Raw genomic sequence first — 121,896 nt, 5'->3', positions numbered from 1 at the left:
CTACCAGTCAAAATCCCCAACGATTTTCAGTGGCAGGTAAGGCGGCACGGATTTCAACAGGACTTCCCCACGGACTGACCTAGGAAACCCCGCTGCCCAGGTGCGTGGCTGCGCGTGCGCAGTTGGTATGACAGCGCGTGAGCCCCAGCGAGACCGTTGGAGCCAGACGTCCCTCCCCCGCCCGGCTACTAATGGGCTTTTAACGCTCGCCTGGACCTGCTCCGCCCCGCGCGCATGCGCACCTCTGGCTTGAGAGGCGCGGGAAGGCGCCGTGGAGAAGCTGGTGGGCGGGGCAAAGAGAGAGCGATACTCTGTCCGGGTGGGTGGAAGGGAATGATAGCAGCAGCTAATCCACGCTCTTCCACCTCATGGTCCCCTTCTTTATTTTTGCGGTCCCCTTATTTTATTTTACAAGACACTTTCAGAAAGGCAGAGAGAGCTTTCGAATTAGAGGGTGGTAGGGGGATATGGAGGGTGAGAGGAAATTTATTATTATTATAACGCATGGATTTCCCCTTATTAACTTTATCAATATGGGCTTGTTTAAGCAAAAAAAGGGGTAAAATCCATTAAGGAATGCAGTACAATATGAGATCATCACTCCCCGAACTTTAGAGCATGGGAAGTCACCCAGAGATACATAATTTGGCATACAATTTGGATTTTTTATTGTATTATAATTTGGAATGTTTTAATGAGGATTTTGTTGGATTGTTAAAATGGAAATATCTATCTATCTATCTATATATATATATATATATGGGGTTTGAAATCCTTAAGTCTAAATGGGGCTGCATTTTTACGCCCCCGCCCCCAAAAGAAGAAAACACCCTGAGGTACATGAAATGATTCTCCCCTCACTTTCCCGGAGCTGGGGAGAAGGGCATATGATACCTCATTCAATTCACCTCACCTTTATGGATTTAAAAGGTTTCAGCCCCAACTTGCCACCTGCCAACAGGCCTCCAAGGCAGCCGGCATGAAGAGTGGTTGGGGCAACTCAGCCTGGTGTGTGGAGTGTATATATAATGAAATTATTGTTATAAGTGACAAAGCAGTATACTAAATTTAAGGCAAAGTTCTCTCCTCCCCCCCCCCGACTTTTGATGCGTGCTTATTGATGGTGAAGTAGGGGTTTATTTATTAAATTTGTATACCTCCCTTCATCAGTAGAGCTTAGGGCGGTTCACAACTGAAATTAGTGATTGTAAATGAGGGGAGAGGGATTTATTCCAGATTAATTTGCAGAGTGCATGGGGCTGTGACCTTTTTGTAATTGTATCACCATATACAGAGACAATGTTATCTGATATCTAATCCGGATTCTGTACATGGAGATAGTTTCTTCTTCTTTGTTGCTCACTGCCCATTGTTCAGCTTAGTTATAAAGTTGCTATTCCACCCCCCCTCCAAGTGCAGTTAATAACTTGACTTGACTATATATAAATTAGGGTATCAATGCTCCTACACATCTTGCAAGCATTTTAAGGATTGCAAGATGTGTGAACAATAATAGTCTTTAGCTGTAGGTTGTGTCTTATCAGGTTTGACCTGATGGCGTCATGTTTATTCCTGGTTCCAGGTTTTTCTTTTAAAATGCCACTACTTGAGAAACAAGGTAAGAGAGACTTATTTAATGCTACTTTTTAGTATGGTGAATACTAAAGTGATCAGATATGCATCATGAACTGTTAATTTCTTAAAATGGTTGATTTCTCCACTCTAGTTATGTCCCAGTGGAAGGTACTTTTGCAGGGCAAAATGTGATACCATCAGATAATATCTGTTGTTCCATGTATATTCACCATAAGAAAGGCCACTGTTGCAAGCAAAGAGTGTTTATAAATATAGAATTGTACTGTGGTGAGGGTTTTGCTAGTTGATTAACAGCTCTGGCAATAATTTTAAGAGCTATTTTATTTGTGTGTATTATATCTTCTCATTTATAGGCATCTTTTAAAGCTCCCCTTGGGTAACCCTTAAGCCTGTTGCCAGGTATTGTGAAGGATTTCTGTAAAAGAGATCTTATTTGGAAGACGCACTGTGTGCAGGGCACCCTGAGCTGCCCTCTTTATGTATTTGTGGCCAGGGAGAGGTGGAAAATACTGTTAAGTATGTATTTATTACTCCATGCATAATTGTCCTAGGGATAGATTTCTCAGTGTGAACCATTTGCGATACAGATTTGAATGATACCCCATGTTAGCACCTCACTGCATGTGAAAAACTAGTGCATTAGGGACCAGAGTTTTAGCCTAGCCCTAAAACATTCCATGTATGCTTTATGCAGGGAAATTATCAGCTTTTTGTCATTTTCCTGCATTTTGAAGTAGTACAATCTAAGACAGTACCACATGCTACTTCTGCAAATGATGGGCCGCACTGTACAGTCTCTGGAGATGAGGGATAATTGCTGCTCAGCTATAAAGGTCCATCCTGCAATCTGTCTTCCTATTTTAAAATCTATTGATCCTGATAGTGAGTGGAAATGTATTCCAAGTGTTGGTTCTTCCAGATATGATAATTTAAGGAAAGGGCGCTCTGTATGTAAACTGCCCTAGAATCTCTTCTTAATGGTGGTCTATAAATTTTTCACAGAAATAAATGTAACATTGAATGATCATGTTCCAAAGGAACTTGCAAAATGATCCATATGACCTGGTTCCATAAAATCGCTAAGGTGTGTGTATATTATTATTTGGAAATGGCAAAGCAACTAGTATCAAAACTGGCAGATACGATAAACTGAAATACACTGTAGAACAGAATTAATCAAATAGATGACATTCTTCCCCCCCACAGCACGTCCCTTTGCAATTTTCTGCAAGCAGAGCTTCTGAATTTCAATTGTATTTGGCATAAAATGGTCTGATTCATGCTGGTAATTTCTCATCATGCTAATCATCAACATTCTGCAACTGTTTCTTAACATCCTGGCCTCCTTCCGTGACATTTTGCCACCATTCCCACAAATTTAATTCTTTATTAGCACTTTGCCCTCACTGATATTCTTAAATGTTTTTATCTTGTAAACTCCACTCTATCTCATAGATCTGAGTGGGGGTTAATATATTCAGTATTATATGCAGATGCAGTGATGAGCTAACTTATGTAAGCAAGTAGTACAGACACAAATATATTTGTCTCTAATTACCTGTTTGTGATAGTATAACCTACCATCTCTGCATGTTTAACCATAGAAAATAGTGAGCAGATGCTAGTGAAAAATGAAACCTATCTGCAGATTTTGTAAGTACTCCCATTTGAAAGATTGATGTGACTTTTGAAAATTAAATTGTATGAAAATTAAAATTCATTATAAAAATTGATTTTTTTATTTAAGAAAAAACAAGGATCAGAGAAAGAGGCTTGTACATGAAATCTGCACCTTTTTGGACAGCAGCCAATCTGTAAGTAATTTATGAAACAAATCTTGCCCATGAAAATGAAAACTGTGTATATGCAGGTAAGGAATGTCTTATGGAGCAATGCTTAATTTTATGGGTGCCCTTTAATTTTCCCTGTGTCTTTGTGTTGTGTGAGAGAGGGTTATATCTGCTCAGAGTAGATGCCTAAGTTAATAATGTCTGTTAATTTCAATGGGTCTACTCTGAGTAAAAGTAACACTGGATACAACCTAGAGAGTGTCTTCTTTGAAAGAGTTGGTAAAGCCCACTTACATCCCCTTTCAAAATGTAGATTCTGCCAAGAACTTTCACCCACTGGCTTTTACTGTACATGCAGTTACTCCATTATTAGCATAATACGTTTGGCGTATACTCTGAGACACTATTATTGTACCACATAGTCTAGGACTGTGTGCTCATGAATCCTGGCTCAAACTGAGCCCTTGGAGCTGCCTATGGCTTCCTTGAGGTAAAGAGTCAATGGGCCACATTTTAAAGCTGCCATAAAATTTGGACTTTTGGGGAAATGGATCGTGTCTGTTTTGGAAGGCTATGGCCAATACTAAACAAATTAAGCAACATTGCTACTTAAAGCAATCTTAACCATGTCTACTCACAAGCAAGTCCTGTTGAATTAAATGGAGCTAACTCCCAAGTAAGGGGGGTTAGTGTTGCAACCTAAATTATTCCACAACTTATTCAGAATTTAGTTTAAAAAAATAAAAATATTTAAGTGCCTGCAAAAAAAAAAAAAAGATAATAATAATCTACATGCTTGGTCACATGTACCTATATATCAGTTGAAAGCCTAAGCAGTGGATGTTTCTCAGAATATGTCAGAAGCAAGTTTGGAACTGCCAAATTCCACGTATAAAGCAAAGAGCAACCATTAAGGCCTTTGGAAATGCAACACTTATCTGAGAAAAGCAAACCTGAGCTTTGAGATATGTTACTTGGACTGCAACAATAATGTTTTGTTTGGTTGTGTCTTTGTTTGTTTGTTTAGGTCCAGGAGATTGATGCTCTGAGAACAGAAAATAGGAAGCTAAAAAATGCGGTACCTATCTGGCATTTTATATACATTTATGGCTGGCTTAAAGCCTGTGCCTATGCTTCAGTGTCAGGATTGGAGGTGGTTGTCTCAATCAGAACTTTACTCCATTTGATGGCAGGGGTTTGGTGGCCAGAAATAATCCCTTGCTTGAGTTCTGAATTAAATTTTAGCTACAGAGGTAATTTATGCCAGTTCATAGGATCTAAGGCAGTAGTTCCCAATCCCCCACCCAACAGACCTCTTGAAAATAGCTGAGGTACTTGGCGGACCACTTAATGACTTTTCTGCCTGTTGTAGCCATTGTGCCAAGTGCTGTCTGATTTTTAATTGCATTTTAAGTGCTTTTATTTCTTACATATTGTATTTTAGTGTATTACAATTTGAATTCCATAAAATACAAATTGTAATACAACAAAAAATAAGAAAAATTAAAAAATCAATTAAAAATCAAAATGAATATGTTGTTCAATGTGCCATGTACTGTTTTCAACTACAAATCAATTAACATGCCACACACCACCTGAATGAAGCTCGTGGACTACTGATGGTCCATGAACCACAGTTTTGGAACCCTTGATCTAAGAGGAAATATATCCTACACCTCAAATCTGCCGGTTTTGGGCAAGATGTTGGAGCATGTGCCTTCTCGACTTCAGGTACTTTTGGATTATTCCAGTCTGCTTTGGAGATGGAAGCAGATTTGGTCATGCTGGTGGATGGCTTCTGCTGGGAAATAGATGCAGAAAGTGCTACCCTGTTAGTTCTTTTGGACCTCTCAGTAACACTTCAAGTCATTGAAGATGTCATCCTTCTAAGTTGTTTATATGGATTGAATTTAGGATGCATGTTATTCTTCCAGTCCTTCCTGGATAAGCAGCCATAGAAGGTGGTGTTGGGGAGCTACTATTCCACTCCTTGGCCATTGAGGAGCCGCAAGGCTGATGCTTTTTTAACTGTTTTAACTGATCTGTGGATGGCTTTTGTTGTAGTTATTTACTGTACTTTGTGGGATGGGATGCTTGTTGATTTTTAGTGGTTAATTATTTTGTTTTACTGTATTGTATTTTAGTTGTATGTGGCCTTGGTGAGTTTTTCCTCTTAAAGGAAGTGGCTTAAAATATTTAAAATAGATAAAATAGTATGTAAATATTTTGATCTAATACTGTTCTAATTCTTTTCCACATTAGAACTCCCGGCTGCGTTATAAAACAAAAGGTATGTATGTACAAAAGTAAACCCATTGAGGAGCATTCTTAGGGAAGCAGCATATTTTATTTTGTGATAGGCAATAAGGTGATAAGGATGAAGATATATTCAAACAAGTAAGTAGGTTTCAAAGAGTAGGTGGTTTGTGGGTAAGAGAACAGGTAACATTTGTAGTGATTATTGCAATACCATGTTGGGAGGGGTACTTTTATCTTAAAATAGCAACTGAAATTCCACTTGCAAGGAGCAGAATTATATTTTTCTTTCTTCTTAGATTGGGCCCTAAAGAAAGAAGAATATGAAAAGTAAGACATGATATGTTAACACAACATTTTAAACAACAGACTATGGTCGTATCTAAACTTCCACTATTTTGTGGATATGATTCAGTACACCTGGAAATTTAGGTTGCACAGTTGAAGTAAATTTAGCATTCTTGCACAACAACCACCTCCCCCCCCAAAAACAAAAAAATACTCTGGATTTTTTGTGATAAGTGACAGGGAAATGTATGGAACTGTGTGGGATAACACTGACAATGAACAACATCATAGAACTTCTGTGCATTTCAGAACAGAAAGAACACACATACACAGGCTTGTGGTCTGTCAGCCTCCACCATTAGGCTAGCAGCTTGTGAATGCACATTTTATATTTGCTAACCATTTTGGTTAGCATCCGTCACATGATAAAGAGTAGCTTTTAAATGTAAACATATGAATATGAATTTGTGCTTGTATTCTGATTTACTTTCAAAGTGAGATTGAGAGGCTTTCGGGTGAGATATCAAATTACTTGAATGTCACAAACTTCTGGGTGAGTATAAATTATTTCAGGGGTGGTATATACGCTTCTGAAAAAGTGGTACCTGGTACATAAATATCAAGTCATTGGGTTGTATCCATTGCTGTGCCATCAGAGTTCCATTGATGCAATAGGACTTCTGTTTGCTCTTCTCTCCTTGCCCCTCTCCCCAAAGCTGCTCCAGAAGGTCTCCCGACCTAATTTTGAGAGTGCACAGAGGGCAGGAAAGGGAAAGAAGGTTCCCTTGTTTGCATGAAAATTCCTTGCCCCACTGGAGCTGTAGCATTGGATACAGCCAATAGACTGGCCCAATCTAGCTAAAGTAACCCATTAAAAGCAAGGGAGCAAGTAATAATAACTATGGACTTTCCATAGTACTTAATCATGGCTACTTTTAGCTTGTTGAATCTAGAGAACGGCAGAAGCCCTGGCCATGAATTATATACATTTGTTGCTCTTTACAGATACAGTATTAGAAAATGTTTTGAAGTTTAATTCTCCAAATGCAACATTCGTTCTTGGCTTATTATATGCTCTCTGCTGAATTTTTATGCTGATTTTTTTCTGCTTTGTGTATGTACATGGATAGTGATATTTTTATGTTTTGTTATTGTATTCCATCCTAATAGTTTTGTAGGTGTATGATTTCTTACTGAAGGGTGTCCTGCAAAAAACAAAACAAAACCCTTCCACAATCTAATAAACAAATAAAACTAGGATTGGAAAGATTGGGGGAGTGACATGTCATATATCACTTTCCATTACACTTTTCATTAAAAAGACGTTTTGCTTGGTTTGCTGAAACATCAGTTAGATTGTGTCTTTCTTTTTTAGTATGAAGAGTCTGAGCTTCTCAACAGCCAAGGTATGTTGTTTTAGTGGCTGTAAAGGACATTGATGTTTATTATACATCTGCTTACTTTTATGTTAGTCTCTATGCCCTTCCTAGTAATCCTACTGTGTAAGGTGCCAAAATTTCACATTACTGTACTAAATATTTTGACCCATTGTAATCCGCAATAAGAGGGGAAATTCAAACTGAACCTTCATATGATATGAAGGCTAAACCTTGATTCTGAACTACAGTGAGTTACAGTAGTAGTAGTAGTAGTAGTAATATATTATTATTATTATTATTATTATTATTATTATTAATACCCCCACCCATCCGGCTGGGCCTCCCCAGCCACTCTGGATGGCTCCCAACATATTAAAAACAGAATAATACATCACACATTAAAAATGTCCTTAAACAGTCCCTCTGAAGGAGCAGATATGCAGGTTAGAGGTACGGCTAGATCCATTGCTGTCACTTGAGACCCAGGTGGCCTCAGTGGCGATCAGTGCCTTCCATCAGCTTCAGCTGGTACCCCAGCTACGCCCCTATCGGGACAGGGGTAACCTAAATTTTATGCTCTGGTAACCTCTAGGTTAGATCATTGCAATGTGTTATATGTGGGGCAGCTTCTGAAGGCAGTTTAGAAACTTCAGCTGGTGCAGAATTCATTAGCCAGTGGCAACACAGTTTGAACATATAACACCAATCCTAGCCTGACTGAACTGGGCATCAGTTACTTTCTCGGCCCAATTCAGAGTGTTGGTTTTGACTTATAGGGCCTTAAATGGCTCAGGACCGCAATACCTCAAGGACTGCCTCTCCTCATACGAGCTAACCTGGACCCTGTGATCATCATCTGAGGATGTTCCTTGTGTGTCCCTCCACAAGAGGGGGGAGTAAAATGAACATGCCGGGCAAGGAAAAGTTTTTGAAGAAAAGGAAAATAGCTGTCCTTTACAGTGAGCCAAAATGAAGTGGAAATATAAACCGTGGGTTAACCTGGACTTTTCAGTAAGGTACTATAAGCCGAAACCTTTTTTGTTGTTGTTGTTTAAAAGTGGTTTTCTTTAGGGAGCCTGTACTGGCAAGTGAAGCCAATGACAAGAACCAGGCAAAGGCACACCTTCAAAGGTTCTAAACGTATAAATGTGCAGTGCTGAGGAATGGTTCCCTGATCAGAAACCCTGAATTGTCCACCCCAAGCCCTGCCTTATTTCTTCCCCCAAACATCAAGCGAGGGGGGGGGGCGGCTTAGAGAAGCCAAGAGGGGTGAGGTTTAAGCACACAGTCTATTCCAAGCCCTGGCAGCCTTTAAAATTTTACAGGGGGCTCCCGATTTAAGTGGTACCAATGGAAGGGATGGCAGGGTAAATTAAACCCACGCTAGAAGAGTAATAAATCAATAAACGGCAGGCACAAACACACGCTGCAAGCACACACACACACACGACTTAAAATTAGAGAGGAACAGGAAAAGGAACCCTGAGGATCATCTAGTCCAACCCAAGCAATGCAGAAATATTCAGCTGTCCCATACAGGGATCAAACTTGCAACCTTGGCATTATCAGCACCATGCTCTAACCAACTGAGCTATCCAGGCTCTCAAGGACAATGGAGGGGGAAAACGCACCAGCACCCTGGCCAACAAATTAAAATGTAAGGCAAACCCACTCAGTCACCCAGACCAGCCATGCAATTGGACAGGCAAGGGCAATAGAGGGGAAAACTTACAAGCACCCTGGCCAAAAATTAAATAAAAACGCACAGCCACCAAGGCAGAGGCAGGGGAAGGAAAGCGAGGAGACGAGGGAGAAAGAAAGACGGAGCCACACTCACACTCAGACCTCGCTGGGGGCACGTGCTGGGCAAGGGAACAAGCTGCAGCTTAAGAAAGGTAATTCGCACTCAGACCGCACAAACAAATCAAGCACCAGGAGTGGGGGGAAATAGAAGGTTAAATGTAGGTTTTTACACGGAAAAGAGGACACAGCAAGGCAAACCTGGATGCTTGGGTTTTAAAAAGCAGTAAAGCAATGAGCGCACGCAAGCCTCCTAAAGTTAAAAGGCAAGCCAGGAACCAGGCAGCCTCCACACACACAGACCCCCCCCCCCCGACTCAAAACCTCGTGGCTCTTCCCTGTGATGACTGTGATGACTCCTAGCTGATGACTCGCAACGGGACGACGAAAAGTGAGGCCGGAAGGCTGGTGCCGCAGCAGTTTGGGCTGCTAAACACGCCCCCTCGCAGGCACCTGGTTGGGTGCCTGCCTGTGGGCGTAGGCCAGCCAGGTGAGTGGGAGGCAGGGGGCTAACGCCCCCTGCTTGAGGCGGAGTCCGGCTCCGGACCACAACCACTCCCCTCTCTTGCAGGAGGAGAGTCTTTCCTTGTGTGTCCCTCCACAAGAGGTCCAGAAGGTGGCAACACAAGAATGATCCTTTTCTGCAGTGGCTTCCTGTCTGTGGAATGCTTTCCTCAAGGAGGCTTGCTTGGTGCCACCATTATATATCTTGTCTAGGGCAAGATAAAGTGACTAACAAATTTAATAAATAAAATAAAGTCTTTGGCACTGGTTAAGATTCCTGGAATTATTTCCATCTTTTCTAATGTTAGATGCTAGATGTATCCTCCATCTTATGCACTTGCTAGCTGATACAGCAAGTTTTAGACTGTTAGACCAAGCAAAGAGATATTGAAAGATTCCCAGATGTGCATGTGTATAACATAATATTCAATTTTACAGATAAAAGAATTCTAAGTGAACCTAGAAAACATGCCAGGTGAGGGCTTGACTTTTTCACCCCATTATCTACTTACAGAAAGTTATTCTAAGTGATTGACTGTGTATGAAGTCTGGTAATATATTTTCTTTAAAATTCAGTTATTTTAGCTAAAATTCTGCAGCCACACTGCTTAGCAAAAGACTATAAAAAAAATATTCAGTGAGCTCTCACTTGTCTGTGGACATATTTTTCATATGTGCCTAATTGAAACACAGTTTTAATTAGAAAATGCCTTTTCCCTTTGAGCTCTTTTCCCCTTGAGCTATGTACCTGAATAAACTATCTGCTATTTTTTTACATGTAAATCAATATCTGTGACTTTTTAAATGATAAGATTTTCATTTGAATATCCACAGCACTCAGACAGAGGGTGCTTTTGTGCTGGAGAAGAGGTAAGGGCAACTGCATAATTTAGTTTGTTTTGAAATTGCTTGTATGTGAGAGACATATCCCTGGCGGAGTTTTCCCAAGGAATTAATGCTAGTTTGACTAAGATGATCCCTGTTTAGAAGCATGCTACGCATTTGCCACTTTCGCATAGTGAAGAGTGTGTATGTACAAATGCACTAGCATATTCTACTGGAATATTTATTAACTAAAAGGGAATGGTTAAAGAACCTGAAAATAACACAGCTTCTATTTAAACACCATTCCAGGTAATGGCAGGGTACATGCAGTTTCACATTCTCCTATGAAGTAGATGCACATTTATGACTATGTGGGATACAGAATCACTACATTTATTTGTTTTGGCTGACTGACATCAGTGCTTACCAGCTTCTTGAGGCATTTTATATAACCATTTGCTATAGCAATTACTTATCTCATTTGATTAGTTCTTGTTTAATGAACAATAACATCAAAATAAGTTTCTTAAGAGGCCTCTGTTGCCAATGCCAGTTCCTCGAAGTACCTAAACATGAGGGGTTGCCAAATGCTACTCTACAATTCTTCAGAGTGTAAATATAGAGGCACCAAAGGCCAAGTATTTTTTATTATTTTCAGAATTGTATCACCTGCTTTTTTTCCTTCAAAAAGCAGTCAGTCAAATCAGCTAAGAAGTACAAAAGCCAAAAGTGATTCAACCGTTAAGATACAAATAATCAAATTAAAACATTAGCAAAAAATGACATAAGGAACAGCACTAACATAGAACTTTAAAAAAGAGTGTTTTCAATGCTGGTGGGATATAAATATATGACTACAACCTAACTTATTGAGCAGGGATTTCCACATATGAGGTACCACCACAGAGAAAGGCCTCTTGCATACGGTCATCAATTTTGTCTTAGAACACATGCAAGAGGCAGGGATGGTTAGATTGGCTCCTGCCAAGGGCCCAGGCATAGAGTGAAGTCAGCCTGCTTGCCTGACTGTACACTTCCAGGGCCACTCCTTTGCTGCTCTGGGTGGCCAGATGAGGCACACAGGCTCCTCAGGCAAGGGCACAAGGGACAGAGCAGGGGAGCACTGATACAGCTCCTTGCCAAGGGCACCAGGGAGCCAAGTTTCACCCAAGCGTGGGTAAAACAGCTGATCTTAAATGATAGGCTAGTTCACATAACAGGAGACAGTCAAGCAGCTTGACCCCATGCTATTTAGGGCGTGGTAAATAATAACCAAGACAATGCACTCTTTTGATGTAAAGAATGTGTAACAAACTTCAACAATGAAATGTTTAGAATCATATCAGATATGAAATTGGTATAGGCTGCAATCCTATACCAATTTACCTGATAGTATGCCTCAACAGGACTTAATTCTGGTTTGATATGTATAGGATTGTACTATAACTGCAGGATTGACCCCTTGTTCATTTGGGGACTGTGGTATATGAGGAAGAAAGATTAAATCTTTCCTCCTGCTGTAGTCATGATAAAACTCACTCACTTGAAGGTTAATTTTGCTTTTATTCCATCCCACAGAACTGTTGAAACTCAGACTGGAGAAGATGGCTCTAGGTATCATACAGTGAAAAATTAATTCTTCTTTAAAACATTAATTTGATTCTCTGTGTACTTAAAATTAATGAAGCGAGGGTTTCACTAAATAATTCAAGTACTTTGCGAATAGTAACTCTTTGGATTTTCCGTGAGGGTGACAAAGATTATCCTTGGTGGATTTTAAGGACAAGTTGCTATCCACTGACTTAGCTTGGCAGAATTGCTGAGACTTTCATATTCAGGTCAGAGAATGGTCGCTGTGGACAGGCAACTTTAGTGACAATAATGTGATGATACAGTGTAGCTATTGTGGTTTGGGGCATCCAAAACCAGCTAAATGTTGAGGCCTTAAGGATTTTGCACCAATCCTTACATGGCCACAAGTGTGCTCTGACCTGAAAAGGAGAACAGGACACCTCTTATCACTCCCACTTTCCACCTTTCACCTCACCTCATCGTCCTGAAGACTCCTACAACCTTAAAGGGATTGGCAGACTGTAGTTCACAGTTGCATGTTCCATACAACACAATCCACAATCTGGAATTCAAGATTGACTCTCCAGCGAGTGTGTATAGGATTGCGGTCATAAAGTGGTGGACCACATCACAGATTATGAACCTGATCTGTTATTATTTCCCCCGATTTAGCTATGTTGTTGAAGACTCATTATCACAGGTAAGCAAAGTGTCTGGGGCTAGGTGGGCAGCTGCTGTGCAATTCTTATACCTTAAATCCAACACATTGGACATAGAAAGTCATGCTGATTCTCTGCCAAACAATTTCTTTAATCTAAAATCTGATCTGCCCACTTTTTACAGCCATACCAGTCAGCTTGAAAATTTAGCTGTTTTTGCAACTTCCTGTGGTGGCGGCAAGCTGGAATCTTGTACTTGCAGTGTTTCTGTGTTTCTGTTGTGCTTGTCACTGCCTGTAGAAGAGTCCTCACCTATATTAACAATATGAAGCAAACACAGGATTGAGTATTTCACATTTTATTCACTATAGTTTATTGTACTTATATTTTATGTATTCCCCCTTGATGCCTATTTATCCAACTATTAAAATTAGTCAGTAAATACAAATAGTGAATTGTATCCAAGTAGCTCATACTCAGAGTAAACCTTCTGAAATCAATGCATATGACTAACTTAAATCCATTGATTTCAAATGTCATATGACTTAAGTTGATAAAACCCAGTATATTTTTGGGGTGGGGTGGGGTGGGGGGTGGGAATCACAACAGCTGCTTAATCTAGGTGTTTATTGGTTGAAGTGGACTTTTTTTGTATAAATGCTTAGAATATATTTTTTAAAAACCTATTCATCTAATATTCTCTTTGCAGGATGAGTTTGAATAGCAGAAGTCCAGTGTGGTGTAACAATAACCTATTTGAGTGCTGGAGAGCTTTCATGTTTGACATTTTAAATTTTGGTGAACCATATTAAAATATTTATAGCTATATGCCAAATAAAGATATTTTAATCCTGCTATAGTTTGAGTTAGTATAGTTATTGTTAATAAATTGTTGGTGTGAAAAGCATCAAAGGTATCTGTCTTCACTTGGACAAAATTGCATTTCTTCCAGTGCAGTTTAGAGATTGTTTATCAATACAGTAAAGCATCAAATAGGCATTGGGTCCATAGGGGCTATGCATGATCTCTACCACATGTGGATAGGGGCAGCAGCTGCATGTTCTACTGAAAGCCACTCCTTAAGACTGAAATGCAAAACGTACAGTCTGTGCCTGTTGAAATACGTGCAGAGTACGCACTTTGATTACTAACAATTTAATTGCAATAGGTTAATTGTGGATTCAGGGAACCATTGTCACTATTCGAGGTCAAACAGGAGTGTTAGGATTGCTTTTAACATCATTTTGAGTATTTTACTCTCCCTCGCATATGAGAAGCCCCTTCCCGTTCCATGCTGGCCAGACTGACAACTACTTTTAGGGTGCTTCCTAATGGGTGTTTATTGTAGAATGGGCGCGCCTCAAACGTGCGCATCTTTTACAGCGCATCTTGCTGCCATCAAATGCCAGCCTCTCTCTCTCCCCCCCCGCCCCCATTTAATTTAATTTATCATCGCAGGAAGTAGCCTTAGTTAACCCCAAGAAATCGGAGCAAATCTACCCTTTCCCTATCTCTAGGCCCGCCCTTTGTCCTTCCACGCGCTCTTCCCTTTTCCTAGCCAGCGGCATACTGGGCGGGGCGGGGGGGGGAGAAAAGGGCGTGGCCCCCGCCGGACTGGGCGTCGCGGCCTGAGTGATAGGCAGGCGCAAACAATGAGTTGCAGTCCAGCTGCGCGGAAGAGGGTCGCGCAGACGTCGGGTTCGCGAGCGGCGGCGCGCGGGCGAACGCGGAGCAGCCGTGAGTAAAGGGCCCTCCTCCGCACGAAAAGTCTCCACAGCTTCTCCCCCACTTCGCCTCTTCTGTCGCTCGCGGAGTTCTGCCTTGCTTTCTCTCCTGTGCTCCCTTCGCGTAACGCCCCACAGCCCTCCCTTTCGAAAGCCTTGCCTTAAAAAAGGAAAAAGACCACAAATTCTGGACGCGGGTCCGTCTCTCCCGCACCTCAGGTTCCTCAGGGCTCGCGCAATATGAACGCAAAAGAGCCCCACCGTTTGAAGGGCAAGGCTGCTGAGACTGCAGCCCTTGGACCTTGTCTCCTCAGAGGGAAGCCTTCCTCCCAGGTCAAGGGGCTTCACGCTGCAACCTCCAGTTCCCCACAAGTGGCCGGGCAAGGGAAGTCCACAAGCAGGTATAAAGCCAGCAGTGGAGGAGACGGCTATAGATGGCCATTACTGGCCACAATGGCTAGACTCTGCCTCCACGGCCAGAGGCAGCCGTGCCTCTGAAGACCAGTGGCTGGAAACCACAGGAGGCGCGAGGGGTCTCGTTTGTGCTCAAATCCTGCTTGCACTTTTCCCTCAAGCACCTGGTTGGCCACCGTGGGGACGGGATGCTGGACTCATCCAGCAAGCTCTTCTTATGTTCCCTCCTTGTTTGCTGTCCAACACCTGATGAGTAATATTGGCTAATACATTGTTTGTTTTCCTCTTATTTTCTTGCCTATCTTCTGCCATGGAGCCAACCCCGATGGGCAGGGTACAAATAATAAAATCATCAGCATTATTATCCCCTGAGGTAGTGTTTGTGTGGTTCCCAGGTGGTCACCCATCCGGGCATTAACCTTCACAGCAGGGCCAAAACTAGACTTTATTTCACCTGGGTTCAGCTTGGCACCTGTCCCCTCCCCCCACATGCATTTGTGTGTACACACACACACACACACACACACAGGATGGAAGCCTCAATGGCACCCTTATGGAGACTTCATCTGGGGCACAAAACCCAGCTAGTCCCAGTAGCTACGGTACTGTACACAGACTGGTTTAGCTTCACCGAACTGGTGGCCTCACATGTCTCCAGATCATGTTGCAGTAGCCATTGATAAACTTGCTTTTGGGCTTTCCATTTCCTTTTAAAGTCATCCAAGGCCAGCAGCCATTGCCACATCATGCAATGGTCAATTCCCAATATTAATTATGAATACTCTGAAGAGCTACCGGTACTTCCCTTTGTCTTTCCTGGAACTTCTGTGATGTAATTTCATCCTGTCTGCTACTCACCCCGCAACACTCTAGTATTGAAAGAGGAAGAGGAGGATCCTCTTTATCCATGTTCTCTCGACTATACATAATTCTATAATGTCACGGCACCCCTAAAATCATTTAAAAGTGTTTTAGCTAGTTTAAAAACTTAATTTTTGTGCCCTATGGACACTATATACTATATTCCATATTGAGTTGCTTCACCCTTTTCTTTTATACACACTCCTAAAATAGAATTGCTGTAAAAAAAAACCCACCAACCTTCACACACACACATGCACCATTCCCTCTTCCACCCACATATTGTATACCAGTGATATGTTTTCATGGGTCTTATTTATACACAGCCATGCTGATTTTTCAGACATGGTTTGTAGCCACACAACAGTGTTGGCCTCTTCCCCACACATAACTGTATAGCAGTGATGTAAACGATTTACATTTATCTGTATCCTGCCTTTCTTCAAGAAGCTCAAGGCGGTATACACAGTTTTGTTTATTTATATACTTACCGGTATCTGTTGCCTTTCTTGGCCAAGTTAATTTCTCTCTTTGCATTTCATTCACTCCGTGTTTGTTCTTCACAACGACACAGTGAGGTCTGAGAGATAGTGACGGCCCCAAAGTTACCAGGTGAGTTTCATGACTGAAGTTGTGGGTGCAGTTTTCATTACAATTGCCCAACAATATACTCTGCTCTGATTAGTCTTTCTTTTGTCTTCTGCCATCAATGCATTTCCACTTCAGGTTTCCTTGTAAATGCAACTGCATTAAGTATTGGTAGGTTTCAATCACTTGTTACCACATTTTTAAGTATAGCAGTTTGGCTGGCATTACTGGGACTTGTATAAGTGTTTTACTATCCTCTCCTCCCCTGCGCTACAAGATCCTACATATGATTACTCAAAAATAAGCTCCACTTAGTCCAATGGGGCTTATTCCCAGATAAGGTGGTGGACTCTCCTTCATTTGAGGTTTTTAAAAAGTGTTTGGATGACCATCTATCAAAGATTCTTTAGCTGTGATTGTTTAGCAGTGACATTGCAGGGGGTTGAACTAGATGGGCCCCTTCCAACTTTACAGTTCTACCATTCAAAATGAGAGAAGTCTTCATCTGTTACAGCCTTCTCTCACTGTGCAAATCATTTGAAATGTCTGTAAAATTTGGAACCAATTCATACATTTATTTTTGAGGTGCAGTAAAGTTCATGTGATGTCTTGACCCCTTCATTTTCACCTCTGAAAATAAGGAGCAGTTTGTGTGAAAAATAAACTGTTCCTAAGAGCACGAGTGTATTACGTCGATTAAAAAACAGTTATTTCATTCAGGACTACTGCAGCTTTTCAGCTGTAGGGAATTTTGAACAAATGGCTCCCTGTGTGAAAATAAAAAGTACAAGGCCATCACACAAGGGTATTGCAACTTCAAAATAGTTATGTGAATTGTTCCTATGTTTGACTTGGAAGAACATATCCAGGGCCCTCCACTGCATTTTAAAATAAGGAGAATGCAAGGCATCCTGGGAACTGTAGTTTGTTATGGATGCTGCAAAGGGAGTAACTACAGTTCCCAGGATTAGGGGAAAAGCAATGTACTTTAAATGTGCATCGAATACACTTTTAATGTATGGTGTGGATCTGCCCACAGCTTACTTTGTTTGCATTTAAAAGATATAATTTTAACTCAAAAATGTGGGCACAACCTACTGATGACTAACCACTTTCCATTATAATGGGGAATTTGGTACCCATATAATTCTCCCACTGAAATAAAAAATATTTGAGTTTAGTTGGTATGTGCTCTTGGAAGGGACTACAACTCCATAGTAGAGTGCAAAGGGTTTGAAATCCTGGCCTCTCCATTTAAAACCACCTGGCAGCTGGTGAAGTGAAGTACACTCTCCCTGAGGCCTTGGTCTAGTGCAAGGCACAGGCAAACTTGGCCCTCCAGATGTTTTGGGACTACAACTCCCATCATCCCTAGCTAGCAGGACCAGTGGTCAGGGATGGTGGGAGCTGTAGTCCCAAAACATCTGGAGGGCCGAGTTTGCCTATGCCTGGCCTAGTGAATCAGAGTTGACAATACTAGGCCAAATGGACAAATATAGTCTTCCTTGCAGTAAGATTATGTGTCTTGTGTTTTTTTAAAGGTAGAATTTAATTTAAATTAGTAATTTTTTGGGGACGGACAGACATGTTTTTAAGTGAAAGTTGGAATTGACTTAGTGAAATGGTTTTTGGAGGCACTGCTTTACAGCAGCCACAATCTTATTTCCAGGGTCAAATTATTGGGTGATTGTCTTTTAGCAGTAGTGCTGTGGGGTGCATCAAGGTACCATCGTGTACCCAATGTTGATTAACATCTATATGAAGCTGTTGGGAGTGGTGGTGGACTGGATGAGGGCCAACAAACTTGACTCTGAATCCTGGCAAGACGGAGGCATGGTGTGTTGGTGATCCTCAAGTCCAGATAACTGGTCAGTTGCCTGCTTTGGATGGGGTCGTACTCACCCTGCAATAGCAGGTTTGTAGTCTGGGGTGCTCCTGTGTCCATCTTTGCTTCTAGAGACCCAGGGAACCTCAATGGTAAAAGGAGTGCCTTTTACCAGCTTCAATTGGTAAGACAGCTGCAGCCATTTCTGGACCGCATTCACTGTCCACTGTTGCCTGTGTGCTGCTAAACTCCAGGATTACTGCAATGTGCTGTGTGTGGGGCTCCTCCTGACGTTGATTCAGAAATGGCAGCTACTGCAAACTATGGAAGTTCAGCTGCTCACTGGTCACTGCCTTAGTACGTCATTGCTGAAATAATTCCTCTGCTAGTTAGCAAGTAGACGAAGTTTAGGTTTTGGTGTATAAAGTCCTATACAGCTTGGGACCAGGATACAGGAAAGATTGTCGAAATTTGTCAGGTGCATTTTGCAATTGGCTATTGGCCACTTGCAACCAAGTGCAGATGCTCGGGTGCCAGGATGACGCCTGACATCACCATCTGGAGGTGCGTGCCTGGGGATCCTTGAATCTTGTCTGTTTTCACATACTAACAACACATCCTGTAGAATTCTATCTGTGATATTTTGTCTGCACGATCAGAACGAATTTCAGCAACCAAAAGATCATATTGAAAAATAGAACCTTCGAGCTGTCTGGCCCGCAAACAGCAACTAGACATTCCTTTTTGGCCACTTGTAACCCTGGTTTTAGGGACGCGGGTGGTGCTGTGGGTTATACCACAGAGCCTAGGACTTGCCGATCAGAAGGTCGCGGTTCAAATCCCCGCGATGGGGTGAGCTCCTGTTGCTCAGTCCCAGCTCCAGCCAACCTAACAGTTCGAAAGCACATCAAAGTACAAGTAGATAAATAGGTACTGCTCTGGCGGGAAGGTAAATGGCGTTTCCGTGCACTGCTCTGGTTCGCCAGAAGTGGCTTAGTCATGCTGGCCACATGACCAGGAAGCTGCACGCCGGTTCCCTCGGCCAATAAAGCGAGATGAGCGTCGCAACCCTAGAGTCGGCCACAACTGGACCTAATGGTCAGGGGTCCCTTTTTAACCCTGGTTTAAGGAGCCATTTGGTGCCTGGCTTACATATCAGCGTTTCTAACACTGCTCCCCCATTAATATACCCAACTGACCATTGTGAGCTACAGCTGAGGGCCTCGTGCTGACATTATTTATGTGTTTGCCATCCTGAGCAAGTGCATATAGATTGAAATAATGGTGGTGGTAGTAGTAGTAGTAGTAGTAGTAGTAGTAGTAGTCGTCATCGTCGTAAGGAATTTCCAGCCTTCCTTTAGCAAGTAGTTTAGTGTGTGTTAGAATTATATCTGGAAAGCCCAAATGATTGTTGAGGGTGGGGCAGACTTTCACTATAATTCCCACGCAGAAATATTCTAGTGCAGCAGCTTGGATATTCATTCCTGCACACAAGGGTTCCTCCACAAAACAGATGGTTGGCACTGCTAGCTTTGGCAGCGCTGATCAGACATTTGGGCGGGGGTGTATTTGGAATTGGTCTTCCGCCCGAAACAGATGATTAGAGCAGGGAGTGCCAACCATCTAGAGCAAAAAGCATTCTCCATTCCACAAGAGTCTTTAGCTGAGATGCCGAATGCCCTGCCCCACTTTATCACAGTCTAATGCAGGCCCTGTTCTAGAAAAACTATTCATCTGCTGGTCTGAATCTGTTTTGAATGAAGGTGATGGTGTTTACTCACAGTATATTTTTAAAAATGATTTTTAAAATGTTTTAAAAATGATTAAATTTCAAAACTTGGCTTTAGGCAGTAGATCTTACATGCTACAGTTCAGAAAAGAACATTTGCTTCACGCTTCATTTAAATTCAGAGAAGTTAGGTGTTTTGATTTATGACAGTTAAATAACTATCATGCTATTAATGTTTGGCAAATAGCATGCTTTTTAATAAATCTCATCTCTGTTAGAAGAACCCTGTCAGAAAGGAACCTCCCCCCCCATCCATTTGTTGTCAATGTGCTGCAGCTATTCAGTTCATTTCATAACAGTTACTTGCCTACCAAAATAGAGATAAAAATTAATAGCTTGCCCATTGCTACATGCATGAATTTTGGTGTGGGGGAATCTTTAATTTCCAGTTTTAGAAAACACTGGTTGTAAATAGCTAGTTGTTCTGAGGATTACCAAACTTTTCTTAAAAGAAGAAACCCTTAAAAGGGATGGGGCAGGAAATACTTTGTCTTTTTTTTTAAAAAAAAATCACTTTTATGTAACCTCAAAGAAATATATAGAAAAATCACGGCCAGAGTCTGAGAGAGAGGCTTTCATTTTATGTTCTTCTTTAGGAATTCTAGCTGACCAGTGCAGGAACAAAAAAATTTTTTGCCTAAACTCTGACTGTGGGAGTGTCTATATACAGTGGTACCTCGGGTTAAGAACTTAATTTGTTCTGGATGTCTGTATAACCTGAGATACCACTGTAATCTGTACAGGTAAACTGTACCTTTGTTGTAATCTCCTCTTTATCCTTCTTATAAGTACAGTGGTACCTCAGTGGTACAGTGGTACATACGCTTCAGGTTACATACGCTTCAGGTTACAGACTCCACTAACCCAGAAATAGTACCTCGGGTTAAGAACTTTCCTTCAGGGTGAGAACAGAAATCATGCTCCGGCGGTGCGGCAGCAGCGGGAGGTCCCATTAGCTAAAGTGGTGCTTCAGGTTAAGAACAGTTTCAGGTTAAGAATGGACCTCCAGAACAAATTAAGTTCTTAGCCTGAGGTACCACTGTATCTACAGGGAAACTCCCAAGCACTTTATATCTGAGTCAGCCCTGATGTCTTTCTAGTGTAAGAAAGAACAAGGGATAATTGGATGACATTTCTACTTCACTTCTGGCACTCTGAAGAACTCTTTTTAGCTGAAAACTATCTCTTAATATTTTTGCTTAGAATCGAATCTAGACCACTAGTCTGTCAAGGAGGTCTGGCACTTGCATCTGACACTTTTTGTATTACAAAGACACATGTTGTGTCTTCAGCAAAGCGAGTTGTTTGCTACATTAGTTAAAACTAATTAGTTCCAGTTTTAAGGATTATATGTTGCCTGTTCCAATACATGCTGCCTTGTGGCTTGCTTGGTTCAGTATTTAGTCACATGTTCCAGTCAAATTGTTGTTGTATAAAAACGGCAGAATCATCAATTAAACTCAAAGTTGTGCACATAAATTATAACTGGCAGTTACATTAATATAAGTTGTTTACAAATTGGATAAAACAAATTTCAAACTACTTTACAGAAATGTATTCGCAAATGCTTTACAGATGTTGGTGGTTTGGGGCTCTGTTCTTTCCCCTGAATGTTCCAAAATATTTCCCATATGGAATCATAGAATTGTAGAGTTGGAAGGGACCACAAGCATCATCTAGTCCAACCCCCTGCAATGCTGGAATCTTTTGCCCAACGTGGGGCTCGAACCCACAACCCTAAGATTAGGAGTCACGGCTTGCTTGATAGGCACTCTGTCCTTGGTGCAATCATTCTTCTTGCTGCATGGAAGTTTGTACTTGGTAGTGGCACCCAAGCATACACACCCTATCAGATATAAAGAGTGCTTATGTATGAAATGGACACTTTCGCTTTAAAATAGGTTTATTTAAGCAGAAACTCCTTTCCCAGTCATCAAGAACATGTTTTTTGGAATGAAAAGTAAGAATTTACATGTGCACATATTGTTTTTCGTTTATTGTGACCATTTGTAGTCTGCTGTTTATTCAAAGGTCCCAGTGTAGAACATACATAAATATTTAAAACCAGAAATTAACAATATAAAGCCTTGCAAAATACAACATCAGTACAATTCGCAACATTATTTATTTATTGGTTAAATTTGTATCCCACCCTTGCTCCCAATAGGGCCCAAGGTAACACCTGTAGTGTAAACTTTGATACTGGAAATGGAGGTAAAAAACATCACCTAGGGAAGCAACTTTTTTCCTTTCTCATATATTGCAGTATACCTGCACTGTTGCAATTAAAATTTCCCCAGGAAATCACCTATCCATGCCTGCAGCCATCTCAATTCATGTCTTGATTTTACCCTTTCAGGTATTTAAGAAAGTGAAAACAAAACCAGGATGTTTGCAAAAGCAACGAAGAATTTTGTGAGAGAAATTGACTGTGGAGGAGACTTGATCCCCGTATCTCAGCTCAATAACTTGGACAAATTACAGTTCCTGAACATAGTGACAAAGAAGAAGAAAACCTGGTGCTGGCAGAAACCCAAGTATCATCTCTTATCAGTCACATTGAATGATGTGCTTGCTAAAGATGAACCCATAAAACCAGGTAAAATTAGTTACACGTTGCCACAGGAGATAAGAAAGTATAAAGTCCAAGCTGTTAATAAAAAAAGTATTTCAAATCAGACTGCAGAAGATTTGCCCGCTTTAATTTTTGAAAACTTTTAAATATTCAGTTTCGTAAAGACAGATGTTAGGGACACGGGTGACGCTGTGGGTTAAACCACAGAGTCTAGGACTTGCTGATCAGAAGGTTGGTGGTTCGAATCCCCGCGACGGGGTGAGCTCCCGTTGCTCAGTCCCAGCTCCTGCCAACCTAGCAGTTTGAAAGCACGTCAAAGTGCAAGTATATAAATAGGTACCGCTCCAGCGGGAAGGTAAATGGCGTTTCCGTGGTCTGGTTCACCAGAAGCAGCTTAGTCATGCTGGCCACATGACCCGGAAGCTGTATGCCGGCTCCCTCGGCCAGTAAAGCGAGATGAGTGCCGCAACCCCAGAGTCGGCCACAACTGGACCTAATGGTCAGGGGTCCCTTTACCTTTTTAAAGGCAGATGTTGCCATGTTAATGCATTTTAACATGTCCTTTTAAAGTATATATAAGATACTAATAATTTTTCCAATGCAAACACAAATGGAATTTTATTGCACTGATGTTCTTAAGTGGCTATCAGGCTTTTCTGTATTTCAGATACACATCCTCAAGCTGGTAACTTTCAGAGGAGTAAGTCTGTTTCAGAAGAAAAACCCACAGCATTTTTATATGCATTTGCTTATTGATAAAAATATGTATATGCCACTAACTTTATAGAAAACATGTACAGCAAATATAAAACCCACAGGAAACACAAGAAAAATGGGAAAGCAAAAAAATTACAAGGAAATGGCCAATCACATAATATTCATCCAATTGAAAAGTCCTGTTGACACACACACACACACAAATAATACTAAATATAATACTGATGGCGCTTCGCTCCCAATGTTCCCATATATTAAATAACATTGGGGATAGCAGAGTCTTGTGACGCCTCGCAGACATATAAGATTTATTGTGGTGCAAGTTTCTGTGAGCTATAGTCCACTTCATCATTAGGTGCAGTCAGGATGAAGCAACTTTAGCAGAACTTAGAATCATAGAATTATAGCATTCTATGATTTCTTCTTGTGTTTCCAATCTAATGTTTTGATGGCTAAGCTACTTCTATGCTTTTGCTTGTTTTCCAAGTGGTTGTGGAGTCTGATTTTGTGAAGTACGAGGGCAAGTTTGAAGACTATGTCAAAGGAAACATTGAAACTTCATTTGGAACGATTAATCTAGGAGCTGGAGGAAGAGGTGTTGTGGAAAGCCAGTCGTCATTTGGAAATCTGAAAAAGCAAGAAGCTGACTTACAGAAGCTTATGAAGGATGTCAAGGGAAAGTAGGTATTCAGCTTCAAAGCAGTTATCCTTGAGAAGTTATTATTATATATATATTTTGGAATGCACTTATTATTAAGGCAATGTAGTTGAAGGTGCAACATTTCCACAGTACTTTCCAAAATTGTGAATTTTTATATATATAATAAGTATGTATTTGTTATGAAACAATCTGCATACTTAAAATCGGAATTAACTGACTTTGCAATATGTTTTGCCATTTTGCTCTGATGGAAGCTCTCAAGGTAAGCTATGTAATGACAAAGTTTCAAGCTACCGTATTTTTCCGTTTATAAGATGCCCCCATGTATAAGACGACCCCTATTTTTTTAACCCAAAATTAAGAAATTAAGTTATTTAGCTTTTTGGGGTGGGGGTGGGGGAGGTCACTTCCACCAGTCGCTCACCCATCTGCCCACCACTGCCGATCGCTTGCCACAGCCACTGCCAATTGCACAACTCGCCGCAGCCACCAATTGTCTGCCCACTCGCCTCCACCAACAGCCCACCCACCCACTTGCTGTAACTGCCAATCATCTGCCCACCTCACCACAGCCACCAATCACCTGCCCAATCGCTGCTGCCAATCTCCTGCTTGCTGCTGCCATTAATCACACATCCCCCTCTGCATTCACTTTCCATGTATAAGGCGACACCCAATTTTTGCCTAATTTTTTTCAGCAAAAAGCATTGTCTTATACATGGAAAAATATAGTAATTCTACCAATGGACTAAACCATGACATTGCTTCTCTCATTTTTTTTTCCAAATGTCTATAACTTCTGAGGGGTAATTATTATTATTTCAGGACACTTTTAATGTGTGCTGTTCTGTTGTGGTGTTGTTTTGGTTCTGTACATCAGAGATTTCCAAAATGCTTGTTGTGACATGTTAGAGTGTTGGCTGTAGTATGTAGGTGCGTTGCACGAATGCTCTCCGCGCTTCTTCTGGGGCTGGGAAGGGGTTAGTTTAACCTCCAGTTTGCTAGTAAAACTGACTGTGTCGCGAAATGATGCATGTCTAAAAAGTGTGACACCAACATGGAAAGTTTGGAAAGCTCTGCTGTATATTATGTTGGAAGCTGTGCAGAGTGGCTGAGGCAACCCAGTCAGATGGGTGGGATACAAAAAAAAAATATTTTTATTAGCTGAGTTAGTCTGTTATGGCAAAGGCAACAAAGGGTCTTCTAGCACATAAAACCTTAAAAACCCAAAAACCTTATGCCATCATAATTACGGTAGCATGATCGTTGGTGCCTTTATTGATCTTTCCATAATTGCAGTGAGCTAAGTAACCACCCAACTGGGTGTGGCTTTTAAATGGTTTTTAATTGAGGAAGATACAGAACAAGGTACTGCCACAACCCGGTAAGCTGTTGGGCCAAACTGAAGCTTTATAGTACGGGTCGTGCTTTGTAAGCATGCCTGAAATTAATCCACTGGAAAGCTGTATTTTGAATTGGATTAATAGACGAACTAACATGGGGCTCTGCTTGGTGGAATGTGACAGAGGATTAGATTAGTGTGTGCTGGTCTAGTTAGCTCCCTTCCGAGGGGATAAAACTTGGCTTTATACAATTGCAGGCGGTGTTTTGGGTAGAGGGAATGAGGTGGTTGTTTATTGCTCCAGCACACTGAGGAGAGACAAGAAACAAGATTCAGAGTTCAAATCCCTTTGCAATTTCATAACTATATGCTATGGGGATTTTTTTCACCAAAACAGTAATTCTTTCCACTCCCAACTCCTTTGTGTATATTTGTGCTACTCCTGATCAACATCTGTAGAAACCTACTGCTTCCTATGGAATTGAATAGCCGTAGAATGAATTATCCTTGGTGTTGATTAGTCATATAGACTTATTTACTGATGTATGTCAGTTAGGTGAAGTCAAGAGGGGATAGGTAGAGTGTATACTATAGACAGCATCTTAAAAAGCAATGACATCACTTTGCCAACAAAGGTCCGTATAGTTAAAGCTATGGCTTTCCCAATAGTGATGTATGGAAGTGAGAACTGGACCATAAAGAAGGCTGGTCGCCGAAGAATTGATGCTTTTGAATTATGGTGCTGGAGGAGACTCTTGAGAGTCCCATGGACTGCAAGAAGATCAAACGTATCCATTCTTAAGGAAATCAGCCCTGAAGGACAGATTCTGAAGCTGAGGCTCCAATATTTTGGCCACCTCATGAAAAGAGAAGACTCCCTGGAAAAGACCCTGATGTTGGGAAAGATTGAGGGCACAAGGAGAAGGGGACAACAAAGGACGAGACGGTTGGACAGTGTTCTCGAAGCTACCAGCATGAGTTTGACCAAACTGCGGGAGGCAGTGGAAGACAGGAGGGCCTAGTGTGCTCTGGTCCATGGAGTCATGAAGAGTCGGACACAACTAAACGACTAAACAACAACAACAACAAAATACTATAGATTATAAATAGTATTTATACAACCTTTAAGAAGAGAGACAACAGCAACGTGTTTGGAATCCTATGCAGAGAATGCGTATTTGGAATCGCACAGAGCAGGCCAGTAGGTAGCAACAACAACAACAAAAGGGGGTAGTGAAAGGACTGAGTACTAGGTCCTGCTTCTCACCTGTGTAAACAACCCTTCTGCTTCAAATACAACCTCCTTAAGTGGCTTTTCCTTGGAGGACCATCTGGGATTTGTTACAAATGTTTGCATGTAACATCTAGTTCAGGTATTGAGTCTCCTTGAAACAGAGGAAGGAGCAAGAACTTTTGCACTTAACTGTGCAGAAGAATGAATATCTCTTTAATTGCTATCCTCCTAGATTTACCTGTTAATTGATATTAGGATGCATTTTCTAGGCACTGTAATAGCTAGCTTGTAAAAGCTTGCTGCAATTGACGTTATTAGCTTAACAGTGTGCCATTAACAGGTTTCTTTGACTATAATGAATCCTGCTCTCTGGAGATTATTAAGGAAGTCTACAATCTTCTTTGGGGAAATATTTTTTCCCATTCTCTTGGCACATTGGGACATGATTACCTATTAATACCATTAGATTTTTGAAAGGATTGCCTGCTCCCATAGAAACCAGCCTTGTTGAGACTTTCATCAGAGGTTCTTCTTGTGAATGCCCCTGCTTGCTGGCTGGCTGCCAGGCATCAGGTGATGCCCCAGCTATGGAACTGCATCCTCAGATTGATTTACCAGACTAGCAAGGAACATCTGCTTGCAAAACTCTTGTTTGTGCCTCTCTGGTTTGCAATTTGCCACCAAAGAATGAACACTTTATCAACCTCTTACAGAGCAGTGCTCTGCACGTAGTTCATGGGTTGTCAACCTGGTCCCTACCGCCCACTAGTGGGCGTTTCAGGATTCTAGGTGGGTGGTAGGGAATTCTACAACACAAGCTGAATCCTCCTTCCATCGAGCACTGATGGGCAGTAAGGAGATTTTTACCATCAAGGAAGATGCATTAGTGGGCGGTAGGTATAAAAAGGTTGACTACACCTGATGTAGTTAATAAAGATACTTTTTTTCCTGGGTAGCAATTTTTGTCTGTTTCATACTCCTTCTTCAGGGCTGTTAATCTGCACAATACATTGCTGCAACAAATGCTTGAAAGAAAGCATGAAGTTCTTTGTATCCTGACAAAAAGAATAGTAACAACCCAGAAATGTTTAATATCTGAACATATTCAGACAGAAGAAAAAATGGCTAGTATGGTGGGGATAAAGACAAAAGTTATCAAGGTAAGAACTGGAAAAAAATTGAATGCAGTTCATTATAGATACGTACTGTTGAATTGCACCATGCACACATTTAACTTGAGTGATTTCAGCTTTACGTACTTGGTGGCTGGCCAGCTGAAATTGTACAAAATAAATGCATGCAGGGCAGAGAGCTGAAGAACTCTCAGAATGGCTTGCCAGGCTTTGGGAAGCTCTTGTGTGGACTCTGGGAGGCTGTCACAAGATCTCAGATAGCCCTGCAAGATACGGCAAAAACCTCCTCAGAGCCCAGTAAGCAAGGCGCAAAGCACCTTGCGTGGGGCAAGATCTGCTCGGCGCACCAACTTCAAAAAGGTAGGGATGCTTGCACGGGATACATTCCAGGGTTGTTTTGACTATACACAATTTTGGCTTTATGCACAATCCCCGGAACATAACCCCTGCATAAGTTGCAGTTTGACTGTGTTTTCCTAAAGTAAACTGTGACATGTTCCATTTAGCGTCTTAAGATTATCTGTGCTGTTATAGGCCCCTGTAGCTTTCCTGCTTCTGAACAGTTCTTCACAAGTATGCAGTGATTCCACATGCCGAGGTGCAGCTCTGTGGGACGTTCTCCTACGGAAGCTCAGTTGCAAGGAAAGCTTTGCAATAATACATGCCTTTAATTTCCTCGTTTCATTTCGGCACATGCTGGGGAAGCTCCTTATGGATTGTCCCCTAAGTCTAATCAGTGGTGGGAAAACCTTTGGCCCTCCAGATTCTTTTGGACCACTACCCCCCACCATCTGTAACCTTGGGTCCTGATGGCTGGGGCTGGGGAAGCTGGAGTCCCAACAACATCCAAGGAAACCACAGGTTCCACATCCTTTGGTCTGCTTACTAAAAATTACATGGCTTCATAGAACTAAAGTTCTGTATACATGTTTGTGCCTGCTCACACACCCCGCCCCAGCCCCACTACTTTCTGCTGGCAGGTGTTTAAGAATATTGGTGTCTGTGAAAAGAAAAAATCATTTCCCTATGGCAGGATTACTCTAGAGCAGTGCTAGCTGGGTGTGCCTTTGGGCAAGATACCTCCAACAGGCTCTGCTTTCTGCACCCATCTCCACCTTGCCACTGCCCTTTACTTGCCCTCTCCTTCTTGGTGCAATCTGCATGACCACCCAGAGGGAGAGTGCAAAGCAAGTGGAAAGCATTGCTTTATTCTCGCCCTGCTTGGAGGAGGGAGGCAGCCAAAGAAAGGAAGAGGAGCATCAGGGCCATGAAGCTCAGGAAGTCAGTAGCTGGTCTCTTACAAATCTTTGAACCCAGGTGCCCAGTGATGCTGGCCTCTGCCTCTGAATCTGCTCCAGATTAAGATTTCGAGACGGCTCTTTTAAAAGAGTGAACCCTGAGCGATCTGAGGGACGTTTGTCAGGATGCTTTTCCTAAGCGTGTACTTAAGACACTGCAAAAATGGCGCACCATCTTCTCCGTGTGGAAATATTCCTGTCCAGGTTGGAAGCTATATATCAGCATAGAGGTGCTTTGCCAAGCCTATGTCACAAACTCAGGCTAACAATACAAAACACTTGCATTGGACTGAAGTCCTATTAAGTCTACTACTCTGGTCAGCGGTGTAGAAGCTCACAAGCAGTGTTACAGAGATGGTCCCACATGGCTGTGTCTCTGGTACCCTGGTAAGCAGAAAGTTATATACTGCCTCTATTGCTGGACGATCAATATATAGCCATGGAGGATCATTCTTATGGTAGACCTGTGGCCAGTTCCAATAATGGTTTAAAAACCAATTTAAGCTTTTTTGGGCACAGCCAACTAGCAGAGGTTGGTATATTAGGACAAAGGGGGCACTGTCCTGCCAAACTCAGCTTGCCCTCTGACATTCCTCATCTGCCTACCCTCTTTCTTCTGCATCAGGCACAGCTCTGCCTGTCCTTGTTGCTGGTTTCACCTAAGGCTTCTCTAATGGGCACCAGCAACTACTTGTGGTCAACCTTGTGGAAACAAATTCTATGACATCTGCACCCTGTGAAAAAGAACACATTTTCGTTTTCTGTTTCATCAACTTGTGTAACTGGCTTAGAAAGGATGGAGAGAGCCTTTTTTGTGGTTGTTGTTTTTTTTTGTAGTGCTACATAACTAAGTATGTTGTTTATCTTGACATTCATTTTGTCTGCAAGTTATTAGTGGCACTGAATTAAGCCAGTGTAAATTAAAGAGCAGATTAATATCTCCCTCAGGTATCAGTGAGTGAAAATGGGAATGTGATAAAGGATTCTAATGTGATCTTGGAGATCCCTGCTCCCACAGCTATTGCTTATGGTGTAATAGAACTTTATGTAAAGCGTGACGGACAATTTGGTAAGTAATATGTTCATCTTCTTCCCTTGAGCAGCATTACCAGCCTCTGTAGCCTGATGAGCGATGCATATTTGCTAGGATTAGGACATGATACAGTCAATCAAGTTGTTCACTGTCCGATAACTTTTGAGTAGAGTTAGAGGGGGGAAACAATGCAAGGATTTGGAAGTGTACACAGTTGCTTAAAGCCATTCTTGCTTTTGCTGAATTTGAAAATGCACTTTTACATTTAAGAGGGACTCTGTCCATGGTGTGTTGTCTTGGGTGTATTACAAAAGAGTCTTTCTGTTATCATAAATGAGCAAACGTATTAGTGACACAAGAGTCTTACTCCCCAACAGATCCATCTGTCAGAGTCGGTCTTGTTCTTTTGCTAACTCATTCAGCTGCTATAATCCATTGTTGCTCATACACCATCTGCTTTTACAGTAGAGTTTCTCCTAGCCTTCTTTTCAATCATTCCCCTCCTGCTGAACCTCAATAGTACTTCATAAGCACCCTGCAGGGTTTTGTGTATTTTTTGGTGGATGTTTCGGCAATTTATGGATGTTCAACACAAAAATGGAGGCAGAGAAAACTTCTTCCACTCTGTTCACTGCCTCTGCCTCCCAAACCTCCCACGGGACTCAAAGCATCAGGCAGGATACAGTTAAAGGAGTTCTTGAAAGGGAAATTCACAGCTTTGCAGTAGACATCCAGTGAGGGTTGCCTTATGTGACCTGCAAAAAATTGATCTGACTAGTGCAGGGGAACCAATTTGTCAAATGGGTGGGACCACCCACCTGTCAATCAACTGACATCATAATGGTCAGGGGTGGCCCAAGACATTTGGGTATCTGAGGCAGACCCCAGAATGGCGTTCTCCCTATCAGGGAAGATCTACATCAGGAACAACGGGAGGAGAAGGAAGATCAACCTACCACCTTGCCCCGTGGGTGGGCTGGCTCTCATAATGGTGTCAGGTGGTTTGGCACTTTGACGTTCCAAAGTCAGGACTTCGAAGCACCTTGCATGCAGCAAGGTGTGGCTATAATGAAGGTCTTTCCCTTCATTTTAGCCACTGCTGCTGTTCTGATACAAGGAAGGAAAAAGCTATTTTAGCATCACTTTACTACTTGTGAAGGTGCTTCGAAGCCCCAACTTGAGGACTTCACAGCACATTCAAACTGAGCAGGATTCAGGACGGGGATTGTGTTGAAACCACTTCTTGAAACAAAGGGGAGAACTTCATTTTAGCAGAGTTTTCTATCCTACTTAACACTGGGTTCACCCGAACCATGCAGGATTGACCTCCCTGGCCAATTCTGCTTTGTGCAGTGCTTTAGAAGCTCCCAACAACCAAGTGGTGGTTGGGCACTTCAGAAGCTGCCCAAGGGGGCTTTGTAGGTGTAGGATGGGTGAGCAGGTGTGGCTTGCCCAAAATGGCTTTGTGGGCAGGCACAGTTTGGCCTGTGGGCAAGACCTTCCCCATCCCTGAACCAGTGAGAGGAATCAAAGGTTTCCTCATTACGGCCCTCCAGAGCTGGTGACCTGCAGTGCCTCAGACTTATATGTGTCCATATCAGAATTGATGTTTGAAGGACCTGATGCCTGAATTGACCCTTGCCTGCTGGGTATCTAGTATGCAGTGATTTCAGACAGAATTTCTTTTCTACCATTTATGATCCTCTTCCACTTGCTCATCCTTCTCAGCAGTGCAAGAGTGTCTTATAGGCTTGCCTGGAACTCATTTGACATTGGCAAAAGGCCAGTGAAAAGATCCATCTGAGGGGCAGGTTAAATGCAAAGCCTTCAAGCACCTCATTTTTTTGCAGTGTTCATGGGTGGTAGCATAGGAGTTTTATTTGGCTGATATAAGAGAATGGAGCAGATATTATTGTTGCTGTAGTTATCAAGATATTCTGGTTCATCTCCACATATAAATTTTAACACTATGGATATAATTTGATAGAGTGCTTGTGTGTATGCACAGATCTTAAGATGACAACTAAGCATGAACATTAATGATAAAATATTAACATTTCCAGCCTCTATATCTTCTCCCTATTGGAATGGTTTGTTTGATCGAGATAACAAGTGCAACACCCCTGGGTTTATTAACTTCTGCCCTCTTCGTTGCTGCCCTGCCCTTTTTGGTATTTGGTGATCTTATCTCTCAGGCGTCATATAAGATGGATGTCTCCACTATCTCAATTTATGTATAGGGAAAGTTCTGATGTTTTATTATGTTTTTATGTGGGGTCTTTTATGTGGAGTCTGCTATAGAACAAGAGTCCACAACCCTACCTCATGTGGGGAGGCCCAGTGAACGAAGTGTGTCACCAAGCAAAGCATATTTCCTCTAATACCCAGTTAGTCACTCCTCCCACAGGAGCTAGTGAAATAAGTATGTCAGCATGGGAACGTAGATGCTGCAAGGCAAGCTGTTTCCACTATTCAGGGAGAATATGCTATAGCAGAAGGGCGTTCCTGATCTCTTTCCTTGGTGCCCAGCAACTTGAGCAAAGAATAACTCCCTTCAAATTGGGCCCATAAAAGTTTTATTGACTTGTGTAGTAATGTTTTATGGCAGCAAATCGCAAGGGATTATTGCATGCTTGATGCTCGATCAGTTTTCCATACAGTGGCACCTCGGGTTAAATAATTCGTTCCGGAGGTCCGTTCTTAACCTGAAACTGTTCTTAACCTGAAGCACCAATTTAGCTAATGGGGCCTCCTGCTGCTGCTGTGATGCCAGAGCCCGATTTCTGTTCTCATCCTGAAGCAAAGTTCTTAACCTGAAGCACTATTTCTGGGTTAGTGGAGTTTGTAACCTGAAGTGTATGTAACCTGAGGTACCACTGTATTCTGTTTCTTCCCATTGAATTGCAAAAAGGACCAAGTCTAGAGTTCTGGATTAGCACCATCTGTACCCTTGGTATATCAGCTCCTTTATTCTTCTGCGATGCTCTTGGAATACTTCTTCTCTTTGCTATATTTAAATTTCACAGTGAGTTTACCTCTCTGTAGCCCTGCCCATTAAGATGTCCTCCAAATGGCCAGAATGTGTATGAACACAGTCTCAGCTCACTTACGGTCCCCATCTCAGATTCTTGCTCACTTTGCATCCACAGTGAGCCTCTGGTTGCAAATTGATATATCGAAGTGGGGTAGAAGTAAATCCTTGCCACATAATTTCAGGGTAGCTTGTATCTGCTCACAAGGGGCTGCTTTGCTTTATGCTTCTATGTTTTCCTTCATTTCCAGTGCTCTTTCTGGGAATGCATCTGGTAGTATTGGTAGCACATGTGGCTCTTTATAACTCTTAGCAAACCACAGCCCATATTTCTTCGTGGCTTTGCCAGCATGGAACACACAGTGCCTTTTTGCCAGCTAGAATTGGGGAATTGTAATCATGCAAATAGGCTTTAGGTAGAGTGGGAAGGGCAGTGCTCTAACAGCCACTGATATCACATAGCTGTGAATATTGGACAGTTGACCAGCTATGATATGGTTTGTCCCCATTAATATTTGGGGGGAGATCCTTTGGCTGTATGTACACTCTACATTTAAAGCACATTTTGTCGTTGCCCCTAAAAAAAAGAATATTGGGAACTCTGGTTTGTTAAAGGTCCTGGGAACTGTAGCTCTGTGAGAAGTAAATTGCAGTTCCCAGAATTCTTGGTTAGGCAATAAGTTTTAAATTTGCTTTCTGTATGGTGCAGATCTGGATCACAGGTCCAGATGCCACTTACTCCTCGCTGCTTCCTATCTGGCTTATGAAGATATCTTTTCCTCCTGCCTGATCCTGGAGTTCAGAAGGATAAGGCAGGCTTCCAGACAGACTTACTCACTTGGGACATTATTAGATAAGATTGCCCTGGGAACAGAAGTTAATTCAATAGTGTTACCAATATCTCTTCTTTCCAATGTTCGCAGCCAGCTCTTATTAGCTTTAACAGAGGCACGAGAAGCGCCATGGCGGAGTCTCAGTACTCTTGGGAATAGCTTTAATTTGTATTGCTCTCCTCCCCCCCCCCCCATCTTGCCGTGTTGCTTGCCTGGGTCTCAAAGGGTTTTTAATATGCCAACAGCTCCACAAACAATTGCTTCCTTCATCTCATTCTCCAGCGCAGAGGTTTGCATGGCCGCGGCCTTTTTATCTTTGATGGAAATGCTTCTTTCCTGGTGCTCTGTTTGTATTTCCCTTTTTATACACGTCCTCAATTCAGTGAGAAGGGATATGGATGTGGAACAGTTATATTTAAATTCTGAACATGGGCTGTGAAGTTGACAGTTCGCATTGCTCCTCCCGTCTCACATTTATCCTTAAGTCTGCTGTTCTCTTCATGCAGATTTCATTACAGTTTTGCAAGAGTGCTGGGGAAAGTGAAATCTTGTCCATTTTCTCATAGATCCGTTTCTCAAAACATCCATGTTGTTAACTCTGGCTCTGATGATAATAATAACAATATAATAATAATTTATTATTTATACGCCGCCCATCTGGCTGAGTCTCCCCAGCCACTCTGGGCGGCTCCCAATCAAATGTTAAAAACAGTACAGCATTAAATATTAAAAACGTCCCTAAACAGGGCTGCCTTCAGATGTCTTTTAAAGATAGGATAACTGCTTATTTCCTTCACATCTGAAGGGAGGGTGTTCCACAGGGTGGGCGCCACTACTGAGAAGGCCCTCTGTCTGAGAATTTGTTTTCTACGCAATTGACATGGAATCAGGTACCTAGATGAATGATGGACTCTCCCTCACTTGGGGTCTTTAAACAGAGCCAGTAGAAATCTATCATCTGTCGAGGGATCTTCTAGCTCTTGAATTTTTTCAGAGGAAGGAGTTGAACTAGAGCAGTGATGGCCAAACATGGCCCTCCAGCTGTTTTGGGACTACAATTCCCATCATCTCTGACCACTGGTCCTGTTAGCTAGGGATGATGGGAGTTGTAGTCCCAAAACAGCTGGAGGGCCAAGTCTGGCCATCACTGAAGTAGAGGGCCTCCAAAAACCACTCCCACTCTTTTAGAAAGTTCCCATCCACACTACAAATTAAAAGAGCATGGCTTCCACCCCCAGCCCCCAGAGAATCCTCGAAACCATAGTTTGTTGAGGGTGCTGGGGCAAACTACAGGAATCTTTGGAAGAGGCAATGTGCTTTAAATGTATGGTGCGGCTGCATCCAGAAACAAAGCATATAATATTATTTTAGTTTTTCCTTCTGCAAAATGAGAGTGCTGCAGTCTGACTGCTATATGTATTTTCTAAAAGCTTATAAAGCATAGAGTGAATTGGTTGTGATATTCAAAAGCGCTCGCCCTCTCTCTCTCTCTCTCTCTTTTTCAAACAAGATCACACCTTGAATAGAAAGGGGCGGGTTGTTTAGCTGCTGCCTCTTCAAGATTCCATAAGAGTTCTCTGAAAAGTCAGGAAAAACTTCCTTGACTCAAAGTCCTTTCCTGGCTGGGCTGTATGTGCGGCCTGATGTCCACTAGGGGGAGTGGTGGAGCCAGATCCAAATCTAACCAGTTCCATCCTTTGTCAAAAGCAAATCTGCACATATTTCTGTGTGGGCCACGCAGAGCACACTTAACCCAAAGGTGTGTAGTCAAGTAGCCCATCCTATGGGAATGGTACTTAATGATAGCAAGCCACACAATATTTAGGTTTTCATTCCACTGTCTTTCTGTACAGATGGGACAAAGAGGGAGTATGAATCCTGAATCGCTAGGACTTAAGTTCCTTTGGGTGACAGCAGAAAAACTGTTGACGGTATTCATCCTAGTAGTTTGCTTCTATTAGCAAATGTGTATTTTGATGAACGGACAGCCGAGTAAATGGACAGTTAGATACAATCTCTTTCACATAACTGTGGGTCTCGTGGTGTGATGTGGTATTTACCGTAATATGACAGGGGGGAAATGTTTCTCATGGCAACCTTCACTAGTTAAAAAAAATTAAAGTAGGTACTTGGATCCAATTCTCATTTATATCTTTGAGGAACTGTAAAATAAACATACCATGTTTTAGCAAACTTGCTAATTAGCTATGATTGTGTAGCCCTCCTTCCCAACCAGTTAAAGACCTGCGGGGCAGTAATTTAGCAATTTTCTTTTTCTCTCTAAAAGTTCAGGTGCACAGGAAGAAAAGTTTGGCGTATGTGTGTGTTTGGCAGGCTAACATGTAATCAAAAGGCATCTTCTGGGTAATTTTTTGTTGCTGTGTTTCCAAAGTCTTTCTGGATAACTCAATCAAGCCCTTTCTGTTTGACAGAATTCTGCCTGCTACATGACCAAGAGGGTGGCTTTGAGAGGGAGAGCATGGAAGGACCAGCTTACCATTCTGCAGCTTTCCGATATCCTTTCTTCCCCCATCTTCTGGATGCTGTCGATAGCGAGAATCCGCCAGGCCCTGTCCCCAGTGATGCCCCATTAAGTGTTTTGAGCAAAGGTAGGACTGGGGGGAAAGTGTTAAGAAGTACAAAAGAAAACCTGGCTCACATTAGGAACAAAATGAGAGATCAACCTGTTTTCAGTTTTAAATAGGTCTTCTGAAAAGCTCTTAGAAATCAGGGTACACAAAGGAACGTTGGGATGTGTGGGGGAGAAGAGTGGTGGCGATACATCTGCCAACCTGATTGCTGCAGCATGGAAAGAGGGGTTTGAAATTCCCCTCCTGGTCTGTACTTCCAGCTCTTGAACCTAAGAAATAGACAATTATATTGGTATTGCAGCAAACTTCACACCCAGCCTGAGCAAGACAGTGTTGTGCAACTTACTGTTAAATGGAGAGGGAAACACTGGTGTCAGCTGCTGGTTCATAAAATTCTCATCCCTCTGAGTAGAAAAGGCCACATGCTCCACGTGTTGATATGTACAAAATAAAGAGGTGGTGTTTTGGATTTGGGCAGGGATTTTTTTAGTTACACTGGTCAACAACAAATTTGTTGTCTGAGTTTTTTCAGCTGATTTAGGACAAATCTGATGCGCTGAATCCAAAAATCACATTGGTTTTGCTCAATCAGGTCAAGTTTTTGAGCTATGGCCACATGTCTTTTTTTACATTTTTGTTCACATGTACGCTTGTGTGGAGCATTTTAGAAGAAGTTGGTGGGGGTAAAATGCCTTGTCAAATAATTGTTTTGATTGGAAATGATTATTTTAATGACAAGAAGTATTCAGGTCCGATAGTTCTGGGTGATTATGTCGAAAAGGGATCAGTTTGAAGTCATAAAACCTCGAAATTTTCCATAAATTGGTGCAGCAAAGCATAAAGTTGGGGGATCAAAACTAAGTTAATGGGGCAGCCACCCCACGAAGTATCCTGATCTTCAATCAGCACGTCATCCTGTAGCTCATTGTGATGAAATTCCAGTGCCTATCTTCAGAGAACTTCCTGACATTAGTGACGAAGATGCCTCCAGTGTTGAAGGACATGAAGAAGAAGAAGTGGTTCTTGAAGATGATGCTCCACATCCATTTTCCCAAAAGCAGTTGAATGATCTAGTTCGTGTCCTCAGCTTGTCAAAGGACTCTGCCGAACTGTTGGCATCCAGATTGAAGGAAAAAAACCTCCTCTCTGACAGTGCTCGCATCAGCTTCTTCCGCAACAGGCATCAAGAGTACCTCCGTTTTTTCTCGGAAGAGAAGGACTTGGTGTACTGTGCAGATATTGCGCAGCTTCTGCTCAAGCTTGGAGTGCCACAGTATGAACCCAAAGATTGAAGACTGTTCATTGACAGCAGCAAGCGATCACTGAAATGTGTTCTGCTACACAACGGCAACCAGTTTGCCTCTATACCCCTGGCTCACTCGAGTACACTGAAGGAGAACTATGAAGCGGTGAAGTATGTGCTGGAGAAAATTGGTTATGATCAGCATAAGTGGTTTTTTGTGTTGACCTGAAGATGGTGAACTTTTTGTTGGGACAACAGTCTGGCTTCACCAAGTACCCATGTTTTCTGTGCATGTGGGATAGTAGGGACCGTGCTCAGCATTACACGAAGAAGGACTGGCCTGTGCGGGAGGAATTGGTGCCTTGCAAAGAAAGGAACGTCATCAACGACCCTCTGGTGGACAGAGACAGAATACTCTTCCCACCACTGCACATCAAGCTTGGCTTAATCAAGCAGTTCACCAAGGCTCTGGACAAGGATGGTGACTGCTTCATTTACTTGTGCCAGGCTTTTCCAGGATTGACCATGGAGAAGTTGAAAGCTGGCATCTTTGACGGTCCTCAGATCCGTCAGCTCATCAGAGATCCAGAGTTCGGAAACTCAATGAACGAAGTGGAACTGGAAGTGTGGAAGGCATTTGTTCTGGTAGTGAAGAACTTTCTTGACAACAATAAGGCCAGAAACTACGCAGAACTTGTCAACAACATGCTGACTGCTTTCAGAAACCTGGGCTGCAACATGAGCATCAAGATGCACTACCTATTTTCACATATGGACCCGTTTCCTGAGAACCTGGGTTCAATGAGTGACGAGCAGGGGGAGAGATTCCATCAGGGCATGAAAGAGATGGAGACCAGGTATCAGGGTCGCTGGGACGCAGCCATGATGGCTGACTACTGTTGGACTCTGAAGAGAGACCTCCGTGCCGCTGAGCATTCCAGGAGTTCCAAGAAACAGAAGTTCAAGCCCTGAAGTTTGAAAAATGGTGAAGCAACATGCAATTTACGTGTACTTACCTTTATCAATGCCCACCATTCAATTTACAGAAAACCTGACCTGATGGAGAGGAACGGATGCCATTTCTTGATTCAGCAGTGCAAAAATACCCTAAATCAGTTGTAGAAATCTAGACAACATTCAAAAAGTAAAAAAATGTTGCCCAGTGTTATCAATGAATTGAGATCCCCTCAATGGATCTGAGATTGGTGTCCACCATTGGATATATTTATACCACTCTTCCCCTCGAAGTACGTATGTGGGTTTGCTTTGGATTCCCCCGCAAAAATTGGGAGGGGAAACGAATTATATCTTCCCCTTTGTCCACCTCCAAGTTGCTCTGTACAATTGCACCCATATTTCTGGAGCATTTTCTATGCACACGTTTTTCAAGGTGTGGTTTCCTTTTACATAGCATGCTATTGGTCTATAGGCTCCTCTCCTGGACAACCGTTACGGCATATGAAGGTACCAAATGTCAAAATGTGGTGCTTTGGAACGTGTGCTTCCTGTTCTGCTTGGAAGGTAGATCATTCCTTGCCGTGAACTTAATTGCGAACTATTTTGGCTACACTGTGCCCCTTCCAAACTGTTCCAAATTAATGTTTTAGGATGCACGCATGGAATAGCAATTTTTTGCAGAGCATTTGTTGCACAGCATGGAAACATTTTCTTAATTAAATTCCCCAGCAGAGGCTTACTTAGCACCTTGACCCTGCAGAACCTTGTTTTTGCTCAGGAAGCGCCGCCTTACTCGACAAAGCCATGAGAGAGGTAGATGCAGAAGCTGTAAATGAGGGTCAAATTGAGATTTAGGGCAGCGAAAATTGGTTGCTGATGTGCGCTTGCTGTATCTTGCCCAATTAAGGTCTAGTCAGACAAAGTTGTGAGAAGAAAAAGAATTAGTTTGCAGGACAGGGGAGAGCAGGTTGCAGCTTGCTTTGCCTTACAGCTTTGAAGCTGCTTTTTCTGCTTCAGCAAAGAGCTTCCATAACACCTTTGCATAAGGCCTCTGAATGTGGTCTTTTCCCCAAGTTGGTCCAGAGCTATGATAAAAATCGGCCATTTTTCAATCAATGAAACAAAATAGGACTTTCTCTGGAACAGGTAACTTGATTGAAAAAAAGGAATCTCTCTGTATTGCTGAAATTGAAGTGTTTTTTTGTTGAGTCTCCCCACGACTATTTTCTTGGTTTGCTGCTCTATGTGACTATTTCAAAGGCTTGTGGCTGCTTCTTGATTTCATTGGCTTACTCTACCCAGTTCAAGCAATCCTTAAAAGTATTTGCAACTGATCCAAATTTAGGCCTCATTTGCCATTCAATCCCAGGTTTTATTATCTGCTCTATAAATGAATAGTACATGAATGTACTATGGGTTTTTCTCTTTTACGGGCTGAGTGCATCCAGAAAAAGCATTTATGTTGCAGTTTGAGTTATGTTTGAGTTCCGGGCATTCACTTTGCTAGCTACTCTTCATACATTTTCTGCACATAAAAGCTTCCTCTTTCTAGAATTGCAGGTTGTTTTTAAAAAAAGAAATCAGTTTTCAAAATAAATGTTGCATTTGTAGAGTTGCCCCATAAACACCCTGATAAATCATAATGGAGTAAAACATGTACAGTATATTTATATAGATGTAGCATTTATTAAAATGAAACAAAAAACCAAGAAATAAGTGGTGCATTGGGTGAAAAAGGGCAAATTCAGCATTTTTTAAAAAGTTTCTGTTAATGAAGAAGAGGCACAACAATAATTAGGAACAGATATGCTGTTTTTAAAAAGTGAGAACCTGGGGCCCTCCAGATGTTGTTGAACTCCAAATCCCATCAGGTCCAGCCAACATGGCCAATGGGAGTTGAAGTCCAACCTCTGGAGCGGCACCGGTCCCCCGCACCCCTAAACCATTTGCAGAGTTTTACCTCTCTAGTGCAGTGCAAGCTTTCCTGCAACAAAACCCAGAAGTGGAATGCAAAGTAGTTAACAAATGGAGGGCAAATTTGGCACCTCGCTGTGATTTCTATCCCAGGAAAGATTGTATTGTTACGCCTTGAAAACGTATTTAGTAGTAATGCTCTAATTCAGAAATGGAGATCTTGTCGTCGTCCCCCGCCAAAAAAAACTGCAAGCCCCAGCCCCAGCCAGCATGGCCAGTGGTCAGAAATGATGGGAGTTGCAGTCCAATATCATCTGGTGCTGCATCCCTGCTTTTAAAAAATGTTTCATTGAACTGGTCACCTTTGGTTGAGATGCTGTTGAAAGTGTTGCCCCTTCAAATCCCTTTCAGTGTGGTTTCTATCAGCTTGCTTAATGTGTGTCCCCTTTTGTCTCCGAAAGATGCCTTGCAGTTCAAGACCCATTTCCAGCCCTTCATGAAGCTAACAGAGGAAAAGCAGGGAACTTTATACCAATTACTCTGTGATTTTCTGCTTCAGGAAGAAATGGTGACTGAGCTGGAGGATGTGGTAATCTTTTTCTTTCTTTCTAAATACACAAACTTTCTCCTTTTTATTTATAAGCAATAATAGCTGATTTTTGACCCCCGCCCCCACGGGCTGATGTATTTCTGGTCCCATATTCAGCATCTCATCAACACTGTCTGTTCTTTACAGCTGGACCATATATGTACAGAAGATAAACCAGAACTCCTCGTAATGGTGGAGTCAAAGCCACCAGAGCATAAAAACATAGAGGATTTCTTACAGCTTGTTGGAATCCGTTTACGGAACAAACAGTTCCTGCAAAAGGACCCATTTTCCAACAAGGAGCTCCTCTTAGCGGCTCACATCCTCCTCAGTGCTATAGCAGGTACAGTAAGAAAAAAGAAATGAGCTGCTTGGTGGTTCTAGAACTGGGAAAGAAACACCCACCCTGAAAGACTTTGGAAAACGGACCACAGCTGTAGGCTAGATTGGGTCAATGGCCAAATTTTGTGTGAAGCAGTTGCCATTTCTTCCCTTCCATGACATCATTTGTCTACTCTATTCCAACTCCCTGCGATAAAGGAATATTTCGCCCAACGTGGGACTTGAACCCTCAACCCTGAGATTAAAAGTCTCATGCTCTGCCGACTGAGCAATTTTGCTTTCTCCTGTGATGCAGGAGACCATGCAGTCTTGAGCAGCAGCATTGCGAGTGCAAAGCTCAGTTGCCTGGTTCAAGAAGCCAGTTTGCTACATTCTGTGAAGTTGATGGCTGGTAAATTGAGGCTGGGAAGAGAGATGTTCGCTTCTGCTGGGAAACTTGTTAAGCTACTGCTGGTTCCTAAAGAATAGCGATGTCTGTTCTGCTACTTGATTATTATTTTTTAGGATTATTTTTCTCATTCCCTCCCCCCTGTCCCCCAATTCTAGATTTCATGAGTTTACGTTGTTAAGGTTTCCATATAGGCTTGTTTCACTGCTATGTACAAATTTTCAATTTCGTCCTTCTCAAAGTTTTGGTTTGCCTCTTATTTCCTTGCTGCAGAACTGTCCGATTATGCGCTTGTCCTGCTTCGCGCCTGCTGTGAACTCCAGGTTGTCCCTGCTCTATGTTGCTTGGTAAGTCCTGCAGTCGCAAGTGTGTGAAGTCACGATAGCAGTGTGGCTTTGCCCCTTGCATCATCCACGGCCGGCATGGCCAGTAATCAAGGATGTTGACAATTGTCATCAGTAGCATTTGGACTGCCAGAGGCTCTGCCATTCCTGGCACATATGGCCCCACCCCCATTATAGCCGCACATGAGCCCTAGGATAGGCTGAGAGATACTGACTGACAAGGTCATCTAGTGAGTTTCCTGCCCGAGTGGGAATTTGAACTCAGGTCCTAGTTCAGCACTCTCTCTAAATATTTTAAGTTCACCCTCGCTACTGAAGAGGTTCACTTGAAACTTCGTTGTAAATGCCTCTTAACCTTTCTTTCTCTCTGTCTCTGAACAGCCTAACAGGACCTCGGCGGACGGCACGCTAACACTTGCAGATCCAGCGCTAGCTCCCCTTGCTGACACCCAAAGGTTTCAGATAGCACAAAGGCTGTTTGCTTTATCAAACATTAACCTTGAGATGACCGAGTCTTGCATAAAAGCTGTAACCATGAAGAAACCCAGATTTTCCCCAATCATTCTCTATATAGCATTGTATGGACTTCATGCATTAGGCTGTAAAACAGCTCAGGCTTGAAGCAGCGGCCTGGGTGGTTTAATAGGATAACTAACGGCAGTATTTAATATCTGTCATAATAGAGTTGGACCTGGCTGATTTGCATCATTACAATGGGAACATGGGCAAATTGGCTGTGCCACTGGAGCATGGCAGAAGTTGAAATGGAGTGTATAAATGAAAATATTGAAGAGCCATGCAAGGGCGCTTCATCTGCAATGCACATATTAAAACAGTTTTTGTCTTCAGTTTTTGTCTCCTCAGAGGTTACTTCAGAAGCATTTATTTGTTCTATAAGCAGCCTTTGCTTTATTGCTTTGTTAGCGTTTGTATATACTAGAGCAGAGGTCTTCAGTGAGTTGGGACCAACTAGTGGGTCTCGGCCTGATCTACTGGCATTGCAAATATATGGTGAAAGAGTTAAGAAAGGAGTCTCCAAATGCATGTTTCAGTTAAAAGTGGATCTTAGGCCTGAAAGGGTTGAGGATCCCTGTACTAGAGAGTTTTGTTATCCAGAACATCTTTGTGGAAGGAGCCATTTCAAATCTGACCCAATTCCCTTTCCTTGAGGAAGAGGTTGTAGCCACACATGCTTTAAGTGCAAAAGACCCTTGGTTTAATCTCTAACACCATGTAAGTGTTAGCAGAAATCTAGGGGTGCAAGGAGAAGTCTTTGCTAAGTGGGCAAAGTATAAGGAAGCATTGTGTATTCATCCTGCTCATCTGGGTTCCACCCCTTCCTTTGAAACAGATTGCTTTTTCCAAAAGTCTAAACCAACAGGTTTTGAAACATGCCCTATGTTAACTAGGATGGCGTATTCAATGTTTTACTCAATTAAAGAGGGAATTCACTCTCATGGATAATCTGTACATTTCTGTCTGGCCCCTCTTTGCTTCCCCCATTTTCTCAGCAAAGCAGTGATGTTCAGTGGTGACATTTACCCTACAAAATGATGTTCAGCAACATTCCATCAGAGGCATTCAGGAAAGGGCCAGGAAAACTTGCGAGGCAACCCTTTTTCCAATATTAAATTTATTTCATATATACAAAAATACTTTATTAGGAGTTAACAGGATTTCACAGCTTTGTACATTTCAACAATTATACAGAACAACATATGCCTTTAGCGTGAAAACATTGAGGGTTTTAAAAAAAAGTTACTGTAGTTTTAGCTGAGTAGCACTTAGCCTTGTTCTATGGAACTACTTTAGCAGTTAATCAATTTCCCCATGGTCCATCAGAATAATCTAAATTGATCAATGTACCAGACAATATTTTTCTGGGATTAGGCTATCAAGGGACATCTTACAATTCTTATCAACGAAAGTCCTCTTCGGGTGTGACTGCCCAGTGAGACAATATGAACAGAATGGAGCCGCAAGGCTGTGCACTTAGCTCTGTCTCTCGAGGCTATGCAAATCCTTCCAGCCCTTTGCACAATTGAAATAAACTTCTGCAGTGAGGAGCCTTGTTCGTTCCATTGAAGCTCCCCATGATACTGCAAACATTGACTTTCCTGGTTCTCAGTTGTATAGGAAGCCTCCAGGTAGGTACAAGTCTCCTCACCACAGAAGTTTACTTAAACTACACACAGCCTTCTGCTACCAATGCTGTCTCTTAGGGCAATAAGGCCTGGAGAGGACTAAAGTCCAAGGTTTAATCAGATTGCACAAATAATACATATCAACTTCAGTGCACATACAGAAACCAAATAATAAGTGATAGATGCTTCATAAAAACCTAAAAAGTACCAGCAATCTAAATTATGAATTGTATAACCTTGACATAATTCAAAGTTTTGGAATCTATCCTTATAAAATACAAATAATAATAACAATAATGTACAGTTGTGTAGGACTTGAATATAAAAAATGCATGTTAGTGGCAGTTGATATGCTACGTTAGTTTGAATACTGATGCCTGTACAAAGGTTTGTTTTTCCTGATCAGTGCACTGCCCATTTGATAAAGCTTACCAATTTTCTAGTAGCATGTAAGAATGGCTATTTTAGGACAGCCTCAATGACACATTTCTCTTGTCTTTAAACTGAAACAAGCAGGTTAAAATTAATTCATGGAAGACTGATCAAAGTTCTCTGCCACAGTGCTGCCAAAACAACAGATCCAACCTATGCCTATTCAGTAGGGAAAATTAAGGGGAGATTACTCTCCTAGCTGCAATAAACTATTTGTTTGTCTACTATAGAAGCTGCACTATAGCATTCTTCAAAATAAACCCATAGGAGGCAAAGCCCTTCAATACTTTTTTATAGATCTTTTAAATACAAAAAAAGCACTTACCGGTATAACTAGATTGTGGCCAACTGTTTTATCCTCTTCATAGCTGTTATTTACTTAGTTTTTATAATGACAAAGTTCCTCTTTAGCAGCTATAGTCATAACATTGAACTGTAATTTAAAATGTAAGCCAAAGTAGTTTACAGCCAAGACAAAAACTTCTGATTTAAATTTGGGAAAATATTTAAAATTTGGATCAGTGATACCAAAACTGTTATTACCGTCTCCCAGCTAGACCACACAACTTCCTTACGGCTTATGGAATGCTGTACCTTGCTCTGAGGTTATAAAAAAATACTCAAGATCTCAAATCAGCAAGTTTCATACTATTTCATTACATCAATGAATTTTGCCTGCCTTTTTTGTTTGTGTCTAGTATCATTCCCAGGGTGAAAACCAATATGGACTTCCTAGTTGATACCCAACTCTGTGCACATCTGTGCCATTTGAAGAACGGAACAAGATCATCTTTCTCCCTTGCTCACAAGACTCCACTGGAGTTCTTGAAAGCGGCTGCCACTAGCCTCCTAAAGATTCTACAGCCTATATAAAATACAGTACCCAAGCCGACATATCGTTTCTTCTGCATCTGTAGACAGTATAAAAACAAAGCACTGAAACCCTGGATATACCACCACATCTTCCTTTTGAGATTTCTAGCCCATACATTTCACTCAGACTTGATTTTTTTTATTTTATGAAGCCTTAAGTTGCTGGGTTTTCTTTTCTAAAAAAAAAGTTCCCAGGAAAAACTCATGCTTGGAAATCTGTGACCCCTAAAGCAAGATTTAGCAACCTTCCTGTAGTTTTCTCCAAGGTTAAATGGCTTCAGTTTATTCATAGATTTTTCTAAAAAGAGAGTTCATTACAACTGTAGCAAAGTTGTTAGCACAAGACAAACAGGGCCTCACACTTAAGCAAAGGGATTTGTGTTTTTGGCATACACACCCAGTAAGTTTCCAGGTTCTGCATGGATGACAAAGAGATACATATATCTCTAAGGCATCACTGCATGATGTGAAGCAGAAAGGGAAACACTTGCTCACCAAAAAACCCCAGTCTCAATTTCCCATGCCTTGTGCCCTGCCCTGGCTCTACTTCCACCCTTGTAGTTTTACACTGCAGACTTATAGTCCGTCACTAGATACCTTCTACTCCTTTTGTTACAGTATAATACGGAAACGGCCCAGGCAATATATTTACAAATTACTTGATGAGAATATTTTAACACTATAGCAGCTCTGTTGTCCAAAAGATCAAGTAACCAGATACATACAAATAAGCCATATATAAGCTAAACTTAACTTTGAGTAGATCTGAATCAGCCTCATTCATATTGTCTGCAATCCTCAACAGTTTGGTGTGAATTTTTCAAGTGAAAAAACTGCAAGCAGAATTCCAATATTCTCATTCTAAGCTTATGTACAAGTATTAAACTCTGTATCGCTCAATGAACTGCATAGTACCCAAGGAAGTCAAAATAAAACATTTTCTTTTAAAAAAAATACAACATATAAGTTGGCTTAAGATCTACAGTTCACTTTTAGAAGATTGCCAGATTTTTATCCCTCAATAAAAAACTATCTCAAGAGACACCGAGCACATATTTCTTTGAAGGTGGGTAGTAAAATGACCAATGCATTTTTAAAGGTGTTCCATTTGTTTTCTACCAGACTTACTACTGTAGGACATTTCCACCCATCTTTCTAATTCCTGCTGATCTGTGTGACTTTAGACTATGTCCAATAAAGGCAGTCAGATAAACCAATGCTATTTTTATTGTGGCGCTGTGGGTTGGTGCTGTGGGTTAAACCACAGAGCCTAGGGCTTGCCGATCAGGTTGGCGGTTCGAATCCCCACGACAGGGTGAGATCCCGTTGCTCGGTCCCTGCTCCTGCCAACCTAGCAGTTCGAAAGCACATCAAAGTGCAAGTAGATAAATAGGTACCGCTCCGGCAGGAAGGTAAACGGCATTTCCGTGCGCTGCTTTGGTTTGCCAGAAAGCGGCTTAGTCATGCTGGCCACATAACCTGGAAGCTGTACGCCAGCTCCCTCGGCCAATAAAGCGAGATGAGCACCGCAACCCCAGAGTCGACCATGACTGGACCTAATGGTCAGGGGTCCCTTTACCTATAGGTGGCACACAGCTGATCATGTGCAGTTCAGTAAATGAAACAAAAAGCGGCAAGCAATTGTGTTTTGGCAGAAGTGACAAGTGGCTTCGTTGGGTAATTGGAATGTAGAGCACAACCATGTATGTATGTATATATATATGAGTTGAGTTCATTGGTGCTTACTCTCAGGTAATGGAAAATACATGTGAAGTTGCCCGCATTCTTCTCACTTTAGAAGGGAGGGAAGCAATTTTTTAAAAACCTAACTTGAGCCCCTAAAAGCACATAATGTAGCAAGTGCTCTTTCCAGTATCGTTTGGGGTCATTATGCACTGGAAACTGCAGAGGCAAATGGTCATCTGCCTTGGACTGTAGCTACACTGGCAACAGTTCTCTGAGAGTTCAGACAAAAGTCTTTCCAGGACTACCTGGAGGTGCCAGAGACTGAACCTGGTACATTTGCATGCAAAGCAGATTGTCAGCCAATGAGCTGTGGCCCTTCTCTTTAAAAAGTCTTGATACAACAACAGTACAATACTGAGCACATCGCCATGGCACTGTCCTCAGCAGAAGGACCGGAATTTTGGCTGCTATTATATGCCTCTCCCCTCCAAACGTATAACAATACACGGGCTCAATATTTGAAAATGCTGCAAGCTCAGCATTTTAAAGTACAAGTACAGCAAAAGTTGATTTAGTGGCACTGTGGTGTGGAAAGTAAAATCACTTTTTGAATATTAATTAGGGAGGAGCTAGCTCAACCCTCCTTTGGCATCACAGTTCAAAAAGTCAGTTTATTCTGCCATCTTGTAAAAAGGCATAATTTCATGTTAAACACAGTTGTTCCTAGATCTGTTTCCTGCTGGAGAATGGCAATGACACATGTTTTAAACACACACCAGACCACGGTTGGACTTAAAAGGATCAACCCATGGCTTGGCTATCGCTGCTCCTAATGACACAGTTTAACCAATTCTTCCAAAATCTTCACAGTAGCAGTATAAAAACTGCATGTCCAGAGAGCTCGCTAGCTCTCTCTCAATGTGCCTGACTTTAGAGGCAGCAGTTAAGACAAACATTAGTGTTTCCTATCACTTTTCTTTTCGTCTACTGCCCCTGGGCAGCACTATCCATTTTCAGAGCTTGTGGGACTTATAACCAACATCTAATTCCTGTTAATTTTTCATGAAACCCTGACCTATTTGCTAGTAGCTCTTCCTGCTTTCCAACCCAAGTGAGCCATACCCATCCACTGTGCTAAAAGCAGAACAGAACGCTAAGAGGATAGGGAGCAGATTATGTGGCTATTCAGTCTTAGGATTCTCTCTCTCAAAAATAGTTCACGTTTGGAATCTGAGCAAGAAGAGCCCCAAAGCCCGGGCTACCTTTGCTCAAGCTGGTCCAAAGATGATGCACCAAACCTACTGAAGCACTGGAAAACAAAGGAGCGGGAGTTAACATCTGAGGTTAGGATTCACTGACCTCTTGCAAGGTTCCATTTAAACACAGCTTTGTCCACCAAAAGTAATCATCACATTGTGCCTCATCCTTTAAACCTACAACAGCATCAAAACTGCGGACATACACTTTTAAAGTGTCATTCTGGGTACCACACAGGAATATAATCTTTCCACAGTCTCAGCTGAATACATTTTTCAAATACATAACCTAGAGATTTAACATAATAGAAGTTCTTAAAAAATATGTTATATTGTTAAAAGCTAAAATCTTAAGTAGCAACAGCAATTAAGACAAAGGTATGCAATAATCTGCATAACATTTACAAAATATACTGAAGTATTTAAAAAAATACCTTAAAGGTTTTAAATCTATAATACCTTTTTGGTGTCTCATCGTGTCTCTGTATAAGGTAAAAACTATCCAAACCCTGTTTTCTTGTGCACAATCAAAAAAAATTATAAAACATTTTAAGAACTTGTTTGCACTGTCTCAGCCTTTTCCAAGCTTCTCCTTTGTTGGCATCCTATGTATGGAACTTTGGTGTTGAAAATAAAATCTGAAGCCAAGTGCCTGCCTTCACATGGAAAAAATAAATGAAATGGCAGATGACAACCAATTCAGGCACCTAGCATGTTAGTAATGAATGGGCGTATTTACAACAGCAAGCATAATGTAAACTACGGTCACCAGACTAGTCTGTCTAAGTGACAATCTGCATTTATATTCATTAAACAGAATATACATCAGCAAAAGTATTTAAGTGAATATGAACCTAAGTTAGTAGATGAATTAATTTTGCCGAAAGAGAAAAGTTACTATGAACACTGGAAGAAAAAGAAACATGATTGTAAAACATAAATAAACCCACTTATAAATAACATTGATTTTTAGGAACTGACAATAATTTTAGGTTCACAAGCTATTTGGTGAATAACACAAGGTAACATGTAGCTCAGAAGTCCCATCACGTCATATTTCGTAACACACATAATCACTCATAATATTCTGGCGTAAAATAAAAGCGCGTCACAGAACAATATAGAAATACAGAGCAAAGTCATTGTAAAGGAGCAGGTTCTGTTATTTTAAAGCAATGGTTTTTCACAAGTGAGAACAAACATCCTACATGCTGAGCCTCACTGCAAGGTTCTGTGTTGTAAGGCTCTCTTAGGCTATTTCACCATGATCCCAAACACAATGAATCACATTACATAACTCAGACAGTAATACTTGTTTCTAATGGGTAGAAATGTTGGCTCACCAGAGCAGCCTCCTAGGGAAAGTTCAAGGTATTGCTTTTACTTTCAGTAAAAAGATATACAGGGAAGTCTACAGGACATCTGCCTAAGACAAGACAACTGCAAAACATGTCTATAAACATTAAGCAAAAAGGTGTCAGTAACATGGCTCAGTGCTGGTTGCTTAAGTATTGAAAATTCTGATCACGTCAAGGAGAGATACATGTTTATTAGGATAAGGATTAGTGTCTTCTTCTAAATAAGAAAAAACCAACCAGATAAAACACTTGATTTAAACCGAGTTTTACAAAAAACAACAACATTTTTTTCAAGTATTTTTCTCCTTATCACAGTGAAAATGTAAGACCAGATGTAGAAGTGAATATTCCTTAGATGAGTAAAAGGCAAAGTAGTAAATCAAAACATTTATAAAAATGCTTCAACGCATTTCCTTCATGTGGTATGAATAGAAAGATTTGTAAAAAGTTAGAAAAATTAAAATAAATTACATATTAAGTACACTTTCCCTTCAATATATTGTATAAAAACTTGGAATAGCATACCATTATCTAAATATACACAGAATACAAATGCATCAGGTGCTGTTAGTGACTGGCACCTCTGTACAATGTGTTATCGATATAATGTTTATGATGTGCAGAAAGCCTAGTTTGGTGCTTACACCAGTCTTCAAAAAGAACTGTCAGTATACCCAGCTAATTGGAACCCACTGTGGTTCCGTCCTCAGCTTCTCTGTAGCGGTTTGCAACTTTTCAAAGGCTTTGTCTAGATTGTCATTCACAATGATCAGATCAAAATAGTGGCTGTAAGCTCTCTGAATCCGTGCACTCTCATCAACCGTTTTCTTCAAATCAGTGTCCTGTTTGAAGATTAAAACAAATAAAAACATGATCTGAAAAGCAAAGGAAACTATATATTCTGCTTTTGTTTTACTTCAGTTAAGGTTTTAAAACTGGCAGCCAGATTTTAAACATAATTTATTCAGAAGACATTCTTGAGGATCTCAGTGGGAACTGCTTCCTAGCAAAACGTGGTAGAGACAGGCTTAGAAATGCAATGATATCTTAAAGAGTACAAGTTTTATTCAATGCATGAAAATACTCTATTTGTTATATAAGGTCTAAAATCCTCGATGCCCATAATTACATATAAACACTCTAGAATAATATTTGCATGTTAGTAAATTGACTATAGCTCTGCATCAGCCAACTCTGAAAGTATTTTTTTCCAAGTAGCACTATGGTCTCCAGATCAGATTACAGCAATACAATGTACGTGAATTTGAAAAAGCCCTAGAAAACTTTAGTAATACAGTGAAGCAGCTGCATCCGTACCAACATATCTCACCACTAACCCTAACCCTAACCCTAAAAATTATGCCAGTTTGTTGCCAAAGACATTTCAAAGAGCTAGTGATTATATATAAAGCTCTAAAAAGCCTGAGACACAAGTACCTGAAGGACAGCATTCTACCACACAAATCTGCTCAAATTCTGGGATCATCATCTAAGGCCCTCCTCTATCTGAAGTTATATATGAGTGGTGACTTGGGAGATACCTCACCTGAGAAATACGCTTCCCAGGGAGACTTTACTCTTTAAGTTCTTTTTATGTAATTTCATCACCAGGGAAATGCCTTTTAATTTGCCTAGCTGTTTTTAACATGTAAAGCAAGTCATCCTGATTATGGTTTTACTCACACTGGTGAATTTATGGGTTGCATTCATTGTTCCTCCTGATGTTTCATTATGGACCTTTCATATACTTTCTGTGTTCATTGTTTTAATGCATTCTACCCCAAGTGATTTTACTGAGGGATGGCAGGAAAAAAACCAGGTGCCATGCTATGATAAGTAGATACCGTATTTTTCGCTCTATAACACGCACCCGACCATAACACGCACGTAGTCTTTAGAGGAGGAAAATCCGTAGGCATGCCACCCGTAGGCATTCCCTCCATAACACGCACAGACATTTCCCCTTACTTTCTAGGAGGAAAAAAGTGAGTGTTATGGTGCAAAAAATACGGTAATTATAATGCATCTTTAAGATCACACCCTTTCACAGAAACAAGGTGTATGGCCATCTTTCAATTAAACAGCCAAATTTCTTGGAAATGCCGCATTAACTTTACTTGCTGCATTAATCATATCCACACACCCCAATCCTCATGTATTGGGAGGTTAAAAAAAACAAACCCCATTATGAACATCACTTAGGAAAGCCATCTGCCTACCTAGACCTTCTGTAAGGCAGCAGTTATCAAGGGGAAGGAAAAGTAACACCTGCAGCAATGTATGGAAGCATTCATGGTGTAAAAACCCAAGAAAGGTAAGAAACTTAGGGATTGAAGGTGGCCACCAAGTACACAAGGCATAGAAATGCTAGTGTTGATGCAATGGGTCAAGTTTGTTCATATATACATTTTTAAAAGTTAGATTTGCCTTACTGTAAGAAGTTTGGTTGTAATCCCCGCATCTACCACGGCTTTGTGCATGGCACGCAATGTCTCAAGTTCTGGAGCAGCAATGAACACTACGTAGGGCATAAACTCTGAAGTCCGCAATATTTTAAGTGCCTAGAGAAAGAGAGCATCAGCTAGATCACACAACATTCTGAGATTAATTAGAAAGGAGCATTATTGCAAAACTTCATACACTAAAAGCAGGAAACTTTAAGAGGATGGCAGTGTGCAAAATATATAATCTCCACCTCCCCCATTTAAAATATTAAAATTCAGCCTTGCACGATTCAAATAAATTAGCAAATAGTGAGAAGAAATTATGTAACGTTGTAACTGAGTGTTACTTGCTTCTCTAATGATGACCAAAGGCTGCAGCCCTGCAGTAAAGTATCTTTAGCTGCACTTTTAATGAGAAGGGTTCTGCTATGCTTTGGCACCTGCAAATCAAATGTTCTCTTCACTGCTTAGTTAATGGGATTATAGTCACCATCTGTAATGCAGAGGCTCTCTTAAGGTTAAAATTGCCTTCATATGGTCAGCTAAACAATCTTTCCTTTTGATGCTTCTATTTGAATATAGTATTACTCCAGCATACCTGTGGATTTACATCCAAGATGCACGTCCTTCCAGTCTGAACCACTTCAAGGATAGAATCTATTTTGGTGCCATAAAGGTTTCCTTCATATTCTCCATGTTCCAAGTATCTTCCAGCTTTAACATCTGCCTCCATTTCAACTCGGGACACAAACCTGTAGGCTTGACCATCTTTTTCATCATCCCTTGGCTTTCGTGATGTAACTAGATAAGTTTGACAAATGCACAACACATCAAAAGTTAGACTGACATCGCCACTTGTCTATTCATGCAATTGGATCTTACAGGGCTCAGATCCAAAACGTGTCCTACATAAGCGGAATGGCATTTCTTCCAAGGGTGGGGTCCCAATTTTTACCAATTTGTATTCTCAAATGTTGGCACCAAAAACCTGAGAAGTTCCTGAACAGAATAATAAAATTATAAACAAAATTGTCAAGGTATTTTTAAACTGGAACTGCAGACATTCTTACATAACATACAGCCCAATGTTGAATCAGAAATAAATCCAAGTTCCATGCAGCTTCTTCTCCCCAAGCGAGTGTTTTGGTATGCAGTTTGCTGGCACTCAATTACTGCTAGTCAGACAAAGCTACACCACCACCCCAAAAGCACTGTAAAAATGTTTACTTACAAAATATGAGCCAAGTTTATTTCTAGTGTTTTAATCTGCAGTTACTCTAGCTTTCTTCTTGCATCACAATATATAATACCAGCCTGAATCTAACATCATCAGAGAGAAAGAAGGGAAAGGTCAGAATCAAGAGTGACAGTACATACAACTTACATGGCACTGTGGTTCCAAACTTTGTGGGATTTAGTACAATAAACCTGTTTTTCAGACTTCTTCGGCCCACTCCCTGGGCTCCTATTAACACCAATGTCTTTCTTTGAAATGGAGGCATTTTGGCTACTTCCTCATATATCTGAATTTCATGGCGGTCAAATTCTGGACACATTTAACATAATAAAAACAAGACAGTGGAACATTATACAGTTTCAACACTGTTCAGCGCTCTTGCTATACCTTAGGATACAGACAATTTCCTCCAGAACTTTCCCAAGGATGCTAACATCCTTGCTGGGCTTTTGGCGGTATACAGATGTTCAGTACATACACATACTGAATCATAACACCCATGCATTGTGAAAGGGATTCACTCCTTCACACAAATTGGGAATAATAATGACCCCATGGTTCCCAACAGAATGGAGGACTCCTTGCTCACTAGTGCTGAATGCAGACACAGAGCAGAGCCAGTGGGTAAACTCCCATTCCCTACATTTATTGCATATACATGGAGATGCTTTCACACAACAACACAAAACAATATGGGGAAACCACTTTGGAGTTTATTATTTTTACTGTGGGTTCTGCATTTACTTTGTTATGTCCTGTATTTTAATACTACATAGAAGCCATTGGGAAGACAGCTATCATAAAAAGCAGCATATAAATATTGCAAATTTCAAGAATAATATAAAATATTCCAAATATGATTTGGAAAACATTATGTTAGATTGCAAGAATATACAAATGGAAATAGAGAAAAGCTAAATTTCACCAGGAGCCATTTTCTGGACTAGTATAGATAAGAACAGGTGCTCAATATATAAGTATCGTAACAGGAGGAAATGAAGATAAAAGCGCTTTTTTCAAATTAATATTCTCCTTATGTTGAAAATTATAAATTAAGAAACAAAATATAAATCAAGCACAATTCAAAATGTTCTTGCTGGGTTTGTTCTGTTGTGATGCAGTATTTAATGCTAAAAGTTCATATACCTGCATTTCTAGTTGTGAGATACATCATCTTTTTCTTCTTTTTACTACTTATTGTTCCACAAAAAGGACCTGAAAATAAATGGGGAAAAGTAAAAATATACTCCATGGCAACTCAGGATAAACCTTCATCAATGCTAGGAAAGATTGGAATGATCTTTTACAAGCAAAAACTATACTACCCTTGTGTAAATTGGGTTTATGCAGCTGTAGCAAACAAATACCTGTGTTTATAAAGTCAGTTTGCTTTCTACTTAATATTGCCTGTGTACCAGCAGGTGGCAGAAAGGCCTCAAATTTGCAAGGGAGTGAATATTTTAATTCTTGCTTTTTATTTTATCTCAGGTCAAATAATTTGTAATTGCCAAAATCACTGATGCACTTCCATTGTTCATAGCTTCTTGAACTTGCAGATTCAGAAGCGATGCAAAGTACTACACTGCTGTGCTCCTTACCTGAATTGTCCCAATCCCGTCGAACAAATGCTTTCCTCTTTTCTTCCAAGAACTGGCTAGGAATAAGTCCTGCACTTCCTCCTTCTTTGACATGGCTAGCCTGGAATCAAATTAAACATGTTTTGGCACCAATCCATAGTAAAACGACAACAACTACTACTACTAATGTAACAAAGATCTTATTTAATATGCTGCAGTTTAGCTACAGCAACATGTTTGGATTTAAAGCAATACCACATACTGCTACTAGGTAATAACTGGAACATTTAGTTCAATGTGGGTGTCAGAATAGATGGGTCTTCTGAAACAGTGATTTGAATTTTCTCCCCTGCACTCTACCCAAAAAACCCAACTACAACTTACTCTTCATTGAACATCCCCAGAGTGTAGTTTTGCTGGTTTATTACCAGTTAAATGTTTAAGCATTCATTTCATAGTCTTATTTCTAGTATGAAATGTTGACTCAAGTGGTTCATAAACAATTTCAAACATTTTATAGCCAGATTTAGACTGAGGTCTACATGAATCTTCCAATTTCTTTAGAAATCTCCCAAGAACTTCATTTGTTGTTATTTTGCAAACTAAAATGTCATCCCAACACAAGGAAGAGCTTTGCAGAATCAGATCAAAGATCCATCTATTACAGTATTCCTGCTTTTTGCTGTGACCCAGGAGATGCATTTGAAAGCCCACAAGCAAGAAATGAAAGCCATAGCCGCATTCTGCTGTCAAAATCAGCTGCTGTGGCATATTGTCTCTGATCCTGTAAATTGCATCATGACTAGTACTCCATACTAGACTTATCCTCCATGAATTTGTCTATTCTCTAAGAAGCTATAGGTCATCTATCTAGAGGTCACCTCCAGAACTTGTGGCAGCAAATTTCACAATTTAACTGAGCACGGTATGGAGCCCTTCCTTTTTTCTTTTTTTGTCTCTCCTTTATCTCTTTTCAATCAGCTTCATTAAATTACTTCAGAGTACAAGTATCATGGGAGAGAGGGAGAATCCTTTGACCATTTTTTCCACCTTAGACATAATGTTCCTTTGTTCATCTCCCCCCTCCCCTTACTCACCCCTTTTCTAAACTAAAAAGCCCCAGATGTAGCTTTTTTCTTGAAAGTTACATCCAATCCCTGTTCATTTTGACTGGCTTTTTCTACACCTTCTCCATCTGTGGGGTATCCTTTTCTGAGATGCAGCATCCAGAACTACACAAAATATTCCAAGTACAGATGGACCAACAGAGCACACCATAGATTTATATAAAGGTACTACAATGCTGGAGGTTTTATTTTGGACCTCTTTCCTAATCATTCGTAACATGGAATTCACTTTTTTCACAGCTGCTGCACATCGCAGCTTCTTCAGGAGCTATCCACCATAACAAAGATGTCTTTCCCAATTAGCCACCACTAGTTCAGACCCTGATGTGAAGGTATGATTTTCTGCCTCGTGTGCATCGCAGGAGAGACAACACAGAAGCCTGCAGGATCTGATAGCATTAGCCACAAGGAGTCAGACAGTAACGGCCAGAGCCCCCTTCTAGAGCCCCTTCGTGAACCACTGCAAAACCCTCTTAATGCCTACATCATAAAGCCTATACAGAAAGAAACCATGGTCAACAGTTATCAAAAGCCACTGAGAGGTCTAGAATGGTTTGCTCTCCTTCTGTTTTTCTCCCAGCCTAGGAAGGACAAAGCAGTCTCAATAGCCTGCCCATGCTTCAAAAGCCAGACCTGAACCCTGACTGAAGAAAATCTAGAAACTGTGCCTGATCCATGTGCCTGGAGTTCTAAAGCAACTTTGTGCTTGAATATTCAGCCAGGAACAGGAATATCAGCAACCAAGCAATAATTAAGAACCTCTGGGCCCAGAGTAGGCTTATTCAGAAGTAGTCACGCCACTGTCGCTTTTAAAAGTAGGCCACTTTGACTATCAAGCAGATGTTTAACACCTTCCTGGACACAGCTGATGACTCCCTTGCTGTTTGTAATGAATCAAGATGGGCAAGGGTTGAAAAGACAAAAAGTGGGCTGTACTTGTCCAAGCAGCTAGTCCACATTCCTCAACCTCAAAAACTGAATCCAACTGAATCAAGACCACAGGACCAAGTAATGTTCTAATCACTTCATAGACTGACATCATTAAAATTGTTGCATCTGATAGACAGCAAACACAAGTGCCTTTATCCTTGGAGTGCTTTGCATAGAAGTCCCACTGGATTCCTTATCATCACCATATGGGCCAAACTGCAAACCTTGAACCACACAGAGAAGTTCCATTGGAAAACACCTTGAAGATAAAACATTGTTGAAAAAGAACTGCTTCTTTACTGACATTCCAGCCATGGGGTATAATCTATAAAGAGCTCCAACCAGTGATCAGATTCACTGGAAGTCTTCCACCCCCTCCACAAGTCTTCATAATTGCTTCACTGTCGTCAGCTCCCCTGAATACTAAGGAACTGAAGTAATTCTTAGTAGAAAAATGGTGCTTAGGAACAATTGTGCCAACTGCCTAATAACTCCACAAAGTGACCAAGGTATTGACAGAAGCACTAAACATGCCAACCAGAAACTCCCAATGTTCTTTGGAATGCTGTAACTTCCAATGGCATGTGTTTCCCATTCATCTAGTGTGAAGAGTTCCATTTAAAGCTCTTCATTCTGCTTTTTTAAATATAATGCTAAGTAATTTTGTGTCATTTCTCACTTCACTGCCCATCCCTAACTTGAGATCACTTACCAGCAACTTAAGAAGCATCAGTTCCAACAATGATCCCTCGAGAATCCTTCTTATTCTCTCTCTATGGTAAACATTCAATTTATTTCTACTCTTCGCTTTCTGTGTTTAACCAGTTATGAATCTCTTATTCCATGAGTGCTAAAGTTTACTCAGGAGACACTGATGAAGACTAAATCAAAGGCCTTTTGGAAATCCATGTACAGCACTGTCTACGTGATCACCCCTATCCACATGCTTGACACTAAGAACTATAAAAGATAAGTGGATGACTCCCTTTGCAGAACCCATGCTGATTCTTCTATATACGTAGTTCTTCTATATGCTTGACAAAATCATATTTAATAAAGCTTTCTACCAATTTATTTGGAACAGAAAGCAACACTAACCACAACTATTTCCTCTAATTTCAGTAGATTGTGTTCTTAGAAAGATACACAAGCTTGACTTTTGTAACCCAACCATAAGTGTTGAAGATAGCAGGTGTCGTTCTTTCTCCTTTTACTTATTCCTAATACTCTTGTATAAACTTAAATCCAGTTCAAATTTTAAAAATTGCATATGTTGCCAACAGCGCGTAAATAATGTAAGAAAATGCAAACCAATCTAATCCAATCGACTTGAATAAAATCACAATATTCACATGAAATTCATATTCTGGCAAGGGGTGGGAGAGTGAGGAAAAATGGAACAGAAACAGAGCAAAGCTGCTTATAATACTAAGCTATATGGAAATAAGGCAAATAATTCCATAGGAAGTGTTTCTTCCACCTCCATTTCTCTTGAAATATCTGGGCTGATCTCCACTTACACAGCAGGATCCCCAGTCACGCTCTGGAAACAAGCTAGAAAAAAACTAGAACGCAGTGGGCAGAATGCTAGGATAAACCACAGCTGCTAGAGCAGTGAGCCTAGTGAAATGAGATGCTTTGAATCACAGAGCCAAGGTAATATCAAAGTTCGATCACATCCTTTTTTGCTCAATAAATGCACAAAATCTGCCAACCTCGCTAGCCTAAAGTTATATAAGAAACCTACCACCTCACACATTGTTCCTCACTAGGTTTTCTATAAAACATTCATGCTATATTCCGATTGAATAAAGCAGCCTCAGGTAACCTGGCTCCCTAGTAATCAGCAGTGGACCAATTTAAAACATTCCTGTCTCTCTCATTCCATTATTTTTCTTGATATAAAAATTCATTGCAACCATTTGGAATGAACTAATTCTGACCACGAGGGGATGTACGTTAAAAATAGCTGTCTACAATTGAAGTTTGAAAGCAATCCCTTATGACACTGAATCATAGACAGATCAGTCTTTAAAAATACTGCAATGTGCATTTGAATAGGAAGACTTTGCACAACGATAAAATATGCAACAAATAAATGAATAAAGCTGAGGAAATGACAAGTCTAGAGAAGATTGTATTAAACTTATTGTCTTCTAACCTGCCACCAGTTTGGGTCTTCACGATTCACAATTTGAAGAATTTCTCCTTTAGAAAACTTGAGCCCTGCTTCTTTGCATGGAATCAGGTTGTCGTTATATGGATTATAATCGAAGTGACACTTAACAAATACCTGTAACGAATAATGAAAGGGCTTAGCAAGTTCACATGATGCTTACTACTTAACTCCAGACAATGCACGTTTTTAAGAAGACAATTAAGTTTCTAGCAAGTATAAAAGCAGTTCGCACAAATGGGCACAAATTACTGACATTGGTCTGCTTTTCACATCACACTTACCCCGACCATGGCTAATCATGGCTTAGCCCAAATGAGTAAGTGTGTGGGCTCCCAGAGAACACAGCCAGCTTGGTCTTCCCTGGTTGTTTTGTTGTTGTGCTTTGCTAAGTCATTGTTTTGCTGAACTTGTTGTCTGAACCCAGACTTGCACTTTAGCTCACTCCAGGCAAATCACAAGCTGTACACCATAGGGTAAACAGTAGTTAAAGATTGTGGCTTGTCTAGAGAGCGCTGATGCACAAGCCTGGGCTCAAACACACTAAGCCAAACCATGAACTTGTCTTAGCAAAGCACATTAATGAAACGGGAGAGCAGCACAGCAGCTACAATTTCCCCTCTGAGTGCCCACACATTCACTCATGCACATTTGACTTATGTGATGTATGAATGAGGGCATTAAACTTAGTGGCTGCATAAACTATGTTTTAAATGTTTAAAATATTTCCCAAACATTAGCTAACAATAATCATAGGAGGTGAGAGCAATGCTTAATTTTTAATTAAGAAGGGTGCATGACTGAAACTTGTGTGGCAATCCCTGCTATCTACCATGAAAAGAAACCTGCTCCTTAGTTCCAAGTGCAGAAAGGCTGCAGTTGACCAATGGAATGAGGGAATGTACTCTTTACATGCTCAGCTAATATGGCTTCCTTGCTCCTCCTACTACAATCACCTCAGTTATCAATGGAATAGTAAGCCTTAAGAGACTTCTTTTTGAATGCATTTAAAGTTTAAATTTATGTGGTGTGCTTTATTCCAGTTTTTCTGCAGGTTAGCAGAGCATATATGGGTGGTTCTATATTTTCTGCCGCATATTGCTTTATTATTATTTTTTAATAAAATGCAAACTGCCAAGAGCCTTTTTGAGAGAAAATACTAGGGAAAAATCAAAACCAAAATGTAAACACTAGTCAGATACACATTACCGAAGAATTGAAAACACTCTGAATGTCTACCAACAACTTACATTTGATGACAAAACTAATACTTTCCAAACATTTAATCAGTATAGTTTGTTCTGTGCTTTTCAAAGAAAAATATCCCTTTTGATATAACAAATTAATCCAGCAAATCCTTCTTCTGTAAAGATGGGCTCACTTCTTATGCAATGAGGTTTTCTTTTCTACTCTGCATATTTGAGAACTGGATCAGAGCCCAGCCAGCCAAATGTAGCTTCACAACATGTTAGTACTGTGTAGACTTAATATTTTTCATAAACTTTTTAAATATAGAAAGTTGTAATCTTGAGCAACAAAAACAAAATGCTAACCTAAGAATTTATAAAAGAAGACTAAATGTAGCTCATTTTTTGTTTTAACTAAAAACTGTATATAGTTTAAGCATATGTTGGACACAAAGGTATCAAAGTAAATGATACACTTTTTCTCATTTAAGAGGAATTCACAAAAACAGAACTCCTTCAGGAAAGTAATGTAAAGCCCTTTTGTAGACAGTAAAGAGCAGCTTCAGAGGTGATCTCCTGCTCTGTTGATACACTGACGAGTTGTGGCAACGTTTGTATTCTAAGTGAAAGAAAACCTTGTGCAATTATAGATAGGTAGCCGTGTTGGTCTGCCATAGTCATAGTGCTACTGGAAGGATTTTTTTATTTTGACTTGTGCAATTATGTTAGAGTATAATCTAACGAGAGTCATATTAATCCTGCATAGTATACACTCTACATAAGGATTTTATATTCCATCAAGTGGTCATTGGTGATCCACTGACTGTAGACAACTGATTACTATAGTTATGAGAATATATATATATACACACAAACACAAACACAAATATAAAGAAAAAATAAAACATATAACCAAATTTATCCCTTGCAATAGTTGATTTAATTAACATTAGAGTAAACGAAAGGAAACAAATGAAGTGCCTTCAAGTGAAACATAGTACTACTCACCTGTTGGGGAATAATATTATCTCTGTAGCTAGGAAGGATCTTCAGAGTGACACTTCCACTAATACTTTTCAGAAGTTCTTGCAACTCTTTTGGATTGTTTCCAACTTCATGACCGTTAACCTCTTTAATAATATCACCCACATGTAGAAGACCTTGTCGATCTATCATTCCTCCATGAAGGATTCTTGCAATTACCAGATCGTTATTTTCCACCCTAAATGTCACACCCTAAATGAACAGTGGAAGGGTATCAGAGTTTATCTCTACAACATATATCCACATTTTAAAACTAGACTCTTACTACTGTGATTGCATATCACATGAGAGTTGTTAAAACTTTTATGTTCCTGAAATCCAAAAACGAAAAGTACTTCAAATAAGGAACTGACTAACAAAAATCTATTTGTCAGGCTTTCAGCTAACTGACAGCAGTGATTCCAGACAATTCATTAAGGTTTATTCCACGGTGTAGGTAGCAAGAATGTATGCTACCCAGTTAACATATATAAAATCAAGCTTACAGTTACCGAGGCCCCTGAGGAGCTTCTGGTAAATGGCATTATTTTACCCAACACAGCTAAAGGTTTGAACAGCTCTTGAAAACTCTGAACTACTCAGATGCACTTAAGAAGTTTTCCCTTCCCTACTTCTGTTCCACCTTAGGCTATAGCTTCAGTTGAGAATGCATTTATCTTCTTACAACATAGGTTAAGAGAAGCAAGAAAGTCAATATACACAGACATGTCAAATATTCCTCCCCTCTGTATGTAGGGAAGGTGGGAAAACTGAATGTTCTTTCACAATTTACTTACCAGCGGCTCCCCTGCTCTTTTGTGAATGCCAAGTATACGGATGGCATCCACGGGCACTATCTGATTGTTCACTGAAGAATTATTGATTTCTGGGCTAGAGGGAGGAGATTCATAACACTTTGATGCCACAATATCATGGGCTTCCAAGAGTGACTGCAAAAAACAAAACAAACATACATACATACATACATACATATGTAATGGAGTATAGCAGTGTAGTCACTAATGTTACATTTGTTTCTATCTTAGTGATAATTGCCCCAACAGTCAGAAAAGGAGAAATGTGATAACTCCTTAACATTTCTGTGTACAAGTGGACACTGCAAAATTTCATAAGCTCAATTCACATGTCAAAAGTGCAAGACAGTAAGCTTCTAGTTACTCCTTTTTTACTAGTTTTCATTTTAAGGTAATTGTTCCTATGCATGTTCTGCAGTTTAGAAAGTGGTGCTTAAATCTCATTTAAACTAGAGCAACAAATTGTTTAAGATTAACAGAGGTTTCTTCCACTTCAGCAAGACGCAAAGCATAACTAACTCTCTGGATAAAGGACACAGTGTTTTATCTTTAATTAGATGAAAATTGATTTTGATACATTATAGTAAGTGAACAAAAGTATTTTTTATTGTTAAGAATGAAGTAATCTTACCAAAAAGTGTGGCTCCTTCAGTATACAAACCAACTCTGCAATGTTTTCATCTTTGTTCATTAATGGACTGATGTCTTCAAGAATCTCATTTACCAATTCCAGATTGTTGTCACTGACAGCCTCAAGCTTAGAATCTTCCAGTCGTTCATGAGCCTGTGAAGATTGGAAAACAGACCTTAGATTGACTGGAAAATTTTTGATTAACAACTCTGCTTCTCCAACTGTATTGCCTCTGGTTGCTTGTTCAGATAGTCTAGCATACAACTCTATCTTCTGAATAGTTATTTGGTTCCCCTACCTCTAGCAAAACAAGCAAGATACCATGGCTAGCATACAGCTCTGTGGGAGCAATAAAATGTATCTAGCCACAGAAACAAGGTTAGCAGGTTTTTTCCTCACCTTCGCAACTGTTATGGGGACTAGTGTTCACTTAATCCTGTGCACCATCACCATACATGCGAAACTGATTTCTTAAAGCATAAATAGGCCAACAAAGTTGGCAGCTGTGGGTGATATATGGTTAGTGAAAGCACCTTTTACCCGGAATCACAGAATTGTAGAGGTGGAAGGGACCCTGAGGATCATCTAGTTCAACCCTCTGCAATGCAGGAATATGCAGCTGTCTCATCTGGGGATCGAACCTGAGACCTTGGTGTTATCAGCACCATGCTCTACCCAACTGAGCTATCATAAATCCTCATTGGGAAGGCTTTTCTCTGGCCTTCCTGAATTGTGATGTTGCTGTCTTGTATACTGTTTTGCTCACTGATCTATTTATGGCACTTTATTACTTTAGTCTGCTCTTCACTGCTATGAGTGCCTTTGAGCTAAAAAACCAGCATACAAATAAATTGTAATCACAATCCTTGAGATCTTGATTCAAGGAAAGTGTTGCTAGCAAAGCGTAATCTGGATATCCAGATTTCCAGCATATAAACATTTTATCTTTAAAAGGCTGTTAACAGTGCATTCAAGAATTCTGATATGGAAACTTTAAACTCATATATTTAGTTTCTCTCTTTAAGCAGCCATCAGATTCTCTACTCCATTCGTTTTTTTGGCACAAGTATAGATTTATCCTTAACTATTGTAAGTTTTAGAAAAACAGATCAGCGTTCCTTTACTGAAATTATGTATACAATTTTGTGATCCTAACTGTCTATAATATGGGAAACTGCCTTAAGTAATAGTTGCCAGTGAACTCAGTCACCAGAAACCTAACTAGAGTGTCTGTGGGAAGAGTAGAACATTGGGTTGAAAGGAGCAGACAAAATCCCCCCGAAATACTCAGTCTCTCAAAAGGCTTATAATTATAATTCATTTCGTTTCTATATCACTTTGTATTATTAAGGAAAAATAATCTGAAATCAGTTTTCAACACATTAAAACATCAAATACAACAATCCAGTTCTAAAACATTACACTCCTCTTTCCATGCTGGATGACATCACTTTGTACACAGGGACTTGAAGCATATTCAGCTGTGAGTGTGTGGGGCAAGTTCTTCACACTCATTGTCCTGCAGAATCTTGCTAGTTCATACCAAGGGGTTATAGACACAGAAATCTAGGCCCCACTGCACACATGATAAAGTCCAGCAACTCTCCATATACTGAGCTCTTTCCAGCCCCACCTTCATGCTAAATTTTGAAGTTAATATTAATAAATATATATATATTTATATATATATATTTAAACAACACTGTCACCTTAGCAAGCGATCTTACAATAGGATTCTCCATAATTCCTTTCAAGAAAATAAGGTCTATTTCTTCAGCTCCTGCTGATGGAGGCAAGTCCGTAAGGTTGTCCAAAACTTGCTGCATTGCTGCTGAAAAGATGAAAAGGGAGAAGTTGAGCAAGAGCTCATTTTTTAAAAAGTTAGGCTTAATCAAATAAATTTAGCATGCCGATTTTTCCTTTAAAACTGTCATTAAACTATTTAAGGCCCAAGCACACTGTTTTCATGTCATCTGATTATCTATTTTTTAAAGAAGCATTTGAACAGTTTACATATAAGTGTGTAAAAAACTAAGTCATCATTAGTGCTTATGGCACAGTTCAAACCCAGTTACTGTGTATGTTGTTGTAAGTGGACCGATCTGTATGCTTAGAATAGAGATATAAAAGACATGGTCAATAGTGCTGAACCTAAATGGATGTAATTAATGGCCCGCAATTGTATTTGAAGGCACAAGTATACACTCACAGTTGCATTAAATTTTAGCTGATCAAAATAATCCCACCACCATTAAACATAACATCTTAAGTGCATAATATTGAGAAAAGGAGGTATGGCGGTATTCAGAAATAAGCTGAGAAGAAAAAGCAGCTACCCCTTTCAAAACCACAAAAACACAAGCAACAAGTCTGTTAAGAACACAAATCTCATTTGAGAAAATTCCAGTAGATTCTGCACTGTTGTAATCTAGTTGCCTTTATTGTATAAGATGAACAGAAGACACTCTTAATAGCCCCTTCTTCAAAAATCTATTTCTTTTTCTAGCCAGTTGTACTTAGTACAATTTTTCAGCCATATAGTACCATTCTCAAAGTGAAATGGAGTTGGGTTTTAAGGAATAGCTGCTATACCCACACTTTCTAATAAATGCATCCCATTTCTTCCTAGCAAACAAGTTCTCACTGAAAGCATGTGTAGGAGGCTAATGACAGTCATATTATGCTTTCAGAAATTCTGACAGCAACGGGGATTTTTTTCTTTAGTGGATAAACCAAGGTTGTTGCCAATCACTCTTAAGGTTTCTGAAACATAATGCAGTTGTGCTAGTTAACATAAAGATTAGGGGGAGCAACGCAGGCATAGCAGAAAATTCAAGTTAATAATCCAGGCTGTTCTGGAACTTGAAGAAACAGATACTAGCACCCAGCCATCTAAAATATTTTTCCAGTTCTGCCTAAAGAAACCAAGACAACTAGTGTAAGCTGCCACCATGTTTAAACTCAAAGATCTTGAAAGATGCACAGAAATTTTTCTCACATCTAATATGTCTGTGTACACCCACAGGTTTTCTACATGCTTGAGACAAATGTATAAGCTACATAGTGTTCAGTTCCAGTTTCTACACCTCAGAAAAAGGTATTATACATCTGGAAAAGGACAACCAAATGATCCACTCCCCTATGATGAAAGGTTACAATATCGGGAGCTTTTTAGTTTAGAAAACAAGAAAAAGGAAGGGGGCAGGACATGACAGACGTGTGTAAAATTATGCATAGTGTGAACAAAAACAGACATACTAGAACAAGGGCCATCCAGTGAAGCTGAATATTGCAAGGACAGTTCAGGACAGACAAAAGAAAGTACTTCTTCACAGGGCACACAGCTAAGATTGTCTCTCAATGGCTATATTTCACCAAGTAACTGAAGTTGCCATTGTCTTAGGGAGTAATGTGGTAGGGACAAATGATGTTTGTATAATACCTATTACTGGAACCAATTTGTATAATAATTGAGAATATACCGGGGGGGGGGGGGGGGACTAAAAAATTCTACTTCACTAAACCCAAGGCTCACATCCTAATCAATATATATAGTAGCTCTTGAACATTTATATTGTGCCAATTGTACAAAACACAATCAGTCTTGCTGTTGTAATTTATTTGATATGGCCCATTTCAGGTACACATCTTGCACCATGAGCCCACGTTATAAAAGCAAATGAATTATTATTAGAAAATGAATAATATGCTCTTTCATAAAATGTAACAAGGCTGCTTACAACATAATAGTAGCAATAAAATCAGTCTTTAATTACATTTAATAGATACCTATAGACTGAATAAAGCAGCAGTAGATACTGGTTGGTTTAAAGAAAAACTCATATTGTGAAAGCCTATCTAAACAGTTCAGTTTTTAGAAGATGTCTGAAAGTGGGCTGGGACAACGTCCCTCTAATAAATTTGGGAGCATGTGAATGACACCGCCTCTCTATTCCAATTATTTGATCCAAACAACCCTGTAAGGTAGAGGCTATTCTGAGCAATGAGATTGGCCCAAGATGACCCAATTAATTCAATGGCTAGAACATAACCTATTACAGTATGACTGGCAGTGAATCACCATGGCTTCTTTTCCCAACATCCCATCCCATCCCAGGGACAGATCCACAAATTTTGCACATTCATACCACTACCACCAGACTTGCTCATATCTTGCCTCATATCCTCGCCACTCCACTGGAAGTCTGAGGAGCAACAGCTTCTCATTTCGGCTCTGTCCAGTTGCTATAGCTGGAACAAGGAAGGACACCATGGTATCTCTAGAGTTATTTTGACTTTCTCTGTTGTATGTAGATTGGCTGGCTCTTCAAAACTCATTTGCTCAACAGACATTTGTCCTTTATTTTAACACACTGTCCTTTGGATTATATAAAAGAATAATTTAGTGTGTGGATAGGTCTGCAATTTTAATGAATGTTGATTCCCTTTATTCAAAATCCAGAGATAGATGGCAACCAGCCCAATCCATTATGTTCATGTCCACCATTCTAAAAAACAACTTCACATCAGACTTCTATCAACAGTTGTTCATATAAAGCTCCACATACAGGCAATTAAGACTAATCTCAACCATTTTCAAGCAGTGGCGGTGTATCCAACAATAATATCAGTCTTGTATAAATTATATTAATCTATACTATTAAAATGCAGTGGCTGACATTTATCTTTGTGAGGAAGCACATACTTCCTCAGCAGGATATAAATGATCCTAACAGGTTAGGTTAATGTCCGTCCAGCCCAGAATGTAATATTCAACTGTGGTGGCCAGTATAATTTCTTTCTAAGGGCATGTATTACAAGAAAAGTTATATGGAACTGTAATTCACTCTAAGCTTAAGGAAGACAATGTTTTAATGGCATCTTACAAATGAGCTTCATCATACTGGTTAATAGCTATAAGTCAGGACTACCAGTTTAGGTATGTCTAATCTTTTTCTGAACCCAGTTGTGCTGTTGGCCGTGATAATATCCTTCAGCAATTAATCAATAGCTCCTTAGTACCATGCATGAAGGCCTTTTCTTTAAAGTAAACATACAAATTATACAATTCTCTTGAAACAAGTTATCCTTAAAGAAACCAATTACTTATCATCATGAATTATGCCCATCATATTCCACAAGAACACCAATTCATATTTATCAAGGTTATAAACCCTAAGCCTTTACATGTGATTGCATGTGATACTATAATGTCTAATCTGAAAGCTACACAAGTCTTAGGAAAACAGCCCTGGTCTATCTATCTCAATACTGACTGGCAGCAGCTCGTCAGGATTTCAGAGAGGAGTTTTTCCCATTCCTACCTGGATATGCCAGGAATTGAACCTGGAACTTACAGCATTCAAAGCAGACGTGGTACCACTGAGGTATGGCCCTTCCCCACATATTTTAGAGGCACAGCAAAACATAGGATATTTCAAACATTCTTCATCTTAAGGTACAATGTAAAAGGTTGAAGGCAACTGTTTCTCATTTCAGGCCCTCTCTCTCTCTCTCTCTCTCTCTCTCACACACACACACACACACACACACACACACTATTACTCTATAATTTTGAAGGAAATGATACCTTTTTTCCATCAAGAGTAGCTTCAATTCAATGCTTCCAGCAGAATCGTGTAAAGAATGGTGGATATATTCAAGTCTTAAATATCATTTCTTACGCATTAATACAAGTATGGCCAATGCCATTTTTAAAAAAAAAAAAAAAAAAAAGCTTTCCAAAATTAGGCCACTCCTTTGCTTATTCCAGGCTTGCATAGTTACCTATTCATAATCCACAGCAGCTATGTAGTGTCAAAATTCCCAGTGCAATTCCAGGCATGCTTACTCCAAAATCCCGCTGAGTATAATGAGACTTGCTTCTAAGTAAGTGCACTTAGGAATGAAGCTTTAAACAGATTACATCTTTCTATTTTCCCACCCTAGCTACAAAACTATGTTCTATATAGATTAGGACTCCATGATATTTAGAATATGCTTGCCATTAGTAATCTGCCAGTACTATTTATCATATATATAGTTCTCCCAAGCTGAACAGTTGTTATCACAGCCACAATTCTATATCAACTGTGACATCTATGGCTTTTGTAGGCTACTGGAGAAAACTGAACATCTGAAGGACAGAAAACAATCTTATAATTCAATACAAACAGTGACTCCCATCAGAAAGTGACACAGATGCGGTACCATTATTTGTTATCTGCTAGATTTCCAAATGGGTCCCTAACTGGGTTACAACAGCTCTACCATACAAATACAAGCCCTCAGTCTGAAAATGTCACAAATGTTAAAATGGTCTTCCAGGCTTGTTCCCACCCGCCACGCTGTTTCACAGCAGTTCACACATTAGTGTGGCATGCAAACATGTTAATGTGCCACATCAGGTTTGACAGGCAGAAAAGCGGGCAAATAAGTTGACTGAGCATATGTATACACAGAATAAATCCACCGCCAAACTTGGAGAGTAGGGCACATCTGACTTGCTCCTGGCACCCTACTATGAACATAGAGCACATGCTGCGCCAGAGTGCAAGCTGACCCTTGATCTTCATGCAAGAGTCACAGTTTATCGATCATTCAAAACCAGGGCTTCGGTCTAAGTGGCATCAACTCAAGTATTATAGTTTGATTCATTTAAGAAAGAACACAGGAAGTTGCCTTATACCAAGTTGCCACAGGCCAATCTAGTCCAGTGTTTGCACTGACTGGCATCAGCTCTCCAGGGTTTCAGACTTTGCTTTCCTATAGGTCAGCCTTTTCCAGCCCTCTGTATAGTACATGAGTGCTATTGCATTCATTTTCTGTTTGTGGGCTTCCCATAGGCATTTGGTTGGCCAATGTGGGAACAGAATACTGGACCTTTGGTCTGACCCAGCAGGTCTCTTTATGTTCTTAGTCTTGAGATGCCAGGTTGCACCTAGGACCATTTCATGCCAAGAATGTGTTCTACGACTCAGCTATATTGATTCTCCTAAAGCAGGGATTACCAACACAGTGCCTGCAGGGTCCTCTCCCCACATTATAAGCTTGAAAGCAGCATCCTATTGTAGCCAGCATAGGTTATGTGTTACCCCACAACTATTTCTCTATTTTGCAATTGTACCCAAGAGGACTGGGTGAGTTAAGGTTTAGTTCCCTATATTTCAGATAATGTTTCATCGTGGTTAGAGCCTCTAGTAATTTTTGAAGAATATATAGCAGCTATAGCATCCTAGGGATGAATATATGGATACAAACAACCACCACAGGGGTCTTTTTCCATGAAAGATGCAAAGCTGATACTAGCTGATGCCTTTTGGGGGTTACAAAAATGTTAAGTGATTGCCTCAAGTGTTTAGATGACTCCTGTGAACATTTAATGAGTCTTCTGGCACCTTCAAGAGCAACAGATTTGTGGTAGCATAAGGTTTCATGGATTAGAGCCGACTTTGTCAGATGCACGCCATGAAGTGTTCTCAGGACGCAGATGTATGTGCACACATGGGTACAAAGGGGTGTGTGCAAAGAGCAGAGCCAAAAGGACCTGTCGTGCAAGAAAAATAATTGTCGGAGACAGAAATGATCAGCTTATACAGAATGCAAACTGGGGCCCTCCCCAAGCAAACTGCTTACTGTCTAGGGAACCCCTTATCCATGCTATCATTATGAAAGGCTCTGGAATGAAGTGTGTATGTCCAACTAAGTGTGTGTATTCCTTATTTGACACATTCACAAGCTGAGCAATTGCTAAAATTTCATGCAACATTTTAAAGTTTTCTGAATTGTCCTCCAAGGAAAAATTTAAGCCTTGCTTTCAGTGTTTAAATGGCTACTTTTACAATTTAACTTTCAGCATCTGCTTTGCCATCACCTACTGCCATAGTTTTTCTTTCCTTCTGCTTCTAAGACTATTGATTTAATGCATGCTCCAATAATACATTAAAGTGTTAAAAACTGCCTGAAGCTGTAAAAGTTTTTCTATGGCTTGTGAAATGGAAGGGGCATGATCACAGCAATAGGAGTAACCAAAGGGCCATAGGCGATTTCTATCGCTATATAGCTGCATGTATAAGATGAAAGGACCGCAGAAGTAGGCTGCACTGCTACCAGAACTCTACCTTTAGTCACTTGAAGCCAAATCTACTGAAAGTTGCTAAAAAGATATCAAAGCTGTACCACTATCCCAAAAGAAATCTAACACGGCACCAAGTTCAGTAAGTTCTAAATAATTCAATAAACATTACTAGAAAAATATTAGTTTGCACTCTGGTTGCACGTGTGCCTTATTAGCAACTGATATGGAGCGCACAATTACAGTGACAGGAGAGGAAATAAAGCTACATCTGGGCATCTTGAGTGATTTTGCTCTCATGATAAAGAGCCTAAATAACAAAGATTGAGAATCCCAAGGATACAGCATATAAAGAAGCTTATTATGGATGGAAAATAAGGAGAAGGAAGAGAACACACAATGACAACGGAAGCCATGTCCTGTTTCTGACTTTAATTATGCTGGTTGGGTTGGTGGAGTCACTGATTATGCAGTAAGATTCAGACCTATTGAAAATCCATGCTGATAAACAGAGAGAAGATCTGAGCTGCAAAAAGCCTATAGTTACAGCGGAAAATAAAGGAAATGAAATATTACAATGCCTGAAAAGGAGCATCAGCCTCAAGAGTTTCAATTCTAGTAATAGGAGCACTGACAGATTGACACTTGACTGATTCCTCCCAGAAGCTTTACAAACCATGATGCAGTTCACACAGAAGTCTTTCCTCCCTAAAGCAAACATAAGACTCAGTGGTAGCCAAGATGCAGGGACATTGTGACCTGTGCCACTAATATCCCAGTTAGGTAGTCCAGAAAGATAAGATACTGATAGGTTAAAAAAGAAAAAAGATAATAGGGTCATGTTCCTCCTGCCCATCTCCTAGCACTGATAATCTGCAAGGGCAACTAAGGCAATTTCAGTTTCAAAGTAAGTCCAAAAACCAGATTTCAAGATCTAAATTAGTTTCCTCACAAAACCTGGAGCGGGCTTTTCACCACTTAAAATACACTCTTCCAATGCTAAACCTAAAACACTGAACAATAAAGCTTCCTATTAGGGCAGAGGAAATGTGTCATCTATTACTAAGAATCACCCTTGTTCAATTCACCTGATCCTGTATTAACATTCAGTTACTCAGTTACTTATCATGCTAATTGCTTTACTAGTGAATTGTATGCCACTTCCAAGACCCACATGCCAAATTGGTTCTTGTTGAAAACACCAATAATGTTCTAAAATCCATTTGAATATTATCCAGAAGATTGTAAACCCTTTGTTAGGAATGATAGTGAATCTTTTGCCAAAAATTATGCAGCTCATCAAGAATAAATCAAGGTATAAGAAAGATTGCATCAATGTATTCAAGTCTAATTTCAGCACCCTGCCAAAAAACCTTTGAACACTGTATTGTTTTTAATTGATACTTTCTAACCACACTTATTATAGTTGCATAGTCAGAAGACTGTACAAGACGACAAATTTATTCTAATCTTAGGTACAAAAGTACCTATGCAGGAAACAATTCTGTGTGTGTGTATATATATATTAATATATATTAATGGCCAGGCTTTCTAATTTAACAGCCAAACCTTTAACAATATTCCTGCTTATGTTGTGTGTGACTAAGTAACTGCTAATGTCTGAAGGAAAAGATGTTTCCAACCAAAAATGTGACTACAATCTTTCAGATGAGCAGCACAACAGATTTTCAATCTGTACAGATGTAAGTGGTATGTCATCATCAGTGGCTAAACTTGGATGTCTAAAAACTTGGCTATCTCCATCCTTTTTCAGGGGCAAAACTTTTTTCCTTCCAAATTTCAAACTGAGAGCTGCAAATGCATGTGCTATTTTGATTATTATTAAAGAAATTTTATTGGAAAGAACAATAGCAGTGCTTGCTTCCAAGAGACTGACAACTGAGGAAGTGAACATACTAAAGAAAGTTGAAGTGCTTCTGAAAAGGAAGACATTGACAATTTTTCAATGAATCCACATTCCTTTAAAATTAATTTTCTCACCTCAATCTACCACTGTAAATAGTGGGGTTCGTGTCTTTTGTTCTCTCAGTATCATACATAATGGGACACCAGTCATGAGTATTTAAAAACGAAACAAAACATGCTATTTCTTGTATTTAGCCACATCAATTAACTTACAATCGTCAAAAACTGCTGATGAGGGAAGTGGTCTAAAGTTTACTCTATAAATCAAACTGGGCTTTTTCAGTATTAAAATGTGATTACAGTCATACCCCGGGTTACAGAGGCTTCAGGTTGCGTTTTTTCGGGTTACAGACTCACCAAAACCTGGAAGTACCGGAATGGGTTACTTCCTGGTTTCGGCAGTCATGCATGCACAGAAGCGCTAAATCACACTTTGCGCATGCACAGAAGCGCCGAATCACAACCTGTGTGTGCGCAGATACGCTGCTGTGGGTTACGAATGCTGTGGGTTGAACGTGCATCCCGCATGGATCATGTTTGCAACCCGAGCATCCACTGTAAAGCTTCCCTGTGCTGGAAAACAGATATCCACATTTAGTTTGTTAAAACAATTATCTGAAAGGCAGATTAGAGTGTGTCAGACAATTTGTACATTTAATTTGTATCAAACTCAGATTTCTCAGGTGGTGGGAAACAGTCAGCCTTGTATAGCTGACATAGTCATCAGTTTAACTGTAGGAATCCCAAAAATGAACCACTGTTCAGCTAAGAAGCTCAATTAATACTCTGGACAAGTCTGGCTTAAACACTGTCGTAAGCTCCTCAGAGGAAAGAATCCAGCAAGAGCTATAGCTGAAGCTTGTGTCATCCAACATAGGATGGCTTTTCTGCCAAACCCTGCCTACACAGGTTGATGAAAGTGTGTCATGTGGCAACTGTTGACTGAGCTACTATGTAAGACTGATTAGCAGCATCCTGTTTTGTGTTAGTTCAGTCTTAAATATTTTCATATTTCTTGTCTAATTACATTCCAAACAATCTAAAGCTGCATTCCTAACCCCAATTACCTGGTAGCCTCATTAACTCAATAGGACCTCCATGTAAACAATGTCATTCATACAAAGCCATTAAATAAGTAGGAGCACTTGGTTGATTTCCTAGTTCTGTTCCAGGCTTTCTGCCTTCACTCTAGCAGTTAAGTCTGCTTGCTTAAATCACTTGCTTTTCAAGCATCTTCTAGAAACTGGTGTCTTGCTCACTCATACTTGTGGGGCAGCTTGTAACCTAGACCAATTTTTTGACAAGAGTACCTGATGCAGTTGAGGTCTGAACAATGAGCACACACCACACAAATGCAAACATTTATTGTACCTTCAAATGGTTTGGGCTCTCATTTCCAGAACCAGGCAGAAGTAAAATACATGGCTACCCAGACCCCATTAACCAAGAAAATTATGTGAATGAACTGAGAAAAGGGGGTTAAGGGGATCATGCCAAGGGTTCAGAGAATATGATATTATGGTCGTATTTCAAAAGGGAAGTATGCTAGTGTAGAAGAAGAAAGTTAAGGGAACTTCAGAGGCTGGGTCATTTGGAACAGGAGAAGGAGACAATAGAATAACTTAACACATTCATATGGCAACTCATGATAGGCACAAATAGAAAGTCAACCAAACCAGAAATAACTCAAATAGTAACGAGAATCTGCTAACAGTCCAATCCTAATAATGTTTGCTCAGAAATATTTCAATGGTACTTACTTCAAAAGAAGCAAGTAAGTTTAGGATTGCAGCTTAAGTCTCCTAGCAACAACAATAATACTATTTAGTTCAACATGTATGTGGGCAGGGTATCAGTCATTCAATTTCAAGGAGAACAGCACCTGAAAGAAAGAGAACTGGATAAAAAAACAACCTAAATACACACAGTTGAGAATCAGATTACTACAGAGAGCATGGGAATTACTAAAGGATTAAATAGGAGGCCCTTCTTCATGTGTCTTCTCCATGAGAGGTGTGGAGGTGGCAATGCGAAAAAAAGGCCTTTTCTGCAGTGGCTTTCCATTTGTGGAATGCTCTCCCCAGGGAGGTTCAGCTGGCACCGTCATTATACAGCTCTTCAACCAGAAGATGATTAGCATCTTATGCCCTTTTAAATGAGTTTGCGGGAGGGGGATTACTGGTTTGTTTTGTTCTTGTTATTATGTATTATATATTTTATCTTGTATTTTTATGCTGTGAACCGCCTCGAGATCTACAGATGAAGGGTGGTATACATATTTAATAAATAAATAATAAAAAATGTGAATATTGATGCAAAGGAAAAGAAATACACGTATCCAATCAAATTATGAAGATCCATATTCACTTGCTAGACCAGGTAACCTAGGCAAACCTGCATCTGTATCACTGGTGCAAATATCATGCATTTTGGAAAATCAAGACCCCAGTTGACGAAGGACAAATGCCAGAAAATACCAATATACCGGTAATTAAACAGAGCCAAGGAAGAGCTACAAAGCAAAGGAAGACTTTAAAGAAGGAAAAACCTTCTCCAAATTGATGAAACGGAAGAACACAACTCTAGCAAGGTAACTATAGTTTAAAGGGCACCAAGATGTCTGTTTAAGAACACTCAGTAGCAGCACTAACTCAGGACACAGAAAAGATTAGATGAAGGTCATAAAAGCAACCCTGAGAAACCTTAATTTAAAAATTCTATTTGTTTCATCACAGACACTACTGAAGAAAATTAACCACCTAAGCTACAACTTCGTCAATACAACAGAATCATACATTCATGTAGAGGGAATAAAGGGAAAAGAAAGGAAAATCAATTAAATAGTAAGAAAGCATAAGAATCAGGTGTCACTTAAAATCTGAAATGGCAAGGCAATTTAACTTTTAACAAAATGTTAGCCCCTATCAGACAATAGAAGGTAGCCAGCATAAAACTTTCAAAAAGGACCCAGGGAGCTATCAGTACACAGGACATCAACCAAACATTTGACAAGCATTATGGGTGGAAACCACCAAGGCTAGAATTGTTAAAAATAGATGTACATGCCATGCATAGAAGTGTCAGCACAGCTTCAGCAAAGTAAGTAACATGCCACCAAACTATCTGAATCCTCCAAGGGTTTCAGCAAAATGAACTCCATATACTGGGTTTTTCAGAATATTTTTTTATGAAAAGTCCTTCCAACAAACGATTTCCAGTGCAATTTGGGTGTAGCCAAAAGCATTTTAATCACAACCCTCAACATTTTACTCTAACATTGTTTTTTCTACATGTTTTGGAGTTCCTTTGTTCCTTTGTTCACAATACATGCATAACTCCTCTAAGTTTGACTGAATTATTATTTGCATTTGGGGAATATGTGAGCCCCATTTGATACTGCTGACTCTGCTTGGTATGCAAAATAATTAAGAGGAAGAGAAAACTAAAACAGAGGCCAAGAGCCAGACTCTTTTATGGGTGTAGTTTTCCAGCACCTTATCTTCCAATGACATATAGTTCACCCCTGAAAGCTGTTCCTGAAGGTTTTGCATCCTCCACAGCAAGATTTAACATGGTGATAGGAAAAACTGATATCCCCCATGCCAAGTGTAATAAAGTTCTTTCAACCAAAACAATGCAGAGCAAAGGTCATCACTCCTGCTTCTAATAGTAGTTTCTAGGTCATTGTGCTAGGCAATAAGTCAGCTCCTAGTAATCAAGATCTTCTGTAAGACAACTCAGTACATTTGTTTCTCTGAGATACATTTTGACCAAACTTCCCTTTGCAGTACAAGACTGATCTGTGGTACCAACCACTGAATAAGGTTGGTATTCTATGCAAGCTTTATTGCCAGCTCTTACATCAAAGGCTCTCTTATATACACTGCGCCTTGATATCATCTGATGTATTCATTCATGAAAAGCCTCTCACCAAAGAACCAGCAGCCATCTGATTATATATATATATATATATATATATAAAATTATCTGAGTCAGCCATATCTATCTAAGATCTGTCTAACAATTAAAGGCACGTCCTAAGTAGGTTTGTTAACTGCTGTTACTTTCATTATTTGGACTGACTGGGTGTATGGAGTGCCTTAAATTAGCAGAATCTTGGCTGACTGAACATTTGTAAGGGTTGTCAGTAACTAGTGTTTGGATAACCCCAGAGTAACATGTAGCCCAGCCTTCTCTATGTAGTCCAGCAACATCTGGAGGAACACAGGTTCACAGTGCCTGGCAAGTAAGGTGGGTTTATAAGAGTCCTACTGAATTAGCTAAAGTCAGTTTTTAGTTTCCTTTATTATTTGCAATCTGAAACTGCTTCAATGCTACACTACTTGCTACTGTAATAGGAAAGACTGTCAAGCTAATTATTGCCATTCAGAATATCTTTACATCAGGACTTCCCAAACTTGGGTCTCCAGCTGCTATGGGACTACAATTTCCATCATCCCTGACCACTGTTCCTGCTAACTAGGGCTGATGGGAATTGTAGTCCAACAACAACTGGAGACCCAAATTTGGGAAACCCTGCTTTAGATGTATAGTCACTTAGCATGGCCGTGAAAACTTCTGGTCTAACCCAATCCAGGTGGGCAATGTCAAGTTACAACTGCCTTTTCTAACCCTCCAAAAGTATTTCACTGCCTTAAAGAAGGGAAGGGGACCCTGTTAACTGCCAGATAGTTGGACTGTAACTCCCATCATTGTTGGTGCTGGGTGGAAATGATGTGAGTTATAGTTCAGCAACATCTGGAAGTCACCCAGTTCCCAATCCTTGCTTTAAACTGATGATTAACACAGAGAGAATGTCAACTTAAGATTTAATTTCAGGATATGCACCAAAGTACACATAAGAAGTTCCAGTGAAACACACTTATTTCAAGAACACTATTTAAAGTTAATATTTTTTAAATTGATACAAAACATTTGATGAGATTTTGTGACTTTATTATTTTATCTATCCCATTTCATTTATTAACATCAGCATTCCAATGAAATGTTTTTCAAGAGCCCTATTGATTGTCTACTATGTATAGATTCAGGCCACTGTATTACCATGTGTGTACAAAACTCACAGGCCAGTGACATAAGAGAATGACTTATTCAACTGGATTTTGTGTGACAAAAGACAATCAGACAAACACATCACACATTTGACAAAGATATAAGATTGGCAAACACACCACAGGGCATTGTATCAATGCAGTGTCAATTTGCAGAACTACTAGTCTTTACTAACATCCACTTTCATAAGCAGCATATTGCACTATGGCTCCAGCTTTCAAGTTTAAGAAAGGACCACCATCATAAGGCAATGATTCTGGGGACTGCAACATGTTCTGGTAGCATTTCAATCCCCCCAACACACTATTACCACACAAGTCAATATATCATTTGTCAGTTTACAACATTTAAAAGTGTTCATACCCTTGAGACCCCCACTAGATCCCACTATGCCTTTTTCTCAAAACTCTAAACTATGACACCGAACGGATATCATATTCCATATTTACATGTTTTTACTTATCATACATACACAGTGCACCCTCCCCAAGTAGGCTAAAAATGATTGAGAAAGTGAACAAGACACAAGAAGTCTAAGGTCTATAATCGGCTTATCCAACAGCCCCCTAGATACTTCAAATTCCATATTCATGCTGTCTGAAAATACTTTCTCTCCAAACATAATTTTCACTTGTCCTTTTTGCAGCCATCAACAGCTGCATACTAATAATGTGCTATGATCTACAAGTTGCTTCGATAATTTAAATCTTATCCAAATGTACCTGAGCATGCGCTGAAACCTGGAAATCACTGTGAAAATAAAATTCATCCCTAGATGCACAGCTTTCCACATATGTCATTTATTTATTCCAACAGTATTTATATAAAGCATAATTTTTTTAAAACCCTCTAATCATTGCATAAAATGATTTCCTCTTATCAATGTTTTCTGACAAGGAATTATTTTCAATGAGCTGTTAAATAATATCAAAAAATTATGTATGAATACATATCTAACACTGCAATTCATTAATAAAGCTTGCAACACACCTGCTTAGACACGTCTTCATCAGGATTTTAGGCTAATACGTGAGACATCATTTTTTCTTCCACACAGCCATTCCCTTTAATGAAAGGGAATAGGAAGTTAATTAATACATGATACTAATTTATTGCCATTTGTAAATACAGCTGCTTCATTTAGAAGAAACACTATTGAACCAATTTTACAAGAGCTATTCAGGCTTTTCATAAAGATTTTTGGCTTGCAAAATTTGTCCCAGTACAGCAGACAGTCACTTCTTCAAGGTTCTGTCAGTCTCCATATTAAATTATTGACAACATAAATACGGTCAGAATAACGATCCAGGAGTAAAACTCTAGATATGATCAAGGCTCAGATGAGACGGTGTACATACAGTGAAATATTGAGATGTCACTGTAATATTAATATACAAAAGACAGCTACTAAAAAGAACGTTTAACAAAATAAAGTGGCCTATATATCCAAAAACAAACTCCATTATCATTCAGGGCACAATGTCCTGCTGCAATAAACATCTAGCTCTAATTAATAATTTCCAAGTAGTCCACAAACAGCAAAAAGGAGATGATTGAACCATCTACCATTTTATCAGCTTATATCTCAAGTACAAGATTATTAGAATGACAGAGAACAGTAGCTAGCCTTTTCGAAACAACCCCCCACTGACATGATAGAAGCCATCAGCCATAATAAGAACATTATGACAGTCATCCAATAAACAGATACTAGTGGTTCAAATACAATATACCAGAATTTGCTCAAAGCTTCCTCTAGTCCAAAGGTCTATTTATAGTTACCCTGCCTCTGTTCAGTTTCCAAAGGCCCCTCCTCTTCCCAAAGCCAATAAAATGAAGTTTAATGGATGGATGTAATCCTGAGCTCTGTGCAGCAGAATTGGAAAGAAGCTCTGCAGCACCAGTCATCCAGATCGCTGCACCTAGCTCAAACAGGTGAAAAGGAACCACATAACCAGATCACCACCACTGGTTCTACCACGAGCCAAACGTGATTATCTTATACAGTACTGCTGTGTCGTCAGAGCATTAATTTAAATGACGCCCGCCCTTCCTTCTGTCAGCAATAGCCACAACCAATTGGCGGAAAGCCAGAAGCAAGTCCACTCCATTCAGAGCCCAGCCCAACTTACAACAAATGACATCCATGCAGGGTTTTTCCTCCCATTCACATTTTGTGCCTTAAGTAAAACTATTTCAACTGCTGTGGCGTGAGAGGCACCTAAGGCATTTCGAAGAGTTAAAATCCAAAAAATTGGGGGGGGGGGTGTGTTTTAGTAGGTGGGAGAAAGCTACGCTCTACAATTTCGTAAGGACGAAGCCGATCACACCAAGAAAGCATGATCAAGCCAAAGAACCGACTGGCTCCCTTCCCCTTTCCCCCCCGTATAGCAACACCCTGGGCACTCAAGAATTGCTACCGTGGGGGGGGGGGGGGCCGCCGGCACGTTGCCACCCGCAACCCCCCACCTCGCTGCATTTGTGGCGGATTGCAACACTTACCTACCTTCTTCCCCCCCCCCCCAGCCTCCCTTCCCCCGCGGCCAATCCACGCGCTCGCCCTGCCTCCCGCCCTCCTGAGCTCCAAATCCAGCGAGGTGACAGCACCGCCGTGGCAATCGCAGCCCACCCACCACCCTTTTTTTCTCCCTTTCCGCCTTCAATTTCAATGCGGATCGCAGCCACCGGTTTCCCCACCACCACCAGCACCAACCAAAAAATAAATTAATAATAAACAGCCCAACAAAATACGTGCCTTTCACCTGGTGGAGGAAGCCCAAGGTTTTTGGGGAAGGGAAAAGAGCGCGCGGGAGCGACTCTGGGTGGGTGGGATTTGTCCCCACGCCGCCCTGAGGATTTGCTGGAGGAGGCGGGGTGAGCGAGGGAGGGCGGACAGGATAATCCCGCAGAGGGCGGGGAGATAATCCCGGGCGGGAGGGAAAAGATTATCTCCCCTCCCTCCCCCGGCAAGTATTTTCTCCTCCTCCTCCTCCTCCACCACCACCACCGGGGATAATCCAGGGGAGCGCTAAGAGAGGAAGGGGCCATACGAGGCCCGACAAAAAGGGCGGGGGGGGGGCAGAAGAGAGGCGCCAGGAGCCCCTATGGCACAACGGGGAGGAGGGGGGAAGGGTCGTCTCTCTACCTGAGGGAGCCCCTCTCAGGCCAAGGCAGGCGAGGCGAGGAGGCCGCCCCATGGCTCCCTTCGCGCTGAGAGGAGAGTCACGGGGCAGCTGCCGCCTCCTCGTCGTCCCACACGAGCCTCTCTTTCCTCAACGCGAATAGTAGAGAAACTCCCGGCTCCACACACAAACACCCACACCCACCGGGGGGGGGGGGGAGAGAGCAACAGGACCGCCGCGCCGCCCCTCCGCGTGGAGAGGCGCAGGCGCCCCCGCCCGGCCCCCGGCACAGCTCGCGCCGGACTGTTGAGGAGGCAGTTGCTGCTGGGGCAGTTACCGGCGAGGCGGCCGTTGGTTGGTTCGTTGGTTGGAACGTTGGTCGGTCGGCTGCCTTGGCCTCGTCTCGCTCGCGCCCGCGCGCGCACACCCTCCGCCTCCTCCTCCTCCTCAGTGGGCGCCGCTCTGCCTCAGCCCCATCTAACGCTCTGGAAGTCTCCAGCCAGGAGCCCGCGAAACCGCCACCGCCACTACCGCCGGCAGCAGCAGCAGCAGCAGCAGGGCGCACGCGCGCGCGTAGAGCGCTCCCTGCCTCTTGAGCGAGGCACCGTATCTGTAGCGTGTGTGGCTCTGTGAGAGCGCGAGCGCGCGCGCACTCCCACAATACACGCACAGAGGAGAAAGCGGGAAGCCGCCGCGCTCTCCCCCCCCCCTCGCGCGCGTCCCGATGGAGACGCGCGCGCGAAAGTTTTCCCTCCCGTTTGCCTCGCCAATTGATTTTGCTGGAAGCGAGCGAGCTAGCGCGCGGGAAGGACGGGGAAACCCCACCCCTTTTCTTCGAAGGCTCCTCCCCCTTTTAACCCCTTAAAAGAATTTTAACAACTCGTCTTGGTGTTGGTTGGATCCAGCCTCGCTTCGCTTGGGAGCAAAGGGTTGCCTGATTGAAGAAGTAAAGCGCTGCAGGTTTTAATATCTAAGTAAACGTCGCAAGAATTTCACTGTAAATATGCCTTCTTATCAGAGGCTCCCCCCCCCCACTGCAGGGCGCGATGTGGGGGAAAGGTAGCTCGGGTTTATGTAGGCTGCGGGCACACCGTGCATTTAAAGCGCATGGCTTCTCCCAAGGAATGCTGGGGATCGTAGTTTGTGCCCCCCCTTCACAGAACTACAATTCCCAACACCTTTAAACTACAGTTCCCAGGATTCTAAAGGGAGAGACTGTGCTTTAAATGCGTGGTGCATATGCAGCCTAACTACCTCACAGAGTTGCTGTGAGAATAAAAGGAGGACGAGGGAACCACCTTGAACCTGTTGTTAGGACATAAATGGTGTAATACTAAAAATAAAATGAAAAATTAAAATGATTGTTTCTTCTTTTTATCTGAGCTAAGTGAGAATGTGCTCCTGTTGTTCATGCAGTACTTTTTTTTACTCCCAAGACCAAACATATACTCTTGACAATAAGCGCTATTGATTTCCATACAGTTGACCTTCAAATGGATTATCACTTGTTCATAGTTTGTGTGGATGATCTTGCAATACAGCCTGTTTGTTTAATAATAATAATAATAATAATAATAATAATAATAATAGCAATATTAGCATTAATAGCCATGATAATAACAATGTGTTATAATGTTACTGTATAACAAACAAAATCCAAATGGAAAACCCTAGGCTACATGAATTATGAATAACAAATATGAGGCTTTGTTTCCCACGTTTAAAGATCCAGGAGGATTTTCATAATCTATGGAAATGGTATTAAAAGCAGGGAAAGAGGCCGTTCTTAAAATCAGGAAACAACCATGAGGTAGCAGAGTCCTTTTTCTGTTTTAGTACAGTATAGCTATACTTCCTGTTCCTATATCATTGTATACTACAGGCTGGCTTCAACATGTTTTCTGACTGAACAGTCACAAATGCATTGTTCTCCCCCTTTTTTCTTGTTCAGTGAGGTCCACGCCCCAGGCCTGTGTGCCAATCTCAGACTGACACTTCTACTAAAATGGCAGACAGGTGTGCTTAGTTATTGATCTGCAGTCTTTTGGGGGCCCAATATGTGTGTTTTAGTGCATATCTTAACCTGATAACCTCAACAGAAACCTTGAGGGAAACAAAGTTAAGGGCTTAGAGGGAAATTTGATGAAAAGCTCTTGTGCTGTGAGCCTCTGTGCATTTCTATGTACTGAAGAAAGGATTTGGCAGCCTAGTACAACTGATTTCAATGTGGCTTTTTCCTGAGTGTGTGCATGGCATAAGGCTCATTCAAGAAACAGAATTTATTTATTTACAAAATGCATGTAACCATCTCATCAATAAATATCCCCATAGCAACTTATGAGCAAGGCAATGTTAAAAATACAATACACGGTAATTCCCAAACAACAATAAAAGACAAAAACAAAATGTTCCTTGTAACAGTGACCTGCTGCAGTGACCTGTAACACTGTTGCCATGTTTGCCATTCTGTCAGAGAACAAGCAACAGTACACTTGTAGCAAGTGCAAGATGGTTGTCTTGCTGGAAGAGAAGGTGTAGCAACTTGAGACCCGCCTAGCCACACCTCAATCAACGGTATAAGTAGATAAATAGGTACTGCTGCGGCGGGAAAGTAAACAGTGTTTCTGTGCACTCTGGTTTCCATCACGGTGTCCCATTGCTCCAGAAGCGGTTTAGTCATGCTGGCCACATGACCCGGAAAGCTGTCTGTGGACAAACGCCAGCTCCCTCGGCCTGAAAGCGAGATGAGCACCACAACCCCATAGTCACCTTTGACTGGACTCAACTGTCCAGGGGTCCTTTACCTTTTACCTTTTTTTACCTGGTTTAGTGCTGTGCCTTCCTGACACAGAGATTTGGAGTCTTAATCCTTCCCAGTGGGCACAAGTTAGTTAGGATGACACTGATCTTTGCTGAAATTAACAAAACCGATCTTCCCTATTTTTGCCTTTGGGAATGGCCATACTGAGAGTCATTTCTATTATATACAGTGGTACCTCGGGTTAAGTACTTAATTCATTCCGGAGGTCCGTTCTTAACCTGAAACTGTTCTTAACCTGAAGCACCACTTTAGCTAATGGGGCCTCCTGCTGCTGCCACGCCACCGGAGCACGATTTCTGTTCTCATCCTGAAGCAAAGTTCTTAACCCGAGGTATTATTTCTGGGTTAGCAGAGTCTGTAACCTGAAGCGTATGTAACCTGAGGTACCACTGTAATATTTTAGCAAAATGTTTTGAGATACCAAAATGCCCAATGAAGTTTTTAGAAAGAACCGAGACTCAAGGACTTTTGTTGTTTTGTTGTTGTTGTTATGCACTCACTGTGTTATTCATTATATTTGCCTTAATAGGACTACTCTGCAACAATTAGATTATGGACTGCAGCCAAGTGCACTCATTTGCCTTTTACTCTCTCGCATTTCTCTGCAAAATTTGGCGGCATTTGAGAATAACCAAGCACAAGTGTGTGCCCTACCGCATCGTTTATGCTGACACTAACAGCAGTATCAACACACTGTACTAGAGAAAAGGCAGAACCAGTGACCAACAGTAATGGTACCAAGGAAAGTATCCAAGCAGAAGAAAGGAGTTAATCATCCAAACAAATGGCCACAGCGTAGCATTCATGGCTCGGGAACGAGTTTGATCCATCAAAAGAAAATCTAAACTGTCAAGTGAGCAAAAATAAAATCAGATGATGTTTCATGTTTCTATTTCCATGCCAAAACGCCGCTGTTGTTGGCTCTTGTGATGGCATTTAGGAATGCACATAGACATGGTAATGAACTTTATTGAGAGAACGAGATCACAGTGAACATATGGGGCTAAATGCACCCAAATGTAAGCAGTTTGAACAACTCTCATTAATTTTGATAGCTGGGTTAATAAAAAAACACACCTGCGTGTTCTCCCACCAAAATCTATGAGACTATGGCTGTAGTCCTAACCTTGTTTACCGGGAAGTAAGCCCCCTTAGGACTTATTTCGGAGCCAAAGAGGTGAGGGTTGTGCTGTTAAATGAGCTGAACTTGAATGCATCCTTACTTAGCCTTCATATTGCAGTCAAAGAGGATGATACATATTGACAGACTGGAACTCAGAAAGTGTGGCAGGGGGAGAATAATGAGGTGTAGGAACACAGCCATTCGGGATTAAAGTTCACTTGCAAACAAAATTTATTACATATTGATTTTAATTTGCTAGGCAGCAGTAGCCCTTTCCACCTGACAACAAACAAGCTGAATTTCACATACCTGGAGTCTCAAAAGGTACAGATTTACATTTGACCTACCAGAAGAAATTGAAATGGTAACCAGCCCTTAACAACCCTTTTGTAGATTCGAAAACCAGGAATATAAAGCCTTGCTGCACGTGAGTGAGGCCTGTATCAAGGGACTGAAATATTAGATGCCTATGTGGCAATTGCTTGAATTACAGTAGCAACTGTGGCTCCGTGATCTGTGCTCTGATATTGTGACTGTACCAAATCCACTGGAAGGCTCTGCCAGCCCAGGACATCAGGGGAAATGAGGAGCATGGGATGCAGACAAGGAAAAATAATGATTTTCTAGTAAAACAAGCAACATTCTTTTCTTTTAACCATATTTTTGTAAAAATAAATCAAGCATGAGTTGCTTTTTAAAAGAAATATCAAACAACTTTTCAAACATCAATTATTTAGGGGCTTGAATCGCCTAGGGATTTTTGCCAAAAATGTTAAAAGTAAAGGGACGCCTGACCATTAAGTCCAGTCATGGACGACTCCGGGTTTGCGGCGCTCATCTCGCTTTACTGGCCGAGGGAGCCGGCGTACAGCTTCCGGATCATGTGGCCAGCATGACTAAGCTGCTTCTGGCTAACCAGAGCAGCACATGGAAACACCGTTTACCTTCCCGCTGGAGCAGTTTCTATTTATCTACTTGCACTTTGACATGCTTTCGAACTGCTAGGTTGGCAAGAGCAGAGACCGAGCAATGGGAGCTCACCCCGTCACGGGGATTCGAACCGCTGACCTTCTGATTGGCAAGCCCTAGGCTCTGTGGTTTAGACCACAGCACCACCCACGTCCCTGCCAAAAACGTTACACAGTACAGTCATGCCTTGGGTTGAATGTGCTTCGGGTTGAGCGCATTCGAGTTGCGCTCAGCGGCAACCCAGAAGTAATGGAGCACATTACTTCCAGGCTTCGCCGCTTGCGCATGCACAGATGCTCAAAATGACATCACGCGCATGCGCGGAAGGGGCAAAATGCAACCCGCGCACGCGCAGATGCACCGTCATTTGTTACGTTCACTTCAGGATGCAAACAGGGATCCGGAACGGATCCCATTCACATCCCGAGGTACCACTGTATATAAATTTTCTAAATACAGGCGGTGACCATTTTAGGTGCGCCCAATTCATGTACAATTGCCAATGTGTGGGCCCTTTTGGACCTGGAAGAAGGCAGCACAAGGGTGGAGTGGGGCGTAATAGGGCGGAGGGCACTTATGTGCACTTTGCCAATACATGTGAAGGCCAGGAATGAAACCCCCACGCAAAATTTTCACTGCCTGTAAGTACATAGCAAACATTCCCATTAAAGCAGTGGTGGGCAACCTCCAGACCACAAACCAAATCGAGCTCATCAGACATTCCCCCACCAACCATGCTCATCTATCCCTACACATGATGTTATATGTGTGGGGCAGGTAAAGACACTGAGGCAAAGAAACCATTGGGAGTCTTAAGGGAGTCCTTGGCAAGCAGGCCGCAGCCACACTCGGAAAACCATTTACCTTTCTGGTGGCTTCTCCTCAAAACATATATTGTAGAGCTGGAAAAGGTGCTGAATAGAGCAACGAAAATGTTCAAGCTCCTCTCTGAGGAAAGGTTACAACACTGGAGCTTTTTAGCCTTGAAAAAAAGTCAACGGAGAACCCAAAAACTGTCTATAAGGCTATGCGTGGTAGGGAGAAGGTGGATAGAGAGAAGCTTTCCCCCCTCCCTCATAGTGTGGAACACAGGGAAGATTTGGGACAGAAAAAATAATGTTATTTTCACACAGTGCATGGTTAAGTCACAGAATTTGCTCTCACTAGATGTTGTGATGCTTGCCAACTTGGATGACCTTAAAAGGGTAATTAAGCATATTTATGGAGGATTAAGCTATCAAGGACCACTAGTCATAATGGCTGTACATACCCAAATACTATCCCCATGAGTGGTGATAGTGCTATTGTGCTCGCATCCTGCTTACAGGCTTAATAATAATTTTATTATGTATATACTGCCCATCTGACTGGGTTGCCCCAGCCACCCTGGGCAGTTTCCAGAAAAATATAAAAACACAATAAAACATCAGACATTATAAACGTCCCTATACAGGGCTGCCTTCAGATGCCTTCTCAAAGTCAGATAGTTATTTATCTGTTTAACATTGGATGGGAGGGCACAGGCGCCACTACTGAGAAGGCTCTCTGCCTAGTTCCCTGTAACTTTTTCTTCTTGCAGTGAATTTCCCATAAACATTTGGTTGGCCACTGTGAGAACAGGATGCTGGGCCAGATGTTATGATCTAACAGGATTCTTCCTATGTTCTTACGCACCAGGCATATCAACAGGATTAAGTTAACCATAACAAACATCATAAAACACATGTACAGTGGTACCTCGGGTTAAGAACTTAATTCGTTCTGGAGGTCCGTTCTTAACCTGAAACTGTTCTTAACCTGAGGTACCACTTTAGCTAATGGGGCCTCCTGCTGCTGCCGCACTGCCGCCGCACAATTTCTGATCTCATCCTGAAGCAAAGTTCTTAACCCAAGGTACTATTTCTGGGTTAGCGGAGTCTGTAACCTGAAGTGTCTGTATCCTGAAGCGTGTGTAACCCGAGGTACCACTGTATTTCTCATCTTCCTTTGCATCTCAAGACATTATACATAAAGTCCCAAGGCAGTCACCCATCTAGGTACTGACTGGAACAAGACCTGCTTGGTTTCATCAAGGCTGCTGTATCACGGGCCTTCAGAGCATGTTCTGGGACCATGGGAATATGCCAGTGCAAAAAAGAAAAAAGAAATTCAGACAAGTCTGATAAAGAAATTGGGGACTGGGATAAAGATGCAATACTTCACAGTACAAGCCTGCCCAGTTGAATCAGAAGTAAAACTATTGAGTTTGACAGAACTTACAGTCAGGTAAGTCTGTATAGGATTGCAGTCTTGATCTCTTTAATAACACCTCCATGTTTTCCCCTTCAAGAACAGTTTACATGGAAGCCAATAATTTCATAAAGGCCAGTTCAGAAAATACACACAAGGGTCCCTTGCTAGGATCTAAATCTGAATGAAATTGTGTAAGTGTTATGAGCCGACAGGAGTGTCTCTGAGCAGTAATCCTGTGTATATACCAAAGAAAGCTTTCACAAACCCTGCTATTCATGGTTTTATAACTGTGTGGTGAGCTAAACGCCTTTCACTCATTGGGTGTGAGTCAGATATTGCCACACACAACCTAAAATGGTATTTTATCTATTGAACACCCTGCACCAAGGCCAGCTGCAGACATGAGGGGCCTTTACAAAATAAAAAATACAAAAAAAATATCCTATGATAGACATTTTTGTAGGCATCCTGACAAGTATTCATGCTTCACATGTCTCAAACTAACAGCACAGAAACCAGATTTTTCTTTCACACTCGGGCATTAAGATCCTGGTAGTTTGGTTTGATTTGGTTATTTTGCATTCCCCCTCCCATACAAAGCCCAGGGAATTAAGCTTTGCCATCTATAGAAAACTTTCATTTCTGTGTCAGGAAGAGTCATACTGAGGCTGATGGGGAATTGTAGCCTAATTCATCCAGAGAGCACCACTTACACAGGAAAATTTCACAGCAATGTAGTGGGAATTTCCCCCAATCGAGACTTTCCCCATACAGTTTGACTAATATACGCATTTTTTGCAAGCAATTTCCCCATGCAATATTTTTTTAAAAAGCAATATTTTCCTGAATGCATTCATTTTTATGCATGCTTTCTCCAATTGCATTACAAAATTTGGAGAAGTACAAATTTTGACGGCCAGCTGTGTTTCAGTTCTCACATTGGAGTGAGAATGAGGCTGTTGTTTCTCATTAAAGTGCAAACAAAACTGACTTTCTCCCCCATCCTTACCGCTGACCCAAACGTAGCATGTCAGCAATGTGCAGCAGCAGCAGCTTGAGAAAAGTCCAGCTTTTGGTGCCTGCATGGGGTAGTTGAAAGAGGGAGGGGGCTGTTGAGCGCTCGCCATACATGGCTGAAAGGCTGCACATGAAGCATCACGCAAGGTTGGACCTCATCAGTGGCAGCCTCTCCTCCTCCTTGCCAGCTCTCCAGCAGCCCAAGGGTGGCATCCAGCAGTGGCCATAGAGAGCCCATGGAGAGCCCATGGGGAGCTCCCTCACAGCCACCACTGCTGGTGCAGCTTAGGACAAGCACCAGGTCCTCCCCCCCCCCCCGAGCTTTCCGGGATCAAATCAGAAGCCAGGATACTTTCTTGATTCAAGGACAGTCCCTGGAAAATAAGGACACTTGGAGGGCATACAAATAAATCTGCTCTTTGTTTTTAGATGCAAGGTTGATTGGAGGGAGTGTACTTGCAGGACTGGCCCTTAGCCAAATGGTACAGCACATGATGAACAAGCCTTCTGCTCTCTTTTTTTTATTTCCCATTTACTGAATTTGATGCACAATTTATTCCTGTCACCATTGTTGTTGTTGTTTAGTCGTGTCCGACTCTTCGTGACCCAATGGACCAGCGTACAGCAGGCACTCCTGTCTTCTACTGCCTCCCGCAGTTTGGTCAAACTCATGTTGGCAGTTTGAGAACACTGTCCAATCATCTCGTCCTCTGTTGTCCCCTTCTCCTTGCACCCTCCATCTTTCCAACATCAGGGTCTTTTCCAGGGAGTCTTCTCTTCTCCTGAGGTGGCCAAAGTCTTGGCGCCTCAGCTTCAGGATCTGTCCTTCCAGTGAGCACTCAGGGCTGATTTCCTTCAGAATGGATAGGTGTGATCTTCTTGCAGTCCATGGGACTCTCAAGAGTCTCCTCCAGCACCATAATTCAAAAGCATCAATTCTTCGGCGATCAGCCTTCTTTATGGTCCAGCTCTCACTTCCATACATCACCATATAAGACGATAAATTTCTGTGCATGGATCTGATTACAATTGTTCACATGCACACTCTTCGTTGAACTGTGAATTTTCTCATGAATAAAGTGGGGGGAGGGAACCCTACTGTTAACACAGCACAAGCGTCGCCAGTTTTACAAAGGAAGATGAACTGTTGGTGCTATTTGTTTCAGGAGTTAAATAGGTAGTTGAGGAGTTTGATTGTGGTCGGCATGCTGCTAAGACTGGTGCTTCTTCAAGACCTGCACAGCATGCTTTCACCTCCCTGCAATCCCAATCCTGCACACTTTGGACTTAGGCCATGCCAAAGATAATAAGATCATAGTGTTTGGAGGGATTTCAAAGGCTATTTCATCCAACTCTCTGATCATGCAGGAAGTCCATTAGTAATTCTCCCCTTGGTAGAAGTGACAATCTAGCTGTTGCCTGAAATCTCCTAAAGAATGAGATTCCACCACCTGCCAGGGCAGTCTGCTACACTTCAGGATAGGAGATAAATCCAGTTTGGATCACTAATTTGACTTTGAATTTACACAAATCGAAACATGGCCATCTTTCAAAATTTGCAATTATATGAATTTTGCAGTGATGTTCTCCAGCCAAGTAATGTGTGCAAAAATGCAGAAGCTAGAATAGCGTGGCATAAAAAACACAAATATTAGTGGAAGTAATGTTCAGAGATGCATTATTCAAGGGCCAATTGCAGAAATATGTATATTAGGCAAAAATGCATGCAAAATTCATATTAAAATGCTGTTGAAATATCACGGGGACTTTTAAAAAATGAAAACCGATGCAGATGTGGAAAATCAAACTTATGACTGGAAAAATGAGAAAACAAAATTGGTATATTTCCACATCTCTAGTTCCACTGCCAAATAGCTTGCCCCATATCAGGAAGTTCGTTCCAGTGTTTAGCTGTTGGTTCATGTCCCACCCTCTGTTGTGGTAGAAAACAAATTTGCTCTATCTTCTGTGTGTTGGTCCTTAAAACATTTGGCAATCATATCCACTCTTAATCACCTCTTCTCCAGGCTAAACATACCCAGCTCCTTCAACCTGCCTTCACATGAATGACTCTCAAGGCCAGCGCACAGGTTTTACCTAATTTTATGCAGTTTAACCATTTCAAACATTAAAATGAAAGGTTCCTTTGAACCTTTGGACCTCCCTCCCACCATGGGTTCCATATTTAAAATAAAGTTTTCTGCATCTTTTACCATTATCCATCTGTTATATAGCCATAGTTACTATAGTTAGTTCCACATTACAAATGACAGTACATCCCTGCCAGTGATTTTAACTGTTTACAGTGATCTTTTAAATAAATTAAATACTTATTTGAGTCTTTTAAGTATACTTGATCTTCTGGGTTTCTGATCTTCCCCATCAGTTTCGCCATCTCTGCATAGTCCATCAGTTTTGTCTGCCACTTTTCTCTTGTTGGTACTTCTCCTTCCCTCCATCTCTGGGCTAGAAGCATTCTTGCTGCTGTCGTTGTACACATAAAAAGTCTTTTATCCTCTTTTGGTATCTCTTCACCTATTATACCTAACAGAAAAGCTTCCCGGTACTGCATACTCTTGAGTACCCCAGAAAAAAAGCACTGCCAGGGCCCATATGACTAACTTCCCGCAGAGACAGATGGGTAGCCGTGTTGGTCTGCCATAGTCGAAATAAATTCTGTGGGAATAAAAAAATTCCTTCCTGTAGCACCTTAAAGACCAACTAAGTTAGTTCTTGGTATAAGCTTTCGTGTGCATGCACACTTCTTCAGATACACTTCAGCGTGTATCTGAAGAAGTGTGCATGCACACGAAAGCTTATACCAAGAACTAACTTAGTTGGTCTTTAAGGTGCTACAGGAAGGAATTTTTTTATTCCCACAGAGAGAGCATTTCCATTTGGATTTTCCATGCAGGTCATCATGTGTGTTGTAGGATGAATACTGTATACCGCAAAGCACATTTGAAGGACGTGTCTTCCCACCCAGAATCCTGGGAGCTGCCATTTGTTCAGAGCACTTGGAATTGTAGCCCTGCGAGGAATAAACAGCAGACCCCAGGATTCTTTGGGAAGAAGTTTCATGCTTAAAATGCACTATAAATGGATGGTGTGTGAACAGCCTTATCAGTCCCAGGGCAACTGGCAGAGACGGGGAAGCAAACACCCTCCAGCAACAGCTTCGTTGCTGCCAAATGTTCTTCCTGGGAAGCCGCATGCAACCTGCCAACAGGCCCTTGATCTCCTTGCCTGGTCCAAAACGTGCTCAGTTCTGCTTGCCACAGTCTCTGTTAGAAACACTGAGGATTCTTTCAAATGATTAGAGCAAAACGACAGGATTCCTTTTTTAATGTTCATTCTCGTCCCCCCTCTTTTTTTCCTTTTTGGCCTGTCATATAATTTCTTTCCTTACCTTTTTTCCATTTCCCTACTCATGGACACACACACACACACACACACACTGTAATTTTTTAAAAAACAAAAATGTTAAAATGCATTTTACCAACAACCGAGGCACTTTGAAACCTTTGGGTGAAACATAAAAGGCAACTTGTGAGAGGTGTTTAAAGCTTAAGGGGCTGGTTTCTTTTTGGAAAACAAAAAAGCAGGAAAGTTGCCAACTAGAGTCAAGGTAGGGGAATACTGTCTGAAAGCCACAGTTGACCTCCTACCTTCAAAAGGTAGGATGAAAGTCTTTTTTTATATATAAAGAGAAAGAAAGAGAGACTGCCGGTGGCTTTTTAGCTGTGTGCCATTCATCTGTGGCTGTGTCAAGCAGGATTTTTATTCTTGCTGGAGACGAGCTACTGTAAATCTAACAAATTAAACACTTCTTTAATTGAATGGTTTTTCGCAAGGAATCGAAAGTGAACAGCAGTGCCTTGTTATAAGCGACCCAAAAGCTAAGCCAGATCATGCGAATAATGACTCACAACATGGAAGGAGTTCATTGTGTGTATCATAGCAGACAAGAGTCTCTGAATCAGGAGAAATATATATGCGTGAGAAGCTCAAATGGATCAGACAGAATTCCTAATTGGGCCAGCATCCTGTTTCTCATAGCGGACTTATGGGGAGCCCACAGGCAGGACCTAAGCACAACAGCACTCACAATTCCCAGCAACTGGTATGCAGAGGCAAATTGCCTTCAACACTGGCAGTGTACAACCATCAGGGGTGGTAACCTCATCCTACATGAATTTGCCGAATCTCTCTTCAGAGCCTTTGAGTTGTATGCCATCACTACATCCCAAAGAAGCAGGTTGACCAGATCCTCTCAGTGTTCCTATTTTCCAGGGACAGTCTTGGATATACAGGAGCCACCCTGGTTTCTGATTTCAAAGAACTGTCGAGTTGGAAGGGACCCCAATGATCACCTGTCTAGTCCAACCCCCTGCAATGCAAGAATCTCAGCTAAAACAAACATGGCAGGTGGCCATCCAACCTCTGCTTAAAAACCTCCAAGGAAGGAGAGTCCACAACCTCCTGAGGGAGACTGCTCCCAGGATTTGATCCTGGAATGTCCCACTTTTCCTTAGGATGTTCCTATTTTCATCAGAGAAATGTTGGAGGGTATGGAGTTACGTGACCCACGAGCCAAGGAGATAAGTAACCATAGAACCTTTAGAAGACATCTGAAGGCTGCCCTTAGGGGGAAGTTTTTTTTAATGTTTAATGTTTTATTATCTTTTTACATATGTTGGAAGCTGCCCAGAGTGACTGGGGCAGCCCAGTCAGATGGGCAGGGTATAAATACCGTAATAAAATTGTTGTTGTTGGTATGGAATGGGACATTCCTATTTTCATCGGAGAAATGTTGGAGGGTATGAGGTTCCACAGTTAGCTGAGCACCGGGTGAGGATTTAATTTGGTCCTTAATCTTGCAACATTCAGTTTCATTGGATGGCCCTAAATTCTAGATTTGTAAAAGAGGGAGAAGAACTACGGCCTCGGCCCAGTATACCTGAATTAGTGTCTCCACCCCCATCGTTCTGCCCAGACACTGAGGTCCAGCTCTGAGGGCCTTCTGGCGGTTCCCTCACTGCAAGAAGTGAGGTTACAGGGAACCAGAGAGAGGGCGAGCTCCCTCCCATTAGATGTCAAGGAAATAAACAACTATCTGACTTTTAGAAGACATCTGAAGGCAGCCCTGTTTTAATGTTTGATGTTTTATCGTGTTTTTAATATTCTGTTGGGAACCGCCCAGAGTGGCTGGGGAAACCCAGCCAGAAGGGCAAGGTATAAATAATAATAATTATAAATAAATAAATTATTACTACTACTACTACTACCCACTTTCTTCACATCCATTTTATACCCCTCTTACTCACTTAAAAAAAACAAAACTAAAATGTCCCAAACTCAGCCTTTCTTCACTCCCTTGATCATTTTGATTGTTCTTTCCCTCAACTCTTCCATCTCTGAAATATCCTTTTTGAGGTACACAGTATTTTGAGTGCAGTTGAATAACTGCAGGAAACTGTGCATTCACAGATCTTCTCTTAGTCCTCTAGAGAGTTCTAAAAGTATGAGTAACTTACTCTGAAATAGTGTCATCTAACACAAGTTATCCCCAGAGTGCTTCTACATTAGGAAGTCAGTGTGGGAACTATCTGCTTATTTTTCTATGTGGGCTCGATTTTTGGTCTAAGGAATGCGCCTGCAGACACACGAGCCATGGAAAGTTTAAAAATAACAAACGCAGCAGCATTCATATTACAATTATTTCTGATGGCAACTGGTGTGTGCGAGAGAGAAATCAATACTTTTTCTTACTGGTGGTAACAAGTTAACTGTGACTGCACCTTCTGTATCCACCATTCTGGTGTGGCAGGAAACAGAAGTAGCAGGTTATTATTAGGTTTATTTTGATAAAGTTTCATCAGAATATACAACAAGCAGTTTAAATTAAGTTTAAATGAGCTACATGGAAAGGAGGAGGGAATGCATATAAACACATTCCTCAATCATGTTTTTGTTATATTCATATTTAATTACAAAAAGAAGAAAACAATCCTACTTCACTACCAGGTCCATAAATGGGCATACTCTGGAAAAGGACCACTTCTACTGGTACATTTAGTAAAATTCAAGCAGGTTCTAAGAAAAATATATTGTTTACTTTGGTCATTTTAATATTTTCATTTTGCTGATAAGTTTTTCCAGAATCGCTACCTGCTAGACCTTTGGAAACAAGATTTAAATGTAGTAATGCAGATGTTCTTCATAAGTCTGGCAACAACAGCCATTGCTGCAAGTAAGAAGTGGTTTCGAAATCAGCATATTGTTCCAAAAAAAAGGAGTTCCAATAAGATGACATCCTCTCCAATCTAGTGGGGAATCAGGAACTACCAGAGGCATTTTACAGGATATGAGGTACCACTTATGAGTGATCTGTAAATACAATTCTGTGGTGTTGGCGGACATAACCTAAAAAAGAGGCTTGGACCAGACTGAAATCATAGAATTGCAGAGTTGGAAGGGACCCTGACGATCATCTAGTCCAACCCCTTGCAATGAAGGGATATGCAGCTGTCCCATACGGGGATCAAACCTGCAACCTTGGCATTATCAGCACAGCACTCTAACCAACTGAAATATGTCCAGGATGCTTCCACCGTTTGGATACCAAAGACATGTTCCCACATTAACACTGGTCCTGAAAGACCTTCATTGGCTCCCAGTATGTTTCCAAGCACAATTCTAAGTGTTGGTGCTGACCTTTAAAGCCCTAAACAGCCTCGACTCAGTATACCTGAAAGAACATCTCCATCCCCATCGTTCAGCCCGGACACTGAGGTAGAGCTCTGAGGGCCTTCTGGCAGTTCCCTCCCTGCGAGAAGTGAAGTTACAGGGAACCTGGCAGAGGGCCTTCTCAGTAGTGGCACCCGCCCTGTGGATAGGGAAGATGGAAGCATACCTTCTGACATTTTCGTCCCCAAAATTGCGACGTCAGGAGGCGCATCCCTTCCAGCCCAGCATTCTGGCCCTCATCCCTATTTTCCAGAGACGTCCCTGATTTAGAGAAGCCACCTCAGTTTCTGATTTGATCCCAGAATGTCCCACTTTTGCTTAGGATGTCCCTATTTTCATTGGAGAAATGTTGGAAGGTGACTCCCAAGCCGTCTGAAGGCAATCCTGTGTAGGGAAGTTTTTAACATTTAATGTTTTACTATAATAAATAACAAGATGAAAGATGAAAAAATCTTTTTTAATAATTCCAGTGGCACCTTTAAGATCAACTAAATATAAGCTTTCAAGGTATGAGCTTTCGTGTGCATACACACTTTTTCAGATACTCTGAAGCAGAGGTCGCTACAACCTTACAACTGTTGATGACTGTTAATGATGGCAGTTGGTTCCACAGGGAAGGGCAGGGGATTTTTAAAGGGGTTAGCTTTAGTATGTATAATGGGACATGAATCCAATATCTCTATTCAGACCAGGTCTCTCCGTAGTTTTTAGTTTGGTAATGAGTTGTAATTCAGCAACATATTTTACTGTGTTTTTATATATTTTGGAAGCCTCCCAGAGTGGTGTGGGCAACCCAGTAAGATGCGTGGGGTATAAACAGTAAAATTATCATTATAAAATGGGACTCCCTATTTCCATTGGAGAAATGTCGGGGGGTATGAGACCTACAGTTCCCAAAGTGTTTCAATCAACCCTACTCATAGGGAACTCTGAGAACTGTAGCTCTGGGAAGAGAAGAGGGGTCTTCTGACCACTCTCAGCACCCTTAACAAACTACAGCTCCCAGAATTCTTTGGGGAAAACCATGACTGTTTAAAGTGGCATCATATCGCTTTAAATGTATGGTATGAATGTAATTAAGAAGGTACTTGAAAGTATTAAACAGGCCTAGGATTATAATAAGAATGTTGTATAGTAAGATGGATTTAAGACAATAAGAAAAGAGATGAAGATAGTAAATTGAAGGAACTGATTGTAATAGAAAGATGACTGGGGAAACTGTTACAAGGGAATATAATGAAATTCAGTTAGGGGGGATTTGAGGAAGTCACGCAACAATGGAATTTAAAATGAATATAAGAAAGAATATGTGTTTTATTTTTTTTCTTGTAGTATTGTAATGTGTTTTGTTTTGTATGTTTTATATGTTATATGTGTTATAGATGTGGAAAATCTATATTTTTTTTGGAAAAAAATAATAAATGTATGGCATGAATGTGGCCATACTCTCTGGAACTCCTTGACAATTAATAAAGATAAATTACAGACATGTAATTTTATTTTGCACATTTTTTTAAAAAGAACTGTTAATTTTATTGATTTTTAAAATCATTTGCATTATGCCTACTGTGTTGAAAGTCTGCTTTTATTGCTATTTTTAATGAATATTTTATATGATTTTATGTCAATTGCTTAAATTTTTTAAAATTTAGTGGCATATACATTTTGTTCAACAAACAAATAAATAATTCAGTCCTAGCCTCAGCTGAACATACGTGTTATGTACTGAGTTGAATAGGATCCAAACTGTAGCAGTCTGATTGGTCCTAGAACAATAGGATCCAAAAGGCAGCAGTCTGATTGGTCCTAGAACAATAGGATTCAGAATGCAGCAGTCTGATTGGTCCTAGAACAATGCAGCAGTATGATTGGTTGGCAGGAACCACCCAATCCTGCTCCAGATAGAAGTGAATCCACAACCTGATTGGCTTACAGTAGAATTCCAGAATTAGCCAATCATGTGCAGCCCATTGTGTAAATAATGTATATAAAGCAGATACTGTGAGGGGACTTTTATTCATTCCTCCTCACCACTATGAGCTGAATAAAGAGCATGAAATCACTTTGCGACTCTGAGTATATTTCACTGGCGACGAAGGTGGGATCCCGCTGAGCTGACTGCCACACACAGCACCGCAGCACCGCCAACTGCCGCACCGCTGCCTCGCACCGTGTATCCAGGCTTCAGCTCCGGGGCACAAGGAACTCAGAATGGCAGCCAACAGCAGCTTCTCGCCATTCAACCCAGCATCTGGAGACTGGGAAGCGTACGCCTCCCGTTTCACCTTCCTCCTAGAAGCCAAAGGGGTCACCGACGAAGAAGACGCCAAGAAGAGGGCGATATTCTTCAGCGTCTGCGGAGAGGAGACGTTTGAAATCGCCCGGGCTCTCCTTGCGCCTGAAGACGTCGCTACTGTTCCATACAAAACAATAATGGAACAGCTGAAGGGGCACTTTTCGCCACAGCCCTCAGTGGTGGCTCGTCGAAATGCCTTCTACGCAAAGCGGCAAGCCCCTGGGGAAACCATAACTGGGTTTGTGACCTCTCTCCGCCAAGCCGCCCGGTTCTGCAACTTCTCAGAGCTGGAGAACATGCTTCGTGACCGCCTCGTCGGTGGCCTGAAGGATGAGAAGCTGCAACGACGCCTCTACGCTAAGAAGGACCTAACGTTCCAGGTCGCTCTGGAGGAGGCCCTGGCAACAGAAGCTGCCGAGAGGTCGACCCAAGAGGCACGGCCGAGCCTGCCATCCCAACCGAGGGTCCACCATGAAGACCTCACCGACGACTCAGGATCCGACAGGGAGGAGGTGCACCGAGTACAGCAGCGCACTCAAGCAGCGCACAGACCACAGCTGCCTCGACGAGAAGGAGGGAACTGCGCAAGCTGCGGGGAGAGTCACGAGAGGAGGACCTGCCGTTTCCGCAACGCAGAGTGCAGGCAGTGCAGAAAATCGGGACACATCGCCCGGGTGTGTCGGGCTCGGCCCACCCGACACCAGGCATCAGATGACCAATCCAAGAGCCCCAGGTCCCGGGGCCCAACGCACCAAGGCAACTCGACGGAGCTCACGGACTTCCAGGTATACCAGTTGCCCCACCCCAACGTAGAGAAAATTTATGTAGAGGTACAGATAGAGGGGGCCCCATGCCGCATGGAGCTTGACACGGGTTCAACTCTATCCATAATCTCGGCAAGGACCTTAAGGAAACTGTGTCCCACTGGGGGTCCCAAACTCAGGCCGGCCCCATTCACCCTCCGGGACTTCCAGAAACGTAAGGTCCCCACAATGGGGGTGGGGACCTTCAGGGTGCAATACCGAGGGCGGACGCGGCAACTGGACTTGCTTGTGGTCAAGGGCCCCTACATCAGCTTACTGGGATTGGCATGGTTTGGACCACTGGGGCTAGCTGTCACCGGGGTGAACCACACTAGCTTACAAGTGGACGTGGACGCCATATGCAAGGAATTTCCAGGGGTTTTCGATGGGAAATTGGGACAGTATACGGGCCCCCCCATTGCGCTACAGCTTGACCCCGCAGTACGACCGGTCAGGCTCAAGGCCCGCCGGGTCCCGTTCGCCTTGAAACCCCGTATAGACGAGGAATTGGACCGACTCGTAGAGCAAGGAGTGCTGGAGCCGGTGCCTAATGCTCCCTGGGAAACCCCAATCGTCACACCCGTCAAGCCTAATGGTTCGGTCCGCATCTGCGCAGACTACAAATGTACCATAAACAAGGCCCTCACGGCCCACGCATACCCAGTGCCAGTGGTCAGCCATGTCCTTGCCACCCTGGCTGGGTCGAAAATTTTTGGCAAGCTGGACTTGGCCCAAGCATATCAACAGCTGCCAGTAGATGAGGCCACAGCAGAGGCACAGACGATTGTGACGCACAGAGGAGCGTTCAGGGTAAAGCGGCTGCAATTCGGTGTCAGCGTGGCACCAGGCATATTCCAGAATATAATGGACTCTCTCCTTAAAGGGATTCCTGGCGTCACCCCCTTCTTCGATGATGTGTTGATTGCCGGCCCCACACCAGAGGAGTTTGAGGACCGCGTCCGCACCGTTCTGCACCGTTTCCAGACGGCGGGTCTCAAGGTGAAGCGGGAAAAATGTCTACTAGGAGTGCCTCAGGTGGACTTTCTGGGATTTATGGTGGACGCAGAAGGGGTCCACCCGACTGGGGACAAGGTACGGGCCATTTGTGATGCCCCAGCGCCCAAGAGCAAGACTGAACTTCAGGCCTTCTTGGGACTATTGAACTTTTACCATTCCTTCCTTCCCCACAAGGCGGCGGTAGCGGAGCCCCTACACAGACTCCTGGACAAGCGGGCCCCTTGGGTGTGGGGCCAGCGCCAGGAGGCCGCATTCCAGGCAGTCAAGGACTTGCTTGTCTCAAACTCGGTCTTGGCACACTTCGACGAGAGGCTGCCGGTGGTGCTAGCATGCGACGCCTCACCCTATGGCATTGGAGCTGTCCTGGGGCACCAACTCCCGGATGGAAGAGAGGTACCGGTGGCGTACTTTTCCCAGACACTCAACACAACCGAGCGGAACTACTCGCAAATCGACAAGGAGGGTCTGGCAATCGTAAAGGGAGTAAAAAAATTCCATGATTTCTTGTACGGGCGGCCCTTCACCGTGGTGACTGACCACAAGCCGTTGCTTGGCTTGTTTGCCCCCGAAAAGCAGACCCCCCAAGTGCTGTCTCCTCGCGTCCTCAGGTGGTCAATTTTCCTTGCCAGCTACCAGTATGCACTGATTCACCGACCTGGGAAGGCGATGGGCCATGCGGACGCCCTCAGCAGGCTACCACTACCGGAAACAGGCCCTGACCCAGCACCTGCACAAGAGGTTATGAGCCTGGAACTGCTTCCCGACCGCCCCATTCAGGCACAAGAAGTTGCACACCATTCCAAGAAAGATAGGGTCATCTCCCGGGTCCTGGACTGGGTGTGGAGGGGATGGCCCAGCAGCAGCCCCGGGCCAGAATTTGCCGGCTACACAACCCGCAAACATGAACTGTCGGCCCACAAGGGGTGCCTGTTATGGGGAAGCAGAGTCGTTGTTCCCCAGCCCCTCTGCAAAAGGGTCCTCACAGCCCTACACGAGACACATCCAGGGGTAGTAAGAATGAAGGCCCTTGCCAGGAGTTATGTGTGGTGGCCGGGGATCGATGGAGAGATAGAGGCCTGGGTCAAACACTGCCAGGCCTGCCAAGAATCCCGCCCAGATCCCCCAAGGGCCCCAGTCCAGTCCTGGGAGTCCGCCCGAGCACCATGGTCACGCCTGCATGTGGATTTCGCTGGCCCCTTTCAGGGGAAAACATTCTTCATAGTGGTGGACTCCTACACCAAATGGCTGGAAGTCGCACTGGTACAGTCCACTTCCACGTCCGCAGCCATCCGGGTACTACGCAGGCTGTTTGCAACCCACGGGCTCCCTGACACTCTCGTCTCAGACAACGGGACTGCATTTACGTCAGGAGAATTCCAAACCTTCACAGCGCAGAACGCCATCCGCCACATCCGTTCGGCGCCGTTCCACCCTGCCACCAATGGCCAAGCAGAACGCATGGTGCGGACCACCAAGGACACCCTTCGCCGCATGACGCAAGGGGACTGGGAGTACCGCCTTGCCACATTCCTTCTAGCACAGCACAGCACCCCCAGCTCAACGACTGGCCGGAGCCCCGCTGAACTACTAATGGGTCGGCGCCTTGCAATAAGATTGGACCGCCTTCACCCCGATAGAGCTCAGGATGAGGTAGTGGTGGGGGAAGGCAGGAACCCCCGGACCTTCGAGGCCCAGGACCCAGTGTACGCAAAGAATTTTGGGGCAGGCCCAGCATGGGTACCCGCCACAATCACCAGGGTCACTGGCCCCGTGTCGTACGAGGTGCTAACGGATGGGGGGCAATGCTGGCGCCGCCACTGCGACCAGATACGGCGACGATTCCCGGGAGAAAACCAGGAGGAGGACAGGTCAGAGGAGTCCCAAGGGAACAGCGGGGCAGTGAGGCCCATAGAGCAGGAGGGGCCAGCAGGAGAGGCAGAATCAGTAAATACAGAGAGGACCCGTGAGGCCGAAAGGACACCGGAACCAGAACCACGACTGAGCGAGCCGGTTGCACCAGACCAAACAGCCGCATCACAGCCAGCATCCTTGGAACACGAGCCAGAACCCGGAGCCCGGACCAGGGAACACCCCAGGCCACAACGCACACGTAGGCCGCCGGCATACCTTGAGGACTATGAATGCGACCTCCCGGGCAGGACTGGAACTTAGAGGGGAGGGGTGTTATGTACTGAGTTGAATAGGATCCAAACTGTAGCAGTCTGATTGGTCCTAGAACAATAGGATCCAAAAGGCAGCAGTCTGATTGGTCCTAGAACAATAGGATTCAGAATGCAGCAGTCTGATTGGTCCTAGAACAATGCAGCAGTATGATTGGTTGGCAGGAACCACCCAATCCTGCTCCAGATAGAAGTGAATCCACAACCTGATTGGCTTACAGTAGAATTCCAGAATTAGCCAATCATGTGCAGCCCATTGTGTAAATAATGTATATAAAGCAGATACTGTGAGGGGACTTTTATTCATTCCTCCTCACCACTATGAGCTGAATAAAGAGCATGAAATCACTTTGCGACTCTGAGTATATTTCAATACGTTTCATGATAGGACTCAGATGTTGCACCTACTGTGGCTCCAGAGGTTTCAGCTGTAAATGGAAATGGAAATATCCCCCAAATGGATTTTCCCTTTAGAGTTTGCAAAGTCTTGAGTGCTCTTCAGAAAGAAAGGAAAAAGTTTTCATTTGTATGGGTCTCTCAGCCTCTGTGTAAAATGGGATAGAGAAGAAATTACCAGCAGAGTGTTGCTAAGAGGTTTTAGCAGTGAACACTCTCAGCAAAATAATGATAGCAAGAAAAAAAGGATGGATTATACGCATTGCCCCACTTCTGTGAACAGCGAGAAGTTCCAGGATGACTGTTGCAACACTTAGTTTCCTTTGGATTAAAGGGGGGGGGGAGGGAAACAGTGTATTGAAAACTTATACTGCTTTTTGCTATTTTTTGTTTTATTTGCAAAGATGCATACAGAGCCCACTCAAAGCAAACAGACTGATAAAAACAAGCAGCAGATCTCCCAGGAGCAATTTGTGCAACTTCCCCAAAGTTGCGCCCTGAGTTTCAGCTACCTCTAGGTAGAAACTCTCCACTCCTGCTGTCTCTAGGCCAGGGGTCAGGAAGGTTTACCGGCCATGGGCCAGACCATTCCCATGGAGATCGTCCGTGGGCTGGACTGGCGCAGCGTGATGCCGGAAATCGTGTCTGCATATGTCTGCGGTGCCGGAAATCGCTTCTGTGCATGCCCCGGTGCCGAAAATCGTGCCTGCGTAGACACGAGTTTTGGCACCGCTCAGTGAGCGGGCGGCTCAGTTTGGGGGCGGTTCGTGGGCTGGTAAAATAGTCTTCGTGGGCCGCATCCGGCCTATGGGATGCACGTTGCCAACCCCTGCTCTAGGCCAAGGATCTCTGCAAAGCAGATGCTGTTATCATATATGTTTTTCCTATTAGGGCAAACACCAGTTTCAGAAGGGGTATGTAAATTAGTAAATAAAGAAAACACATTACTTTTTTCTGTCTCTGCCCATTTTTAAACTTTGATGTGCCCACTTCTCACAGACCCTATTTCGCAGGATTTACAGAAGCCGCCCCAGTTTCTGATTTGATCCTGGAACGATTCACAAATAGGGTCCCTTCAGGCGTCTTTTTATTATTATTGTGCATTCATGATTATTTGTGCCGGCGATGATGGTACCTTACAAAAGTTATGGGGTGGATGTACTGCTTTTCTCGCAATCAATGCATGTTTGGTAACTTCCTGCTGAAATCCTACAAATGTTCTGGTTTATTTTCGTCCCACTTTTGCTGCGCTACAGTGCAAGAATGTGCTTCCAGAGGGCAATAATGCAATAATAACAAGGAAACATTGCAGAGTGGTATCGTGTCCAGTATAAATCCACCACTGATGCTCTATTATTGCACCCATTACTGCAGTTACCCATTACTGTAGCTGGATATTACCCCACAAAAAATACCAATCTAGATGGACCCCTCCATGAAATTCACACTAAACCATAGCACCAAGTCAAGCAGAAGCAGAGCAATGTAATCGTTGGTCTTGTCACTCTGTATGGGGCTGTATGCCAGCAACAGTTATTTAAATACTAGACTACTCATATGTGACAGTGCCCCTCAATAACTTATAACTGCTCCTACATGTAATAATAATAATAATAATAATAATAATAATAATAATAATAATAATATATTACAGTGGTACCTCGGGTTAAGAACTTAATTTGTTCTGGAGGTCCGTTCTTAACCTGAAACTGTTCTTAACCTGAGGTACCACTTTAGCTAATGGGGCCTCCCGCTGCCGCCGCACTGCGATTTCTGTTATCACCCTGAAGCAAAGTTCTTAACCCGAGGTACTATTTCTGGGTTAGCAGAGTCTGTAACCTGAAGCATCTGTAACCCGAGGTACCACTGTACTTATACCCCATCCATCTCGCTGGGCCTCCCCAGCCTCTCTGGGTGGCTCCCAACAGAATATTTAAAAAGCGATAAAATATCAAACATTAAAACAGGGCTGCCTTCAGATGTTTTCTAAAAGTCAAGTAGTTGTTTATTTCCTTGACATCTGATACGAGGGCATTCCACACGGCGGGTGCCACTTCTGAGAAGGCCCTCTGCCTGGTTCCCTGTAACCTCACTTCTCACAGGGAGGGAACCTCCAGAAGGCCCTCAGAGCTGGATCTCATTGTCTGGGCTGAACGATGGGGGTGGAGATGCTCCTTCAGGTATACTGGGCCGAGGCTGTTTAGGGCTTTAAAGGTCAACACCAACACTTTGAATTGTGCTTGGAAATGTACTGGGAAACGTACCTTATATACCACCATTCATCATAAGATCCCAGGGTTGTTCACAGAATAAAATACAGGATGAAAACAAAGTAAAACCAAACACCAAAACAATAACCTCCCCCTTCCCACAGACACATTTAATAGGCTGTAGAATATTAATCAGCCAAAGACCTGGCTGAAAAGGAACGTTTTCGCCGGGCACCTAATATATATATAATGAAGGTGCCAGGTGAACCTCTCTGGGGAGAACATTCCACAAATGATGTAGATGTATCTGCACACACATGACATTAAACAGTTTCACATGCAAGCCCTGATCAGCATCATGTGTGTGACTCCTGCCACTGTCCTGATGATGACCGAGAAGTCACTCTTCCTGGTTCCCTGTAACCTCACTTCTTGCAGTGAGGGAACCTCCATTTAGAGCTTTAAAGGTCAGCACCAACACTAAATTGTGCTCAAAAATGTACTGGGAGCCAATGAAGATCTTTCAGAACCAGTGTAATATGGTCTTGGCAGCCACTCCCAGTCACCAGTCTGGTTGCCACATTGTGGATTAATTGTAGTTTCCAGGTCACCTTTGTAGAATTCATACACCTGGAACCTATTGCACCTCTGCCTATGAACATAGGATTGAGCTTGAGGTATCACTTGGTTTGCTCCCTAAATGGTCTCGGCACATTTTGCAGTACATTACTTCTGCCATGAAGCTCAACAGGACATACATTAATGGCCTATTAACATGCGATTTCTGTGTGCAGAGTACATAGCTTCAGTCCTCTGAGTGGTGCACTAATTGCCTATTTGCATAAGCTCAGCCGTGCTATGAAAATTCAGGCCCTTTTACATCCCCGAAAAATGTCAATGCTGACTTTAGCAAAGCGTACGTATCCTTTGGTTGCCCTTTCAATATGAGCAATCCATGTTAAGAAGTGGGATTTTATTTACCTGTTGGGACAGTGATTTAAATTAGACAGCTTTGCATATCGTTCTGAGTCATGCCTTCTTGCTAGCTCAGTATTCAAACAAATTCCACCCCCCACTCCCCAGTTGATATACACGCTCATAGAGCCATGCAAAGCAAAACGGAAGATGGCAAGGGTTTTTAACACACACAGGCTACAGTTGATTGTTTCACTGTCAACAGGAAAGGACAGCGGGAGTATAGATGGATGTGTGTCAAGCCACACGCTCTTCTTAGCCGCTCCAAATGGAAGAGAAGAAACTGCTGATCCAGGCAAGGGAATAGATGCTGGCAGGCTGAGGGAGGGGAGCACGAGGAAGGGATGCTAGCACGAGAGCTCAGCCACTGTAATGTTACAGGTGCACTTTTCCAACATTGTCAGCATTAATTTATACCAGTTCCACCTTAGTGGAGTGACAACCTGCCTCTCCTCAGTAGGGTTTCAAGGACAGCAGCAGGTAGACAACAACTGGTTCTGCTTACTTTGCAGTATGGAAGACAGGCACCTCCATCAACCACATGGGACATTGACAGAGTTTTCCAAGCCAGCCCTCCCACACACTCTCTCTGCTGTGTAAGAAATCCCATAGACCAGCAGTTCTCACCCTGTGGGTCCCCAGATGTTGTGGGACTACAACTCCCATCATCCCTGAGCTCTGGCCTTGCTAGCTAGGGGTGATGGGAGTTGTAGTTCAACAACACCTGGGGACCCACAGGTTGAGAAAGGCTGCCATAGACCCTCCGAGTGTCCCTATTTCCCAGGGACAATCCCAGATTTACAGAAGCCGTCCCAGTTTCTGATTTGATCCCGAATGTCCCGCTTTTCCTTAGGATGTCCCTATTTTCATCGGAGAAATGTTGGAGGGTATGGAGTTCTGCGACCCCCTGAGCCAAGGAGTTCAGTAGATATACAAACTTTAGAAGGCATCTGAAGGCAGCCCTGTATAGGGAAGGTTTTAATGTTAAATGTAATATTATGTTTTTATATATTTTGGAAGCTCCCCAGAGTAGCTGGGGCAACTCAGTCAGGTGGGTGGGGTATTACTATTATTAAAATAGGACGTCCCCATTTTCATCGGGGAAATGTTGGAAGGTATGTAGACACACCCATGAGACATTCATTTCAGACCCCGCCCTTGCAGCTGGAATGCCCAGAGGAAGTCATCCACAGGCATTAAGAAAGATTAACATTGCTTAGTCAAGTCCGTGACTACTGATTCACAGGGATCAAGAGTACAGGAGGAGTCAGAGCACTCTTTTCCTTCTAACAAACCTCCCGCTTCTTTGCAGTATTGCCGACTTGGCGCTACGTCCCAGTCCCAGTCCTAGTCTGTAGACTCCATTGTGTTGCTCCTGGCAGACATTTCAGTCCGTTTACAGTCCTCGGAATAGCTATGCTTTCCAATTGTAATTTTGGCTTTCCTCAGAAAGTAAGACGGAGGCCAGAGATAAGGTGATTCATGCTTAGGAATGAACCTGAGGCCATTTTGATTCTTAGAATTGCTATTTCTGCTCCATGACATCGCCCTGAGCTTACACGGCTCCTTGGGCAATGCTTTGATTATCTTGTTTAGTTGGGAGTGATGTTCCACCCTCTTTCGTTGAAGGGTCAGGTGTGACAGCAAGATACAAAAAGGAGTCCATAGCATCATTCAGCCACAGCTTAGTATTGCCCTGGAACTGTTTTTCAATGCTGGGGGGAAAGCTGAGGACATTGCTATAAGAAACTGAATGCCCTTTGACATCTTAGAACTCAACCTAGTATGCCAATCATCTTCCATTTTTATTGTTACTTCCATTCTGTTTTTTCTATTGCATTTAAGTTATAGTGTGGCTGTTTTTAAAAGCTGGCACAATGAGCTCATTGTAGAGACTTTCTTTTGCAACATAAGGTTGGGGAGCTTAAGATTTGTAGGGTCAGAAACAGAGGGCAGGTATAACCAGTGCTTCTTTTCTGGGGGTACTCAATAATAATAATAATAATAATAATAATAATAATAATAATTTATTACTTATAACCTGCCCATCTGGCTGAGTTTCCCCAGCCACTCTGGGCAGCTCCCCACAGAATATCAATAACAATAATGATGATGATAATGATAATAATAATGATAAAGCGATAAAATATAAAACATTAAAAACTTTCCTAAGTTTTTTTCCTAAGGTGCAGTACCGGCACCTCTTTTTTCTAGAAGTAAAGTACTGATTTAAAACTGGGGCACTTACTGTAACAACTTTATGGTGAGTACATTGGTACCTCAGGTTACATACGCTTCAGGTTACATACACTTCAGGTTACAGACTCCGGTAACCCAGAAATAGTCCTTCAGGTTAAGAACTTTGCTTCAGGATAAGAACAGAAATTGTGCTCCGGGGGCGCGGCGGCAGCAGGAGGCCCCATTAGCTAAACTGGTGCTTCAGGTTAAGAACAGTTTCAGGTTAAGAATGGACTTCTGGAACGAATTAAGTTCTTAACCCAAGGTACCACTGTACTGGCACATTTCTTTTCTAGAAAGGAAACATTGTGGCTGAGGAACAGCATCTGGGCTGCCTAAAATTTAGGAAGCGGAGGTGGGGTGGAGGGCTGTGGTCCATCAATTGTTGATGAACTCCAACTCCCGTCACCCTTTATGGAGGTTAATTTCAGCATCTTTTGTACTTCACAGTCAATATTTCAAAACACTGATAACCTGCCTCTCTTCTTCCTCTATTTATTTCTATTGCATACAGAGGGAACTATTGCAGTTCCCTTATGGATATGGTACTAGCCATATATTCTCTTGCATTGTCACACAAGAAAACATACTTAAAACATATTTCAGAGGTATTGAATTAAAATACAGTCAATGTGTGATTTGTTAGATGTATTCATATTTTCTTTAAAAATTATTTACATATATATATATATATGTATGTATGTGTGTGTGTATATATATATATATATATATATGAATGAATTTTTAAAGAAAATTATTAAAGAAATTTTAAAGAAATAGAAAGGCAAACAAAATGTTCACACACACACACACACACTTACACACATTTTGTTTGCCTCTCTAAGTGGCTTCATTGTCAGTTTCTCTTCCCACAGGGGGGGAAAGCTTTAATTACTCATTCCAACTTCTCTAGTCACCATAAAAACACATGTCAGGATATCAGTTATTACATTATTACGATTTCCTCCCTACACCCCAGCAGAAACTGACATTGAGGGAATTGAAGCACACTATGACGCCTGTCAGACCAGCATGTCTTCTATGCAGGGCTTCCTGGTTCTGGCACACCTCTCAGGTGGGCACCACTGCCATGCTAAGAGAACGAGGGAGGCGTTTATGGTGAGTTCTGGCACCTCTGTTTCTAGAAAAATAGTATTGCTTCTATGGAAGTAAATGTGGATACGTCTGACCAAGAAGCCTTAGATGTCTTCCTTAATTCAGGAGGAGAGGACAGTATTATGCCATCTCCTATGATAGGATCAGACTGTAAGGTAAAGGTAAAGGGACCCCTGACCATTAGGTCCAGTTGCGGATGATTCTGGGGTTGCAGCGCTCATCTCACTTTATTTGCCAAGGGAGCCAGCATACAGCTTCTGGGTCATGTGACCAGCATGACTAAACCACTTCTGGCGAACCAGAGCAGCGCACGGAAACGCCGTTTATCTTCCCGCCAGAGCGGTACCTATTTATCTACTTGCACTTTGACGGGCTTTCAAACTGCTAGGTGGGCAGGAGCTGGGACTGAGCAACGGGAGGTCACCCTGTTGCGGCGATTCGAACCGCCGACCTTCTGATCGGCAAGTCCTAGGCTCTGTGGTTTAACCCACAGTGCCACCCACTGGATCAGACTGTAGCCCTGGTCAAAATGAAATCAGCCTTCAAGTTCCTACTCAATCGCATTGAGAGAGTTGTCTTCCACAACATCAGCCTGGACTAATTCTGCCAGCCAAGATGCCAGTGATGGAGAATCACCTGTGGTCCAGTCAGATGAGGAAGATGTGCAAGTAGGCACTGCCCTTGTTGCTATAAATGCAGAACTAAAAGGCCCTTCTGATGTTAGTGAGGAGAGTGATTTGCAAACAAATTGAGTTATTATGCGCTAAAGGAAACAGGACACTAGAATGAATGAATGAATGAATGAATGAGTAAAGAAGTGTTTGAGCTTGCTGCTGTTACTCTGAATTATTATTATTTTTGAATTGGTTTCTATTGAGGCTTTTCTTGTGCAATAAACAAAGAAAAGTAAAAATAAAAATAAATCAGAAATATTTGATTTCAGTGTGACTTACTCGAAGGATATAGCACGACAGACTTGGACTATACAAGGGGCAAAACAGCAGATCTTCCTCGCTAATCCCCTAGGCTGGTTCAACAAGAATCAATAAAACAAACAGAATCTGAAAATTGGGAGCTTTCAGTCAGCTTTAGAAAGGATCTTTGCTAAATGGAATTTACACGTGAATAGACATTCTTGAAAGATCTTGACTGTTGAGATAATTCAGTGCTTTGTAGAAGCTCTAATTCCACTTTCAGCTAATTGCAGAAAGACAGTAACCCGGTGCTTAACAGTGCAATCCTATGTTTTTCTACTTCTACTCAGAAGTAAATCTTACTGAGTTCGATGGGACCTACTCCCAGGTAAATCTAGATCGGAAGCCTAGATCTGAATCATTATGACTGAAAAGTGCTCAACGTTGGGTGGATCTTGCCCTGTAATCCCCACCCCCATCCACATCTTAATACTTTTAAGTGATTAATGTTTTAAAACTTGCCCACAAGGCAAAGTGACAGCATGGTCGCTGACCTGCAAGATCAGAGGACATACTCAGCAGCCCATCAAATTGGAATATAATTTCTGTTGCTGTGCTTTCACATTTGTATGTATAACAGTTGGAGTAGCCTGGAGTGAGCAATGTGGCTCTATGGGACTTCTAATGTTTTTCAAAGGCAATACAACCTACATTTCTCTGAACCAAGTATTCTGATTTTAGCAGTATCCTTCCTGCTGCACACAGTATTTCGGGCCCTCTGAAGAAATGAGAAAACATCTCTCAAAATGCAATCATTCATAAAGAAACATTTTTCATGGAAGGTGTGAGAAGCATAACCAATTCTATTAAACCCCAATTCATAAGCTAAATAGTACTTGTTGGCATGCTGTACAGTCAACCCTGTGCTACTTCAGGTTGCAGGTAGGAGGGGACATATTTTTGAATGTGGCCTTGCAATAGAACACTTTCTCCCTATTATATCAAGGAGTAAAAGGTAAAGGGACCCCTGACCATTAGGTCCAGTCATGGACAACTCTGGGGTTGCGGCGCTCATTTCGCTTTATTGGCCGAGGGAGCCGGCGTACAGCTTCCGGGTCACATGGCCAGCATGACTAAGCCACTTCTGGTGAACCAGAGCAGCGCACGGAAACGCCATTTACCTTCCCACTGGAGCGGTACCTATTTATCTACTTGCACTTTGATGTCCTTTCGAACTGCTAGGTCGGCAGGAGCAGGGACCAAGCAATGGGAGCTCACCCCGTCACGGGGATTCAAACTGCCGACCTTCTGATTGGCAAGTCCTAGGTTCTGTGGTTTAACCCACAGCGCCACCTGCGTCCCTATCAAGGAGGGGGCTATGCTAAACTTCTCTCTTTAATATATCAGTTTGTGACATGGATGCATCAAATTTATATATTATGAAGCATTGAAAAACGAAAAACAAAACTAGAACCTGAAGTGGTACAATACAGTCCTGGGTCATAATCACACCATACATTTTAAGCACATGGGTTGTTCCAAAGAATTCTGGGAACTGTCATTTGTTAAGATTGCTGCGAATTGTAGCCATGGGGAGGGTTAACTACAGTTGCTAAGATTCTTTGTATGGTATGGATGTGACTTGTGTAAGATGCTGGTCATCTAATCTACTGTGCTTCAGTAGAGCCCAGGGGTATTTTCGTTTTAGACAATAAAAGTTGGAAAAAAATTAATTTAGGAACTGTCTCCTATGCAATGTATGGTAAACTATGATGAAATCCCTAATCCCTGCATCTTCGTCCTGTCTTTGGAACATCCTTGCCTCTTGGTTCTCAAAATCCAAGAGGCAAGGATATTCCAAAGGCAGGGAGAAAATGCAGGAATTAGGGATTTTATCATAGTCCATAGGCTACAGTTGACTCCATCTAAGCAATCTAATGGACAAAGATGCCCTAGATAATGAACTTAACTTAAAAAACCAGAGCCCCTTTAATAGGCTATAAAGATTTAATTCAATGTTATTAATCATCATCATTATTCTTAGACTTCCACCCTTGAGCTTAAAAATTGGTCTCTGCCAGAGCCTTTAACTGTCTCTTCTCCCACAAAATTTGCAGAGGTTGTTAATTCCTCAGTTTGCACTCTGATCATATTTTATAGTGCCAGGAACTTGCCTTTAACAAAATTAAATGGATTTCTAGTGCTTACCGGGGATTCAGAGGAAGAGAGGCCCCAGGCTACTCCACTTGTGAGGCCCCTCCCCATCCCGATGTTAGGATTCTTTTCCCGTGTTGCAGTCATGGGATTGTTTATATTACATGACGGTGTATGTTTTCATTCCACACTGTGGGAAGCCATGAATTAAAAAAAGAGGTGCTGGTGAGTACAGAGGTACCTCTGGTTACGAACTTAACTTGTTCCGGGGGTCTGTTCTTAACCTGAAACTCTTCTTAACCTGAGGTACTACTTTAGCTAATGGGGCCTCCCGCTGCCGCCGCACGATTCCCCTAGATTTAGAGGCCCTAGGCTTCAACCTACTTAGCCTATACATAAATCCGGCACTGGTGCTTACTTACACGGCTCTTCCTGTGGTAGCACCAGGAGGGAGAAAAGGGGTGTGGCAAGAGGAACAGACAAAGCACAAGGCATTTATGAAGAGGGACAAACTATGCCCCATTTGGTTTCTGTAAGCAGGTGGAGAAATAGGAACATAGGAAGTGGCTTGTGCTTATTCACGCTATTGGTTCATCTAACTGCATTGTATACAGTGGTGTAGTAGCAAATTCAGAAGGCTAGGGTCTCTTCATGATAGTCACAACCATGCCCCCTCATAGCCATGCCACTTCTAAAAGCCATGCCACTTCTAAAATTATACAATAATCTTATACTGGCAAGGGACACATAATGCTCCTTCTGGGGTCGTTTACCCACCTTTGGTCCCCACCCTGCACTCAGCTCTCACCTGTGGTAAAATATGGACTGGACAAGGTAACTGTTAGGTGGATTCGTAACTGGTTGACTGACTGAACCCAAAGAGTGCTCATTAATGGTTCTTTATTATCCTGGGATAATTGACCATTGAAGTGCTACAGGGTTCTACCTTGGGCCCACTGTTGTTCAGTGTGTTTCTAAATGACTTGAAGGAATTGAGGGGATGCTTGTCAAATCTGCAGATGATGCCAAACTGGGAAGGGTGGTTAATGTTGCAGAAGACAGAATCAGGACTCTCCTTCATTGGAGGTTTTTAAGCAGAGGTTGGATGGCCATCAGTCATGAATGCTTTCGTTGCAATACATGCGTTGCGGGGGTGGTTGTGGTTTGGACTCTGTGTTGGACTGATGTCAGCAAAGATCAAATTTCTGCAGAGCAAGGATAGTTACAGGGTGCACAAGTCATTTCTTTTGTTGTCATGGCGTTTGAAAATAATTACTTGACTACCCCAGGCTCTGTAATTCATATAGATCGTTCTCTCATATTTTACATGATTTAATTTACTTTAAAAAAATGTAATCTAGGCACACCGGGAAGCCTTCTCAGAACTATTCAGATGGGCACAACGCAACAAAAATGTATCATTATCCTCATTAAACACATAATCTCCCTTGGTTCATCTGCGAAAGAGGCTGTTGTTTGCCAAAGGCATTCCTGGCAGTCGCTGAGTGCTGAAACTCCTTAGAATGAACCTCTCCAGGACAGAGCGGAGGTGTTGCTTCCAATTTTTATTTACAAGAGTTTCAGCAATAACATAATGGATTTTGCATGCAGAAATGTGTGCTTCATTTGCAGAAAAGTTTGACTTTTTACTTAAACTATATAGCGATGCTAAGCCATGTTTTAAATGCCGCATTACGACCATGCGCCGCAGGCAGATGTATTTTGGAAAGAATATAAGGCAAGGTAGAATCTTTTGGTGCAGCAATTTTAACTACTCCCATGCTCTGCATGTTCATTGAACTAGTGGAGCTTCCATTGGGTTTCTGAAAACAGACACTGAAATCTGTGGTTATGCATTATCCACATAATGGCAACCATAGTTTAACATTATATGGATGAGCTGGGGAAGTGTGGGGAGGCACTCTGTGAAATTAATTTCCTCCCTTCCATTTTCTTCTGTGGGTTGGATTTATTTACACCTGCCCTTTTGAATGGCCTTTTGGAAGTCCTGCCAGGTTCTGAGGAAGCAGTAACTACTTGACAAGATTTGGCTGTGGCAGATCAGTGCCTACTAGCTTTGACCATGCCCACTCCCAACCCTCAGTAACCCCATTTGTAGGATTCCAGCCTCATGTTTGAATCTAATTAGTGCACGAAGGGGTTAAGCCATAGAGTAGGCTGTCCTGCCCGGCTTTGCCTATGTCACCATTTCCCACCTTGAGAAGAAATGAGTCATCAAGCCTTTGATATCTCTCTCTCTCTCTCTCTCTCTCTCTCTCTCTCTCTCTCTCTCTCTCTCCCTCTCTCTCTCCATGTGGATTTCAATATGTAAGGAGCTCTGAGCATGGTTTTAACCAGCCTCTTTGGTTTCAGACCAGAACAGAGTCCAGAACGAGTGGGTTTTTTTTTCCTATACCAATAGTCGGGCATTTTTACATTTTGTAACTAAGCAAATTTTGACTGCCTGTGCAACTTTTCTGACTGCTGTATGGAAAAGCCCATGAATCTGACCTTTGAAGAGTTTTGTAGGTATTTTATCGCCAAACATGTGATCTCTTTCTATGCCAGAGAAGTGGGGTAGCTTGGAAAGAGACTTTAAAGGGGGATATTTTGAGACTCAAGGGAAGGACATATTTAAAAGGTTTTACAGCCTATATTTCTACATTTTTCTTTGCTGCGTGTTTTGCAATGTTAAATCTCTGCTGGGGTTCTCTCACCAAAGAGTACTTGGATCTTGGCATCCAAGATTCAACACTATTTTTGACCTTTCCGTTGATGTGGCTCCCACTAGGCAAAACTTCCACACGCCATGCTCTCCCTTGGTGGGCAGATATGATTCCATTGGTGTGTGGGTTTTCTGTCAGCATGATCTCTCCATCAGATGTGTGAGTGATCCACCACATCATCACCTCTCTCAGCCTGTGGATCTGGTGGTTTGAATTGCTCTGTTATCCCATGTTTGATGAGGAGAAATGAAAATAACTCTTTTAATGCTTTTATGGCTTCTCACTGTGACTAAACAAATCTGTCAGTTTTGGTTCTCCAAGTTTCTCCTTATTTCCAATCTTGAATTTATTTCTCTTTACAGTATTTCTGCAACAATATGCAAGTTGTTGTTGTTATTTTATAAAATGCTGGTGAAAATTCACCAGCATTTTAGTGCAAATTTCTTTTCTGTATGCAATTTTGACTAATATACATATTTTTTGCAAGTAATTCCCCCTTATAAAACGTATTTTTGTATTTCATACGTTATTTTCACCAGTACATGCATTTTAATGCACTTATCACATGTATTTTTGTACACATGACTTGACTGGAGAACTGCAATGCAAAATTCTCAGAAGTGCGAATTTTGAAGAGTGGTTTTGCAATGACCGCTCCCCGCTTAAAACGGGGGGCGCCCTTTGCGTGGACGCACGCAGCCCCTGGATCTGGAGCGGCCCCATCAGCATAGGCTTGGCTTTGCCTTCCCTCAGGTGGGATACCTGGAGGTCTCCGCCTACCTCAGTCAGTTGTCCAATCCCACCTGGGGGAAGCGTTGCCAAGGAGACCAGGCCAGGTAGGGGAGGGATTACCTGCCCACACAATAGAGGGAGGATCTTACCTGGGAATCCTCACTTGGCTCCAGAGCTTCTCCCACCCTACCCACCCTCAGTTAATGTCTTATTTTGCAGGTTAACTTTTCTTCACAGGTTTTGCAGGTTAACTTTTCTTCACAGGTATGCGGGCGCTGCTACGTTAAGGTCGCTGTTAAAGGGCCGGAAAGGAATTTCCCTGCATTGGCAGGTTTCGCCTTTCCTGTAGCAAAACGTCACAACTTTGGCGGTATCAGGCCTTGGGCGGAATCCTTTAGTCCATCTTCCTCTTTGCGGCGACGATACCAGGGTTCCCCGTTAAAGGGGTTTCTGAAGGGAGGCTTTGACTGTACGCCGAAAGGTCGTCATTGCTCTCCCCTGCGGCGGCGGCGTAACGGGGGCGGCTATCTCTGCTTGAACATATGTTCTCCAGAGCCTGCCCATCCCCCACACACACACTGGATAACCCTGATGCTCCCTAGGTCCCCGGCTGGGGACTGGGGAGGGAGAACGCCCAATGCCTGAGCCAAGGTCTACCCACATTTGAAATTTAATAAAGTTGTGGCCAATTTAATCCCATAGCACGTTGTCTTGAGTTGTTATTGCACATGACGGGGGGGCGCTCAGGATCGGGGGACTCCGCCTGTCCATGCAATGCAAAATTCTCAGAAGTGTGAATTTTGAAGAATGGTTTTGCTTTGCTTTGTGTATTGTTTCAAAAAGTGTGAATTTGGCAGATTCACCTTTAAATGTAAACTGAATCTAATTTCTCCCCCCTCTCTACTATTTTAGCACCTCTTTTTAACAAAATGCTTTAATAATAAAACGCTGCATTCAGCTTCCCCACAGTTTTTTTTCTGCTTCATTTCAACAAAGAAACATTGTAAAAATGTGATATTAAAAAGAGGGAATGCAGATCTGTAAGCAGTCAGCATAAAAAGAGTCGCTCATTCTTATTATTCATTGTTGTGGGGAGTTATTCTTGGTTTGACAATATAATTATAAACACTTCTTTAGTCTATTCCAGAAACTTTCTTATTTTTTCTCTGCACATGTCTTTTTTCTGCTCACATTTATGCCAGTCTATTTTATGCTATTATTAATTTCTAAAAACCATGAATGTAGCTTAAATTGAATCCTATGATTCCCCCACTTATTTTTATTGCCTCTATATCTTCCTGCCTTTGGAAGGAATGAAGTATATGAACACCCTGGTTAGTATTTTTTTAATAAAAAAATACAATTTCCCCCGCACTGAGTTAACCTTCTAAACAGCTGGGTGCTCCTTTTCTTCCACAAAGTAGTTTCTACCCCCTCACACACAGGATTTCAATTTTAGCAGCCACATTTACATTTCTCCTCCTTGTTTAAGCTCCTATAATTTATTTCCTAACTTTTTATAATTGCTTCTTTCCTAACACGGATATCTTATCTATGGTTTTCTAACTGCCAGGCCCTTGTGTTTCCATATCTATTTCTTTCTCTAATTTTGCTAGCTTTCTCTTTCTCTGCGTGTAATTTTTTCATTCCCTATGGAGTGTTATCTGTCTTATATCATTGTGCTATATTATTTCCTCCAGGGTGTGTGAGGTGTTAAGAGAGGGGTAGTACTTCTGGGGGAGAAGGAACACATTGTATTCCTTCTGGAGTAGTTTGTACAACTTTGGTCCCCAACCTGCACTCTGCACCCACCTGTGGCTCCTAGAAGCTGTCAGCATGAGACAGTGCACCCCGGAAACGACTTCCATTGGTCGGCCAAACCAGGTGAGGGCAGCTGACGGATCTCAAACCCTCAGTGAGTTAGGGACTCCCCCTGCATGTGAAGACAAGCTCAGGAGGATTGAGCGGACAAGACCAATAGTGGGTCCAATGGTCAAGAAGGCAGTTTCTGCACATGCTGTAGAGAGAAGTGTGGGTTAGGGTTAGGGTTGGGGCTCATCGTGTGTGTGTGTGTGTGTGTGTGTGTGTGTGTGTGTAGGGGTTTTGATAATTTTATACATATAAAACATAACCATTTCAAACATTAAAATACAAGGTTCTTTTGGACCTCCTTGCCTCCCTCCATGGCTTCCATATTTAAGTTTAAATTTGCTGCATCTTTTACCATTATTTATCTGTTATATAACCATAATTATCATAAATAATTGCACATTACAAGTGTCATTACATCCCTGCCAAAGATTTTAACTGTTTATAGTGGTCTTTTAAATAAGTTACATATTCAGTCTTTAGAAAATACTTGATCTTCCTGGTTTTGGGTCTTCCCTGTCAGTTTTGCCATCTCCGCGTACTCCATCAGTTTCATCTGCCATTCTTCTTTTGTCGGTACTTCTCCTTCTTTCCATCTCTGGGCTAGTAGCATTCCTGCTGCCATTGCTGCATACATAAAAAGTCTTTTGTCTTTTCTTGGAAATTCTCCTGTTATACAGTACCTAGTAAAAAGGCTTCTGGTTTTTTAACAAAAGTATTTTTAAACATTTTCTTTAATTCATTATATATCATTTCCCAGAAAGCCTTTACCAATGTACATGTCCACCACATATGATAAAAAGTACCCTCTGTCTCTTTACATTTCCAGCACAATTTTGAACTTGTTTTTCTACATTTTAGCAATTTTACTTGGTGTTAGATACCAACGGTACATCACAGTTGGGGCTCGTCAACCTGGGAAGGTAGCCCATCTAGGGGGAAATAAAACTCTGATCCTAAACCTCTGCTGCCGTGTGATCTCTTCAGGAGAAGGAAAGGCTAAGGAGTAAATCCTACACAAATCTAGAGTGGAGTCCCTAAGAGAGCGTCTTGTATGCCTCCTCCCAGCAACTCCTGTAGCCAAGCTGGTGTCAAACATGTTGCCCTGCTTTCCTTTGCCCAAACCTCCTGCTATTGTTTTTCTTTCTTGTGTGTACTCCTATTTCCCTTTGCTATTCCTCATACGGCAACTTCATTTATCCCTCTGCCCATGCTCAGAAGCTCCCACACTCCCGATGTTCTTCTAATACTGTCTTGTGGTCTGCCTTGAACTCTTTTTCGATCTTTTCTAAACTGGTTACTCTTTTGGTTTAATTGTATTCAACTGTCTAAGAAGCAGATGGTTCTTCTTATTCAGTGTCTTTGACACAGTCGATCATTCTTTTCTCTTTTTTTGTATACTCTAGTTTTAGTACTCCTGCGAAATTCTTATTCTCACATCATATTTCTACCATAGTTACCATGCTTTCCCACCATCAATAATTCATTCTCCTTTTCCTTTCTTCTGTCCATCAGGGCTCCTCGACGGTCAGCTTCTAGGCTTTCTATTCTCTAATCCTTTAGATCAGGGGTGGCCCACTGTCTGGATCAGGTCCTGCAAGTCATTTGAAGTAGTTCCTCTGCCCCCCATCTTCTTCCCCCCAACTGCGTTGCAAGCCTGAGACGAAAGTGCTACTAATGTGTCTTCAAATCTGAACGGAACTGAATCCTCACCTCCCTCCAATTTCCCCTCATCTCTACCTGGGAGCGATTCCTCTTTGAACATGGTGGGGTTTCCTTCTGAGTTAGCACATATAGGATTGCATGGCCTGTGCAATCTTGCACTCAGCAAGATGTCTTTGGGACCACAGGGGTGATGGAAAGGCATGGTTAGGGCAGCTTGAGCTAACACAAGTCCATCCTGTTATTGCTAATCACAACACCGAGATGCCAACAAGCACTTCCAGTCAAGGGTTAACAGCAAGTGTGTGTCAGTTTGCATTTCTTAGTGCAGAAAGTATTGATCTGATGTGTAAAGATCTTTCCTATTCTACTAAACTCAAGGGGTTCTGGAAGCTTCTGGAAGCTTCTCTGTGTGAAAGAAGCAAGCAGAAGGTTCATGATTGGGTTATAGCTTCAGAGAAGCTGAGTACAGCTGGTTTAAACCGGTTCTGTCATCTCTTTCTGTCAAGGTCAAGCTGACTATAAAAGTAAGGCCAGAAGGAGCCTGGCTTTCACTTTTTCTTTTTCTATCTCTTTTCCTTCTGTTGCGGTGTTCTGTATATAGTGTTAAGATTTAGACTTATTATACGGTATTGTAAGTTTAAGTTAAGTCTGCTGCAACTGGATTTTTTATGGGCAGTGCCAATCCTGATTGTATTGGATTTGTGACTATTATGCTCATTTACCTTCAGTAGCAGTAAAGCTCTGCTGGATGAAATACAATTGCCTCTGGTCTATTTTTGGGGAATACTGCAACGTATTTAAGTTTTTACTCTGCTAACTATACATTGGAATCTACTCCGGATCAATTTTGAGTAGACTTTCAATGAGAAGGTGGGGGGAGGATTGTCATCAGGACAGCGGCAGGAGTCACACACATGATGCTGATCAGGGCTTGCATGTGAAACTGTTTAATGTCATGCGTGTGCAGATACATCTACATCATTTGTGGAATGTTCTCCCCAGAGAGGTTCACTTGGCACCTTCATTATATATTTTTAGGTGCCAGGCGAAAACATTCCTTTTCAACCAGGTCTTTGGATGATTAATATCCTACAGCCTATTAAATGTGTCTGTGGGAAGAGGGAGGTTATTGTTTTGCTGTTTTGTTTTACTTTGTTTTCATCCTGTATTTTATTCTGTGAACAACCCTGGGATCTTATGATGAAGCTTTCCAAGCACAATTCAAAGTGTTGGTGCTGACCTTTAACAGCCTTGGCCCAGATACCTGAAGGAGTGTCTTCACCCCCATCGTTCAGCCCAGACACTGAAGTCCAGCTCTGAGCGCCTTCTGGCGGTTCCCTCACTGCAAGAAGTGAGGTTACAGGGAACAAGGCAGAGGCCCTTCTCGGTAGTGGCGCCCGCCCTGTGGAATGCCCTCCCATCAGATGTCAAGGAAATAAACAACTATCTGACTTTTAGAAGACAGTCCTGTTTAGGGAAGTTTTTAATGTTTGATTCTATTTTTTATATTCTGTTGGGAGTCGCCCAGAGTGGCTGGGGAGGCCTAACCAGATGGACGGGGTATAAGTAATAAAATTATTATTATTATTAATCAAATAAATTATATACATATGTGTGTGCGCACACACACACGCACACACCTGCAGCACTTGCTACAATGGGTTTAACATCCTGTGTTATTTGTCCTTGAACTAACTTATTTAGTTATTTGAAAACTTACATACTGCTTTGTCAATCTGGAGACCTCTAAGCATTTTGAAAAAAGACCATCTAAAACATTCTTTTAAAAATACCAATAAAAGCAAGCATTTTTTTTAAGTTACGCAAATCGTCAATATATAGAATAAAATTGATAATTTTAAAACAATGGCCACTCCCCACATCAAATGGGGGCGCCTTATGTGTGGGTGTGCGTAGCCCCCTAGATCCTATGCATCTCCCGGCCATATAGCCTGGCTTTGCCCTCCCCAGGCTGGATATCTGGAGGTCTCCGCCTACCTCAAGCAGTTACCCAATCCCACCTGGGGAGGCGTTGCCAGGGGACCTGGACAGGTATGGGGAGGGACCGCCACACCCACACAATGGAGGGTGGATCTTACCTGGGAATCGTCAGTTGGCTCCAGAGCTTCTCCCACCTGCCCTCCCTCAGTTAAGCCTTCCTTTGCAGGTTAACATCTTCTCCACAGGTACGCAGGCGCTGCTATGTCATGGTTGCTGTTGAAGGGCTGGAACGGAATTCCCCTGCATTGGCAGGTTTTGCCTTCCCTATAGCAAAACGTCACAAATTTGGCGGTTTCAGGCATTGGGCGGAATCCTTTGAGAGCCAGTGTGGTGTAGTGGTTAAGAGCGGTAGACTCATAATCTGGGGAACTGGGTTCGTGTCTCCGCTCCTCCACATGCAGTTGCTGGGTGACCTTGGGCCAGTCACACTTCTCTGAAGTCTCTCAGCCTCAGTCACCTCACAGAGTGTTTGTTGTGCGAGAGGAAGGGAAAGGAGAATGTTAGCC

General features: G+C 42.0%; 3 protein-coding genes and 1 long non-coding RNA gene across 20 annotated transcripts; 3 read left to right on the top strand and 1 right to left on the bottom strand.

The window, feature by feature from the left end:
- The first annotated feature begins 216 nt into the window (after window positions 1-216).
- On the top strand, window positions 217-13,524 carry LOC308459511 (uncharacterized protein). 3 transcript variants are annotated; one of them, XM_080975104.1, is made up of 14 exons: window positions 217-319; window positions 1,583-1,618; window positions 3,201-3,249; window positions 3,344-3,410; window positions 4,414-4,464; window positions 5,649-5,676; window positions 5,942-5,972; window positions 6,426-6,483; window positions 7,306-7,336; window positions 10,052-10,088; window positions 10,448-10,483; window positions 12,017-12,052; window positions 12,683-12,710; window positions 13,379-13,524. In XM_080975104.1, exons 1-14 carry the CDS (start codon window positions 235-237, stop codon window positions 13,391-13,393), a joined length of 588 nt encoding a protein of 195 aa, XP_080831230.1. In that variant the 5' UTR covers window positions 217-234; the 3' UTR covers window positions 13,394-13,524. The 3 variants fall into 3 exon arrangements, with proteins under 3 accessions (XP_080831230.1, XP_080831232.1, XP_080831231.1); XM_080975106.1 differs by having other exon boundaries at window positions 273-474; XM_080975105.1 differs by lacking the exon at window positions 217-319 and adding an exon at window positions 965-1,008 and having other exon boundaries at window positions 1,545-1,618.
- A 740-nt stretch (window positions 13,525-14,264) lies between these two features.
- GSDME (gasdermin E) lies at window positions 14,265-43,552 on the top strand. Of its 4 annotated transcripts, none has more exons than XM_080974903.1 (11): window positions 14,286-14,406; window positions 16,243-16,280; window positions 22,230-22,469; window positions 23,650-23,842; window positions 27,388-27,559; window positions 29,779-29,899; window positions 36,160-36,336; window positions 40,894-41,021; window positions 41,169-41,364; window positions 42,025-42,098; window positions 42,477-43,552. In XM_080974903.1, the coding sequence occupies exons 3-11, from the start codon at window positions 22,259-22,261 to the stop codon at window positions 42,714-42,716; spliced, it is 1,512 nt and encodes a 503-aa protein (XP_080831029.1). In that variant the 5' UTR covers window positions 14,286-14,406; window positions 16,243-16,280; window positions 22,230-22,258; the 3' UTR covers window positions 42,717-43,552. The 4 variants fall into 4 exon arrangements, with proteins under 4 accessions (XP_080831028.1, XP_080831029.1, XP_080831031.1 ...); XM_080974905.1 differs by lacking the exon at window positions 14,286-14,406 and adding an exon at window positions 14,779-14,794; XM_080974904.1 differs by lacking the exon at window positions 14,286-14,406 and adding an exon at window positions 14,843-15,060.
- Window positions 43,553-43,711: 159 nt separating this feature from the next.
- On the bottom strand, window positions 43,712-81,699 carry PALS2 (protein associated with LIN7 2, MAGUK p55 family member). 12 transcript variants are annotated; one of them, XM_080974837.1, is made up of 13 exons: window positions 81,524-81,675; window positions 79,055-79,128; window positions 64,719-64,822; window positions 62,992-63,144; window positions 62,343-62,495; window positions 61,531-61,758; window positions 59,321-59,452; window positions 55,124-55,223; window positions 54,672-54,740; window positions 53,673-53,834; window positions 52,887-53,089; window positions 52,277-52,405; window positions 43,712-50,686 (listed from the first exon to the last, which is right to left on the bottom strand). In XM_080974837.1, exons 3-13 carry the CDS (start codon window positions 64,815-64,817, stop codon window positions 50,510-50,512), a joined length of 1,605 nt encoding a protein of 534 aa, XP_080830963.1. In that variant the 5' UTR covers window positions 64,818-64,822; window positions 79,055-79,128; window positions 81,524-81,675; the 3' UTR covers window positions 43,712-50,509. The 12 variants fall into 12 exon arrangements, with proteins under 12 accessions (XP_080830963.1, XP_080830964.1, XP_080830962.1 ...); XM_080974838.1 differs by having other exon boundaries at window positions 64,719-64,819; XM_080974836.1 differs by having other exon boundaries at window positions 64,701-64,822; window positions 81,524-81,674.
- Window positions 81,700-81,962: 263 nt separating this feature from the next.
- LOC308459567 lies at window positions 81,963-84,889 on the top strand. The gene is made up of 2 exons (XR_013978156.1): window positions 81,963-82,183; window positions 84,537-84,889. It is a non-coding gene; the product is annotated as an uncharacterized lncRNA (long non-coding RNA).
- The last annotated feature ends 37,007 nt before the right edge of the window (window positions 84,890-121,896 follow it).

The sequence above is a fragment of the Podarcis pityusensis genome (assembly GCF_964106645.2).
Source record: "Podarcis pityusensis genome assembly, chromosome: 12".
Lineage (NCBI taxonomy): Eukaryota > Metazoa > Chordata > Lepidosauria > Squamata > Lacertidae > Podarcis > Podarcis pityusensis.
Note: the sequence above shows the minus strand (reverse complement) of the source record. Positions and strands in the feature narration are given on the sequence as shown.

Excerpts from the sequence above, each read along its gene's own strand:
- PALS2 (XM_080974846.1), bottom strand. The coding sequence starts at position 64,817 with ATGCAGCAAGTTTTGGACAACCTTACGGACTTGCCTCCATCAGCAGGA. Across the intron at positions 61,759-62,342 it reads AAAGAGCAGGGGAGCCGCTG|GGTGTGACATTTAGGGTGGA; the intron begins GTAAGTAAATTG and ends CTGTTCATTTAG. Across the intron at positions 52,406-52,886 it reads TCTTGGATGTAAATCCACAG|GCACTTAAAATATTGCGGAC; the intron begins GTATGCTGGAGT and ends CTCTTTCTCTAG.
- LOC308459511 (XM_080975104.1), top strand. The coding sequence starts at position 235 with ATGCGCACCTCTGGCTTGAGAGGCGCGGGAAGGCGCCGTGGAGAAGCT. Across the intron at positions 1,619-3,200 it reads GCCACTACTTGAGAAACAAG|AAAATAGTGAGCAGATGCTA; the intron begins GTAAGAGAGACT and ends GTTTAACCATAG. Across the intron at positions 6,484-7,305 it reads TGAATGTCACAAACTTCTGG|TATGAAGAGTCTGAGCTTCT; the intron begins GTGAGTATAAAT and ends TTTCTTTTTTAG.
- GSDME (XM_080974902.1), top strand. The coding sequence starts at position 22,259 with ATGTTTGCAAAAGCAACGAAGAATTTTGTGAGAGAAATTGACTGTGGA. Across the intron at positions 27,560-29,778 it reads TAAAGACAAAAGTTATCAAG|GTATCAGTGAGTGAAAATGG; the intron begins GTAAGAACTGGA and ends TATCTCCCTCAG. Across the intron at positions 41,365-42,024 it reads CCTCCTCAGTGCTATAGCAG|AACTGTCCGATTATGCGCTT; the intron begins GTACAGTAAGAA and ends TCCTTGCTGCAG.